This window comes from Meriones unguiculatus, chromosome 6 (genome assembly GCF_030254825.1).
Source record: "Meriones unguiculatus strain TT.TT164.6M chromosome 6, Bangor_MerUng_6.1, whole genome shotgun sequence".
NCBI lineage: Eukaryota > Metazoa > Chordata > Mammalia > Rodentia > Muridae > Meriones > Meriones unguiculatus.
The window spans coordinates 26,917,846-27,062,024 of NC_083354.1; the positions used below are offsets into that span (position 1 = coordinate 26,917,846).

General features: G+C 41.4%; 1 pseudogene; it reads left to right on the top strand.

The window, feature by feature from the left end:
* Nucleotides 1–7,886: 7,886 nt before the first annotated feature.
* LOC132654818 (baculoviral IAP repeat-containing protein 1a-like) lies at nucleotides 7,887–75,107 on the top strand (annotated as a pseudogene).
* Nucleotides 75,108–144,179: the final 69,072 nt, after the last annotated feature.

Genomic DNA, 144,179 nt, shown 5'->3' on the forward strand with positions numbered 1-144,179 from the left:
AGACTCACCAGGCTCCATAGCTGAGATTCATGAGGATGCACAGACAAGACAGCAGGGAGTTGGAAGACCTGAAAACTGTAAGATAAATTCAACCAACATATGTGCAAAACACAAAAAGAAGTTTAAAAAATAGCACAGCTACCCATTGCAATACTCATTCCAAACCCCCCAATTCCAAATGGAAGCCAAAGTCATCAAGGAAGCTGAAAGTTCTGAGAAGGACATTTCTTACTTTTAATAGGAATTAATTACCATAAGGAATTCAATCAAGAAGTTGGATGAGTTAAGTACATCTGTCCAAATCTTCTGAGGTAGTGTTCAACGTGAATGAAAATTTAACAAATTGGAGGCAAAAGTTCAATATAAGAAGGGAAAATTTAGCAAGAGAATTGAAATGTTAAAAACCAAATTGAAATACTGAAAGTGAAGGAAATTAATTAAAAACTGCATCAGAAAGCATCATCAATAGACAAGACCATGCAGAAGAATAAAAGGGATGTGAAGACAGGGTGGGGGGGCAGTTAAACAGACATGCATAAGGAGAAAAGGATCATGAACAAGTTTTCCATGCAGTTGGGGACACATTCAGGTCAAACCTGAGAATTTGTGGTATAGAAGGAGCAGAGATGAAGTCAAAAGGAATAGAGTGCTTAATGAAATTATACTAGAACTGTCTCAAACCCAGAGAGTGAAGTAAACACCCAAACACAAGAGGCATTAGAGTCCTCAGTCAGTATGGCCTGAGAAAAAATAACCGTACTTCATAGTCAAGATGTCAGACATACAAAGCAAAGAAGCAATATTAAAAGTATGAGAAAATATTAACTCAGCTTACAGAAACAGGGATATGTAAGTAACAGAACATTCATCTGCATCCATAAAAGCTAGAAAAGCATGAAACGATACATTTGCAGTTCTGGAAAAGTTAACTTTCACAATTGATGAAGAATAAGAATATTTCAAGACAAATACAAATGGATGCTATTTATGACAGTCAAACCAACAAGCCAGGATATTGAAGGAATGCTAGAGAGCCATGGTTCTCAACTTTCCTATTGCTGAGACCCTTTAATATAGTTCCTTAAGTTGTGATAACCCCCCAACCATAAAATTACTTTGTTGCTTTTTTGAGACAGGTTTCTCTGTGTAGCCTTGGCTGTCCTGGACTTGCTAGCCTCTGAACTCATAGAGCTCCTCCTGCCTCTGCCTCCCTGAGTGCTGGGATTATAGGCATGCACCACCACACCCAGTGTGTGTTGCTACTTTATAACTAATTTTGCTAATGTTATGAATCATAATGTAAATATCTGATCCAAAGGATATCTGATATGTGATCCCTGTGAAAGGGTCATTCAACTCCCAAAGGGGTTGCAGCCTACAGGTTGAGAACCATAGCTATAGAGGGAGGAAGAAGAATGACAGCTTCTGTGATAGTCCATGAAAGTATGTGCCCCATGAAATAAACAGATTAACAGAAAAAAAAAGACAAAGAATCAAATATGCCTATCATAGCAAAAAAAAAAAAAAATCCCCAAAACTAATAGGGGAGAAAGAAAAGAAATACCAGTTGTTGGTATAATGTTCTTGTAGAATGCATACAATTTATCTTTGTTCATTCAAATGCTGATTTCTCTACCCCACTATCTGGTTTCAATCTGGACATTGCATTGTGATCTTCATTCTAAGCATCGTTCTAAGCATGTGTATTCTCTGTAATTCAATAAAACAACGCACCAATGCTGAGCAACGGGAAGAATAGGGTGGGGCCTCCTGGTCCAGAGGGGAGGAGAAAGAAGCAAGTGGGAGGAGTCAGAGAAGAGAGGTCTAGAGGAGAGGACTTGGAACCACGAGGAGAGATGAACCAGACCTAAGTTATGACTAAAAGCAAGTATAATGGGTGAAATCTGAATGGTAGGAAACTATGCGGGCTTGGAGGTTTAGGATGGAGTAATCGTTGCCCAGCATTGTGCTCTAGATTAATTAAATAAATCCTAGTCTCTGTGCTGATTTGGGCATACAGCTGGTTTAGAAATAAACACTGTTTAACTAAAAGACAAATTAATAATAAACATTAGTAACCCATAACAAGCAGTAATCCAGCACACTAAAACATTCCCTAACAAATCTATAGGGAGTAGCAAACCTTTTTCATTAGTAACATTACATGAAAATGGTCGGTCAGCTAGGCAGTGGTGCTGCATGCCTTTAATACTAGCATTTGGGAGGTAGAAACAGGCTGATTTCTGAGAATTAGAGGTCAGCCTGGACTATAGAGTGAATTTCAGGACAGCCAGGGCTACACAGAGAAACTTTGTCTCAAAAAGACCACCCACCCACCCAACCAACCAACCAAACCACCACCAACACCACTGCCAACAACAAAAAGGAAATGGACTCTTATCACCAATAAAAATATACAGACTTAATGAGTGGAATAAAGAAAAGGTCTGTCGGGTATATTGGTACCCAACTTTAACCCCAGCATTCTTCTGGAGGCAGAGTCAGGCTGAGATCTCTTTGAGTTCATGGCTAGCCTCATCTGTGTTGAGAGCTCTAGGCGAGCGAGGGCCACATAGTGAGACCCTGTCTCAAAAACAAAACAAGACATCCGTATTCAACTACCTCTTTGTACCTTTGTGTAAATAGCTGATGGTGGAGTAAAAGGAACTGACTGTACTTTGCAGAGATTTTGAATTAGTTCTTCCTTTTCTCCCCTCATGCCATTTCTCCTTCCTTCATCCTTCATCCTCAGTTTTCTCCAGTTCCAGGATAGAGTTTTCTGTAAGGCAGGGTGCTCAGCCTATGGTTTCTTCTGGCTTGCTTCATTGTTACTACTATTTAGTTGCCACCTCCCAAAATTTTATCAAAAATGTTCTATGTGCTGATGGTTACTTTTATGTTTCTTAATTTGTATGTACTCATAATGTAAAAAATCTCTTCAATATATATTTCTCATAATAAGAAACTAAGTTTACTTAAAGCCTATAAAGAAATAAATGTACACACATTTTTTTTGCATGAAATGAATGGTTTTCTACATCAGTTGTACAGTTTTTGTGTGGATACCAGTGAGGTGAGCATGACTTCAATTTGGTACTACCCAGAGATAGTTTATGCCAAAGGACTGTTCCCAATGAGATTTCAGCTGTTGCCTTTGACTTTGAAGGTAACTTGGAGTCATTTTCTGAAGTGCTTCTCTGACATCTAGCCTTTCTACAGGTAATCTAATCTGTTATCCATAATGTAAAAGACCCCAAACATCCAAATCACAGAAGATGCCATTTATTTATTTAGTCAGAGGATCCCATAGTCTAGACTGGCCTAAAACTCGCTGTGTTAGCCCAAAATAATCTTGAACTTCTGATCCTTTTGTCCCAGCCTCTGAGTGCCTCCTTACCTAGTTTTTGTTGGTGTTAGGACATGAATCTAGAAGTTCATTCATTCTATCAGTCAATCGAGCAACTGAGCCACATCCATGTACTCTCTCTGGTACAGGGCCCAGAACTCCCAGGAGTTAGACAACTGTTTGACCACTAGACTTCACCAGGCCAAGTTCTGCCTGAACTGCTTTGAAACTGTCCAGTTGTTAAACCAAGGATCACTACATTTGTGAGGATAGCTGATAGTCTGAGAAGTAAGCACTGAGGTAAATGGTAACAATCTTGGAAGAAACAGACAATTCCAGAAACATGTGAACTTAAATAATATCATAGGAGAGAGTCAAGCAGAAAGAATTAGATGATGGGCTGATGAGATGGTTCAGTCTGTAGAATGCTTGCTGGGCAAACCTGAGGACCCCAGTTTGGTTTGTCAGCATCCATGTAAAAGCAGGGCAGGGCAAGACTCCTGAAATCTCAGCTCTTCAGTTGAAGAGCTGAAGACAGGATGATCCCTGAGGCTAGCTGCCTGCCATTTCAGCTGCAATGAGCCCCACCTTCAGTGACTGATCCTATCTCACAAAGTAGGTGGAGAGTGATTGTATGAGTCTCTGGCCTTACATGCATGAGTATACAGTGCACCCCAACACATGTACACACACACACATACACACACACACACACACACACACACACACAAATGAAAATGCAGGAAGGAAAACAGAACCATGGACAATTACAATTGCTGAAATTTAAAAATACTACCACAAGTCAAGAATCATGATGCCTGTCTGCCTGTGATGCCATCACTTTGGAGGTGCAGGCAAGAGGATTAGGATTTAAAAAAACCCTGAGCTCCACAGTCAGCTCAAGGTACTTGGGTTTACAGTATGAGACTGTGTCTCAAAACCAAACCATGATAATTATATATTGTGTGATAATATATTATCAGAAACTAAATGTGATAGTACACACTATAATGTCAACCACTCAAGAATCTGAGCTAGGAGGATAACCCTTTTGAGGTCTGCCTTGGCTACATAGAAAATTCAAAGCCAGTGTGACAAATGCATGTGTGTGTGGGGTGTGTGTGTGTGTGTGTGTGTGTGTGTGTGTGTTGCAGAGGGTTGAGGGTATAATATAGTTGGGAAATGTAGCTTAGTGGTAGAATACTTGTCTGGCATACACAGGGTTTGGGTTCAATCCCAGCAGCAAACCTACCCACCTCCCACAAAATCAAGGTACAGAAATGTAGTAATCAGCACAATATTGAGAAAATATGAGGGAAAAAAAATGTAAGAATGTAAGTTATTAATTTTCTTTCCCGAAAAGGGGGATACTAAAGAGAAAATGTCCAAAAAAAAGAAAAACAATCAAATAAATAATAGAAAATGATTTCCTGTACTTGATGGGAGAGCTAAGTGTACAAATTGAAAAGGTCCATCGAAGCCGGGAACGGTGGTTGTGCCACCTAGCACCTGGGAGGCAGAGGCAGATAGATCTCTGTGAGTCTGAAGCCAGCCTGGTCTACAAAGCAATTCCAGGACAGCCTGCACAGAGAAACCCTGCCTCTGAAGACAAAACAAACAAACAAACAAACAAAACACACAAAAGAAAAAAGAAAGAAAAGAAATGAAAATAGAAAGGCCCATCGAGTATCTAGTAAAATGGCTGTAGAAAGACCTATAGTTAGACACATTTAGGAAATTTATATTAAGAATGACAGAGTCTTTTAAAAGCACCATAAAGACATAGGTGTGGTAGCCAGTACCTGAAATCCTTGAACTTAAGGGGCTGGGTCAGAGGCCAGCATGGCTACATTATAATTTTAAGGTTAGGCTGGCTATAATGTGAGACCTTGTCAGAAACAATATCAAACAAACACTCCCCCCACAAACAAACAAACAACCCAACCAACCAGAAAAAAAAAAAAAAAACACACCAGAAAGTAGGAACTGTTTCTATCAAAGACACAGGATTACAGTAGCACATTTAACTATACCCCTGGACTGCCTAATTTTTGTCAGCTTGACATAATCTAGAGTTATCTGGGAAGGGAGAACCTCAACTGAGAAAATACCTCCTATACAAGTCTGTGTGGGTGTTTTTGACATTAATGATTAATGAGGAAGGACCCAGTTCACAGGGTAATGCTACCCTTGGACAGGTCATCTTGGGTTGCGTAACAAAGCAGGTGGAGCAAGCCACAGACAGCAAGCCCCTAAGCAGCATTCTTCCACGGCCTCCGTTTCAATTTCTGCCTCCAGGTTCCTGCTTTGAGTTCCTGCACTTGCTTCCCTTGATGATGGATTCTAACCTGTAAGCTGAAATAAGCCCTCCCAACTCCAAGCTTTATGTCATGGTGTATCCCACAAAAACAGAAAGTAAACTAGATGTTGTATAATACTTTCCTCTGACACTAAAGTTGACCTGGACCAGCAGGTCATTTCTTCAGTGCAGAGTCCTAAGGAGAAGGACAGGTGATGAGAAAATAAAGAAAGATTGCAATCAGGAGGTCTTGCACAAGCTAAGGCTCATGGAAACTTAAGAAGTAAAGCATCAGGCCATATGTGATGACATACAATTTTAATCCCAGCATTTGGTAGGCAGAGGCAGGGGGATCTCAGAGTTTGAGGTTAGCCCAGTCTACTTAATGAGGTCCAGGACAGGTGGAACTACATAGACCCTGACTAAAAACAAACAAGCCAGGAAACAAACAAAAACAAGTATAGCATCTTCCAGTTTGTAGAGGAAATGGGACTAAACAGAAAGCAATCATATGGTGGGATGGTCAGCAGGAAGGTAATCAAGAAATGTTTCACAAAGGAAACATGGATTTCTTGTTATGGGGTTCTCTTAGATCCAACGCAACTCAAACACCAGGTCAATACAGGTGACACAAATGTATTGTAATCAAGCTGCTACTGATTGATCAGGGCCACAGAACAGGCTCATGAGCTAAATTGCAACCCTGAGCCAGAATATCACAGAATACTTAAGCTTGCAAACTACAAGTATTTGTGCCAAATGATTGTTATACTTTCCTACCAATCAGGGTAGGAGGAGTTGGTTCCTGGGCCTGGGTACATGAACTTAGTTTGACCCTGCCAGCAAGATGGAGAAGCTGTCCTTGAGATGGATGGACTCAGACAACTGTCTCCTTACAACAGGAGCTGTTCAGCTATTGGGAGGTCCCCAGTTCCCCTAGGGCCTGGGACCTTGTACACTTTCCAGCCTGCTGAGCTGCCTGCAGGTAGAGGGTGTGCTCTGGGTCTCTAGCTCTGGGGAGCTGTCGCCTGTGCTGCAACGGGCTTTTGGTGAGTCCTTTCCCCTCCCCCATCTTTCTGTAAGTACCTACAATGAAACTAACTGGCTCGTCAGTTAGACTTTTTAAGCTTAATTTTTAATTATGTGAATGTGTGTGGTCTGTTTGTGGGTTTGTACAAGTGAATTAAGGTGCCCATGGAGGCCAGAGGTATTGAATACCCTGGAGCTGGGGATATAGGTAGTTGTGAGCTGCCTGATGTGGGAGATGGGAATGGAACTCCTGTCCTCTGCAGGAAGTCCTCTGTAAGGGCAATAACCACTGTTAACCACTGAGCTATCTCTCCAGCCCCAGATTTTCTTCTTTTTTTTTTTTTTATTGCATAGATCTGTCTTGCTTGGAACTTACCATGTAGACCTTGACCTCACAGAGATCTACTGCCTCCACTTCCCAAGTGTTGGGATTAAAGGTGTTTACCAGCACTCCTGGCCCCAGGTTGGACTTGGGCATTCTGTGATGTGATACCATTCTTGATTGCATTCTGTGGTTGGGTCTCTATTTGGGGTTGGTAGGTGTTCAAGTCTCCCTAAGAATAGTGTCACAAAAAAATTAGAACAACCCTAAGTGGTTCAAAATGGAATATATAGGACTTACTCTTCTGGGGTCCTGACTAACCATCTTAGTACAATATAGAGCCTTAACTGGTAGTTTCCATAATTGTGCAATTCGACTTTTATTTCCTCCAACACTTTCTGAGTTTCTTATTAAAGGGCTTCTGTGAGATCCTATACTAAAACAAAACAACTGCTTGGAAAGATAACCATCCCCCAGATTTGCCTAGCTGAAGGAGAGCTCTGATGTTCACCACACTCCTCCACTATGTGGCATGTGTATACCTTACCACAAGCTCATGCAAAATAAATAAAATGCAATAAAACTTTTTTTTTTTTTTATAAAAGGAAGAGGAGCATAAGGATGGGGTGGGAAAGGAAAGTTAGTAGAGGGTACTGGTTCTTGATTATTATGACATGATTGTAAAATAGTCCTTAAAGGCAGCTCATGGGTTTGGCTATTTCTTGTCCAGCTAGAGCCCTTTGAGAAGTTTGTGGAACCTTTAAAAGGTGGAACCTCCCTGGAGGAAATGAGTACTTGGTTACAGCCTGAAGGGTTTATATCCTGGCCCAACTTCCTAGTTTCTTTCTCTCCTTCTTCTCTGAGGATGAAATGTGACCAGTAACCTCTGCTCATTCTCCCACCCTTTCCCTGCCACGATGGAAGTTAGGACATCAACTGTCTTCATTAAGTTGCTTTTGTCAGGGTAGCTAGTCCCAGCAAAAGGAATGCTGCAGCTTGTGTGGGCAAACATGAAGTAACTAAGCAGAGCTGCCAAGTCATGGCCAGTTCCTTCTGCAGAGGTGTGGAACAGGAAACCAGAATTGGGCAAGTGTGTTTTTTGTCTCATCTTCATTAAGGGGACTTTACGGAGAGGGCATCGGGGGACAACTAAAAAGAACCAAAGAGGTGAGTAGCTGTTTGGTCCTCAGAGGCGTGATTCCTCTGTGATAAGGAGTGATAGGAGTCTTTAAATATCTTATTAGGTATTGTTAAATGTGAACATTTCTACATGATGTAACTTTTCATTACCTTCAAGGTCTGCAATTTAGCATGGTGGCTAATGCAGAGAATCCCAACACTCAGGAGACTGAGTCCCCAAAACAAAATAAAAACAGATGGAAGAAATTAAACCTTTAGTTCGCTGCAGTTTTTTTGTAGAAATATGGGTAGTAGAAAAATTTCAAACTGGATGAGATAGATCAAGGTAGAGTGTGTAAAACATGTGATAAGGAAGGTCTGTCCAACTGTAGCTCAAGTGTTAAGCTGGATACTCCTGTGGGATACTGAAATGCTGAGAATGCAGACAAGGCCTGAGGATTGCTCTATGTGGATAAAGGGTGGAAGAGGAAGCTGCAGTTGCACAATTGTGTCTTTTGGCTTAAGCCTTTGGTTTAAGTAACGATTCATTTTTCAGAACTTCTCTAAGCAGATGAACTCTACATATGGGTCCGATGTTGGAGGAAGATGAGATAGGCTGTTGTAGGCTAAATTGGTCATTTGCTACAAATTGTGTTGTATGATGATCAGTGAGAATGAGAAGATCTCAGGTCTAGTAAGCCAGATGGTAATGTGCAGGTGAATCCTTAGACATGACATCCAGAAAGGAGGAAAAAAGTGGGGTTACTTCTGAAATTTCAAATGATGTGATAACTTATGCCAATGACTGGCTACAGGGTCTGTTCCACCAACTCCTCCAACTGTCAAAGCACCAGGGTGAATTTCTTACCTTCTGATGACACAAAAGCAGAATTTGCCATCTCCTTAAAGCAATATGATGGTTGCAAATGGTGGAAAATCCCCATTTTTCCCAGCATTCAGGAAATGGAGGCAGGAGAACTTGTGGATTATATGCTCAGTTCCTGTCTCAAATGTATATATGAAAGAAACAATCAAAGATCTGTTGTGGTTATTTAATATTTATTGTTGATATATCTTTTAGTTAAGTATCAGTTAGTCCTAAACCAAGTGTATACCCAAATCAACACACAGAGACTGGGATTTATTTAATTAATCTAGAGCACAATGCTGACATAGTTTCCTACCGTTCAGATTTCATCCATTATACTTGCTTTTAGTCATATCTTAGGTGCAGTTCATCTCTCCATGAAGTTTTGAGACCTATCCTGCAGACCTCTCTGCTCCTAGTCCCTGGCTTCCTTTCCTTCCCCTCCGGACCAGGATGTCTCACCCTCTCCTCTCCATTGTACAGCATTGGGGCTGGTTGTTTAATTGACAATACAGAGAACAAATGGTGGCATGTTTACACAAACCTGAGATAAGTAATGCTTAGAATAAACATCACAATGCAATGTCCTAATTGAACCCAGATAGTGGGGTAGAGAAATCAACTTTTGAATGAATGAGGGTAAATTGTATATATTCCAAAAGAACATTATACCAACAAAGATCCCAGTAGGCAGTTCTTCTGTTAATGCCATGCCTGCTGCTGTCTTTGCAGTGTACAAGAAATTTCTTTTCTTTCTAAAATGAAATAAAACAACAAAGAATATAAAATGAAAATGCACTTATAGATTTTAGAGTGAAAATGCCCACACTTGAACATAAGATCTAAAACAATATAATCAAATCAAATTACTTGATAAATATGATTGGAAAAATAAAATATGACATATATACACAGCAATATAATATTCTTTAACAAGGGAGTAGACGTACTGATGCATGCTGTATAGCATGGATGAATCATGGAAATATTATGTTAAGTGAATATAACCAAATAGGAGGACCACATATTATAGTTTAGTTTTGTGAACTCTCCAGAGTATGCCAATTTAAATAGACAGAGCAAATTAGGTACCTATCACTCTTTGCTTCCTGACTAAAGACACAATTTGACCAGCTACCTCAAGAGTCGGGCACCATGATTTCCATGCTGTAATGACTGTACCCGGAAACGGTATTGTAGTTTCCTGCCTGAATAGTTTATATTCTGGGATGAGGAAGAGTTAAAAATCAGGCTGGTCAGGACAGTTCAGGCTTCTCTGAGACATAACCTGGAAAGTATCTGTTTCTCTAGATGATTCTCCTTAATATATATATATATATTAATTATTTTTATTTTTATATTAGTTACAGTTTATTTATTTTGTATCTCAGCTGTAGCCCCTCCCTCATTCCCTCCCAATCTCTCCCTCCCTCCCTCATCTCCTCCCTGCCCCTCTCTAAGTCCATGATAGGGGAAGTCCACCTTCCCTTCCATCTGACCCTAGCTTATCTGGTCTCTTCAGGACTGGCTGCAATGTCCTCCTCTGTGGCCTAGCAAGGCTGCTCCCCCCTCGAGGGGGGAAGGTTAAAGAGTGCACCACTGAGTTCATGTCAGAGACAGTCCCTCTTCCCTTTAGTAGGGAAACCCACTTGGATGCTAAGCTGCTATGGGCTACGTCTGGGCAGGGGTTCTAGGTTATATGCATGCATGGTTCTTGATTGAAGAATCAGTCTCAGACAAGACTCTTGTGTACAGATATATTTGGTCCTTGTGATGCTACCCTCATCTCCAGGTCTTCCTAACTCCCCCTTCTTTCATATGATTTCCTGCTTTCTGCCCAAGGTTTGGTTATGAGTTTCAGCATCTGCTTTGATACACTGCTAGGTAGAGTCTTTCAGAGGCCCTGTATGGTATGCTCCTGTCCTGTTTCTTGTTTTCTCCTACTTCCAATGTCCATCCCATTTGTCTCTCTAAGTGAGGATTGATCATTTTATCCTGTGTCCTCTTTCTTGTTTAGCTTCTTTAGGTGTACAGATTTTAGTATGTTTATCCTATCTTATAGGCTTAGTATCCACTTATAAGTGAGTATATACCATCTGTGTCTTTCTGCTTCTGGGATACCTCACTCAGGATGATCTTTTCTAGATCCCACATTTTTCCTGCAAATTTCATGATTTCCTTGTTTTTACTTGCTGAGTAGTATTCCATTGTGTAAATATACCACAATTTCTGTATCCATTCCTCCGTTGAGGGACATCTGGGATGTTTCTAGATTCTGGCTGTTATGAATAAAACTGCTACAAACATGATTGAACAAATGTTCTTGTGTACTTGAGCATATTTTGGATATATGCCTAGGAGTGGTAGAGCTGGATTTTGAGGAAGCACTATTCCTAGTTTTCTGAGAAAGCGCCAGATTGATTTCTGAAGTGGTTGTACATTCCCACCAGCAATGGAGGAGGGTTCCTCTTTCTCCACAACCTCTCCAGCATGTGTTGTCACTTGAGTTTTTGATCTTGGCCATTCTGATGGGTGTAAGGTGAAATCTCAGGGTCGTTTTGATTGGCATCTCCCTGATGGCTAAAGACATTGAGCAGTTCTGTGGGTGTTTCTCTGCCATTCTATATTCCTCTACAGAGAATTCTTTGTTTACCTCTGTACACCATTTTTTAATTGGATTGCTTGATTTGTTGCTTTTTAACTTCTTTATTTCTTTATATATTCTTTACATTGGTCCTCTGTCAGATATAGGTTTGGTGAAGATACTTTCCCAGTCTGTAGGCTGTCGTTTTGTTCTGACGACAGTGTCCTTTGCTCTACAGAAGCTTTTTAGTTTCATGAGGTCCCATTTATTGATTTTTGCTCTTAGAGCCTATGCTGTTGATGTTTTGTTCAGGAAGTTGTCTCCTGTACCAACGAGTTCTAGGCTCTTCCCCACTTTTTCTTCTAACCGATTTAGTGTGTCTGGTTTTATGCTGAGGTCTTTGATCCACTTGGACTTTAGTTTTGTGCAGGGTGATAAATGTGGATCTATTTTCATTTTTCTGCATGTAGACATCCAGTTGGACCAGCACTATTTGTTGAAGATGCTGTCTTTTTTTTTCTCAGTGAATGGTTTTGGCTTCTTTGTAAAAAATCAAGTATCCATAGGTGTGTGGATTTATTTCTGGGTCTTCTATTTGGTTCCATTGATCCACCATTCTGTATCTATGCCAATATATGCAGTGTTTATTACTACTGCCCTGTAGTACAGCTTGAGATCAGGGATGGAGATACCTCCAGATGATCTGTTGTTGTACAGGACCGTTTTGGAGATTCTGGGCTTTTTGTTTTTCCATATGAAATTGAGAATTTTTCTTTCAAGGTCTGTAAAGAATTGTATTGGTATTTTGATGGGAATTGCATTGAATCTGTATATTGCTTTTGGTAGGATGGTCATTTTCACCATGTTAATCCTACTGATCCATGAGCATGGGAGATCTTTCCATCTTCTGATATCCTCTTCAATGTCTTTCTTTAGAGACTTGAAGTTTTTTTTCAAACAGGTCTTTCCCTTGCTTGGTTAGAATCACACCGAGTTACTTATGTTTTTAGTGGCTGTCATGAAGGGTGTTGTTTCCCTAATTTCTTTCTTGGCCCTTTTATCTTTGGTATACAGTAGGGCTTGTGATTCTTTTGAGTTAATTTTGTATCCAGCCACTTTGTTGAAGGTGTTTATCAGCTGAAGGAGTTCTCTGGTTGAATTTTTGGGGTCACTTATGTGTACTATCATATCATCTGTGAATAGTGACATTTGACATCTTCCCTTCTGATTTGTATTCCCTTGATCTCCTTTAGTTGTCTTATTGCTGTAACAAGGACTTCAAGTACAATGTTGAAGCAATATGGAGAGAGTGGGCAGCCTTGCCTTGTCCGTGATTTCAGTTTAGTTTGTTGTTGGCTATAGGCTTGCTCTATATTGCCTTTACTATGTTTAAGTATGTGCCTTTTTTAACTTAATGTTTGAGAGTCTCAAGTATATATATTTGATTAAAGATATGTCATATCTTTTTATGTATATTATATACATACATATTTTAATTTTTTTCAAAATTTATTGACTATACATTCTGTGAGTTTGTGTGTTAAAATTCTTTGGGTATTTTCTTTAAAGCTTTTAAATTTTATTCTTTGAGATTTCATACATGCATGTAATGTGTCTGAATCATACACACCATGAGGCTTGCTCACACATCCCACACAGGTCCCTTTCTAATCCTCATTTTCCTCCTTCTCTCTTTCTTTCTGTCTCTCTCTCTCTTTCTTTCCTTCTTTCTTTCTTTCTTTCCTTCCCTCCTTCCCTCCTTCCTTCTTTTTTTTTTTAACATAATCAACTGAGTTCAACTAGTGCCATCTGTATGGGTTTGGGGCCATCCTTTGTACCATAGAGAACCCACAACTGTCCACATCTCAGGGAGAAGAAAAAAGAAAAGACCTCTTATGTAATATGAATATTACATGAATCTATAATCTTCTGTCAGCTGCAAGAGGAACTCTTTTGACCAAGACTGAGAACAGAGCTAATCCATGGGAATAAATATTAATACTCAGACAGCAGTTTGATTTACCTAAAGTAAAACATCAGTAACAGTTTGCTGCCCTGGTTGGCTTTGGAGGTCAGCTTGACACAGTCTAGAATTTTTCTAAGTAGCTTTTGGCTTTTGGTCATGGTATTCATCACACTGTCATAGAAGAAAAGCAATTAGAGCAGTTTCTTCCTAGGGTCTATGACCTCTCAGCTCCACGAATTTTGAAATGATTTATTTTTACAAAGGCTATCACTCTGAAGCCTTATCTGGCTTGGAACTTGCTATGTAGACTAGGCTTACCTCTAATTCATAGAAATCTTCCTGCCTCTGCCTTCTGTGTGCTGGGATTAAAGCCATGTGCTACTTACTACACACAGTTTAACCAAAGGCTTTTAACTTGGTTTATAGTACCAGGTATGAATTTCTCCCAGGTGGAGCAGGCCTCAAATCTAATGAGAAAGCCATTCACTACCCCTGTAACACTCATGCCACTATGTCACCACTGTGCCTCTCTCACCAGAGATTCTATTGGTGGCTACATGGGAACCCAGAGTAAAGTTACTACCACCTGTTAAAGATAAATAACCCCTAAAAGCAACATATAGAGAGCAATGGAATGGGTTGACATGTAATAAAGGAGAGTTAAGATGCTCCACTGCACAGGTGCACAGAGGGGAGAATGTACAGATTCACAAATGGTCTGAGACAGGGGTTCATGAGAACAGCTAGTTCTGTGACTTGTTTTGACCCAGAGACACTACTGAGGAAGTAGATGACAAACTGGCCTTTCCCCGCCTCCGTGAGCCGATGGGGTTCACTGTCTCTTTATCTGTCTCATACACATCTGAGATGAAACACCATTCTTGTTTTGTTTTGTTTTTATTTTTTATGTTTTTTTTAAATTTTTTTATTTTTTTTTTTACTATTGATTACACTTTATTTATTTTGTATTCCCCCATAAGCCCCTCCCACCTTCCCTCCCGATCCCACCCTCCCTCCCCCTTCCTCATGCATGCCCCTCCCCAAGTCAACTGATAGGGGAGGTCCTCTTCTCCTTCCTTCTGATCTTAGTTTATCAGATCACCTCAGGAGTGGCTGCATTGTCATCTTCTGTGGCCTGGTAAGGCTGCTCCCCCTTCAGGGAAAGGGAAACACCATTCTTACATAATATCTTTAAATTTTTTTTCCTCACAATTACAGACACTCAATAGATATTCTGCAGACATCAATAACTTTGTTTTCTTTTAGTTTTTTCCTTCTCTATGTGGTGTGTGGTGCATGTGTGTACACTATGAGCATGCAGAGGCTAGAGGTGAGCCTTGGTGCTATTTCTCAGGGATATCCACCTTGTTCATTCAGGCAGGCCTAAGGGTACCAGTTCGTTGCATTGCCTGTCTGTCCAGACAGACCTAGAAATCCACCTGTTTGTCTTTCTGTACTGCTGGGATAAGAAGCATGCATCACCATGGCTGCTTCCTTTTAGGTGGATTTCAGGGGTTGAACTTGGGTCATCATGTTCTGGAGGCAAGCACTTTCACCTCCTGAGCCATTTACAAAGCCTAACTTTGTTCTTGCTTTTGTGCTCATGAAAATGTTTCTTTTGTTCAGTGCTCAGTGACATAACCCAGGGGTTCTGGAACTGTAGAAATAATGGTAGGACTCTTAGGAGGCAAAAAATGGATTGAAGGGAGCTGTGGATGAGGTGGTTTGGGTGAGAATGACTCATAGGTTTGTGTGTTTGAATACTTGGTCCCCAGTTAGTGGAACTGTTTGTGAAGGGCTAGAAGGTGACTTTGTGTGTCACAAGGATGGCCTTTGAGACTTCAAAACCCTAACCATTCTCAGTGCACTCTCTGTTTCTTGCTCTCCTGCCTGTGGTTTGAGATGTGAACTCTAGGCTGTTCCTGCCATTCTGCTTTTACTCCACCATCAAGAACTCTAACCCTCTGGAGCCATGAACCCACTTAAATACTTTCTTCTATAAGTTGTATGCCACTAACTTGTATACCACCAACTACTGGAAGGATTGACTTAGCTAAACACTTTTTTAAGCCATTTAGCAGGGAGAGAGTTAAGGAGCTGCCTGTTACAGACCACAAGAGAGTGGCAGCTTCTCTGTGTGGGATAAGAAAAGGAAACAACTCAGCATCTTCCTGATGCTATTCCCAGCCCAAACCATTCCAAGCAGGTGGTGCTAAAGCATGGGTACTCCTTACTCCAGACAGCTGCCGAGTATTTCTCAGAATCAGTCACACCCCAGCATTTCAGGCCATGAGTTCACCAACATAACTGTGTGGATACAAAATTAGTTGTGCACATAGGAAATGCCATGTGGAGGCTCAGTATGCAGCTACATGAGCACTGATATCCACTGAGGTGAACGTCGGGGTCTTTGTTTCTGCCCAAGGACTGTGGCTTGTGCAAGGAGAAACATGGTGTTTGTCTCATGTTGCTGTTTTCAAATAAATGAATGTCTGCATTACCTTTTCCTGTAAAACTGAAAATAGAGTGAATTAGAAGTTTTGTAGGGCTAAGGAGCTTGAGGAGAAATGGAAAGCCATCGAGTACTAATAGATACAGTTCTTTCTTTTGGGAGTGGTAAGTTGTTTGAAAATTAATGATTGTACCAGTCTGTGAATGTCCTAAAATCTATTAACTGCATTGCAAAGAGGAGAACGTATAATGTGTGCATTGTGTCCCAATAACATTGTACTATTAATAGTGAAAATGCTTGAAAGTAGGAATTTATGTGATAAACTGCATGATTATGTCTTACCTGAACTACTAGAAAGGATGATAAGGTGTCTGAATGGAGAACCTACCCCTGATCCCAGCTCTGAGGAAAGAAAGTTCATGAATATCTACTTTTTGGCTGTTTGCAGGTCCTGGATAGAAACATTTGAATAACTGAGGCCTACTTACATATCTACTTTGAAACACTCTATTGTAGTGGTTCTCAACTTTCTTAATGCTGAGACCCTTTAATACAGCTCCTCCTATGGTGACCCAGACGTAAAGTTATCTTCGTTGCTACTTCACAAGTCCAACATTGCTACTGTATGAATCATAATGTAAATATCTGTGTTTTCTGATGGTCTTAGGCAACCCCTGTGAAAGGGACCTTTGACCACAAGGGTTCGAGGCCCACAGGTTGAAACCTATAGGCTCTCTGGGGAATGTCAAGAGATTCAGCCTTCATTGAAGACACAGTATATTTGATAACCATTATGAATTATTTAAAATTCTCTTATGGGGTGTGATAAAGTTGATGATACAGCAAATGAATTGTAGATGATAGTGGATGTACTAAAGTGTAACCTTCTACTTGCTTCATTCTGAACTGATAGGGTTTTTAAGAACGTATTGTCTAGATAGCTCAGCAAGTAAAGGTACCTCTGTGGAAGCCTGATAACATGAGTTTGCTCCCTGGGATTCACCTGGCAGAAAGAGAGACCTGATATGCACTCTCACACACATACTTTCCAAATGTAATAAAAAGAATTCATTAAGTTATCTAGGATTTGGGAGAGCAAGAACAAGTTCAAGGTTAGCCAAGACAATATAGCAAGAGTGTCATAAGCTTGGGGACACTGGTGCTCTAAGCAGCTGGAAAATACTTTCATTCTTATTAACCCTATTTTAGCAAAAAAGTAAAAATTAAGCCTTGCAAGAGGAGAGGATTTAAGATGTTCTCAGAGAATATTCATTTATTTGTTTATTATTCTCTTTTGGGAGAAGGGAGATTTTTAGCTCTGGCTGTCCTGGAACTCACTCTATAGACCAGAATAGCCTGAATCCAGGCTTTTGCTCCTGAGTGATGGCACTTGGGGTGTGTACCACCACACTGGCTATTCCAGAGGCAGTGGGTTCCTCTTGCTTACTGCTACAAACTGTTGATGAAAAGTGTCCATTTGATTCAGCTGGGAAGCATAGCCTCATTGCAGGAAAGAATCAGGTTGAACTGAAAATTCCAGTTTATCAGCTAACCAGTAGGGGGAGGGAGGGCTGGTTAGCTGAGATAAACAGGACTTAACAAATCTGAAATATTTTTATTTGGGTTACTCTAAAACAAACCCCAATTTTCAGAATTATTTTACTAGATACAAGATGGAGATAAGATAGACCAAAAAATGGGCTTTGTTTCTTGATTGCTGGAGAAATCACATACCATGTTTGAAATTTTTTGCAAACCTCTATTTTCAAAGTTTTTGAAAGGGTTGGCTTGGGTGGGTGTTTGAAGTTAACTTTATATGTGGCTTTGAAGGACAGGAGGTTCTTTGGGAACTTGAAGTAGCCACTGACCAACAGATTATGATGGAACCACACAAGCTCAGTGTCACTTACTTATGGCCACGTGTGGAGGCCATGCTTGTCCCCCAGGATGGCCACTGGGGTGCTGGACTTGGACGTCACTGTGACTCCTGACCAGGCTTTTCCCTTGGGAAATCAGTTTTTGGTTTGTAAGCAGACTTTAATTTCTGTTACAGAGAGACATGGAATTCTGATATGTGAATCCCCATTTCAGGAAACCACCTGAGAAGAAGCAGGACCGTGACCTTACTGAAGGTAAAAGGAGCCCAGATGACCATTAGCAAAGCCAGTGCCTGACATACACCCAAACCCTTAAGAGGATGCATGTGTTTGACTCAGCAATTCTTATTTCAGGAATTTACTCTGAGAAAATGTTTAAACTTGAGGAAAGGTTTTGTTTTTAGCATCTTGAACCCATCTTTGTTTATGAAGAGAAAATGGCAGTGGCATAAATGCTCCATTGTAGGGGAGTGATTAGCCATTCAGAAGTCAATGAACTAAACAACATACAAGCAACGAAAGCCCAAAGCAGTGCAGGTAAAAGAGATTGCCTTGCAAGCCTGAGTTCAATCCCTGGGTTCCACTGTGGAGGGAAAAACCAGCCTCACAGACACACTGTGGCCTGGGGCACCCACACTCACAAATCACAAACACTCACACACAACCTATTAGGGGGAAATCAAGGTTCCCTTCTTGGGTTCTTGGTCTTGTTAATTTAAAACAAAAAAAAAGTTGAGATCAGAAGGAAGCTCAGGGATCATTTTATTAGAGTTTCAGAGAAAAACGATGAGGCAGGCGAGGTATAAATCACAGCAGCTTCCAGAAGGAGAGACATGGAGAAGAGGAGAGAAAGTTACGCCTTTGAGTTAGGAACCAAGGACACAGGCAAATTCAGCAGTGGAGTTCAACAAGCAATGTGTGGGCTGGGAGTGGAGGTCTTCAGAGAAATGGAGTCTAGTGTGTCAGGAGCCCATGCTTAGGCTTTTGGTCAGTATTAAAAAGAAAGAAAGAAAGAAAGAAAGAAAGAAAGAAAGAAAGAAAGAAAGAAAGAAAGAAAGAAAGAAAGAAAGAAAGAAAGAAAGAAAGAAGAAAAAGGGAAAAGTTACATGCTTAAGGAATTTTATTTCTTCATCATTTATTTTGGGTGTAGGTGTGTTTTGTTTGCATGCATGTCTGTGCAACCGAAGTACATGCCTGGTGCCAGAAGAGGGTGCTAGATCTGGTGCCAGGCCAGAAGAGGGTGCTAGTGTTTACTGGGAATGGAACCCAGGTCCTCTGGAAGAGCATCCAGTGTTTGTAACCCTGGACCCCCTAAGCTACAGTTTCCCTGTTAGAACTAAGAAAATTGGGCAGGTTTAGCAATGCTGAGGGGTGAAAGCTCTGTAAATACAAACATTATCCTCTGAGGAAATAATTATGCCTCCCAATTTAGCATATCTTCTGGTGAGTCAGATTCCCTGTGGAATGGTCTCTTGGCTGGATGACTGGCAAATGACATTATCTGTAACATTCTAATCTTATCTAAGTTCTCAGATAGAACTCAGATAGAAATCCTGTTTGCTCAAGCCTTGACTGCAGTGCTGTCTCTAGTAGCTATCAAACCAATAAATACACAGTGGGAAAATAAAAATGGTTTACTCTTGCAGGAAACCCAGAGATTTGTGTCTCTGTCTACTATTTCCCTGCTATGTCCCTGTACTGCCCATGGCTGTGCTGGCTGCAGCAGCTCAGAGGTGGGGTAATTCCCTCGTATACAAAAGGTCCTGGGCTCAGTGCTTAACACCCACCCTGGACTACTGAAGGGACTAAGGGCTTGGTTAGTTCAAGTCTGTTAGACAAAATAGAGGACCCAGGCTCGATCCCTAACAGCCACCCCAGTACATTGCAGGTATGTGTACATTTATGCGTATGTCTATGTCTGTCTCTATCTATGTCTCTGTCTCTGTCTATGTCTATATCTATGTCTCTGTCTCCATGTCTGTATCTATGTCTATGTCTTTGTATGTCCATGTCTATATCTATATAGGCTAATGGGACAATGCAACATTTTAACTTAGAGAAAAATAATTGATAAGATAAATACTGTAGCAACTATAATAATAATTATGTTCTACTAATATAATAATAGAATAGGGAATAGTGTAGAGGAGGAGGTTCCAGAGATTAATAGGAAAGACAGCAACAGTGGAAGACTGGAAGTCCTTCCTGACCTGGGCTTCATTTCAACCAAAGGAGCATGCTGAAGAAGAGCTAGCTTTGTAAGAACACTGGGAGAGGCAAATAATGTGTGAAGTGTCATGCAGAGCTGTCCCTTTCCTCTCTTGGGTCTGGGTCACAGTCCAGGCAGCATTCTTAGCTGATTAGAATGTCTCCTTTAATAAACTATCTCCTTGCCTATAAGCATCCATGTGCTTCATACAACCCACTGTAAAGAGGTATAAGATCTTGGGAAGCTCAGTGGCTGCCTGCCAGACTCAAATCCTCCCCTGCATCTGGAGTTTGTAAGCAAGGGTGAGTAAAACCACTGAACTGGACCACCCATGGATAAAAAAATGTTTGTTTAGGAAATTAAAATGCCAGGTGTTCACTTGGAGGCCAGGGAACAGTGGCGCAGAAAAAGCCATGTCAATCTTAAGGGAATAGGGAGGAGAGGTGTGGCTCAAAACAGCCTGGGAGTTAGTGCAGGCTTTTGCTGTGAGGGTTAACAGGAACTAGATGTCTGTGCCCCAGGTAGGTGACTGTTAGGGACAGCTGGATAAAGGAAGTGGTGATTTTCCTGGTAAACAGAAAGGTGCCTTTGAGGTTCCTGAGGGATGCTGAATTTACCCTCTGGTTTACTCAATAAACTTCTGTTTCCCTGGCCAGAGTCCTGCCTGAGATAGGACATGGTTATTGGCACCACCACTGTGGGGGCCACTGTGGACCTAACACAGCTTACACGCAGAGCACTAGCCCTGACAAGTGAACAGAAGAGAAGGGTTTTAAAGAACAGGGTGATTTTAACACATTTTCTCTACGAGGCTATGGGATTTCGTGTATATTTTTCTCTAACATGCATGGCAAATATGTGCCCACATCACAACAATGGGGCCATTATTCACATTTGGAACAGGTCTTGGTGATACAAACTGTGTAGCATCCTGTATGTAGGCTGATGTGGTCTGTCTGTTTTCAAGCTCATGGCCTTTAATTCAAACAACTGAAAACAAAGGCTCTAAGATTTTCAAAAGAAGCAAATAAGTTCATCTGGAGCAAAGTGAAGCTACAGATTAGAGGAGGATACACTGTCAAGATGGCTGTGTGAATGAGAGTTCTGACACACCCTGATTATTGCTTGGGCTTTCACTCATGGGGTTGAGGAAATGAGGGGTCGAGTTACAAGAAAGGAGACAGGTTCTTTGTTTTGTCTGACAGGCTGAATTTAACCAAGCCTTTAGTCCCTGAGCATGTCCTTCACATAACACATCTGACTTTCTTCATATGCATATGTAGTTATGCGAAAGATAAGATGCTCAATAGGGAACTTTCCATAAACGTGAGAAAGTAGTTTTACTTTCCTGCATATGCACCTCAAACCAGTGAGCAGGTGAGATCAGTCTGTCCATTCTCCCTTCCTAATGCATTGGTGCCACACCTGACTAGAGACTGCCTACACTTGACTGTCCAAAAAAGGAAAGAAAAAAATCCAAAAGCCCAGAAAGTGGCCCAATGAAAGTGGCAGGGTGTCCTTGGTATATGTAGGTTACTACAAGAGGGAGATGTGCACAACCCAAACCAAAGAGGGTCCCAGGATTAACACCTTCCTGTGGTGCCTGCCTCAGCCACAAGTTCTAGACCAGCATGGAATACATAGCATAATTCTATCTCAGAATAACGAACAAAGAAACAAAAGGTGGGCAGAGCCTTTATGGATGGAAACAGGCCTATTTGTCTTGTTCATAGCTGGTCCTCATGGCCTAGTCCACTTGCTTGAGACACAAGTCGACACAGCAATTATTTCTTCTTAGTCCCTTTGTTTTGACATATGGGGCAGGGGCATGAGTGTGTGTATCCCCATGTCCATGTGGAAGTGAGATGACAACTTGTGGGTGTCAGTTCTCTTCTTTCACCATCCTGGGATTAGCTGCAAGTGTTTTTACCCTCTCAGCCACCTCATGGGACCTAAATTCATGTTCTTTATAGCAAAGCATTGCTATCGCCATTATCTGTTTTCCTTTCTCTTTTAGAAGATGGCCGAGCACGGAGAGGCCTCTGAGGAGCCAGTTACTGAGTTTGATTATGATCATCTCCATGAGCTCTCTGCTCTTCTCGGTGTGGATGCAGTGCAGCTGGCCAAGAGCCAAGATGAAGAAGAGCATAAAGCATAAATGAAAATGAAGAAAGGTTTTAACTCACAGATGCGCAGTGAAGCCAGGAGATTAAAGACTTTTGTGACCTATGACCCATATAGCTCATGGACGCCTCAGGACATGGCAGCTGCTGGGTTTTACCTTACTGAGGTGAAACCTGGGGTGCAATGCTTTTGCTGTAGCTTAATCCTCTTTCACACCAGCCTCAGGAAATTTCCCATAGAAATCCACAAGAAATTTTGTCCAGAATGTGAGTTCCTGTTGGGCAAAGATGTTGGTAACATTGGCAAGTATGACAGAAGGGTGAAGAGTCCAGAGAAGACGCTGAGAAGTGGCAAAGCACAGTACCAAGAAGAGGAGGCCAGGCTGGAGTCCTTTGAGAAGTGGCCGTTTTATGCCCATGGGACCTCACCATGTGGACTCTCCGCAGCTGGCTTTGTCTTTACAGGTAACTAACTGGGTCCCATTTTGTGAGGTTTTCTGTGGTGGTTAAGGGTTAGGTTCCATTTTGTGGGCAGTATTTTGCTAATCAACAATTATTGGTTAACTGTATTACATTAGACTAATGTGTATTTCATTACATTTCAACTTTAATAACTTTGCTTCTGCTTTAGTGCACATTTAATGAAGCATTTGTTTGCTATATATATGTATATATATGTACACACACATGCACACACACGTGTGTGTGTATAAAGTAAAATGTTACTTTTCTTTACATATAGACCTTAAGAGTACCGGCAGTGGGCTGAGTGTTTAGCTGAGTGCTAGATCACCTAGTAGGACCTCCAAAGCCCTGGGCTGTGTCTATGGAGGATGGCCATGGCTGGAATGGGAGGTCCAGACTCAGGAGTGGGTCATTTAGGGCAGTGGGATGTGGCCAGGGATTCAGCCAGAGGGGACATGTAAGAGCAAGAATGCTGGGGTCTGTGTTGCTCTGGTTCAGTATGATCAGCTCCAAGACACACCTGGTACCATGGCTTCCCTGCATCTGTAGGTGAAAGGGACACTGTGCAGTGCTTCTCCTGCAGTGGATGCCTGGGAAACTGGGAAGAAGGAGATGATCCCTGGAAGGAGCATGCCAAGTGGTTCCCCAGTAAGTGGATCGTGTTTCATGATTAAAATTTTTAATGTTTTACAGAGTAAAATAAAACTAGAGATAAAAGAGCCACATTGTTGGGGTATTCCCTTGAGTTCTGATCTTCCTCCTATCCTATACAGGGTCACCCCAGATCTTTTTAAATGGTCACATAGTGATAAGTTTGAATCACATGAACTTAGCTTTTTCTTCTATTTTTGAAGGTTTTTTTTTTCTTTTTTTCTTTTTGCTGGATTATTGAGTGATTTTATTGGCTTGATCCATAAAGGATATTTTTAATACATTCTTAGTTTTTTTTAATCAACCTTGTAACCACTACTTTTCTTTTTTTTTAGCCTTTCTTTGTCTAATTTTTAGTTTTTATATTAATTACAGTTTATTTACTTTGTATCCCCACTGTAGCCCCCTTCATCATTCCCTCCCAATCTTACCCTCCCTCCTTCCTTTCCTTCCTGCCCCCCTCTAAGTCCATGATAAGGGAGGTCCTCCTCCCCTTCCATCTGACCCTAGCTTATCAGGTCTCATCAGGACTGGCTGCAATGTCCTCCTCTGTGGCCTAGAAAGGCTGATCCTCCCTCGAGGTGTGGGAAGGGTGAAAGAGTCAGCCACTGAGTTCATGTCAGAGACAGTCCCTGTTCTCCTTACTAGGGAAACCCACTTGGATGCTATGGGCTAGAGGTCCTCTTTGGTAGGCTCCCATCCTGTTTCTTGTTTTCTCCTACTTCCAATGTCCATCCCATTTGTCTTTCTAAATGAGGAGTGATCATTTTATCCTGTGTCCTCTTTCTTGTTTAGCTTCTTTAGGTGTACAGATTTTAGTATGTTTATACTATAGGCTTAGGATCCACTTATAAGTGAGTATATACCGTCTGTGTCTTTCTGCTTCTGGGATACCTCACTCAGGATGATCTTTTCTAGATCTCACTGTTTTCCTGCAAATTTCATGATTTTCTTGTTTTTAATTACTAAGTAGTATTCCATTGTGTAAATATACCACAATTTCTGTATCCATTCCTCCATTGAGGGACATCTAGGTTGTTTCTAGGTTCTGGCTATTATGAATAAAACTGCTACAAACATGGTTGAACAAATGTCCTTGATGCGTACTTGAGCATATTTTAGATATATGCCTAGGAGTGGTATAGCTGTATCTTGAGGAAGCACTATTCCTAATTGTCTGAGAAAGCACCAGACTGTTTTCCTAAGTGGTTTTACAAGTTACATTTCCACCAGCAATGGAGGAGGGTTCCCCTTTCCCCCAACCTCTCTAGCATGTATTGTCAATTGAGATTTTGATCATAGCTATTCTGATGGGTGTAAGGTGAAATCTCAGGGTCATTTTGATTTGCATCTCCCTGATGGCTAAGGATATTGAGTGTTAATTTGGTGTTTCTCTGCCATTCCATAGTCCTCTACAGAGAATTCTCTCTTTAGCTCCTTTTTGTTTACTTGATTTGTTGCTTTTTAACTTCTTTATTTCTTTATATATTCTGGATATTAGTCCAGATATAGGGTTGGTGAAGATCCGTTCCCAGTCTGTAGGCTGTCGTTTTGTTCTGACGACAGTGTCCTTTGCTCTACAGAAGCTTTTTAGTTTCATGAGGTCCCATTTATTGATTTTTTTTTCTCTTAGAGCCTGTGCTGTTAATGTTTTGTTCAGGAAGTTGTCTCCTGTGCCAACGAGTTCTAGGCTCTTCCCCACTTTTTCTTCTAACCGATTTAGTGTGTCTGGTTTTATGTTGAGATCTTTGATCCACTTGCCCTTTAGTTTTGTGCAGGGTGATAAATGTGGATCTATTTTCATTTTTCTGCGTGTAGACATCCAGTTGGACCAGCACTATTTGTTGAAGATGCTGTCTTTTTTCTATTGAATGGTTTTGGCTTCTTTGTCAAAAATCAAGTATCCATAGGTGTGTGGGTTTATTTCTGGGTCTTCTGTTCGGTTCCATTGATCCACCATTCTGTTTCTATGCCAATGCATGCAGTTTTTATTGCTATTGCTCTGTAGTACAACTTGAGATCAGCCAAGGAGATACTTCTAGATGATCTGTTGTTGTACAGGATTGTTTTGGAGATTCTGGGTTTTTTTTCCATATGAAATTGATAATTTTTCTTTCACAGTCTGTTAAGAATTGTGTTGGTATTTTGATGGGAATTGCATTGAATCTGTATATTGCTTTTGGTAGGATGGTCATTTTCACCATGTTAATCCTACTGATCCATGAGCATGGGAGATCTTTCCATCTTCTGATATCCTCTTCAATGTCTTTCTTTAGAGACTTGAAGTTTTTTTTCAAACACTTGCTTGGTTAGAATCACATCGAGGTACTTTATGTTTTTAGTGGCTGTCATGAAGGATGTTGTTTCCCTAGTTTCTTTCTTGGCCCTTTTATCTTTGGTATACAGGAGGGCTTAAGAGTTTTTGAGTTAATTTTGTATTTAGCCACTTTGCTGAATGTGTTTATCAGCTGAAGGAGTTCTCTGGTTGAATTTTTGGGGACACTCATGTGTACTATCATATCATCTGTGAATAATGACATTTGACTTCTTCCTTTCTGATTTGTATTCTCTTGATCTCCTTTAGTTGTCATATTGCTGTAGCTATTACTTCAAGTACAATGTTGAAGAGATATGGGCAGAATGGACAGCCTTGCCTTGTCCCTGATTTCAGTGGAATTGATTTAAGTTTCTCTCTCTTTAGTTTGATGTTGGCTATAGGCTTGCTCTAAATTGCCTTTACTATGTTTAAGTGTTGTATCTTGTATCCCTGGTCTCTCCAAGACTTTAATCATGAATGGGTTTTGGATTTTGTCAAATCCTTTATTGGCATCCAATGAGAAGATCATGTGGCTTTTCTGCATAAGTTTGTTTATGTGATGGATTACATTGATGGAGTTCTTTATGTTGAACTACACTTGCATGCCTGCAATGAAGCCTATTTGGTGATGGTGGTTGGCATATTTTATGTGTTCTTGGATTCTGCTTCCAAGTATTTTATTGAGTAGTTTTACATCAATGTTCACAAGAGAGATAGGTCTGAAGTTCTCTTTTTTTGTTGGGTCTTTGTGTAGTTTAGGTATCAAGGTGACTGTGGCTTCATAGAATGAGTTTGGTAATGTTCCTTCTGTTTCTATTTTGTCAAATAGTTTAAAGAGAACTGGAGTTAGCTCTTCCCTGAAGGTCTGGTAGAATTCTGTACTGAAAACATCTGGCCCTGGCTTTTTTTTTTTGGAAGGGAGACTATTGATGACTGCTTTTATTTCCCTGGGGCATATAGGACTTTTCAACCTTTCTGCCTGATCTCTATTTAACTTTGGTAAGAGCAATCTATCAAGAAAATTGTCCATTTCATTTAGATTTTCAAATTTTGTTGCGTATAGCTTTTGTAGTCAGTCCTAATGATTGTTTGGATTTCTTCAGTGCCTGTTGTTATGTCCCTCTTTTAGGTTCTCTTTGCCTTTTAGTTAGTTTGGCTAAGGGCTTGTCTATCTTGTTGATTTTCTTAAAGAATCAGCTCTTGGTTTCATTGATTCTTTGAATTGTTTTATTTGTTTCTAATTTATTGATTTCTGACCTGAGCTTGTATATTTCCAGCTGTCTACTCCTCTGGTGTGTTTGCTTCTTTTTTTCCTAGGGCTTTCAAGTGAGCTCTTAGGTTGCTTGTATAGGATGTTTCAAATTTCTTCTTGCAGGCACTTAGTGCTATGAGCTTTCCTCTCAGCGCTGCTTTTGTTCTGTCCCATAAGTTTGGGTGTGTTGTACCTTCATTTTCATTGAATTCTAGGAAGTCTTTAATTTCTTTCTTTATTTCTTCCCTGATCCAGCTGTCTTTGAGTAGCAAGTTGTTCAGTTTTCATTTATGTGTAGACTTTTTGCTATTTCAATTGTTGTTGAGGTCCAGATATAGACCATGGTGATCAGATAGGATACAAGGGATTATTTCAATCTTCTTGTATCTGCTGAGGCTTGCTTTGTGACCAACTATATGGTCTATTTTGGAGAAGGTTCCATGAGGTGTTCAAAGAAGGTATACTCTTTTGAATTTGGGTGAAAAGTTCTGTAAACATCTATTAGGTCCTTTTGATTTAGGAGCTCTGTAAGTGCCCGTATTTCCCTATTTAGCTTCTGTCTGGATGATCTGTCCCTTGATGAGAGTGGAGTGTTGAAGTCTCCCACTATTAAGGCGTTGGGATGGATGAGTGATTTCAGCTTTAGTAATGTTTCATTTACAAATGTAGGTGGTCTTGTATTTGGGGCATAGCTGTTCAAAATTGTGATGTCCTCCTGGTGGAATTTTCCTTTGATGAGAATGAAGTGCCCCTCCTCATCTTTTTTGATTAATTTTGGTTGAAAGTCTATTTTATTAGATATTAGGATAGCTACTCCAGCTTGTTTTTTGGGTCCATTTGCTTGAAAAACATTTTTCTAGTCCTTTACTCTGAGGTAGTGTTTATCTCTGTTGCAGAGGTGTGTTTCTTGGATGCAGCAGAAGGTTGTATCCTGTTTCTGCAACCATCCTGTTAGTCTGTGTCTTTTTATTGAAGATTTGAGCCCATTGATGTTGATGGATAATAGTGACCAATGACTGTTAGTTCCATTTATTATGGAGTTGGTGGTCTTACTGTGATTCATTGCTTGTTTTTTTTTAATTTTGTTGGAAAATTATCTGTATCCTATGTTTTCTTGGGTGCAGTGTTTTCATTGGATTGGAGTTTTCCTTCTGGTATCTTCTGTAGGGCTGGTTTCCTATGTAGATATTGCTTAAATTTTGTTTTGTTATGGAATAGTTTGTTTTGTCCATCTATGTTGATTGAAAGCTTTGCTGGGTATAGTAGTCTGGGTTGGCAACTGTGGTCACATAAGGTCTGCATGACATCTGCCCAGGTCCTTCTGGCTTTCATAGTTTCTGATAAGAAGTCTTGTGTGTTTCTGATAGGTCTACATTTATATGTTACTTGGCCTTTTTCTCTTGCTGCTTTTAATATATTTTCTTTTTTCTGTAAATTTAGTGTTCGGACTATGATGTGACGTGAGGAGTTTCTTTTCTGGTCTAGTCTATTTGGTGTTCTGTAGGCCTCTTGTATATTTATGGACATCTCTTTAATTTGGGAAATTTTTCTTCTATGATTTTCTTGAAGATATTTTCTGGACCTTGGAGCCTGGTATGTTCTTTTTTGTCTATTTCTATTATTCTTTAAATTTGCCTTTTTGTGGTGTCCTTTATTTCTTTGATGTTTGTATTTGGGACTTTTCTGATTTTACTTTTTCTTTGAGAAAAGTTTCAATTTCTGCAAGTGTATCTTCAGCACCAGAGATTCTCTCTTCCATCTCTTGTTTTCTATTTTTGATAGTTACCTTTGTGTTTCCTGATCTTTTCTCTAAGTTCTCCAGCTCCAGGGTTTTCTCTGTTTGTGTTTTCTTTATTGCTTCTAATTCTGTTTTCATGCATCATTTCCTTCATCTGCTTGAATGTGGATTCCTATCTCTCTATGATAGTCTCTGATTTTTTGTTGTTTTCCTCTCTATATGCCACTAATTTTGCCTCTACTTGTTTGGCTATATTTGCCTATGTTTCTTTGAGAGCTTTGTTCATTTCCTCTTTATTTGCTTCCACCCATGTTTCAGTTTCTTTGAGAGATTTGTTTGTTTCCTCTTTATGTGCCTCTAATAACTGGATAAGCATAGCTTTATAATCATTTTCCTGTGTTTCCAATGAATTGGAGCATCCATAGATTTTTGGGATTGCTGGTGACACCATGATGTCCTGGATTTTGTTGGATGTGTTCTTTCGCCAACCTCTGGCCATCTGCTTATCTGTAACTGTCACTGTTTGTTCCTGGATTCTTCATTTCAGAGTGGTACCATCTTTCTCTGGTGTCTGGAGAATTCTTCAGGAAGATGAGAGAGGTCCAGTGGTTTGAGAGTGTGTGTTGGTGCTTCAGCTGTACCTAAGGGAGAAAGATTTGTGGGCACAGAAGGACAAATGTAGGTGGGCATGTGAGTGTGTGTGTGAATGGGCATGTGTGTGGAAGTGTTCCTTGACTGACAGGGTGTTAGAGAATATAAATGCCTGAAGTGTGGGGCAGGAGATTGTGCAGGCACCAAAGGGATTATAGGTGCTGGAGGTCTTCACAGGTGCAATTCGCTTGTGCAGATTCCCTAAATACCTCAATGGCATTGCAGGCCACAGATATTCAGCTCTGAGCTCCAGGAGTTATTTGCCTGAACTCCACTGGTAGACCTCCAGTATTCTGGGGCCTCAATGTTGAGAACACTGTCCCTCTGTTTCCCACAGTTTGCACATGGGTGGGAGGGTTGAATGTCTGGCTGCTAGCTTAGAAGGACCCTGGATCTGGGGCTCTGCAAGCTCTGGAAGGCACCCTCACTCTCTAGCAGGTCAAATTGGAAAGAACAGGGGTTCTCCTTGTTTTCTACTCTCAATTGGGACCTGCTCAGTCAATGCGGGGGTAGGAGCTCCTTCAGCTCACTGGTGCTGTAGCCGCTGAACTTGGAAGTCCAGCTGCAGCAGCTAGACAGGGAGCCTGGTCCAGGTGCCTGCTGGGAAGTCCTGGCGGGGCCACAACAGTAGTCCACAGACGTCTGTTGCCTGGTGTACGTACGTGGCCCGGTGCCTGGTGTAACTGGGTGGTTTGGCTGGTCTGGCAACTTTGAAGGGTTTATAGCCAGCTAAAACCACTGAGAGATTGGGTGGCCCTTACAGTCACTGGCTGGGAGCTCCTGTGGAGTTGGTATGGCCACCTGCATACCTGGGACTCAGAAGGATGGTACTGTGGATCTGGGAATCAGAAGGCTGGTAGAGCTGGCAGCTCTGGCTAAGGACCTAGGAGCCCTGCCTCTGCTGTCTCAGTCCCCAGGCAGTAAGTTCTGTGCTAAGGGTCTCTGGAGTCTCTAAGAGTCTCTGTGGACCAGCTCCACTGAGGAGGAGGGAGCCCCTAAATGGGGAAGTGAATGTTCGCCACTCTCCATCCCCAGAGAAGTCCACCTGTGACCTGAATCTAAATGGTCTCAGCTCATGTGATGTCCCCGCTCATTCAGGAAGCCTCAATGTTGATTTTGTGGCTTCAGTTGCCCCTCTACTCACCAATTTCAGAGTTTCAGATCCTCTGCCTCTCTGATACGGTGTGCTGCCATCTTGGATCCACCTTAAAGTAATTTTGCTTTCATTTGAAAACATATTTTTGGTTTGGTTTGGTGTGTGTGTGTGTGTTCACTTTTGTGGGCACAGGTTGACCTAGCATGCTTTCCCTATCACTTTCTCCCTATCTTTAGACAGGGATCACTGAACCAGAACTCACAGATTGGCTGACTAGCTGGCCAGGGTGTGTCTAGGACCTGCCTGTCTCTGTTGACCCAGGGCGAGGGTTGAAGAAGTGTGTGACCATACCCCACCTTTACATACACCTTGGGCTTCAAACTGCAGACCCTCAAGCCTGTACTGTGCCATTTTCCCTACTAACCTACCTACTCAGTAACCCAAATACTAAGACAATGTCTGTCAGGCAACAGCCTCGTGACTTCTCCCAACTAATAAATGCGTTAGTCTATACAGGGGTAGAATTGGTGTATAAAACAAAGAAAGTCAGAATGTTTAAGGCATTACAAGTGGTTTCACATGTGTGGAATATGCACCAAATAAAAATGCTTGCTGGATGCAGTGGCACACACCTGTAATCCCAGCACTAGGAAGATGAAGAGTGGAGAATCAGGAATTCAAAGCCACCCTCTGCTGAAAGGCAAGAGGGCCAGATTTCTAGGTCATCCACATCCTTGTGCCACAAGAAAAAAGTAGTTTTGCTTCAGAGATTCAAGGATTTTGGTATTGCCGTGGTCTTTAGCTCCCCGCTTAGAAAAGAAAACATATTTTAATTAAATTTAGTGATCTGTTTAGTACTGGTTTTGTCATTTCTTTGCTTTTATTTATTTGTTTCTGCCAACAAAGATTTACTTCTTTCACTGGTTTTCAAGCTTTGATTATGGAACATCTCATGGAAATGAAAAGATCACTATAATAAGCACTTGTCAGCACCTGGTCAGGAACTATCTCCTTCTCCACTGCCTGCCAATGTTTTCTATGGAATAACAAGAACCAAGCTACTTCAGAGTGAGTTCCAGGGACCACATAAAGCATCTGTTAGTATTATAGTGTGTGAGATGGAACCACAGTATCCTTAAGTCTTCTAGGAAAAGATGGCATAAGTGCCTAATGTCAAATATGTGAATCAGCATTCAAATGCTCATCTCCCTCTGTTACAGTTTTGTTTGTTTGTGTGTTTGTGTTTAAAATAAAAAAGTGCACTTCTGGGGCTGTGAGAATGGGGGTGTTGTTCTTCTGTTAGGATGTGTGTGGAGGTCAGAAGATGGCCTAAGGGAGGGGCCCTGGGTATCACACTCAAATCATCAGGCTTAATAACAAGCACAGATGCCCTCTTAGCTGTTTTTCCAGCCCAGAATTATGAATCCATTTTCCTCACCTTTCACCTTTTCAATTATTTCTTAAAAGAAATCACTTAAGCTGCTCTGTATAATTTCCTGCACTTTATACTTGGCTGAATGTTCCTATTTATTTATTTATTTATTTATTTATGGCTGTGTTTTTCTGTAATGTCAGTGAATGGTGCTTGACTCGAAAGGGCTTTTATTTTATTTTATTGATGGGCTTCATTATATATCCCAGGCTGGTCTCAACTTGCTCATCTTTCTCCTTCAACCTCTGACATGATAGGATTGTGGGTACACACCACCGTGACTGGGATATTTTTTTTCCAAATAGTTGTAGCTCATACCGTGTATAGGAAAGTTCCTGGGTAGATGCTAGGTCACACACAAACCAACTAGGCAAGTATTTACCAGACACCTTGCACACAGGCAACCATGCTCACAGAAATAAAAGGCTATCTAGGATTATTTGTAAATGGAAACATAAATAGGCACAATTCATTTAGGGTGAACAGTCTTTAAAAATTCTAAAACTAGCACCTGGGAGGCCAAAGGGCATGTGGATCTCTATGAGCTCAAGGGAAGCCTGGTTTCTGGTCTATAAAGTGAGTCTAGGACAGCCAAGGCTACACAGAGAAACTCTGTCACAAAAAAAAAAAAACAAAACAAAAACAAAAAACCCCAAAACTAACCAAACCAAAAAAATTCTTAAATTATATCGCAACATGTTCACAAATGTATAGAAAAAGCTATGAAATGATGATGTAAATTAAATAGATGATCTTGGGCTTGGGTTTGTTGAGCTGTGAGGTGGCAAGAAAACTTCACATTTTACTTGCTTCACTTAAATTATTGAAAAAGAAGCCTAAAAGAAAGGAAGGAGGTTTAAAGGGAAGAAGGGACAAAGAGGAAAGGAAAAAGAGGTGAAAACAGTAGCTGAGGAAGAAATGGTTCCTGGAAATCAATGATATAGTCATAGGAATGATGGGCCCTGATTAGCAAATCATAGAATGTCACCATCTCCTTACAAGTTGGGCTTGTACCCTGCAGATGTACCTGCTGCAGTTCAGCCTCAGACAGGGGCCCCACTGCTGCTCCTGGGCTCCTAAAGCAGCTCTGGCCCAGCTCAGGGCCCTGGGTTTAGTGTTGCTGGCTACACTCTGGACAACTTCCAGCCACACCATTCCCATGTGATCAGCCCTAACTAGAGCTGCACATCTGCCTCCAGTGGTCTTTGGTTGCTTCTCTGACACAGCACAGTGAACATGACCTACACAGGAAGAGGAGACGGTACAGCCACTGGCCCACAGCTGGAAGGAGTAAGGCCTTGTTAGGCCCAGCATGAGCCTAAATATAAGAAGGTATGAAGAGAATTCAGGAAACAAATCATCCATCGATGCAAAATCTCAAGAGGTTCATCTTGACCACTGCGCAATGTGGTCACCCTTGCTGGCCAGCTAGGAGTGGCACCTGAAGACAATGATCTTAGGTTTTTAAAAGACAAAAGGTGTGAATCTCCTGGGGTTGCTATCTTGGAGATTCGGGATTGGATGAGGTGTTTAACTTTTAAAATAATTGGTTAGTTCTGGTCACCCTTAGGTCGGGTCAACCCTGTTGTAAACATCTGATCTTCAAGTCAGTTTGGAATTTCCTGCCATATGAAACATAGCTACAGTTAAAGGTGGGAGAATGATTAAATCATATCGGTTTCCAAACAAAGCTCATTTTACAGGCACCAGCCGGTGATTTACTCTCCATTTAGTAGGGATCTCTGCTTTTTTTCTTCCTTATCTCTGCCCTCACAGATGGCTGATGTCAGGAACTTTTACATTTCTCACCTCTCTGGAGAAGCACTAAGAGGCTTTAATTAATATGGGCCTAAAACTTGCAAATATAAGTTATAAGGCAATTAAAAGAAACATAGGTTACAAAGTTAGTCTGATTCTTTCAGCCTGCTCACACAAGAAGGACCAGACAGAGCTGGAGCGAGGCAAACTTGCATGTGCAGGCCGCCTGATGTCCAGTCCTGAACTGAAGCGCTGACCTTCGTAGAGCCTTGAGTGTAAAATGCAGATAATAACATATAGCCTGTAGGTCTTATAAAACCTACCACGCATCACATGCAATGACTGATGTACCTTCCATATGTCTGTCAGCATGAGCACAGGGCTGACATCAGAACTCAGTCTCCAAATTTCCTGTTGTGTTCTTTATCCTTAGCTTCTGAGACTTCAGTTTTAAACACTGGCCTGATCACTTCTTTTATGAAATTTTGGTAAAATATCTGAATATTTTCTTACATTTTTTTAAAACTGAATAATAAATGTGAGCTGGTTTTAGTATAGTTTCAGTTTTAAAACATGGACTCACTCTGTATCCCAAACTGACATCAAACTCACCGTGCTCCTTTCTTTGATTTCCAAATATTGAGACTGCAGTTTGCATCATCATGCCCAGTGATCACAATAGTTTTTAAAGATTAATTTATTATTTTACAGTATTCTGCCTGCATGTACACCTGCACACCAGAAGGGGGCACCAGATCTCACTATAGATGGTTATGAGCCACCATGTGTTTGCTGAAAATTGAACTCAGGACCTTTGGAAGAACAGCCAATATTCTTAACTTCTGAGCCATCTCTCCAGTCCCTGTTTTAAAAATAGCATTTAAGAAAGTAATGTTGAGGTGGGAAGGACAGCACATGTCAGTGATCCCAGGTCTTGTGAGTGGCAGACAAGAGGAGCAGGAATTCAAGGTTTTTGTTCCAGAGAGCCTAAAATGAGTCTGTGCCATATAAAATCCTATCTCAAAAGAGAAAGAGTTATTGAAATATTTTAAAAGCAAGTTCATTTATTACTATTTTAAAAAGAATTGATAACATCAAGTCACTGCTCTGTGCCACATGGGGTACATTTAGGCATAAGGCAATGCATGGAAAGTTGAAAAATGGAGCCAGGATCCATGGATGCCACAGAAACCGAATGGAAGTCCTGGAGCTATGTAGAGTTCATCTCCTCATGCTGTTAAAAGCAGCAAGGCAAGGCTGGTCTCATCCTCATTGACAAAAGAGCTCTCAGTCTCCTCCTTACCACACTGCTAGGAACGCTAGTGTCAGTTAGAGAAACATTGTTCAGTCTTAAAAGCAGCTTGGTTTGTATGGGAAAAGGAGTGCATTTCAAGATGATATTCAACATATGTTATAAAAATCAAAACCAATAGATTAATATCTGCTATTTTAAAAATTATGACAGTTTTCTTTAGTAGGTGAAATATGCTACAACTAATTTTCATATTGTTCCCTTTACTGTCACTGTGATCTGACTGTGGGAACGAGTCTCAACTGCCTGTTCTGCATGTTTAGTTGAAGAAAAAATTGTGCTCTATTGTGTGCTTATAATGCTCCTGAGACAGAGGCAGGAGATTGCTTTAAGCAAGGAATTTATCACCAGTCTGGGCAACATAGGAACCCCTCAATATAAAATAAAAATAAAGTAATCTTAAGACTGAATTTTAAGTAAATATATGTATTTTCCTTAACATAAATAAAAATAATTCTATCAGAACACTTGTAATTCTCATGAAAAAGGTTTGGGGTGAGTTAAAATCTTTTTTAATACAATATGTTTTGATCATGATTTTCCCCCTCCTCCAACTCCTCCCACATCCTCCCCACTTCCCTACTCAGCCAACTTGTGTTCTTTCTCTCTGTGTTTCAAAATGCCCCTCTTCACAAGAAAATCATAACAATCAAAAAACTAGTATGACTAAAAAAAAAAAAAGTGTGTTTTGTGTTGGCAAGTATTCCTGGGCATAGGCCTGCCCTGAAGTGTGTGGTTATACCCAGTGACACTCCACTGGAGACTGATTGTTCCCTCATCAGTAGGTTCCAGTGGAAATAGCTTCTTGGTTAGGGTCCTTGTGTCTACTTCCCTGCTCAGTGCTGGGTCTCCATCTGGTTGGGACCTACTCAGGTCTTGTGTTTGCAAGTATTTTTCCTGACAGTATTAGTGATGTATAAAGTCCAATAGTTTGAGAGGTTTTATCAAATGGTCTTTGCAGTGTAGAACATCTCTGTTTATAGAGTCTTTTTTAATTTTGTGGCATACAGTTTTAGAAGTATGATCTATTGATTCTTTGGATTTCCTCGGTATGTATTGTTATATCCCCTTTTTCATTTCTGATTTTATTAATTTGGATACTCTCCCTCTGTCTTTTAGTTAGCTTGGCTAAGGGTTTGTCTAATTTGTTGATTTTCTCAAAGAATCAGCTCTTGGTTTTGTTGATTTTCTCAAAGAATCAGCTCCTGGTTTTGTTAATTTTCTCAAAGAATCAGCTCTTGGTTTTGTTGATTTTTCTCAAAGAATCAGCTCTTGGTTTTGTTGATTCTCTGTATTGTTCTCTTTGTTTCTAGGATATTGATTTCATCCCTGAGTTGGATTATTTCATGATGCCTACTCCTCTTGGGTGTGTTTGCTTCCATTTTTATAGAGCCTTCAAGTGAGCTATTAAGTTGCTAGTATAAGTTCTCTACATTTGTTTATGAAGGCACATAGCACTATGAACTTTCCTCTTAGAACTTCTTTCATTGTGTCCCATAATTTGAGGTATGTCGTGCTTTCATTTTCATTGAATTCTGGAAAGCTTTTAATTTCTTTATTTCCTCCTTGACCCAGTAGTCATTAGCTAGAAAGTTGTTCAATTTCCATGAGGTTTTAGGCATTCTATTGTTTCTGTTATTGTTGAAGTCTAACTTTAATCCATGGTAGTCTGATAGAATACAAGTTGTCATTTCAGTTTTCTTATATTTGTTGAGGGTTGTTTTGTATCTGAGTATGTGGTCAGTTTTGAAGAAGATTCCAAGAGGTCCTGAGAAGAAGGCATATTCTTTTGTGTTTGAGTGAAATGTTCTGTGGATCTCTGTTAAGTCCAATTGACTCATAACGTCAATTAGCTTCATTATTTCTCTGTTTAGTTGCTGTCTCAATGATCTGTCTTTGGTGAGAGAGATGTGTTGAAGTCCTCCCACTGTTAACGTGTGGGGTTCAATGTGTGATTTAAGCTTTAGTAATGTTTCTTTTATGACTGTGGGTGCTCTTGCATTTTGTCCATATATGTTCAGAAATGAAATATTATCTTGGTCGATTTTTCCTTGGATGAGTATGAAGTGCCCTTCCTCATCTCTTTTAATTAATTTTGTATGAAAGTCTATTTTGTTAGATATTAGTATAGCCACTCCAGCTTGCTTCTGTGACCATTTACTTGGAAAACCTTTTTCCAGCCCTTTATTCTGACGTAATGTCTATCATTGTTGCTGAGATGTGTTTCTTGTTAGCAACTGAATGATGGGTCCTGTTTACACATCCATTCTGTTAGCGTGTGTGTGTGAGTGTGTGTGTGTTTAACAGGGAGTTGAGGCCATTGATGTTGAGAGAGATTGATGACCACTGGTTGTTGATTCCCATTATTTTGATGGTGGTGGTGGTTTTGGTGGTGGTGGTGTTTGTGGTGCTGTGTGTGTGTGTGTGTGTGTGTGTGTGTGTGTGTGTGCCCCTTCCCTGTTTTGGTTTATTGTTGTGGGGTTATTTGTTTCCTGTGTTTATCTGGGTGTGATTAGCCTGCTGAGGTTGCAGTTTTCCCTCTGTAGTTTTCCTTCTGTAGGGCTGGGTTTGTGGTTAGGTATTGTTTAAATTTGTTTTTCTCATAGAATATCTTGCTTTCTCCCTCTATGGTGATTAACATTTTGCTGGACATATTAGTCACGGCTGACATATGTGGTGTCTTAGTGTCTGTAAGATAGCTGCTCAAGCTCTTCTTTCTTTTAGAGTTTCTGGTGAGAAGTCAGATTTACTTCTGATAGTTCTGCCTTTTTATGTGACTTGGCCTTTTTCCCTTTCAGCTTTCAATATTCTATTTTGTTCTTTACATTTAGTGTTTTGATTATTATGTGATGGGAGAATTTTTTTTCTGGTCCAGTCTATTTGGTGTTCTGTAGGCTTGTATATTTATAGGCACCTCTTTCTTTAGGTTCGGGAAGTTTTCTTCTATGATTTTGTTGAAAATATTTTATGGGCCAGGGAGCTTGGAGTCTTCTCCTTCAATTTCTATTATTCTTAGGGTTGGTCTTTTGCTATTGTCTCAGATTTCACAGATGTTTTGTTTCAGGAATGTTTTATATTTAACATTTTCTTTGGCTGATGAATCGATTTCTTCAATAGTATCTTCTACAGCTGAGATTCTCTCTTCCATCTCTTGTATTCTATTGGTGATGCTTTTGTCTGTAGTTTCTGTTCTCTTCCCTAGGTTTTCCATCTTCAGGATTGACTCAGATTGTGTTTTATTTATGGCTTCTATTTAAATTTTTAGGTCTTGAGCAATTTTATTTTTTTCTTTCTCCCATTTGTCTGTTTTTTTTTTTTTTTTCTGTATTTCTTTGAGGGATTTATTCAATTCTTTTACCTGTTTGATTGTATTTTCCTGAATTTTTTGAAGGATTTATTTATTTCTTTTAAGGCCTTAATCATTTGTTTTCACAGCCTCAGATTTAAGATTGTTTTCTTGTGCTTCTGGTGTGATAGTATCCCCAGGACTTGCTGTGGTAGGATAGTTGGGTTTGGGTGATGTCACATAGCCCTGGGGTTTGTTGCTTGTGTTCTTGCACTGATTCTTAGTCATTTGGTTGACTTTGGTATTAGCAGGCCTGGCGGTCTCTGATGGTAGCAGGTCTCTGGAGTTATAGGTGGAAATCTTGGTCCCAGATGGCCTCAGTCTTCTGGTTTTCCTACTCCTCCCTGATCCATGCGGGTCTGCTACTCCCTGATCCTCGATGCTGCTCTCTGATCAATGCTGATCTCCAAGGCCACAGATTGGAGTGGTTCCTGGGAAATGGCACAGGCCTGGGAAACTGAGGTTTAGGGCTCACAGGGAAGTGGAGCTCAAGCACTCTGGGCTGCCCTCAACACTATTGCTGGCAGGCTCTGGCAGGCCAGTAGATGGGGAAGGGTGGGGAGGTTTCACCTGCTACTCTCTGATCTGTGCTGGTCTCTAGGGCTGCAGATTGGTGCAGGTCCTGGGAAATGGTACAGCTCAGGGAACTCAGAGTATATTTTAATTATATTTTTAATTATAGATGTGAATTTTTCAAAGTAAGAAATTGTCAGAGGAAATTGCCCAGTATATTCAAAGCTACGAGGAATTTGTTCATGTAACGGTAATTTACAAGGGCCATTTCTAATAGCATATGTTTGTTACCTAATAATATGTGATTTATCAGGGTGATGTTCATTTTTGTTTGTTTGTTTGTTTTCCCAAATACTCTATGTTTTTCTTCCTTTCTCTTGTCTTCTCCTGCCTCTTCTGTGCACAGAGGAAACAAAACTCTTGTCTTGTGAAGCTGGAACCACTTAGACAGTTTCCAGGCTGGCTTTGGGTTGCATCTGCTGCCTCCTTCATCTTCCCTCTGAGTGAGGCCACTCACTACTCTAGCTACCTCCTGCTGCCTCCATGTGGATGTCTGACTCAATCTTCTGACCTAGTACATGGCAGAGGCAGGGCACTCAAAGGTGGCTCCTGAACCTGGTTATTTACACCCTTAAATTAGTAAGGACTTCCTAGTGGCAAGCAGTGGGAGCCCACCTCAAACTGAAGCCAAAGGAGACTGTTTTGTCTGACTGACTGAGAGGCAGCCTCTGCAGAGGGCATGGGCTGACAGTTGGGGTGCGGTTTTCTCAGAGGGAGAGCTACTTGGTTGGAGAGCGTGGCTCCCTTCCCATGTCTCAGTTCCTCATGAGTCCAAATACACCTCTGTGTATAACTGCAGTTCTGTGGCTGAGCAGGGTGTATGGTAAGAGTGACCCTGAGAAGCTTCCATTTCACTGATGTTTGGCACTGCATAAAAATTTACAAGATCAATAGAAATCAAACCAAAATTAAAGGGCTGCTTTGCTCAAATTCTGCTGCTCGAATGAAAATTCACTTCAGTTTGGGAAGACCTTAAGTTGCAGGCCACAGATAGAGGTATATCCTGTAAGTCAGCCAATCAGGCAGTAACCTGAATTTCTTTTCCTCAGGGAGAACATTTTGTGAATTCCTGGGTCAGAAGAGAATTACCTATGGTATCAGGTAAAACCTCAGGCACATTCCAAAGTCTTTGTTTGATTCTTTCTTTTGGTGTTTCTCTCTGTCTCTCTCTCTCTCTCTCTCTCTCTCTCTCTCTCTGTATCTCGGTCTCTGTCTCTCTGTCTCCCTCTTTCTGTGTGCACACGCTGCACATATACAGGTGCTTTTGGAAGCCAGAAAAGGGCATCAGATCCCTTCCAGGTGGAGTAACAGGCATTTGTGAGCTGTCTGATGTGGGTGCTGGGAACCGAACTCAGGTCCCCTAAAAGAGTAGAAAATGCTTTTAACCACTGAGCCATCTCTTCAGCCCTCATCAACTTTCTTCAAAAAATATTTTTATAAGTGATTTCTCCATCATGGAATGACTTTGGTTTGTTTTGTGTTTTTTTTAACTTTATGGCTGGGAGAGACGGCTGAGCAGTTAATGTACTTGTGCTCCTGGGAAGGACTTAGGTTATGTTCCCAGCACCCTATAGTAGCTGACAACTCTGCAAGTCTAGTTCCAGAGGATCCAATACTGTCCTCTGACCTCCTTGGCTACTGCACACATGTGGTACAGCCAAACATGCAGACAGAATACCTACAACAAAAATAAAAATAAGTGAATCCTTAAAAGTAAAGTTTTTAAAAATTGACACCCAGCCAGTCACTGTGGCACATACCTGTAATCCCAGCACTCAGGGAGGCAGAGGCAGGTGGATCTTTGTGTTTGAAACCTGGCTGGTCTACAAAGCAAGTCCAGGACAGACAAGTCTACACAAAGAAAATCTGTCTCTAAAACAAAGGAAAATAAAACCCGATTTACACTCAGTTATTTCCATAATGTATATGTGTATGCATGGGTCCATGTGTGAAGGTCGGAAGCCAGAGGACAACATAGGAGTTGCTTCTCTCCTTCTTCCATGAGGGTCCAGGGATTAATTAAAAGTTTGTCGGGCTCAGCAGCAAGCATCTGTACCGTGGAGCCATGAACTGGCTTACTGTTTACCATAGGTAAACACAGCTAAGTGTGGTAGGGTGGGCACTGTCATGGATGCTTCTTTAAAAAGGCTAACATTTTGGATAACATGTTTTGGAAGCATTTTTGAGCATCTCTCCTGTTCCAGGCTGGCCTCAAATGCAAATGAATTTTGAACATTTGTTTCTCCTGCTGAGTGCTGAGACAGAGCTTCTTGGGTACTGGTGATGGAACTGAGTACTTCCTGAAAGCTAGGAGAGCATGCTACCAACTGAGCTACATTTCCAGTCCCCCAAAACATTCTTAAGTGACATAGTGTGCTGTTAAGAAATTAAGGAAAATTCACATTAAAATGATGTGACAGGCTTAAGGATATTACTCACTTGTCTAGAATGAACAAGGTCCTTGTGTTTCATGCCAGCATCCAAAGGAAAACAAAACCTTAACGTTAGGAATCTAGCTCAGTTGTAGGGCATCCATACAGCAAGTAGGACAGGCTCTGAGTTCAGTCCCAGCAGAGGTCAGAGACATGGGAACATGGGGTAGTGGACAGGTGAAAACAGTCATAATAGAGTAAGAATTCTATGGTCATATGAGTGTGCTTCTCCCTATATTTCCTGCTCTTGGAAGGTGGAATGAGGTATCCATGGCCAGGTAGGACTATGATAACAGGTTAGAGGCCAGTATAAGTTGAATGAGGTTACTGCCAAGTATAGAGGTCCATGCCTGTAATCCCAGCACTAAAAAAGCTGAGGCAGAAATATGATGAGTTTAAGGATAGCTTAGCTTAGCCTACATGGCAAAGCATTGTGCCTCCTTCCCCAAATGAGCATGAGGGTGAAGGGATGCCTCAGATGTTATGAGTATTTGTTGTTCTTGCTAAGGACTCAGTTTCAGTTCAAAGTGTCTCCAAGGTAGTCGCTTACAACAATTTCTAACTTCATCTCGAGGGGATGTAACATCCTCTCTGTCCACCTGGGGCTCCAGCCAACCTGTGGTATACATATATGCTTCCTGTAGGCAAAACACTCAACACACATTCATAATCAAGTGAGTACACACACACACACACACACACACACACACACAAACACATACACATATACCAAGAGAGCGAGAGAGGGAAAGAGAGAGAGAGAGAGAGAGAGAGAGAGAGAGAGAGAGAGAGAGAGATGGCATCCTTCTCACTGGAAACACTGTATTCCAGTAACTTGCTAAATAACAAACACAAACGGAAAAAGAAGATGCAGACAATGTTTATTCTCTTGGTCTTTGAACGCAGAGCTGTTTCTTTGGCCACATATGCAAGAGCCTACAAAAAAAGTGATATTGTCACCATGGGGAATGGGCTGTCAAAAAGGTGTGATCATGAATTCTACCACAGCAAAACTGGAAGAGTCTACAGTGTTACCCAGCATGCTCTTTTTTATTAAAGAAGCAAGTCATGAGCAGGAAGAGAATGACTGAAAGTATTTATCTGATTAGGAACTCTAAGGGTCAGGGATGGGCAGTAAGTGCAGGGTGCTTTCCTTGCAAACACGAAGCTTTGCATTCTGTCTCCAGAAACCATGTGACAAAGCCAGATGTTACTGTTGTGCATTTGTAATCTCAGGGCTGGGGAAGCAGGGAAAGATGGAATCCTGGGGATCTTCAACCACACCAGAAAAGTGAAAGCCCCTCACAACAAGGGAGACACAGTGAAGGTTGTCCTCTGACTTCCACAGATATCTGAACAATATACCTGCACGTATACCTACACACACATGAACACACACAGAACTCTAAGTCCTGAGACAGCTTCCTAATATAGGTGAAGGAAATTATCAGATAAAGAAGGAAGCCAAAGAAACACAAGTGCCAGCCTGCTCCAACCAGAGAAACATACCTGTGAGAACTAAGAAAAACAGTAGAGTAGGCCAATCAGTTCATGTCAGAGGCAGTCCCTGTTCCCATTACTATGGAACCCATTTGGACACTGAACTGCCATGGGCTACATCTGTGCAGGGGTTCTAGGTTATCTCCATGCATGGTACTTGGTTGGAGTATGAGTCACAGGAAAGACCCCTGTGCTCAGATTTTTTGGTTCTGTTGCTCTTCTCGTGGAGTTCCTGTCCTCTCCAGATCTTACTATTTCCCACTTCTTTCATAAGATTTCATGCACTCTGCCCAACAGTTGGCCATAAGTCTCAGCATCTGCTTTGATAGTCTGCAGGGCAGAGCCTTTCAGAGGCCCTTTGTGGCAGGCTCCTAACATGTTTTCTGTTTTCTTCTTTTTCTGATATCCATCCTCTTTGCCTTTCGGGATGGAGATTGAGCATTATAGCCAGAGTCCTACCTCTTGATTAGTTTCTTTAGGTGTGCAGATTTTAGTAGGTGCTCTTTGATCACCTTCCCCTGAGTGGGGAACATCCTTACCAGGCTATAGAGGAAGACAATGCAGCCACTCCTGATGAGATCTGATACACTAGGATCAGAAGGAAGGAGAGGAAGACCTTCCCTATCAGTGGACTTGTGGAAGGGCATGAGTGGGGCATGAGAAGGGGGAGGGAAGGTGGGATTGGGAGGGGAGGAGGGTGGGGTTCAAGGGGGGAATACAAAGTGAATAAAATGTAATTAATAAAATTTAAAAAATATATATACATAGGATACATTGTTGAAAAAAAGAGAAAAACAGAATTTATTTGCTATGACATTGTGGCTTAATAGAAGTCAAAAGTCAATAAAATAAAAAGTTTTAGACTCTAAAAATATTTTTCTGTTTAAATTAAAGTGTAGTATTCCAAATGCCAAAGAAATACTTAAAGTAAAAGGGAAAAAAGGGGGGAATCTAGGATTATGTGTGAACACAGCAGGCTTTCATCTTGAGAAACTTATCAGACCAAGGTTGGGACAGTTTAATTTTCAAGTCTTCACAGTGTAGAGAAGACCAGTGGCCCAGAGCCAGGATGAGTGATCTTCCCAGTGTGGTGATCTCAAAGAGCAAGCCATCAAAATGACTGTTTTTAAGAAAGCCACAGGAGAAATGACCTTTCTCAAATCTTCACACTGACCTGAAAACAGGAATCCTGTCTTGATTTTGTTGTATCCTGATTCTAGATGACCAAAGGATAGTCTTAAGTTACACTTTAACACAGTGACCATGCACAGAAATTAATAGAATGAATGGAATACCCCAGTGTTTGCCACTCTGCTCCAGCAGTTCTAACATGGTCTTTCTTGTACCTCTTATTTCTTCTCGCTCTTCTAACCACCCTCAATTATTCTGACACAAGTACAGATCATGACATCATTCCCACCTATACACAAACCTAACTTGAACTTTGTTTTCAAAGCCTGCTCTTCTCACCCACATCTTTTCCCCAAGCTTACTGCAATGACAGCATCTTTGCTAATGAAGACTTGAGGAAGGAGACTTTTAAGGACTGGCCCCACAAGTCACCTGAGACTGTTGAAGCTCTCGTCAAAGCAGGCCTTTTCTACACAGGTCAGTCAGGTTTTTCCCCTTTATTTGTATGTTTCTGTGTGTGAGTGTTGCCTGAATGTAAGTATGGGTGCCATATGTCTGCCTGGTGCCCTCAGAGGCTAGACAGGGTATTGGATCCTGGAACTGGAGGTATAGTTGCCGTTTGCCAGCATGTGGTGCTGGAAACAAACCTGACTCCTTTGCAAGAGCAGCCAGTGCTCTTTATGCTGAGCATCTCTTTAGCATCTGACTCAGAATTTTGTGTCTGCCACATATCTAATCCTGGAATTGCACTTTTCTTTATTTTCGTTTGTCATAGATCACTTTGGGGCCTCATAAGAACTTCAGTTTTCCATAGTTCCCTTGGTGCTCAGCCTCTGAGCTTAGGGATCCTGAGGTCACTTCATCTGACAGGCCTATTCCACTGGCACTAAACTCACCACCTGGTCTTAATGCATTGTCTTCTCTTGCCAGCCTTGCCTGAGTGTCACGGATGATGTGCTCCTATTTCTAGAGGAGTAGAGCTGGCAATAATGTGAGGAGAGACAAGGATTCTTCATAACCTGCCTTGCATAGAGGCTTCTAAGTTTGCTCTTCCATCCTGCCCCAGATACAAATATATTCTTCTGATTTCCTCAGTAAGCAATTGCTTGTTGGTTGCCTATGTCTGTGAATGTCCCGTAAGTCATCATTGTCCAGAACAGACAGAAATCTCTGCTCTCACGGAGCTCCTACTCCAGATCCTAATGGCAAATCTTTCAGGATGATGGTTTAGGAGAAGTTTCATCAAAGCACACGGTGCACAGGAACCTTCAGCGACTGTTGCTGACTGTTGCTGACCAGACCACGGAAGGACCAAGAGTCCTGTGTGAACTCTTGCCTCCTGTGCGTGGTATTGCCACATAATCCAACTGGAGGAGCAAGCAGGATTTCACTAGTGAAATCTGGAGTCGAATTCGTGAGTTGACAGGTGTATGTGCTGTTGAGCTGACCCCATTTCCTTTTCCTAGGCAAAAAGGACCTTGTCCGGTGTTTTTCCTGTGGAGGATGTATGGAGAAGTGGGAGGAAGTTGATGACCCATTAGCAGACCACACCAAGTTTTTCCCAAAGTGAGCAAAGTGAATTCTCTTGACTTTAAACTCACTTCATCTGTTATTCCCTCACTGTCCAGGTTTGTTATCTGTGAGTAGTGTCTGCTCACTCTTTGGTTCCTACTGTGAAGGGGTCATTCTTCTATCTTCATTCCTTTCCCCCCTTGATACTCTCCCTGTCTAGCTTTTTTTCTCATTATAGTAAGATCTTAGTTTTTGTTGGATCTTTATACACACTTTTAAAAACAGGATCTGTGTAGCACAGACTGTCATAACAATTCTATCTAGTAGGACTTGATTTCATGATCCTCCTGCCTCAGCCACCTAAGCCCACTGCAGAGGCCACATCATATCTGCCAGTTCTAGGTCCTTCTGATTCTTTTGAGTACAAACTAGTTTTTCTTTTCACCTCCTTTTAGAATGCTTTACAGTTTTCTATTTCTAATGTCTAAGATTTCCCCAGTGGTTTTCTTTTTCCAGTGTTGGTGGTAGAAGCACTTGTTTGAGCATGCCTGGCAATCACTTTACAATAGAGCTACTCTCACCCCTTTTCTGTCAGTCTTCAAATGTATTTTTATTCCTCTTCTACATAAGAAAACCATAGAAAGGTCCACTTGCAAAATGAAATTTGTTATTGTGTAGTAATTAGAATTTTCAAAGCTAAATATCAATATGCGCAGATTGAAAAGTGGGTATTTCTGGGCAAGGTGGTTGACACATGAAGTCCTAGCTCTCAGGAAGCTGCATGAAGAAAAACCTCGTTTTGTTTTATATTAAATGCTTTGATATGAATTATCCTAAAGTTGATCTGTTTTAAAATCCAGCACTTGTTATTAAGAAATAAGAGTCTTTTGATCCAGTTTCCCTTGGAAGGCAGGAAAATCTGCAACTGTTGATGCCTCTGCAATCTGTGTTCCATTCCACCAGTGTGTTTTGTTTCCATCCAACACATACATAAAAGTGCTCTAAATTGATTTAAGTTTAATTATTAACATTTAAATGTAAAGGTTTAAATAACCATCTGGACTTGAGATAGGATGCTAATAGTATCTGAATCACTTAAAATATTCCTTAAAAATGTTTTCTTAGTGTGCATTAATACATACAATAACATTGCATATATATATATATATACACACATTATGTTTTACATATGTTATATATATTACAGTTTACTACAATCATGCTCACCACCATCCTCCCATTACATTCTCTTATCTCTCTATAGCTCTTCTTAGTTCTCTTCCTTCTAAAATCATATGTTTTGTGCCAGCCCAGGGATATATAGCAAGACTTATCCTTGCCATAAATAAATAAATAAATACAAAGATAGATGATCCATTTCATTTTGAAGCTAGAAGATGAGTGACAGCAGTGGTCACTTTTTTCTTTTTCTCTTACTTACTTTTTAAAGTATTTGATTTTTGGGTGTTTTGTCTGCATGTATATATGTGCACTGCTTACATGCCTGGTACCCACAGAGGTCAGAACGGGAGAGCATCAAATATCCTAGAACTGAGTTACAGGAGGCTGTGAACTGCCTGATATGGGTTTTGGGAAGCAAGCCTGAGTCCTCCACAGGAGTAGTGACTGTTCTCCCACTGAGACATTTTCAGGCCTCACTTTTTTTCTTTTTTCTTTAGGAGTATGTAGAAAATAGTTGAGAATGTCAGGGTCTTCTTCTTAAACCCTGTGTGGCAAGTTGGGAGACATTTTGGTTGTACTTAAAACTTGTTCTAGAATCTATCAACAAACTTTGTTTTATTATAATTAAAACTAGCATACGTAATGCGTATCTACTGTACTTACGTATCAGATTGAAAGGACAATAACAATAAAGCCTAGGATCTGAGCGCTAAAGTCAAGAAGTCAAGGTCTCTCAATGCCTCAGAGGCCACCTTGCCACCCTCTTGTCCTGAGGATACTGCCCTCCTCATCCAGGGGCAAACACAGTCCTGATTTTCAGCTCACAGTCCTTTTACCAAACAAAAGCACACACACATCTACATGAACCTTCAACTTTGCCTGTTCTTCTTCAGTTGTTTGTTGCTTCTTTTTGTTTTAGTTCTATGTCTGTTGTGTTTGTGTGGAAGGGGACAGAAGGTTGAATCCAGAATGTCATGAGTGAGAAGCAGCACTTTGCCACTGAACTACTGCTCCAGCCCTCACATTGTTTAAGACAGAATCCTAGTATGTCTACAGAGTGAGTTCCAGGAATCCAGGGTGACACAGAGAAAACCTGTTTCAGAAAAAAAAAATTAAAAAATTTACTGTGTAGCTGATCTTGATTTGCAGTATAGCTCAGATTTCCCTTGAACTCACATCTTCTTGCCTTACTCTCATGATGCACAGCCATGTGCTACCATAATTGATTGGCTTGCCTGCTATGTTTGTTGGGGGGCTGGTCAGCTGGTAGAGGGGTGTTTGAGACAGAGTGCCAGATAACTCGGGATGGCCTCAAACTCAGTGTTTAGGGAGGATGGCCTTAAACTCTTATCCTGCTGCCTCCCCCTCCCAAGTGCTGGATGACAGGCATGTTCCACCACACCCAAGTTTTGTTTTGTTTTACCTTATTCATTTTTATTTTATACATTGGTGTTTCATCTGCATGTGTGAGGAAGTCAGATCCCATGGAGCAGGAGTTATAGACAGTTGTGAGCAGCCATGTGGGTGCTGGGAATTGAGCTCTGGCTTTCTGGAAGGGCATCCAGAGCTCTTGAACACTGAGCCATCTCTTTAGCCCCAGCTTTTGTTTAGATAGACAACAGCAAGATGTAAACTTACAATTGGCAACAATGACCATATCCTTTCTTCCAAGTGTCTCTCTGGGACACTCCAGGGCTCTCAGTTGCTAATGGGAGTCTGGAATGAACATAAATTCAGACCTTAACAAGAACAGAATTCCAGAGACTTACAACAAGGTCAAAGTGGAGACAGTGAGTGACAGGGTGTGCTCATTCCTAAGGGTACACTTCCTCCTCCCAAACTCAGGGGCCATTGCAGAAGAGGGGCCCAAGAGGTCAGAAGAGGCAGAGGCTGTAGAGGACAGCTTGGGTTTGTCTTGTTTTGTGCACAGCAGGGTCCTTCCCTCAGGAACTCACAGTTGCTGTGGTTGCCTATCCATACAAGCCTGCCCCAAATCCAGCCAAGCCAAGCCCCACCTGTAGGAGGGGAGCTGTTGACACTTGTTCAGCCTTGGGCCGTGAGGTTTCCTGAGCTCTGCTGGATGGCCCCGTGTCCACTCACCCATGAGCAGCACTAATTGAATTCAGTTAAAAGAGGATATGAAGCTGGGAGGCGACCTGACTTTAGGAGGAGTCTGGGGAAACTGAAGAAAGGCAGTGGGGGTTGATATAATCCACATACATTGTACACACATCTGTGATTTCCAAGGAATAAAATACTTTTTAAAAAAGAAATGGCTTCCAAACCGGGGCTCAGAAAGCTCTGCACTTTGATCAGGGCTTATGGATGAACGAGAGCAACAGAGAGTGGTGTGCAGAGGAGATAATTGGCGAGGGAGAGAGGAGTGAGTCAGGAGAGGTGCTCAGGGGAATTTTGCAGTTCTGATTGACTAGCAATGAGATTGCTTCTTTATTACACAGGTTTCAGAGAACAAAGACAGACTAATGACAGACTAACATGTCCAAGAAGTACAGAAGATTTGTTTGATTTTTCATTACGAAGTGTTACAACTTTAGTCATGATTAGAAAATATAAACAGAGCAAATTTATCTTTATTATAAGCCTTATAACTCCAAGTTACAGAATCTAAAGATTATCTTATCCAAAGCAAACACATTTCTTATATAACATCCTGCTTTTAGGCTGGTGGTATTTGTAGATTTAAGGCACTTCAGACAAACAGAAAACACCTGAACTTCTTTTTAATGAAGAACAAATATTAATACACAACTCCTTTGACTACTTGTGTCATCATCTACACTATAAAGTAGGAACAAGTTATTTTAGTCAATCTGTCTTATTTACTCAGTCCTCTTCCTCCAGGGGTGTACCCTGTATGACCCCCTATCTGTAAACTACATTTTCAGAGAGTTCTAAGCCTATTGTAAAGGGAGGCCTTGAGTCTGTTACCTGGTTTTCTGGCCAGTCAGAGCTTGTCAGCTGTGTTTGTTTCCCCTGTACCAATTATACTGTTTGAGTTTGCTTAAGGGAAGATATCCACAAAAGATTCCTGTAGTAACGGCTTCATGAAATAATTTCTAGCTTACATGCTAATCTGTACTCAGTGTTCTCCAAAGCATAAGGAAACCTTCAAAACAGTGGCCAGATAATGTTAATTTTCATAAAAGGAAATAACTCAGACATAATTTTCTTGGGAAAAGACAGAAAAAAAAATCATAATGCAGAAAGGATCCCCCCCCCCAAATAAAACGCATAGATCCTAAAAACCTACAAAAGAGGGAAAGAATGAAAATGATTGCAGCATTTGGCTCTTCTTTGCTAGAGCTGTGTCAAACAGCTGTGCAGGCTTCATGAGTTTTGCTGTTTCCGATGGATATGGCTGTGCCATCAGATGCTCCCAGAGCCTTGCTGTGAGGTTGACATAGATGTCTCATGTATAGCTGAACACTCAATAACCAATTATTCTCTGTACTACAGTGAGAAGTTTATGTAGCCAAGGATCAAAGCAGCAGCATTCGTTGCATAGGAACATAAATATTTAGAAGGAATTTTGACAGGATGTCCATTAAGCCAGATAGCATTCTTAGACCCTTTCCTGCTAAGACCTTTAGAGAGTTTCTGGGCCATGTGCTTTTGACCAGATTTAATTTAGGTTTTTGTTTTCTTTCTTTTTGCCTTTTTGAAATAGGGTCTCACTGTGTTGCCCTTTCTGTTCTGACTTTGCTATGTAGATCAGTCTGGCCTTTGACCCAGAGGTCCACCTGTCTTTGAGACCCAAGTGCTGAGATTTACAGGCCTGCACCACCACACCAAGATTGACCAGGTTCAGAGCATCTGTGAAACAGCCTCAAGTCCAATTCAAAAGCAGTTGGTTATCCCCAAAGATTCAGGTCACTCTTCACCATTGGCCTCATCTTGTCTGACATGATGGTGATGTTGTAGAATGCAGGTGGCCTTCCTCCCTCAGCAGACTGAAAAACCTCTTCCAGTACTGTGACAGGGAGACAGCAGGGAGGAAATTCTGAGTCAGCTCCTCTCTATCCTGAAAGCAACATGCTCTGTGTATTAAGAAATAGGTCTGTAGTTCTGTCCAACTTATTTTGTGAGACAGGTCTCTCATTAAGCCTGGAGCTGGCCAATGAGACTTACTGGCTGGTTAGTGAGCCCCTACAGTCTTCCTGTCTCTCCTTCTCCGGCACTAAGATTACACTGTCCCTATTGCCTCGCTATTACACAGGTGCTGGAGCTCTGAGCCCAGTCTCCATGTTTGCCCAGCAAGCATTTGCCAACTCTGCCATCTCTAAGCTCTGGATATCTACCTTAAAATTTTATTTGTGTGATATCTATGTTTTTATCTTAATGTGAATTTCATGTAGTTGGCACACTTGGATCTTGTGGGTTTGTTTCTGACAGTTTGACAATAGTTGAAATGGTTAAAAATTACTGTTAACTAAATTCTTAATTGTACACTTTGTTTAGTATCTTTTAATGTCCCTTGTTGTTCTTTTTCCATGACTCTATAGAGATTTCTCATATTTTAATCTGTGAATTTATATTTATTTTTACCTTTTTCACTTAGGTAATGTTTGTTTGTGTGTGCAATATGTGTTCTACATGGGGCCAAAGGGAGACAGGGAGTCTCCTCTCCTTTATGTCAACCTCTTGTTCCCTTGAAGCAGGGTCTCTCTCTGAACCTGTTAGCATCCAGCGAGCCCTAGTTATCCTCTTGCCTCTGCACCAACAGTGCTGTGTCACTATTTTCTATTCTTTCTGATTGTTTTAGCTGGTTTCACAGACGGGAACTAACTCTGTTCTCACCTCAACACACTCCCCCAATATCCTCACCATTACTTTACAAACCACATGCATCATTATTGGGACCCAGAGACTGAAGGTTATACAGGATGCAAGATTGACAGAGTCACTGAAAATGTCACTTTCTGTTTCACTCTTGGTCCTGAATCTTCATGTTCTCCATAAAGCTAATACAGACACTTAACTGCATGGAACCATTTCATGACTTTTATCTTCTTTGCATAGTTGTGTATTTCTTCAAAACTTGAAGTCCTCTGCAGAAGTGATTACAGCCCTTGAGAGCCACCATGCACTTCTGGAAGCCATGGTAATAAGCCCTGACCCTTCTCTGACTCAGCAACACATCATTGTGGGGTTGAGCTGTGATTGTCAACTGTAAATGTATCATAATTAGATAGAGTCCATGAGACTCTAAGAAGCAACTGTCACATGATAGCTATAGATGGGGCTTCACAGTGAACAGTGAGCCCTTCTCCCAGAAGATTCAGACGCTTGAGACCCTTTTAGACTTGACTTGATTAAAACGTAGACTAAACAGTCCATCTGCCTTTTTCCTGCAGGGCAGTAGGCTAGACTTTCTGCTAGAACTTTAGAACCTTAAACAAATGTGTCATTTTCCTTACTTGGACTTTTGCTTGAGACAGTTTTTCAGATTTTCAGCTTAGGCTGATCTTGAATTTTCTGTGTAGCCTAACCTGACCTGGAACTTCTGATCTCTGCCTTGGCCTTAAAAATGTTATGGTTCCAACTGTCTGCACTCATGTCCAGCTGATTTGACTTCTGATGTTGTTTCTTGTATTTAAACCAAGACCCTTTTGTGCTAGGCAACCACTCTAGGACTGAGACATACTTCTGGCCCATGAATGTGCTTTGTGAACCAAACCAAATGCCAAGTAGTAAATCAGGAAATCTATTTTTTCAACAGAAGACACAACTACAAATTCAATGGGCATACCAACTGCTGCAGGCTGTAGTTGTTTGGTAGGTGTGCTATTATTGCCTTCTCACAAAGGAAAAGCAAATCTGGGAATCATGGCTCATGTCTACAATATAGCATTCTGGAAGTTGAGGCAAGGAGATGGCTGTGAGTTCAAGATTAGCCTGGATTATACTATAAAACCCCATCTCTAAAAACAAAACAAAACAAAAAAACCGACAGCAAACAAATCGGAAAAAAAATAAAGAAAAAAGGTTGAAAACTGAAAAGATAATCAACTCTGGGTTGAAGTGATATGTGTACAGTATTTGCGAATTTCAAAATGACATTGCAAGGGCTAGAAATGTTGTTCAGTTGGTAAGATACATGCCACAAACAGAGTGAAGTCTAGAAGACATTGGGTTCTCAATGATAAAGTAATGTCTCACTATCATGTAAATTTTAATTTAATAAAGGATTTCTCTTTCAAGGAAATCACAAGTGAAAGCAATCATGAGGACCCAGTTCATCCCGGTTTCAAGTTCTTCTTACCTTCATCTTACCAAGGCCGGTAAGAACTTGAAAGCACATGGGATTCTGTGTATTTGCACATTGGACAGGAAAGTGTGTTTATAATTGTCCAAGGAGCTCCTAGAGGAGAGCACTGAAATGAAGGGAGCTGTGGGTGAGAGAGCGCTCCTGTGGCATCTTGAGGGTGAATGCAGGACTACAGACAGCAGTCCTCATGCCAGATCCAAAGCAGCCAGTGTTAAAGGCATCGTGCAGCCGGCTGGTCTCCTGAGATTCTAAAGGGAAATTAGGGTGCCAGGATATCCAAGTCCCTGTGAAATGAGAGGAATAGACATAGTACCCCACACTGATGCTATGGAAAGATGAGAGGGTCTTAGGGTATGGAGGGGGGTCATGGGAAGGAGAGGAGAGTCCTAATCCACTCTTAGCAGACAAGCAAAGCAATCAAAGAGGTGTGAAGGTACATCTTCCTCTGCCTCCCTTCTCTCCACAGGCTTGGCTCTGAGGGAAGCCCAGTGGTTTCAAGAGGCAAAGAGTCTGAGTGAGCAGCTGCGAGGCACCTACACCAAAGCCACTTTCCGCCACATGAATTTGCCAGAGGTGTGCTCTAGCCAAGGCACTGACCACTTGCTTGGCTGTGATGTGTCCATCATTGCAAAACACATCAGCAGGCCAGTGCAAGGGGCCCTGACAATCCCAGAGGTCTTTGCTAATCTCAGCTCAGTCATGTGTGTGGAGGGGGAAGCTGGCAGTGGGAAGACCACCTTCCTGAAGAAAATAGCTTTTCTCTGGGCATCAGGGTGCTGTCCCCTGTTGAACAGGTTCCAGCTGGTCTTCTACCTCTCCCTTAGTTCCATCAGACCAGACCAGGGTCTGGCCAGCATCATGTGTGCCCAACTTCTATAGGCAGGAGGCTGTGTTAATGAAGCATGCCTAAGCAGCAGCATCCAGCAGTTAAAATACCAGGTGCTGTTCCTGTTGGATGACTATAATAGGATGGACTCACTCCCCCAATCCCTAGAGACACTGATTACAAAAAACTACTTGTCACTAACCTGCTTATTGATCGCTGTCCATACAAACAGGGCCAGGTCCATCCATCCATACCTAGATACAATTCTAGAGATCAAAGAATTTCCTTTCTATAATACAGTCTCTGTATTACGGAAGGTCTTCTCACAAAGTATAACAGTTCTGCAAGAGTTTATGGTTTATTTCAGAAAGAATGAGGATTTACGGGGAATTCACAAAACTCCTCTCTTCGTAGCAGCAGTCTGTACTGATTGGTTTCAAAATCCTTCTGACCAGCCCTTTCATGATGTGGCAGTTTTCAAGTCCTATATGAAGTACCTGTCCTTAAAGTACAAAGCTGCAGCTGAGGCCCTCAAGGCCACTGTGTCCTCATGTGGGCAGCTGGCCTTGAGCGGGCGTTTTTCTTCATGCTTTGAGTTCAACATTGATGACCTCACAGAGGCTGGAGTGGATGAAGATGAAGACCTGACCACCTGCTTGATGAGCAAATTCACTGCCCAGAGACTGAGACCAGTCTACCTGTTTTTAAGTCCTCTCTTCCAAGAATTTCTTGCTGCCATGAGGCTGACTGAACTCCTGGGTTCAGACAGACAGGAAGACCAAGATCTCGGAATTCATTATTTGAGACAAATTAACTCACCCCTGAAGGCTCTGACCACCTACAACAACTTTTTGAAATATGTCTCCAGCCACCCTTCATCAAAGGCAGGGCCAGAAGTTGTGTCTCATTTGCTTCAGTTGGTGGATGAGAAAGAGTCGCTGGAGAACATGTCTGAAGAAGAGGATCATGTAAAGCATGGACCAGAACCTTCCTTTATAACACAGTCTATTAAAGAGTTGTGGCACTTTTCTCCTGAAGCTTTGTCTTCAAATTTTTCAGAAAATTTATTAAGACTTGCTCTAAACTTTGCTTATGAAAGTAACACGGTTTCTGCATGTTCTCCATTGATTTTGCAATTCCTTCGAGGGAGAAAACTGGCTTTAAAAGTATTGAATTTCCAGTACTTTAGGGACCACCCAGAAAGCCTATTACTGTTGGCGAGTATAAAAGTCTCCATGAATGGAAATAAAATGTCACCTAATGTAGGTTATTCAGTCATGAAAAAGTGTTATGAAACATTACAGCCACCAACTATAGATGAGGACTATGCATCTGCCTTTGAACATATGAAGCAATGGGCGAAAAATTAGCTAAAAATCAAGAGAATGTATACAGTTTTTTCAATAACATGAATAACCAACATAGCCATCTACCCAAAATAAATTCTGGCTATTGGAAACTCTCACCCAAGCCACACAAGATCCCTAAGTTGGAAGTTGCAGTGGCTGACATGGGCCCAGCAGACCAAGCACTGCTCGGGGTCCTAATGGAAGTCTTCTCAGCTTCACAGAATATTGAGCTCTGCTTGTCCAACAGCAATGGCTTTCTTGAAAGCATCCACCCAGCTCTGGAGCTGAATAAGACCTCTGTCACCAAGTGTTCTGTGTGCAGGCTGGAACTCAGCACAGCAGAACAGGATCTGCTTCTCACCCTGCCTGCCCTGCAGTCTCTTGAGGTCTCAGGAACGAACCAGTTACCAGGTATCCCTGTGCTTTCACAAGCAGTCTGGCTGAGTCTGTGGTTTCTCATTCTTAGTGTTAGATGAGTGAAACTTCTCAGACACAAGCCATGGATGTGCCTTGATAGGAGAGATCTGAATACTCTCACTGTTTGAGGCAGTGTATAAGGTCCTGAATGCTAGAATGGGTTTCAAATAACTCAGAGAACACTAGGAAAATATTGCTACCATAGTTTCATCTCTCAAGGTCCTCAGAAGGGTGCTTGAGTAGCTTGTTGTTGGTAAATGGGGCATTGTGTGTCATATGATGCTGGAGAACCTTCTGCACTCTTGCTGCCCAGAGGAGGAAATGGCTTCTCCAGAGAAGACATTTAATCTGCATAAATAATAATTATGTCTTCTTCTAAGCGCTGTTTGATAGTTTTCAGGATAGACTTTATAATGATGTCTTTTAAAATATATTTATTTAATTGTCTGTGTTCCTGTGCTTGTATGTTTAGCCCTCGGAGGTAAGAAGAGAGTGTCAGATCTTTTGGAGCTGTAGTTACAGGTTGTTTCAGCTGCCTAATGTGGGTGTTGCGAACCTAACTGTGGTCCTCTGCAGAACAACAGGAGCTCTTAGTTGCTGGGCCATCTTTTCAGCTCCTAGACTTTACTATCTTTCATTCAGTTAATTTCTCAGTCTTTATACCATGGCAAATATTTAATTTTTAAATTTTATTATTGTTAGTAGCAGAACTTTTATTTTTTTTTAGCAGCATGCTATATGCTCAAGTATTCTTTGCTCTGTCTGTATAGTCCTTTTTCTTTTTTTTTAACTTTTTTAAAGACATTTTATTCTATTTAATAATTTATTTAATTTTTATTTTATGTGCATTTGATGTGATGATGTCAGATCCCTTGAAATTGGCATCACAAACAGTTGTGAACTGCCATGTGGGTGTTGGGAATTGAACCGTGGTCCTTTGGAAGAGCAGAAAGCACTCTTAACCACTGAGCCATCTCTCAAGCCCCGTCCTTTTTCTTTTTAAGAATTACTTTTGAAACTATAAAAAATATCATGTCCTTTTTTCCTATCTTCCATCCAAGCCTTTCCATATACCCGTCCTTGCTCTCTTTCAGATTCATGGCACATTTTTAAAATTAGTTGTTGATATTGATATTGACATATATACATACATGCGTGTATATATATTTCTAATATACTCGTATACTAATTATGTGTCTACATTTCTTAATACTTAAATACCGGCTCAGTCTGAATACTACTACTTGTATATATGACTTAAGGGCTGACCATTTGTTAGTACATAACCAACTGGCATGCTGTTCCCTGGGGAGACTGGTTTTCCCATCATTAGCATCCCTTAGGTTTTTATAGTTCTTTGTGTAGGGTTGAGGCCTCATGAGCTTTCAATCTTTCTTTTTCCTTTTTATTTCTTTTTTCCTTCCTTCTTTTTCTCTCTCTGTTTATTTTGTTTGCCTGTTTTATTGTTTTTACTTACATTTATTTCATTATATTTTTGACAATGTCATACATGAGTGCTGTATTTACATACTTTCTATGCCATGCTCTCTTCCCTCCAACACCTACTATTGTTCCCCAGTTCCCTGTCAACCTAGTCTATATATCTGTATATAAACACATATATAAATACAAACTGCTGAGTCTATTAGTGTTGCTTGTATATGTATGTGCTCAGGCCTGACCGCTTGGGATTGGATAACCTGCTGGGCATTGTCTGTGGAGAAGCTGAGTCCCCCCTCAGCATCCGCTAAGCACACATAGCTCTTCATCTAGGGGTGGGACTACACATATTGTTTTTAACTGGTGTTGTCATTGTATAGGCCTTGCTTAGGCGACCACATTGTTGAGATTTTATGGTGTAGCTTTCTAGTCATATGTATGGAACTCACTATCTCATAGCAGATATTCTGATCCTCTGGCTCTTACAAGCTTCCTTTCCCCTGTCCTACCATGTTCCCTGAGCCTTGGGTATAAGTGCAGTCTTATATATATCAGTTGGGGTGGGCTCCACATGGTCGCTTGTTCTCTAGATTTTGTCCAGTTGTGGACTTCTGTTATAGTCTCTATCTTTTGTGAAAAAGAAGCTTCTTTGAAAGGTGATGGTGGCATACACCTTTAATCCCAACACTTGGGAGGCAGAGGCAGACAGAGTTCTGTGAATCTGAGACATTCTGGTCCACGGAATGATTTCCAGGACAGCCAGGGCTATGCATTGAAACCCTGTCTCCAAAAACCACACACACACACAAAGGGAAAAGAAAAAGAAAAAGAAAGAAGAAGCTTCTTTGATTTCTTTGATGCAGATCGACAGCTACACTTATCTGTGAATATAAGGACAAGTATTCAGAATGCAGGTAGAAATTACACTTGTTTAGCAAATGGCAAGAGTAGGCTGTCTTTCAGGGTCCATGACCTTACCAGCCACAGGAAGTTAGCTAGGTTTATGGTAGCAGGCATGAATTTACTATTCCGGAGCAGCCTTTACATTTTATTGGGTAGGTGTTGGTTACCTCCAAGATACAAAAAGCCATTAATGTACCATAGGATATACCATCCATCCTGGTCGTTGTTATGGTTCATAGGTTTTGTGGCTGGGTAGGACAGTGAATTGCTTTTCTCCCTTGACAGCTTTCATAGCACCTTTGGGTACTGTGAGAGTTAATCTTGTTTGTTTGTTTTCTTTGTCTTAATCAGTGGTGAAAGAATGGTCTCAGAACTGTTTGTCTCAATTTGCAATTTAAGTTTAATAGTAAAATACTGGTTAATGATAACAATGCATCCTAAAACCTTCAGAAGAAAAGAATGTTTCCTGGACCTCTGTGTGTATGTGGCAGTTTTAAGTTATTAGTTTTCAAAATCAGTACTTTTTAATGGACACAACTTGACCAAAAATCTGTCACGGAATTTTGAGACCCATTAAAACTAGTTAAATGAGAAAAGAGAGAGAGAGAGAGAGAGAGAGAGAGAGAGAGAGAGAGAGAGAGTTAGTCTTTAGGGAAGAGGCTTCCAAGGACAGTTCTAGATTCTTTCATGTCTTGAGCCTGAAATATGTGGTGTCTTGAGTAATAGGATCCTGTCATCAAATTCTGTGAGGCAACCAAAGGAAACAGCAAAAGCCTCTGTTATATTGGAGGGGAGGGTCTCCTGACCACAATGCGAAGAGAAATGTTTATACCCTGCACTTGGACTTTAATTTTTTCATGGCATTTTCACCTCTAGTGGCATAACTTCATGTCAGTTATGTTTATATGTACACCTATACTAACATACATTATATGTGCATTTTTAGGTAAACATTAAATACGACTTTTTCCTGGTTTTTAAAAATGTGCCTCCTGTTTTTGGTTTTGGTTTTTAAATAGTGTCTTTGCTTGCGCAGGTTAGATTTAAACTCACTGTGTGCTGGATAGTTCTGCTTCTACATATCTCATCCTTGAAAAAAATTTTTAATGTGATGAAAAATATCTACTCACAGATTCCAAAAGAGCTGATTGACTCTCATGCAACAGGTAGACAAAGCAGGGTATGAATGTAGCTTAGCTGGTAGAATGTTGATATGCCATAAACATACATTGTATAACATAAACATTCGTAAGATCTTGGGTTGTATTCCCAGCACTGTGCAAACTGAGCAAGGTTGTTCATGTTTGTATTCTCAATACATGGTAGGTGGTAGCAGAAGAAATTCACGGGCAGCCTCGGCTACATACTAAATTTAAGGTCAGACTGGGAACTTGAGATCCTGTCTCAAAATAAGAGAAATGAGAAAAATGTAGATGGAAGGATAGATGGAAGGGAGTGTAAAAAGAAATTGAAAGGTGAGAAATAATGTAATTTTATTTTAATCTCAAAAAAGTTTTAAAAATTAAAGATAAGAGAGATAGGATAAAAAAATATAGCTCAAAGTAGATCAATGACAGTTCAAGAATGAAACCATAACAGGTAATCTTTAAGACCTTAGATTTGAAAATGGATCCTTAACTATGACATAGAACACAAAAGAAAAAATATGCCTTTGAACTAAGAAAACAACCAAAAGATCACTATTACCCTAAGTTTACAGTAGTGGAATAAATACCTTGGCATTAACTAATAGCTTTTTTATTGAACAGAAGGCAGAAACACACACACACACACACACACACACACAAGTAACATTGGACAAACCGTTCAGGTGTATTTATATATTTTGGAATATATGTATACACATATATGTGTGTGTAAAAGAATTATATTTTTCTCCCTTCCTTGTCTTTGTTTCAACCTCTACCATGAACTCCCCTTGCTCTCAATCGAATTTATGACCTTTTTCTTTACATGTTTTATACACACATACATACACACACACACTCTCTCACACACATACACATATGCAACGTGCTCAATCCATACAATGTTGCACACACACAGAGTGCTGACCATTTGTCATTGTATAACAGTTGGTGTGCTCTTCCCTGGGAAGAGTATTAATCCCTGTCTTAGCATCCTTAGTTGCCTGACGTTCTTCCTCGTGGTTGAAGCTTCCTGAGCTTCAGCCTGTCCACGTTAGCATGTCCATTGGTGTGAATCTTGTTCAGGTCATGTTTAGGAAACTTTCTTAGTGAGACTTCATGGGTGTAGATTCTCTGACATTTCCAGAAGACAGAACATCAGTAAAACTTGGTATTCCTCTGGCTCTTAGAATCTTTCCTATCCTTTTCCCCACAGTGATCTCTGAGCCTTAGGCCAACCAGTCATGTTGTAGATGTGTCAGTTGGGACTAGGCATCACAATTCTTAATTTTGATCAGTTTTGGTTTTCTGTAATAGTCTTCCTCTGTTGCAAAGAGAAGTGTCTTTGATGAGGGTAGGGATAGTCTGTGGGCACAAGGACAGATATGGAGAATGTAGTTAAGGATTATGCTGGTTTAGTATAGTGGTATTTGGAGGTTGTTCTTCAACATCCAAGCTTTGCAAGCCCTGAGAACTTGGCTAGGTTTCCAGTACCAGTCATGTCTTCCCTCTTGTTGAGTGGAACTTATGTCCAATTAGAGATGGTTGGTTACCATTAAGGTATAAACATTACACCGTTAGAGGTATTGTGTCACGCTTGTCATTGCTGTGGTTCATAGATATCATAGCTGTGAAGAATTGGTTGCTTCCCTCCCTTGGAAGCTTGCATGCTGCCTTCTGGTACAACAAAAGCTAGTCCTCAGGGAGGAGGCTCTCAGGTCAGTTCCAGCTCACATCTTAAGGTCCTGTGCCTGAAGTGCATGGTCTCTTCAGCAATAGAGATATATCTTCCACCTCTTGAAGGCAAACAATGCCATCAGAAATAGTCTTTAATGTTTTGGGAGCTTCTTAGACAATCCTGACTGACAACACAAAAAGAAGGCTTCTCATGCCTGGTGTCAGGATTTTTGTTAGATAACCTAGGGCTTTTGGGAGGAGCATTGTCAGCACAGATAGGAAATTTTCATTTAAATTATGTATATTTGTATGGTATTTATATATGTATGTATGTATATAAGCACATATTTATTACTTAAATGTATCATAGGTATTTTTAAGTAGATAATTAATAGTCCCTCCATCCTCCTTCTCTATTTGTCTCCTTCCTCTCCTCTGTGTTTAAAGTCCTCTGTTTTTCCTATTTACTCTTTTACATTGCTTGAACCCTGCTATTTCCCCTCTGTTGCTATTTCTCTCTCTATTGCTCTCCTCACAGTGGTCTTTTCCCCCATTTTTTATGCTGTTACTCCAGATTATATACTCATATCTGAGATTTTGAGCCAGGAACCTCAGGTGACAGTTGTCTTTTCAGGTTTGGGTTACCTCACTTGTTTAGTTGGGCCAAGGGCCTGTCAATCTTGTTTATCTTCTCAAAAAAGCCACAATTCTTATTTGCTGATTCCTGGTGTTGTTTTATTTTAGTTCATTAATTTCCACTTTGAGTTTTACTATTTCTTGCCATTAGTTGGATCTGGGTTTGGTTTCTCTTTATTTTTCCAAATGTTTGAGTTGTACTATTAAGTCATTGATCTGTACTTTATCTGTTTTTTTAATGTAGTACTTAGAGCTATAAAATTATCATATAGGATTATTTTTAATGTATCTCCAGGTTTTCATGTTGTGTTGTATTTATTTAGTTATAGGAAATCTTTTTCATTTCTGTCTTGATTTGTTCTTTGACCCATTTATCATTCAGTAATGTGTTTAATCTCCATAATTTGTGTATTTCCTAGAGATGTGTTTGAAGTTGATTTTAAGTTTTATTATATTATGGTCATACAGGATACACTGAGTTATTTAAATCTTTCAGAATTTGTCCAGATTTTTTTTGTGTCCCAGAATATGATCTATTTTAGAGAAGCTTGTGTGCGTAGCTTAGTAGACTTTATATTCTTTGGTGTTTGGGTGAAATATTCTATAGGCATCTGTTAAGTTCATTTCATAGATGATGTCATTTAAATTTGATATTTCTATGATTATTTTTTATTCTATTGGAGAAACTAGGGTATTGAAATCAGCTAATACCAATGCGTTGGTGTTAGTGTGTGTCTTTAATTCCAGTAGTACACTTTTTATACAATTGGATGCACCAGAATTTGGTGAATATATGTTTATAATAATAATGTGTTTTGGTTAGCTGTTTTCTGATTACAGTGAAGTATTTTTCCTCATTTCTTCTACATCATTTTTGTTTATTTTGTCAGATATTAGCATAACAATGCCTACTTGACTCCTAGTGTCATTTAATTGGAGTATTTTGTCTATTCTTTACTCTATATAATTGCCTATCTTTATTTATTTTTTTAATATTCATAGAAGCTATATTCTTTTTTACAATAATTTTTATATTTTTTTATTAATCACAGGTCATTTACTTTGTATCCCAGTCATAGCCCCATTCCTCATTCCCTCCCAATCCTGCCATCCCTTCCTCATCTCCTCCCTGCCCCTTTCCAAGTCCACTGATAGGGGAGGACCTCCTCCCCTTCCATCTGCCCCAAACTTATCAGGTCTCTTCAGGACTGGCTGCAATGTCCTCTTCTGTGGCCTAGCAAGTTGCTCCTCATTCGGGGACAGTGGTGTCGAAGAACCAGCCATTGAGTTCCTGTCAAAAATAGTTCCTGTTCCCCTTACTAGGGAACCCAATTGGACACTGAGCTACCATGGCTACATCTGAGCAGGGGTTCTAGGTTATATCCATACATGGCCCTTACCTGGAGAAACAGTCTCATGAAAGACCCCTGTGCCCAAAGATATTTGGTCCTTATGGAGCTCCTGTCCTCTCAGACAATTAGGAATAGTGATTCCTCAAGATCCAGCTATACCACTCCTAGGCATATATCCAAAAAATGCTGAAGTACAAAACACGGACATTCGCTCAACCATGTTCATAGCAGCTTTATTTGTAATAACCAGAACCTGGAAACAACCTAGATGTCCCTCAGTTGAGGAATGGATACAGAAATTGTGGTACTTTTACACAATGGAATACTACTCAGCAATTAAAAATGAGGAAATCATGAAATTTGTGGGCAAATGGTGGGACCAGAAATGACCATCCTAAGTGAGGTATCCCAAAAGCAGAAGGACACACATGGTATATACTCACTTGTATAGACCTATAAGATAGGATAAACATACTGAAATCTATACACCTAAAGAAGATAAACAAGAAAGAGGACCCAGGGTAAGTTGGTGAATCCTTACTTAGAAAGACAAATGGGATGGACATTGGATGTAGGAGAAAACAAGAAACAGGACAGGAGCCTACCACAGAGGGCCTCTGAAAGACTCTACCTAGCAGTGTTTCAAAGCAGATGCTGAGGCTCATAACCAAACCTTGGGCAGAGTGCAGGGAATCATAAGAGAGAAGGGGGAGTTAGTAAGTGCCTATCTTTAAATCTAAGATAGTTGCTCATAGACAACAGATAGATGAATATTATTATTATTATTATTATTATTATTATTATTATTATTATTATTATGTTTCTAGAGACAGGGTTTCTTTGTTTGGCCTTGGTTATCTTGGAACCCGCTCTGTAGAACAGGCTAGCCTCATTCACAGAGATCCATCTGCCTCTGCCTCCTCAGTGCTGGAATTAAAGGTTGTGCTACTACTGCCTGACATGATTTTATTTCTTGATTCATTCAGCCAGCCTGAATCATTTGATTGGAGAATTGGGACCATTAATATTTGAAAGTATTATTGAAGTGCATATGTTGGTTGTAGTGATGTGTTGTTGATTTCTGGTGTTGTTTGTGCTTTCAGTGCTACTTTGTACTTTAGTAATCATACCTTCAAATTCCTTCATCTCTTAGCTCAGTTCACCCCTCTCTTCAGTCGGAAATAATGTCTCCCTTAATTTCTTTAGGTTGGTTTTTTGGATTTAGTTTTTGTTTGCTATTTATATCATAAAATTTTCCCTCCAATCAAGTATGGTAGATAGTTTTACTATCAGTATTAATCTAGATTGTCTGTTGTGGTTTTTTAGGATTTGATATGCAGTGACACAGACTTTTCTGGCATTCAGTGTTTCCATTGAGAAATCAGCTGGTATTCTGATGGGTGTTCCTGTATGTGTGACTTGTGTTTCTTCTCCTGATGTTTTCAAATTTTTTGTATACTTAATGTTTTCATTAAAATATGCCATGAAGCAGAGTGAAGGGAATCTTATTGAAGAAGGGCGAGAAAGACCTGGAGGGGTCAGGAGCTCCACAAAGAGAGCAACAGAACCATAAATTCTGGACACAGGGGTCTTTTCTGAGACTGATACTCCAACCAAGGACCACTTATAGAGATAACCTAGAACCTCTGCACAGATGTAGCCTATGGCAGCTCAGTCTCCAAGTGGGGTCTCTAGTAAAGAAAACAGGGACCATCTCTGACATGAATTCAGTGGCTGGATCTCTGATCACCTTACCCTGAGAGGGTGCAGCCTTGCCAGGCCACAGAGGAAGACAATGCAGCCAGTCCTGATGAGACCTGTTAGGCTAGGGTCAGATGGAACTAGAGTAGGACCTCTCCTATCTGTGTGCTGGGTGATGGGCATGGGAGGAGAAGAGGGAGGGATGGTCAGATGGGGAGGGGATAAAGGAGGGGCTATAGCTAGGATGCAAAGTGAATAAATTGTAATAAATAAAAAAAGAAACAACAATAGTTGAAAGGTTAAAAAAAGACATCAGCATTAAAGTGTAGTTAGTAATTAAATTATTGAAAGTAAAAAAATATGCCATGAAGAGTTTCTTTTCAGGATTTTTCTATTTGGTGTTCTCTGTGCTTCCTGTATCTTCTGTATGGGTATGTCTTTTCTTAATCTGGGCAAGTTTTCTTCTATGATGTTGTTGGAGAGCTGGTCTATGTCATTGACCTGGGCTTTTTCTCCCTCATCTATTTCTTAAATTTGAAAGATGTCCTACATCTCCTATATGTTTCTTTGCTGTGTTCCCCCCCCATATTCTTTGCTTTTTTCATGTACTTTATCTTCAAGTCCTCATACTGAATCATCTGCTTGATTCATTCTACTTGTAAGTCTGTCCTTTCAGTTTTTTAGTTCAGTTATTGGGTTATTAAATTATATATATATATTTAGATTGACTCCTTAGTGTTTCTATCTTTATTGAATTTTATTTTCAAATCCTAGTTTTTCTTTGTCATTCCATCAGTTTTATGATTGTGAGGATTGGATTGGGCCTACAAGTTGGATATGGCTCAGGTGGACACCGGAGCCTGAGCTGATATGCAAGATATGCATTTTAGTCCAAGCTTGTGGGGGTTGGGGAGGGTAGGAGGTGGGGAGCATCAGGAAAACTCACCCACTTAGACCCTGGAGAAGATTGTGTAGGATGTGGCTGAAGGTTGGGGCTGGAAAGGAAGGCAGGGTGGATTGTGAACGAATTCTAGAGTTTGGCAGTGACACAGGCAGATGTAGCTGGACTAGACCCAGGTACTGGATGTGGGATCCAAACTAGATCTAGGCAGTATGGGGATGGATGAGAGAGGAGGGTGGGAGAATTACCTGGACAGACTTTGGAAGAGGATGCACAGGATCAGGTTGGTGGAGAGGATCTGAGTTACATTTTTATGTAAGTTGGAGGTATGAATTCAAATATAATCATTTGCATGTGCAAAACCAGTTGTTTCCCATGCTGTTTGTCGGTTGGGGAAATTTTTATATATTTTGTGAGTCTAGAGACCAGCACAGGGCTTCCCCTGTAGTATCTAATCAGCAGATGTAGCAGATGGCAGTATCTTCATGGCTGTGCTTCCTACACAGATGTTAGGAAGTCTCAGAAATTTCATCCTGAAAGCATTAAAATGGCTAAAGATGACAGCACAGCTTAGAACCTCCACTGGGGACCTTGAGTGATGGGAACTATGTGCTGCTTTCCAGATCAGCTCTTTGCAAATTTGGACAAGTTCCTGGGCCTGAAAGAACTGTCTGTGAGACTACATGGCAAAGCAGATGTGCTTTCATTCCTTCCTGGAGAATTCCCAAACCTCCACCACATGGAGAAGTTATCCATCCAAACTTCCACGGACTCTGACCTCTCCAGACTAGGTAAAGATGGTGCTTGGATCTCCAGCTCATGTCTCAGCTGGAAAAGCTACTTGGCTAGTAATTGTTAGAACTGTTAAATCATCATTAGTTAAACCTTTCCTGGGCTTCACAGTGTGCAATGTTCCTACATGGGAAGGTGTGGGAACAGTGCTCTTCCTCCTTAAGAGGGCAGAGATTTATTTGTTACCCTACTCTTTAACATGTGGGGAACTGTTCTCAGCCCTTCATAACCGCTGACTCAGTCTTCATAGCCCCTGTGTGAGAGAAGGTTTGATGATTATTGCTGATTGTCAGCTGGGGAAATGAGGTCAGCGATGGCTCAGGGCTAAGGAAATGTGTCTCCAAACAGAAGGTTTGACTACACAGCCTGAGCTTTACACTCCTAAATCTTCCTCTGCAAAGCAGTGTATGGAGTCCTCTTCTTTTGATGTCTGAGTGGCAAGTGCAGATCTGTCTACTGAGGGCGAAGGAATCTGACTGGGAGCAGTGTAGGTGTTGCAGCTCTGAAGGGAAAGGCTTCCCCTACAGGAGTTCTGCTCCAACTGCGTGGAGAGTTTCCCCAGTACAAGTGTAATAGCTCTGCTTCTGCAGGGGAGGTTTCCCCAGCAAAAGTTCTGCTCAGCCAAAAGGGTTTCGGTGTGCTCCAGAAGATATCCTGGCAGTCCAGAGCCAAGGAATACCACCAAGCCACACCACATAACAAACCTCGCACAAGAGATTTATTGGGAGGGAAGACTTGGGGGGGGTTGCTTCTTCTCAAGCAAGGAGCAGCAGAGAATTGGGTGGAACACAGAGTTTATGTAGGGTTGCATGGTATGCGGTTGGAGGGGCACAGCATTCCAGGGAGGTCTAGGAGCGGAGGGATTCTGTGGCCTGATTGTTGGGATGAGATCAGGGATTGAGACAATTTTATTGCTTATAGATCTGGGGCCTTGTGGGTTTACAATGTACACAAAGTTTACAAAGGGATTACATGGCTTTTGAGTTGGCTTGAATAGCCAAGAAGCAGTTAGAACCTTTTCTCCATTTCTCTTCATCCCAGCCTCTTGTTGACAGACAGCTGTGCAGCCATTTTTCTACAACATGCCATTTAGCAAAATGACAAAAGCACCATCAGATCCTTAATTTTTAAAGCACTGAACACTAAGGAGATGTAAGCTAGGAACTGACATGGCAGATTTGCATGTCAAAAAAGTCACTAGAGTATGGAGGCTCCTGCCTATAGACCCAGCATTTGGAAGGCTTAGACAGGAAGACTATCACATCAAAGCCAGCCTCTCCCTGTAAATGTAGTTATTTCCAGGCTAGTCGGAGATACAATATGAGACCCCATCTGAAAAGAAACCAAAGCAAGCAAACAAAACATTTTCCAAGTTGAAGGTAAATGTGCTTAAGTCAGTCCTGTTGGCTTCAGTCCCATAGATCTGTATGGTGAAAGGAAACATTGAGTTCTCCCAGTTTTCCCCTGACCTCCCAATATGTGCTTGGCACATGGATGATCTCCACACACCACATACACATAGACAAAATAAATAGGTTTACATGTTTTTAAAGTTGTGTTTCAGAGTTGTTCTCTTTTTTTATATTACTTTGCACAGAATTCCTATTGTGTAAAAGATGCAAACATGGAGACATCAGGATGCTGACACTGGGGGTGAAATATAGTGAACAGAAATAGTTTTCTTTTTCAGTTCTCTGTTTCCAGAGGGGGTCCAGAACTTGCCCCGGGTCATCTGCCCACTAGTCAGCTGCAGAAACTGAGCATAACCCCAATGAATGTAGTCTGACTTCTAGATACTGTGCCACTGTGTCATAGAGGCACTGGGCCACCAAGTCACTGCCTGTTTAATCACTGTAGCTTGAACTGATATATTGAGGGTCAAATTCTAGTAGAAATTCATGGCCTTCTCTCATTTCTGAAATTCTTTCATCTTTTGCAGTTAAATTGATTCAGAACTCTCCAAATCTTCATGTCTTTCATCTGAAATGTAATTTCCTGTTGAATTGTGAGTCTCTCATGGCTGTGCTTGCTTCCTGCAAGAAACTCAGAGAGATTGAGTTTTCTGGACAATGCTTTGAAACCATGTCATTTGGTAAGAACTGTAAAACTTTGACTTCAGATGCTTCTGTGCACAGTCATTCACTACTCTAGGATTAAAATGCAACTGTTGTGGTGGGAACTGTGATCACACTTGATCTTCAGTGAGGCTTTCACCAAAGTGAAATACATCTGTCTACAATTTAAATCTTTAATTTTCAGAGCAATGTCTTCTACTTAGTCACAGTAATTCAACCTGAATATTATATCACCTTTCATCACATTTGAAATACTCTTTATTTCAATGATACTCTTCTTTGTCATAGGAAATGTGTCTGGCCTAACTAAAATTTATTTTCCCTTTCCTAGTCACCATCTTGCCAAATTTTGTTTCTCTGAAGATACTGAATCTTAACAACCAACACTTTCCAGATAAGGAAACATCAAGAAAGTTTGGTAAGTTTGTAAAACATTGTTTCTTAATTTATTTTTCATCTTCTCCTCTCCTGCCTCCTAGAATGAGCCCACAACCAAGCAAGTTGTGTATAGTTGTTCCTTGACACCCATGGCAGTTGGGTCTAGGGCCTGCTGCTGCTGTAAACACTAGAAGATCCTCTATGATACAAAATGGTGCCATGTTTGCCATGACTCCACACATCCTCCATGTACTTTAACCCATCTCTCCATTGCCTACAACACCTATCGCCCTGCAAACAAATGTTATGCTGTGTTCTGGGAATATTGAAGAGGGAGAAGAGCCTGTATGTGTTTGGTACAGACACAATATTTAAAAATTCAGCCTGTGGCTTGTGGAATGTGCCCATACTTTAGCACACTAACTCATCTATCCAGTCTCCCAACAAAGCACACATGTATACACATGCGCACACATACACACATTCACACACACACAAACACACACACGTGTATGCACATTCACACACAAAGAGTTGTTATCTCTACCTAAAAGAAACAAAAGGGATCAAGGAGAAACTCAAGCTCTCCTTATGCACAATAAATCTGAGAAGAACTGTGAAGAGAAAGCTCTCTACCCTATATTGGCATTGTCTTGCTTTTTTTAAGAGTGTTTCCCATAAATGCTCATTGTTTGATGAGACTAGATCTCAGACTCAGCACAGAAATCTGAACACTTGCCTCCTCCTGACAGGGTCTTATGAGGCCTGAGGAGTGGCCTTTCCCTGGGCCTTTTTTGTTTACATTCATTGACTTATTTCAAGTCTGTGTTGGGTGGCTGTGCATGATCCACCAAAGTATGGGTCATGCATCAACCATGCTGGTCCTTTGGAGGACACCATAGTGATATTCAGTCTCACCTCTCCCATTCCCCCTCCTCAATGCTTGTCACTTGTTGATCTTCATTCATTAGTCCGGTGCTGTCCTTTGCCACACCTTTTGCATACTCCACAAAGCTGAGAGGCCTTCCATTTTAATAATTTCTAGGGGAAAAACACCCCCATAGTTTCTAAGAATGCTTTGTCTACGATCCCTTTAAAAATGACCTGGCTTACCACAATTAAAACATCTCACATTTTGATTGTTCTTAAGACTGTTAGAAATTACTTCTGATATCAGAGCAGCATTATAAACTATGAGATCCAATATCAGCCATATTTCTGGTCCATTCATCTATTGGTGCCAATCCTGCTTAAAAGGACTGCTCACACTTTTGCATTCTGAATTAGCATTTTTTTCTGTTTTGGTTTTTTTGAGAAAGGATTTCTCTGTGTAGCCATGGCTATCTGGAACTCACTCTGCAGATCAGGCTGGCTTCAAACTCACAGATCCACCTGCCTCAGCCTCCTGACTGCTAGGATTAGAGACATGTACCAACACCACCTGTCTCTGAATTAGCATTTCAAAAGCCAAAAATCCAATCAAAATTTGTCTGACTTGTGAATCTGATACTATTTTATTCACATTTGAAGTCAATCTTTGCAAAAGAGTCAGTATAGGCATATTTTGGTCTTTGTAGATTTTAGTAAATGACTCCAAACTCTTTCCTGATTCTTCAACTTTGTACCAAACATTTAAAGCTGCTAAGCAACATACTGTCATGGTGTGATTATCATATTCCAACTACCTTTGTAACTCTTCATATTGACCTTTACCTAGCAATGGATCCTGGGAAATATTAATACTTCTAGTCTTATATCATTGTTCTATAGTCCCAGCTTCCTCTTTCTACCATGTTTGCCATTGTAACTGAGAACTGGCTTCCAATATTGCTGTTGCCAAATCCTTTGTTCCAGACAAAGGATAATTCTATTCTAAGTTGCCAATACATAGGGTGAATGCATACCAAATAAAATGATTACTTCTTTCAATCTCAAATTCAATTTGCCTATAAGATTCCATTTAACTTCCTCAGAACATTGGGGGTGTCTATCATCTTTTGTATAGTTACTGTATAATCCAAGGTTGGTTTTCTAATAACCTTAAGCTGCCCCTCTTCAGTTTCATCATGCAGTGGCACAGTAAGTTCTTATCTAAATGTCTCTGTCTTTGTCTGAGTGTTGTTCTCATTTTTATTTATAAGTATCTCTAATTTTTCTTCTAAGGCTTGTATCCTATCAGTCCACTTTTGATATTTTTATTTTCCCTATATCTCTAAGTTTTCTTTTTTTCCTTTGAGAGGGTACAAAAATCTACTATGGCTATTAAGGATAAAATATTAATTGCTAGGCTGGTGTAATTATAATCTGAATTATGTCAATCTCAGTCAAGTCGTTTATCTTTTCATTTACTGCTGCTGTTTTAAAGCCATTTAAAGCGGGATTATGCAGGGTCCTAGCACCTTGTATTATGGTATTTCCCATCTTAATTTCTTGGAGAATTTCCAGGTGACTTACCAAATCTTACAGCTTCTCAGTTGGTCTGCACTGCCATAATTTCTCTGTTCATGTGGTTGTGCCATGTGTTGAAGCAATATATATATATATACATATAAATTTTTAAACAAATTTCAATCACTCAGTTGCAGCAATAAAGATTCAGGAGCAAGATGCTTGGGTAAAAAAATTTAAAAAGGCTGCTGTATGACAGAAGCAGAGAAAGCATTCAGCTGACCTTCCTCCTCAACCTATGTAACAAAGGGAAACTCTCTTTCCCAACACCATCTCAAAAATCCCTCAAAACTCAATGTCTTACCCTTCTACCTCCCATGTGTTTCTTTATCCATCCTTCTGACTTTCTCTTACTCTCTATTTTTTTTCTTCATTCACTCCCTATCAACTGGTTTCTTGCTCCACCTCTTGAACTTTTGTTGACTTTATTTAATCCTGTTCAAGCAAATTCTTGGACTAAAGGTGTGTGCTAAGGCTGAGCGCCACCACAACTAGAAACAGGATATTTTGATAAACAACACAAGCCCGGGATTCACAGTGTGATCAAATGTCCTGGAGCACTGACCCCTTTTGTCTTCTTCTTTGAGAGGGCAGTGATGAGGAGGGCCTCTGTTAGGTGGGGCCTCCTAGAGTGCAGAATGTCTAGGTCACAGCTGCTCATGGTGGAACAGCAACAGAGGATGGCTTTGTTGTGTCTTGCACAGCACTGGCTCTGGGTTCTCTCAGGAACCTGGAGGAACTGCTTCTTCCCACTGGGGACTGGATTCACCAAGTGGCCAGATTGATTGTCTAGCAGTGTCTGCAGCTTCAGTGTCTCCGAGTTCTTGCTTTTCACCAGACCTTGGATGATGACAGTTTGCTGGAAATTGGTGAGCTGACCTCAGAGAAAATGTATCACTCTGTGTGCAAGCAGTGGTGCCCCTGGAGCTACCTGCTGCAAATGTCTAGACCTGAGAAAGACTTCCAAAGCATTCGTCATTTGCACTATCATGCTGATGCTTCTCATGCCCTTTTGAAAATCTAGATTTATCTTGGTCTAAGTGGGAAGGTCAGTGCTCTCCCTTTTTTTTTTCTTTAGAGGTGGTCAAGGTAAAGGGGTAAGGGAGGGGAGGTAGAGAAGTGTTCAGGCTGTGGTTTGTTTTCCCAGTGCTGGGGATTGAACTCAGTACTTCACATACACCAGAGCAGTGTTCCGCTACTGCATCACACCCCGGGAAAATCTTTGTCTCCACACTTGTTACTTCAGATACCTGGCCGTATCCCCTTTTGGTCAACTGGATACTGGCAATATGTAAACAAGTTGTAGCAAGTTGAAATATAGAGCTGCATCCGTTTTCCTGTACATGTTACTGAAACATTTGCCATCTAAGTCAGTGTGGCAATGAACCAGTTTAGGGCACAGAGCTTCCCCAGTGCGCGAAAGCCCAAGTTGTATCCATTCTCCAACAGCGCCCTCTACTTCCATACACAAATGAACACTGCACTGCTCTCTCTCTCACCGTAGCTTTATTTACAGCTAGACTTTTCTATAAGGGAATTCTACAAGATAGGCAATGTTTTGTCTTTTTTCACCAAAAATTGTGTTTGTACCTTATTTCAGAATAATACATATGACCATAGTGCATTGATTTCACTGCTGTGAGTCTATTTGTTATTTGACTACCTGTGACCTCTGTGTGTCTATTCAATGGGCACTTGAGTTGTTTCTAGTAGCTGGTTACTGAGAAGTGCTTCTAAGAGCATTCGTGTAAAATATACATGTTTGGGTATTTCTGGGGATGGAATTTCTGAGATACCTCACATATATTGATTAAACCATGTTTTTTGCTTAGATGTGGTACATGTTTGTAAGTTTACACTTGAGGAGGTTCAAGGGTTCCTTGTCTAAATAGCAAGTTCAAGGCCAGGTTGGGTCACATGAGACTGAGCACAAAGAAACAGGAGCAAAAGTCTCCATGGTGTTGTGGTAGCTTTTACCCTCACCAGAGGCTGGTTCACATTCTGTCCCTAGTAGATATTGTCAATCCCTTGTAGTTTGGGTACTATGATGATTCTCATGGGTAATGAAATCCAAGGCTTTACTGTTGTTATAAAAAAAATTTTACCAATAAATTTTACCAATAAAGACTCAGGAGCCAGATGCCAGGATGAAAACCTACTAGCACAGAGAGGCAGAGAAAGGACCCAGCTGACATTCCTTCTCAGCTCAGGTCTGGATGGAAAAAACCCAAAAGGCTTAGTAGCTCAAGTGACAGCTCAGGAAGCAAAGGCCAAAAAAACGTGAGGCTGAGGGCTTCCTAGTTCAAAGCCCCAAATCCATGGAGCTGAGGAGCTAAAGCTAAAGCCAGAGCTTGAGGTAATAGCTCTTTTCTATGTCTCCACACTGTCTTAAATACCCCTCAATGCAAAGTCCCTCCTATTCTTTAATCACTATGAGCTTGTTTATTGCTCTGCCTCTTGATCTAAGGTTAACTTTATTAAATTTGGTGTACAGAAAGCTCTTAAGGGTGTGTGCTAGGGCTGGGTAAACCATACCATAATCACCTGTTCACAATAAAACATTCTTGGACTAAAGGTGTGTGATAGGGCTTGTTATGCCTAATGGTAACTTTTTGGGGGTGTGGGTCACGCCTGCTACTCTCAGCTCAACCAAACGAGATAAGAAACAGGGTTTTACAGGTCACAATTATGGGGTTCATAATGGAATCAAATATCCTGCACCACTTTAGTTGAGGAGTTGAGGAACATCTTTCAGATTGACCAGCATCTGAAAGAAAGACATGAGACAAAAAAGAAATGGTTTACCTTTCTGAGATGCACCTCAGAAGCCAGACAGATCCCACTTGGCTCATGGATACTGCACTAGGGCTCAGAAATTCTGAGAAAAAAAACACATTATCTTAAGGTGAGCCCATCTTCCTAAGGGTGGTCTCCTAGTGAGGTCCCTGACCTGCCCCACATGATTAACCCTTAAAAGAGGAGCTAAGGGCATGATTCCATGTGAGATAGATTCCATTATTTACACCATAATTACTTCCAGAGGGTGTGTTTAAATCTCCAAGTGTGAAACTGGAGATGTACTCAGCAGTGCTCATTTAGATTGTGTGAAGCCCTGAGGTCATGCCCAAGCACCACAAAAGTCAATCAGTCATTCCATCAATCAGTCAGTCATTCAATCTATTGATCTCTCTGCCACTTTGTCTACCTTCCTTATGGCTCTCATTTTCTTTTATACCTTCAAGCTAAGTGAAAAGCACATGTAGAGTTGTAAGATCTTTCAGGTAGATCAGTGTTTTTGTTTGTTTGTTTTTTACCTGTCTAGGCACTTTCTCCTGGTTTCTGTTTCCCCTTTGCAGTTTGGTGAGGTCGTTCCCTATCTGCAAAGCAGCTGTTTGGTGCTTTCAAAGAATGACCTCTAAAACATCATGTTGACCATTTCTTACTTTCATTGTCAGGGTTGGGAGTAGTACCAATAACTTGTCACGATTACTGACAGCCTCGTGATTCTCATTTTTAAATGCTTTTTTTCTAGCCAAGGTAGCAACCAGTGGAGGCTTCCAGAAACTTGAGGACTTAGATCTTTCAGTGAATCACAAGATTACACAGGAAGGATACAGACATTTCTTTCAAGCTCTCGACAACCTGCCAAACTTGCAAGAGCTGAACATCTGCAGGCATCTCTCAGAATGCATCCAAGTTCAGGCCACCACTGTAAAGGCTCTGAGTCAGTGTGTGATGAGACTGCCCAGCGTCATCTGGCTCGGGATGCTCAGCTGGCTCCTGGATGAAGAGGACATGAAAGTGATGAATACTATGAAGGAAAGACACCCTCAGTGCAAACGCTTGACTATCTTCTGGAAATGGGTACTGCCATTCTCTCCTGTCATTCAGAAGTGAAGGATGCGGCTGAAGGCTACTGACAGTTTTAAATATCTGATTTCCTAAAACATTTTACTGTAGCTAAGCAAGGTGGTACTCCTCTGTCCTTTCAGCATTTAGGAGACGGAAGTGGGAGAATCAAGAAGTTCAGAGCATCCTGTGTTATATAGCAAGATCTTGTCTTAACTAATTGGCCTGCTCTTTGATCACCTCCCCCTGAGCCAGAAGCAGCCTTACCAGGCCACACAAGATGACAATGCAGCCATTCCTGATGAGACCTAATAGACTAGGATCAGAAGGGAAGAGAGGGGGAGCTCCCCTATCAGTGGACTTGGGGAGGGGCGTGTTTGAAGAAGGGTGAGGGAAGGTGGGATTAGGAGGGGAGGAGGGAGAGGTTTATGGGGGGATACAAAGTGAATAAAGTGTAATTAATAAAAGTTAAAAAAATTAAAAGCATAACTAACCATCATATGAAATAATATTTATTAAAGGTGTAGGCTGCTGATACTTTTCTAAAAGCCTGCTTGTTCCTCACTAAACTTAGCAGCTATGATGAGCAGTGCCTTGGCAGTCCTTGTATGGTCCTCCTGTCTAAAGATTACAGCTTTTCTCAAGTTCACACAGAGAACCCTCCATTGCCAAGGTCAACAGGAAGGGGCTGGGGAAAAGAACATCAGTGTATAAAAGCCAGAACATGGAAGGAGTATTTGATGGAGGTAAGAAACAGACGGTTTAGTATTGCATCAGTCTCACACATGATGAAGCATGAGTCGACTTTACCACAGGATGCAGCTGACTTTCCAGGAGATGCTTAGTCTTTGCAGGGCTTTTGTATGTTCGCCAGGCTTGGTGTGGCCATGCTTGCTGTCATCTCTCATTCATTGCCAATGTGAGGGGGGAAATGGGCTTAGAGAAAACTGCTTTTCTTCCAGAGGCTTTTGAAAAGTTTGCATGTGCTGTAATGGCCTTAAGGTTACCTTTGTTTTTCCATTTTTTTGTTTAGAGACAGGTTTTCACTAGGAAGCCTTTGATAGCCTGGAACTGAATGTGTGGATCAGGCCTACCTGGAACTCACAGATATCTGCCTGCCTCTGCCTCTTGGGGACTAAGATTGTTAAAATCATATTTGTAGAAACATTAAGGACTCAGGGATATATTAACTTGGCTTTGACATTCATTTAGTATTCAACATGTATATAAAAATCTTACCTTGATACTTATGTTGGCTTAACATAAATATATACTTTTAATTGATCAATTTATATCTCAATAAATCTGGAGGAAATAGATTTCCAAACAGATTTTATTAAATCTTTGATTATATCTGTAAAGTTGAGTCAGAAAGTATTCTTACTTTCCATTCTACTCCTTTCTGTATTATTCTTTATCTTACAGTTCTCTGTGTTATTTTTATGTTTAAAATAAAGATTCAGGACCTTGAGAGATGTTAAGAACACTTGTAAAGAGATTGTTAAGAACACTTGTTACTTTTACAGAGGACCCATGTTTGGTTCTATGACAGTCTCTCTCTCTCTATTTCTCTTCCTGTTCTCCCTCTCTGTTTCTTTTGAGACAGGGTTTCTCTGTGTAGTCATGGCTGTTTTTAGACTCACTCTGTAGACCAAGCTTACCTGAAACTCAGAGACACCCTGTCTATATAGGATCTGACATTAAATATTTTATTATCTGATTTGACATGTAATACTTTATTGTCAGAAATGTTTAAATGTTATAACAGAATCCAGTGAGTAGACAGAAATGACAGGTCACTCTGTTCCAGGTAGCAAGGTGTAGTTATGCTTGACAATGAGGTGGACTGGCAGTGCTTTCACTAAAGAAATCAATAAATCTGTAATTACTAATTGGCCTTTTGTACTTTATTCCACTTCATTACTGGTAACTCCAGTGGGGCCCATCACTGGCCTCAGGAAGCACCTGCTCCACCTTCTCTGAGGCATCACTCCTGCTTTCCTCCTCAGAGTGCTGCAGCTCAGGCCCCTGCTGTTTCTCCTCTCTGACCACATGTGTGGTGGGGGAAGTAGAGGTCTGAGTTCTCCTGACTTTGTCTCTGTTAAGTGCGCTTCCTGGACCACCTCATCCAGCTCAATGGCTGGTTCCAGGTCTACACCACCTCCTCCATCTCCAGCTGTAGCCTGAGACCATAGATATACCTCCAAAAGGCATTGAAATATCACATCTCCAAAGCTAACTCCCCTTCAGCAAAGTACTCTTTTTTAATTAAATTTCACATTTTATATTAATTACGGTTTATTCACATTGTACCCCAGCTATAGTCCCCTCCCTCCTCTCCTCCCAATCCTGCCCTTCCTCCCTCATCTCCTCCTATGCCCCTCTCCAAGTCCATGGATAAGGGAGATCCTCCTCCCCTTCCATTTGATCCTAGCTTATCTGATCTCATCAGAACTGGGTGCATTGTCCTCCTCTGTGGCCTGGCAAGGCTCCTCCCCGATCTGGGGGAGGTGGTCAAAGAGCCAGCTACTGAGTTCATGTCAGAGACTGTCCCCTTATTAGCTGCCATGGCCTACATCTGTGCAGGAGTTCTAGGTTATCTCCATGAATGGTCCTTGGTTGGAGTATCAGTCTCAGAAAAGACCCCTAAGCCCAGATATTTTGGTTCTATTGGAGATCTCCTTGTGGAGATCCTGTCCTCTACAGGTCTTACTATCTCCCCCTTCTTTCCCAAGATTCCTTGCACTCTGTCCAAATTTTGTTTATGGGTCTCAGCACCTGCACTAAAGTACTCTTTCTGCAGGCTTTCATCTCCCCAAACTCCCACTTGACTGTCTGAAACCTCTGCTGCTAAGGTTGCAGTTCACCACAACCTGAAAGCCCATAATAGAGAACGCTCTTTGTTAGCTGGCTTCCTCTTGTCTGCTGGGGAACCTGGGATTTCCACATCCTCTACACCGAGTCCTCCACTCAGCGATTTATAACCACTCTGGGTACCTCTATCCCTTCTCCAAAGTTTTATATAGCCCTTGTTCACCCCGAATAAGATTGATCTGTCTTCCAGAAGCTGGTCCTGGCAGCTGGTCCCAGAAGTCATCATTTGCATCCATACTTGAGGGGCTTGGAACTCACAGTCCATCACCTCTGACCAATAACTGCCAACGATCCCCAGGGGCAGGGAGGGTGACACTACACTCCTACAGTTGCTTAGTGAAACCCATGGAGTTATCCTTATCTTCATTTTCATAGTCAATGTGTAACCCACTGATAGATGTTGGAAATTCCATTTGATCTAGTCACCCATGGTGCCTCACACCTTAATCCAGGCCCAAGAAGGCAAAGCAGGCATCTCTCTGTGAAGTTAAAAAGCCAGCCTAAAGAGTGAGCTCCAAGCTAGCCAAGGCTACATAGTGAGATCCTGTCTCAACAACCAACTAACCAAACAAAACACCCCACAGATTCTACCTGGTTAGCCTGCTTCCTGTTTTGAAACTGGTGGCATGCTGTCAGAGGCTCCTCCTGGAAGTCAAATCATGTTCTCCCTCCACCTCGCCATTCTTCACTGGACTCCTGCTTAAAGTAAATGCAGCTAACTCTCCAGTGGCCTGGACCTTGACCTCCCCATATCTGCCTCCTTAATTTCTTCTCTTACTCTGACTACACTCGTTTCCTTGATGCCCCCTGACTATTCCATAAACATTCTTATCCAAAGGTCTTCGTAGCTGTCTTCTCCTTTTCCTAGAAAGATCTCTCTTGCTATATTCAGATATAGTTTGTATTCCCCACAGCTTCATGTGTTGACATGTGATGCCATTCTGAGAGTCTAGGAGTGGGAACTTAATGTATTATGTTTAGAGGTGGGCCTTCTGGTACCAGCCTCAGCCAGTGGAAGGTCTCAAAATAGGGAGGACTGGATTGGTACGAGAGAAAAATCACACACAGGGGCAGGTACAAGCTGATGAATGACTCATTTCAAGAGTCTGTTCTTGGGGGCTGTCTCTCTGGTGTCTACTCATCCTCTCTTTTTTCTTCTCTCCTTGGAATAGAGAGTCAATCCCAGTCTGTTATTGTTAAATCATTTCCTTATATATTTTTATACATGATCAGAGTCCTTTTTTTCTTTCCCCAGAATACTGGCCTTTCCCCCAAGACCTACAGATGAGAATAAGCAGAGTTTAGCAGGCTGTACTCAACATGCACAGTACAGTGATTGCAGCCAAGAACTCAGAATGCAGCAAGCTGTATTCTTCATACATGCTACAGTGATTACATTGCAAGCAAGCATATTTAATCACTAGCTCAATGCTTCTCCCATCCAGACCTCAATGTTGTAGGTCATCTGGGCAGAACCTGTGGTTATACTAAGCAGCATAAGAACAAAGAGGTGCCAGACACACTAGGCTATTCTTAATTCCCAGCTGTTGTTTGTAGTTGAGCAAGTTCCTTCTGAGCTCTTTATAAATGTCTTTTGTAATAGGAGTGATCATTTAGAGGGTTTCTAGCCCCTTCCTCATAAACTAATCATCAGTATAAATCTAGACACTAGTTTTAGTTTCTCTAGGGTCTAACGCCTTTCTGAATGCAGCAATCTAGGGTTTGAGTGGGAACTCAACCAATTCCTGATATCATTTGCTATCCATGAGCTAACATTTTTCTGGGAACAATTAGCGTAAAAGGCCTCTATGGATTCAATTTCTTGTTCAGTTGATTCAGGGTCCTCTGCCTTTATAGCCAAGATAAATATTTTTTCCATAGTGGTTTTTCTGAGCCATTTCCTTTTCCCCAAGCCCCCCGTCCCTGGTAATCTTCCTGGTTGCATTGACTAGGGTTGAATTAATGGAAAAAGATGGAGTCACAGTAAGAAACAAGGCAGGCAGACATATAGGAAGAAGCAATGCCAATTGTAGACTGGTAATTTAGAGATGTTTTGTCAAGCAGCTGCTTCCACAACCAGGTTGTACCTGATATTTTGGAAGGTGATTAGGAAAAAGCCATTAATGTTAAGCCCCCATTGTAATTAGTGGCTTGCTAACACAGAGAAAACACAGCATACAAACACACACATGCACACACATCATACTCCTTGTCAGGCCACACCCTGTTGCAGTGGTCTATGGGACAGATTTAAGAAGCAATCCATGTTATGATTTGGCAGTTTTCAATTTATGAAAAGATGAAAAGTAGCTCTTCATGCTCCTTGTCACATACCCTGTGCTGAACTAAATCATATGGTGTGAAGCTTCCTGACACCCTGAAAGGTTATAAAACTCAGATCGTTTCTTTGTGCTGGGAATTGGCCAGAGACTCTTCAGGAAGACTGCTCATGGATTTGGTCTGCAAATGAAGACTCTCTGCAGAGGCTCCTTCTCCTTCCAGTCTTAGTCACTTTTCAATTTCTGATACAAACACCATGACCGAGGAAACTTGTAAGAGAAAGGCTTTAACTTGGAATGTATGTCTCCAAAGGGTTCGAGTCCTTGGCTGTCATGGCAGGAATCATGGCAACAGGCAGGAAGGCATACTGCTGGATCACAAGCTCTCACTAGAGAGCTCAGGTTTCTAGATATCTTCAGCCCCAAGCACCAGGCAGAAAGAACTAAATGTGAATAGTGTGGGTTTTTGAGGCCTCAAAGCATTCCTTCACATGATGAATCTCCTCCACAAGACTACGCCATCTAATCCTTCCCAAACAGTTCTGACAAATGGGGATCAAGTATTCAAAAATATAAGCCTATGAAGGCCATTCTTACTCAAACCACTACATCATTTTCGTGGTGATTATCTCTTTTACAGACTCTCATTCGCACTGTTAACAAAGCCCTTCTCAAGGCTTTAAGGGAAACCCACAGTTTCCTATTAGAATTATACCTGACTTCTCAACAGAAACTCTAAAAGCAAGAAGGGCTTGGGCTGATTTCTTACAGACACTAAAAGACCACAAATGTCAGCCCTACTACTATATCCAGCAAAATCATCATAGATGGCCCACAACAAAAACAAATGTAAACAATATCTATTCACAAATCAAGCCTTACAGATGATAGTAGAAAGAAATTTTTAACCCAAGGAGGCTAACTACACCCAGGAAAACACAGGAAATAAATAACCTCACATCAGCAAAAACAAACACCCCACACCCCACACACACAAAAAACCCCACCACAGACATAAAATATAAGAGGGATTAACAATCATTGATCAGTAATATCTCTCAACATCAGTGGACTCAATTCCCTAATAAAAAGATGAAGGCTAACAGAATAGATGCAAAAACAAGATCCATTATTCTGCTGCATAGAAGAAATACAACTCAGCAACAAAGACAAATATTATCTTAGAGTAAAGGGCTGCAAAAAAGGTTTTTCAAGCAAATGAGCCCAAGAAGCAATCTGGAGTAGCCATTCTAGTATCTAATAAAATAGACTTTCAACCAAAATTAATCAAAAGAGACAGAGACAAAAACTTCATACTTGTCAAAGGAAAAATTTACCAAGATAATGTCTCAGTTCTGAACATCTATACCCCAAACTAAAGAGCACCCACATTTGTAAAAGAAACATTACTAAAGCTTAAACCACACATTACTAGTGGGAGACTTCAACACCCTACTCTCACCAATGGACAGACCTTTGAGCCAGAAACTAAACAGAGAAATAATGAAACGAAGAGACATCATGAACCAAATGGACCTAACAGGTATCTACAAACACAAAAGAATATACATTCTTCTCAGCACCCCATAGAACAATCTCTAAAACTGACCATATACTCTGTCACAAAGCAAGCCTCAACAGACAAGGAAAATAAAATAACACCTTTTATCTTATCAAACACCATGAATTAAAGCTGGATTTCAACAACAACAAAAACACAAGGAAACCTACAAACTCATGGGAATTGAACAACTCTCTACTCAATGACCACTGGGTCAGGAGAGAAAAAAAAAGAAATTAAAGACTTTTTAGACTTCAAAGAAAATGAAGGTACACTATATGCAAACATATAAGACACAATGAAATCAGTGCTAAGGGGATAATTTATAACACTAAGCACCTTCATAAAAGAAATTGGAGAGTTCTCATACCAACAATTTAAAAGCATTCCTAAATGCTCTAGAATATAAACAAACAAATAAATAAAGCAAACACACCAAGAGGAGTAGATGCCAGGAAATAATCAAACTCAGATCTCTGATGGGGTTGAAGACTAAATAGCTTAGTCTCATAATTAAGTTGTGTTGGTATAATATTCTTGTGGAATGTATACAATTTATTCATTGTTCATTCAAATGCTGATTTCTCTACCCCACTATCTGGTTCCAATCCTGACAGTGTTTGTGATGTTTATTCTAAGTATCACCTGTCTCAAGTTTTTGTAAACATATCACCATTTGTTCTCTGTATTGTCAATAAAACAACCAGCCAATGCTGTGCAGTGGAGAGAATAGGGTGGGACATCTGGGTCCAGAGGGAAGAGAAGGAAGGGAGTGGGAGGAGAGGAGAGAGATTGGCAGGACAGGACTTTGAACCATGAGGGGAGATAAACCGGACCTAAGATATGACTAAAAGCAAGTAAAATGGGTGAAATCTGAATGGTAGGAAAGTATTCAGGCTTGGAGGTTTATTATGGAGTAACTATTACCCAGCATTGTGCTCTAGGTTAATTAGATAAATCCTAGTCTCTGTGTGGTGATTAGGGTATACAGCAGGTTTAGAAATAACTGCTGCTTTACTAAAAGGCAAATCTATAATAAATATTAATATTCAACAATAAAGTTGTTTAGAATTTAGAAAATGTTTTCAAAAAGATATAAGTTCTAAGTAGAATTCAAATGCTAAATACTCGCCCCCAAGATTGTCTGATTTCTAACCAGACAAACACATACTTACATACACTATTTGATGTTGTGTAAACCTTGCTCCCCAATTTAAAGTTGGTTGGTTAATAAAAATAGCTAGAAGCCTGTGCTTAGGGTCAGATGGGACCTTGAGGCAGGAGAGAGAAGCAGGAGAGGAATCTGGAAAGAAGGAAGTTGCCATGGGGCAGTATGGACCATAAGCATGTGTCCATGAGGGCTGGCATGATGGAACAAAAGCATCCCAGGCAGGAACAATTATGGCAAGTAAATTGGGGTACGCAACTGGGAAATAGAAAAATATCTTACAGGGTTGATATCTACTCCATTACTGTGCTTTTAAAGCTTTTATAAATGCAGCAGTTCTCTGTCTCACTTCCTTGGGAACTAGCTGAGGTAGAGAAGCTCTCTGGGGTCTAATATCTTGTCAAAGACAAGCTTTCACAGGTCAGGGAGACTGGGAAGGTTTGTGTTGAGTCAGTGCTTAGTCACTCAACAGACTTTTCTCTGAGGATACAAAACTTAATTATCTGGGACTGGTGAGAAAGAAAAAAGGGGAAGGAAGGAATCACGCATTCACACACACACTTGGTAGATGAAGCAAAGCAGGCTCCAACAACTTTCTTTTTTCGTCGATGGTGGATGAAGCAAAGCTTCAAATTTCACAACTTTACATACATACACATCTACATGCACATGTTGGTTGGGTGGAGCACACTCGAAAGAGAGAGCTCCAACAAGCAGGTTCCAAGCACTGTTTATTATTTCTTGGTTCCTCTTATACCCTCTAAAGCAAAATTCTCTACGTCAGAATAAAAATTACTTCATGCCCATGAAAGCAGTTGTCAGAAAAACAGAAAGTCATTACTCAAGAAAGAGTTACAGCAGGATTATTGATTACATGTTGTTCCATTAAGACTCATATCTAACTAAACATTTTTTAGCTCTCCTTCACACTACAAGTTCGTTGTTAGCTCAGAGCAAAAGCTTTTTATGCCATAGGTTAAGAGGATTTAAGGAGTTACGGCAGAATTACTGTGTACAGGTTCTTTTATTAAGACTAATGTCTGACAAAACATTTTTCATCTTTCTCTTAGCTCCACAAGTTCATTATAAATTCAAAGCAATAGTTCCTTTATATTGTAGGTTAACAAGGTTTTTACCAAGAAACAGGTGATTTGTCATGTCTCATTCTTAAAGTCTTGTATAGATAAATTATCTGTTCTTAATTTTATACTCATAATAAAACCATACATACTTTGTTCATGGCTATTTTTATCATGGTGCATACCAAGACCTGATCTCATCTCTGGACCTGACCTAGAGTGAATGTTTTTTTCTATCCCAAGCATGTTCTCCCTAATGCAGTTTATGTGCTTGTGACACATGAAGGCTCACCGAACTTCTTCTGCAGCTTTTGCTATTCTGCAGGGGGTGTTTAAAATTATTTGAACCGAATTAGGAATTTTACAACATCTCATGGGTTATCTCCACCGACAAAATAAGCAAATCCAAGCCTGATTAAAAGTATAAAAAGAGAAGGTTTATTTGGGAACTGAAGCTTTTGGGTGAGTGCAGCAGCCTCAGGTGACAAAGCCAAATGAAGCTGCACCCTGACTATGGCGGGTGGGGTTTTTAAGGAATATAGGCCCAAAGGAAGATGATGTTTCTGCACCTGCTGGATTTGGGGGACTGGTGGCTCCAGGTGAGGTAATTGGGGCAGTCCTCAGGAATGCCAGGAATGTGGAGGCTTTTCTTGAAAGGGGCAGGGTTGGAGAGAGAAATTGGGGTTTAGCAGATTATGTGGGGGAGGGGAGGGCAACTGGAGATGCCAACCAAACATACTGACCTCTTTGGGTATGTAGGCACTGAGTTCATATTTCTTGCTGGAAAAGGATGGTACTGAAACCCCAGAGTAATTGAGTCCCCATGCCTGGTGGTGGGGAATGGGTCAGAAGGTTTCAGGGTTTAGGGCAGGACTGGAGATTAGGGTAATGTGGGGCTTTTCTAGAAACAGCAGGCAGAAGGCTTGAATTTGTGAGGGCCTAAGAAGGAAGAGAGAGGAATGACTCAAAGGTTCTGAGAGGCAATGGGAGGAGTATACTCTGATAGGCTGAAACAGGGTGATAGAGAGTTTCCTAGGTGAGTTCCATTGCCGATATCAGGGCTCTCAGACACAGCTGCCATCCACATACCATGGGATTGAGAGACCAAAGAATTTTGGGTATTGGTTTAAAGTTTAAAGCACAAGCCTGAACAAAGGTCAGCCAGGTAGAGACATGTCCAGCCACCTGCTGGGAGGAACTAACTTGACCACACTCTTTTCCTGACCACTAGAGATACAGTTGCTAGGAAACCAGCCCAGATGGCCAGGCCAGAACCATTTCTGATCTTGGCTCCTAAAGTAATCCAATCATTTGAAAGGTCAATTTTCCTTACCCAATGATGTAACACCATGGCATGTAACTCTCTGCTTGTAGTTTTTCCCTTTAAAAACGTTGTTCCCCTAGACAGCCCCCCCCCCCACTGCTCCTATTCACCAGGGAGGTTGCTGAGACCAGGGACCAGAGCTTGTATTAAATAAACGCTCATGTATTTGCAGCGGAGTTGATTCCTGGTGGTCTTTGGGGATCTTGTCAACTGGGCATAACAAGAGCTAGCTGTTTTGACAAGAAGGTACTGCTGGATGGAGGGCCCATCCAGTTGAACTAAAACACCTGTGTTCACTCGCACTCTCTCATCAGTTAAGAGGTGGTAGGGTTGGTTGGAGTCTGGCAATGCCAGGGCAAGGTCCAATAAGAGCACATGCCACAGTAAAAAGAAGTGAGGGAAGACAAGAGATGGGTAGGTGAGGGGCCCTTGGAGGTCTTTCTGGCTGCCTGGTACAGTGGCTTAGCTATAATAGCAAAATTGGCCATGCAGTGTCTGAAGAACCCCACCAGGCTTCAAAATGAAAGAATCTGGTCCGCTGTAGTTGGTAGCTGTAGATCTTTCAGAAGCTACACCCAGTCAGACGTGAGAGTCTTCCACTCTGAACTGAGTTGGATGCCTAAGTAAGAGAGAGAGAGAGAGAGAGCACAACTGATCTTTCGAAGGAGAGACACGGTAACCTAGGGAACCAAGATAATTTAATAGTGCAGCAGTGTTTCTCTGAGACAAAGACAAGGAAGGACTGCAGAGTAAAATGTCATCTACATAACAAAGGAGTGCGCGCTGGGATGAAGATCTAAGGAGGAGAGGCCAGGCCCTGTACTAAAAAATGTGGGCTATCCTCAAAGCCCTGAGGAAGAAATGTCTATGTGAGCTACCTTGTAGTCCATGTATCAGGGTCCTCCCAGGTGAAGGCAAAGAGAAACTATGAGTCAAGGTGTAGGGTTACAGGAAAGAAGGCATTCTTTATATCCAGGGCAGTTAAGTGAGAGGATGTAGGAGGAATGTTAGAGAACAGAGTGTAAGGGTTAGTGACTACGGGTTGAGTAGGGATAACTGCCTGGTGAATAAGGTGGAGGGCCTGTACTAAGTGGCACACTCCAAAAGGCTTAAGCACTGAGAGAACGGGAGTGTTATAAGGTGACTCAGAGCGATTAGAAGTCCCTGAGAAGGCAAGCAGGTAATGATCGGCTTAAGGCTATGGCAGTGAGTTTCCCCAATGGGAAACTGGGGTTTGGAGGGGAAGGAAGAGAGGTTCTAAAGGCGGATGAGGACTGGTGGGTAGCAACTACTGGTGTAGAAATGTCCCATACTTTATGGTCACCTGTCTCTGGTAGAGTTGGAATAGGGCAGTCTGGGATGGGAATCTGTGAGACGACTAGGATTAGGAGAAGGTGGGAATCAGGAGAGATCATAGGAGCGAGAAAGAGGGTAGCCCCAAAGTGGCTGAGGGCATTTTGGCCGAGCAGATAAACAACCAGTTGGGCATGGCCAGAAAAGAATGTGAAAATAATCATCATGCAAGAATGCATGGGAGTGGTGGGGTCCTGGGTGGAAAGGAGAGAGTTTGGTGATGAGCATGCAGATTTTAAAAAATTACCATCCCTGGGCTAGAGAGATGGCTCAGGTGTCAAGAACACTTGTTTTCGTAGAGGACCAAGGTAGCACCCAAATAAAAGTTCTCAACCATCTATTGTTTTGCCCTGTTCTTGAGACCCCAAAAGACCAGGAATAGACTCCGCTGTAAATACATGAGGTTTTTTTATATTATTATTATTGTAAATGTGTTCGAACACGGGATATGAACTTCCTCCATAAACAAGAGAGGAATGCAACCCCATGGTCTAGAGGAACAAGGTTTTTAAAGGGCAAAACTGCAAGCAGGGACTTATATGCTTTGGCATTACATGATTGGGTAAGGGAAATTGACTTTTGAAATGATTGGTCCATTTTAGGCACCAAGACCACAACAGTTCTGGCCTGGTCCTATGGCCCAGTTTCCTAGCAACTGTCTAACTAGTGGGTGAGGAAAGAATACAGTAAGGCTAGTTCTTCCCCTCAGGGCACTGAGGCTACTTCTTCCCCACAGGTGGCTGGACATGTCTCCAACTAGCTGGCCTTAGCTCAGGCTTGTGCTTTAAACTTTAAAATAATAGCCACTGATTTTTAATCTTTGGTCTCTTATTTCCTTCTTCCCATGATCATGTGAAGACCCAATCTTGGGTCTTCCAGTGGCATGTCCCATGGGCAAGTCAAGCAGTGTCTACCTGAAAGAGGGGGTGGGAATGAAAGGGGCAAAGACTTGAAGAAGGGAGTCAACACAGGTTAATGATCTAGACTCATTTATTAGGCACTGAAGCAGCTCTTTTAAAGCAAAAACAAAAACAAACAACAACAACAAAAATACCACAAACAACTTTCTCATGATAATAGCTCATTTGCTTCACCTGGCAAAGTGTCCGAGGATTCACTCAAAGTTACACAAAGTTTGCTGTCTGGTTCCAAGTTTGCACGGAGTTTGTTATCCAGTTCTCAGGAGCAGAGCACCCTGCTGGAGAAGCTGCTAATATCAGCTTCTGAGAAGCTGCCAAGGTCAGTTTTTGAGAAAGTGAACTTGAGATTAGACCCCTATCTGCAAAGGCCAGAAGGTAAAACTCCATTACCAGACACCTTCATTCCAGATATGAACCCTGGAGTCAGTTCTCCAAATTTACCTCTTCATAATGGGATCTGAGTACCATTGCTGCATCCAACTGAACGAGTATCAGTTCTTCTTAGCTGTTTGTTTTGTAACCTTTATAAGCAATTTAAGTCTGTCCACAGTCTAAAACTCTAACACTTTTCCTGTGGGCACAGCTGTCGGTAATCAGCCACCAATGGAGCTCAGCCACTTTTTGTACACTCAGCATGCACTATTAGCCCCTACGTCCATGTCACATTGGAAATTTAGGTGGGAATGCATTAGTGGTTTTAGTGGTAAACCCTGGATGCATGAACTTTCCTTAACAAAGCAATTAGAACAAATAGGTTTAAGATATTCCTAAATCCTGTGTAAAAGTCTAACTCAGAAATGGCAAATATTAAAAATACCATAGTAAAAGCTATTGCTTTTGGGTTAGATATATGCATTAAACAGATGTTTTTAGCATGATGAGGTGCACCTTTAAGTCTATCTGCAGAAGACAACCAAGAGGAAATTAAAATCTCAAACTTGTGATTGGTTAATAAGCAGTCAGTGATCCTTCAACTTATCAGAACTCTAATGATCAATGTCAAAACTCTGAATTTCTGAAATATTTTAACAACATAAACACAATAGCAAAGAGGGCAGAAATCTAAAATATCTCCCATTTTCAATATTCCTTAAATCACTTTCCTAAACCATAATACAACTCACATTCACATACCTTAAAATACCTACTTAGACCCTCCAATCTTTCTTGCATTTTTCAACCTTGAAACATTTTCCTAGACCCTTAAACAATATTCTGTAGATTCTCACAACCTAAACTCCTATATCCTCAGACCCTACATAAACTCCACATCTTTCCATCCAGCTATTTACCATAAGACACAGGCAACTAACATGAAGCCTGCAAGACAAACCTGTTTGCCTTTCTAAATAAAAGATCTAGTACCTAGCAGTTCTAACTACCTAATGGACTGACCAACGAACTACAGTGGACCTAATTGTCTGCTCTCTAGCTGCAAAGCTATCATAAGCTTTGCCTAGCCATCAATGTGGTCAGAGACCTGAGAGGGATAAATTGTAAGCTAATTATATGTACCAATCAATGTTCCAATCAAAATGACAGAGATGACTATTTAGTCCATCACCTGGGCAGTGTCCCTGGCTCATGGCATTATGAACAGAGGCAGTCCAGTGACCAGGCACAGAAGATGAGAGACTGTTTCTGTGGAAAAAGAAACATGAGAGATAGACATCACCTCGCCCTCAGCAATGTGAAATAATGACTCTCCAAGTGTCCACAGCTTTGTCTACAGTTTCGGCTGGGCCCTAGCAGTGGGCCAGTTGGGGCAGCCTTGCTCAGTGGTTAGCATACCACAATCCAGAGTCACTGTCATCTGTTGTTGTGCCCAAATCTTTTTGGAGACTGCCAGGATTTGGGGACTCTGTCATAATAAGCTCACACATGTTAAAATGCCATATTCATCAGACCTCTGACAAGCTTGAGGGCCAGCATATCTGAGTTACTCTTTGTCTATCTTTAGTTATCTATCTACTTTGCATCCTATAAAACAATGCTATAATTTCTAATTCTGGCATATTCCTTAGATGTGTGTTTTCGGACTATATTTCAAGTACATCTACATAGACAAAACTTCATAGTTACCCATCCTAGGCTTAACCTTAAAAATATAAAGAAAAGACTAGCTAAAGCTCAACTGCAGTCGTTAGCATAACTTTAACTCTGCTTTTTCTGAACTAAAATCAAAGCAAAACTTTTAATCAGATATAGTTCATAGAGGGGCTAGCAAATCGTGCTGATCCAACCACTTGAATTAAAACTCAACGGCAAAATGCTAAAAGGACAAAAATTGCACTTAGCACTATACAGGGAACTGAACACAGCTGGCAGCCATAAACAAAGATGGTGGTAAAACCATGGCTCCACCCTCTTTATCTCTGAACCAACATTGTTAAGACCTGCTTTCACCTTTAACATAACTATAGCCATCTTGTCTTCTGTCTCCATTTTGATTATTAGATGAAATTAAGTCCAAGTTCTCAGGATCTGCCTCCCAAGTGACTAATTTGCTGACAATGAAAAATCTGTCTACAAGGTCAGATTAATCTATTACTCATACTCAGTTATCTTAGCATTCTGGAAAACCCCTAGCCACAGCTTACTTACCTCACTTAGGACCAATCAACTTAAAAGTTAGCTGATAACACTTTGTCTTGTTAGCCAAAATAAACTTAAAATGTAATACTGCTCTCCCCTTGCCTTCTAAACGTGGTCTTTCTATAAAAAGCCTACCCTGAGAATGTATCAGGGTCGAAGGTCAGTCTGGGCTGTCTGTGATTGTGATCAGTCTTGGGGTGTGCATTCAATAAACCCTCAGTATCTGACTGAGATTGATCTCTGAGTGGATGGTGAGGTCATTCTTGGACAGCTGCAACACATTTTCTCTCTCTCCCTCTCTCTCATCAATGAATGCCTTAGTGAGGTAGGTATGTTTTTAAATTTTCTTTCTAAATTCTTTTGTTTTACTTTGAGAAAAGGCCCCACTATGCTGCCTTGGGTAGCCTGGAACTTGCTGAGTAGAGCAGGCTGCCCTAGAACTCAGAGATATGATGTTGGGGTTTGGTCTGTTGCTATGTATTCAAATGCTGATTTCAGTGCTTTGAGATTTAATTGACGCCCTGCCACAGACATTGTTAATAATGTTGAAGTCTTTCCTGTAACCATGTGATGAAAAGGAATGCTCCCCATTATCCATGATTGGTTGATTCAAAGGTCTGTATCTAGGCAGGACAGAAGGAGGTAGGTATGGCTAAGGTTCCCAGTCTTTGGGGACAGAAGAATCATGGGAAGGAAATGAACAGTCAGGAAGAGAGGAGGAAAGAGAAGGTTGCCATGGGTTAAGTGAAGAGAGAACCATATGGGCTGGAAGGTAGGACTCCAGGAATGGCTTGGAAGGGAGCACTCCAGATGAAGGATAAGAAAGTATTCATGGAATTATGGATGAGTGGTGGCCCAATTAGGAATGATTATAAGAGATGGAAGGGATGCAGGCTGAGATAGTGAAGGTGGAATTATCTGCCCAGCCCAAGGTGGTACAAGGCAATTATAAAACCTGACAGGTGTCTGTGTTTTCATTTGATTGTAATAGCAGGTTAGATAATATCATGGTAATAATGATGGAGTTGATAATAATGTATTTAGCCTATACCATGTTTTCTCAGCAACAGTCAGTCTCCCCTGCTTCCCTGGCACAGAGACTGAGCCTGTCCAGTGCCACTTACACCAACCTAACTGATCAAGAATGTGCCTTGAATGGTGGGTCATAGGAAGATAAAAAGCAAGATGAAGGAAAAGTCATGAAAATAGTGCTGGACGCTGATATTGATATACAGCAAGTGAGCATGAAGTGCCACCAAAGATAAAGAGCACTGGTCTTCCAGAAAGATCTTACATCTCAACCTGTGCTGTGCGCCTAGCTCAAAGATTTAAAAACAAACTAGAGCTATGAGTGTGAACAAGGTGGCAGAGATTGACTGACTGATTGATTGATTGATTCACTTTTGTGGTGCTTAGGCATGAACTCAGGACCTCACACAATATAAAGAGTACTACTGAGTACATCTCCAGTCCCACAGCTGAAGATTTATTTTTTTTCCATAATTTTATTTTTCTCATTAGTTACATTTTGTTAATTCTGTATCCCAGCTGTATCCCTCATTCCCTCCCCAATCCCACCCTCCCTCCCTCATCTCCTCCCTGCCCCTTTCCAAGTCCACTAATAGGGGAGGACCTCCTCCCCTTTCATATGACTCGCTTTTGTCAAGTATTTTCCGGACTGGCTGCAAAGTCCTCCTCTGTGGGCTAACAGTACTGCTCCTCCCTTGGGAGGTGGGGAGGTCAAAGAGCCAGTCGTTGAGTTCATGTTCACAGCTGAAGATTTAACCACATCCTCTGGGATTAATTTTGGTGCAAAGATGGAGACAGGCACTGAGCTTCTCCTTTCAGGGACCTGGCTAGGAGTCCACCCTAAAGAAGGTGGGTTCACCTTAAGACAGTGTGAGAATTTTCTTCTGAGAATTCCTGACCCTGAGTGCAGTACCTACAAGCTAAGCCTCCATGAGGTTTGGTGGGGTCTGCCTGGGTTCTGAGGAGCATCACAGAAAGGTATGACTATTTCTTTTTGCTCTGTTCTTTCTTTTTCTTTCCGATGCTGGTTAATCTGAAAGATATCCATCCCTCAGCTCCTCAACTAAAGCTAGGGATTTTCCTATACATGACAATCATTAGAGTACCTGCACTGTAAGGGACTGACAATATCTACTACAGACAGAGTGTGAAGAAACCTGTGGTGAAGGGGAAAGCTGCAGAGATTTAGTCCTCTGTCTCTCATCTCATGTTTCTTCACTCTAAAGAGATGTGTTCCTTTGTTTCCTTGTTTGTGGTCAAAGTCTCCTGTAACCCAAGCTCCTGCCATTGAGCTTGATATCTAGACAAGGAACCCCGGAACCTCCCCAGTGTAGACTTACAAGCATGTACCACATCCAACAAAGCAAGCAGTTTTAATCAATCTATGTGAGATCTCAGAAATTCCAGCCCCAGGATACCTAAACGCATACATTGTATGAGCATGCTCTTAGAAGCACCCATAGTAGCCAGCGTCTAGAAACAGCACACATGTGGTCAAATAAGAATGGTGCACAGCAGTGAAATCAATACATTCTGGTCACATGTGTTACTATGAATATAAGGCACAAACAAAGCTTTGGGGCATGTATATGTAAAGCAGTGCCTATTGCAGATGATTTCCCCACGGGAAAAGTCCCGAGGCAAATGAAGCGATGGTGAGAGAGAGCAGTACAAGGGAAACGCTTTCTCTGAGAGAAACTCACCAATTTCCAGCACACTGTTGTCATCCAAGGTGTATTGAAAGGCAAGAACTCGGAGACGCTGAAGCTGCAGACACTGCTGAACAATCAGTCTGGCCACTTGGTGAATCCCGTCCCCAGTGGGAAGAAGCAGTTCTTCTAGGTCCCTGAGAGAACCCAGAGCCAGTGCTGTGGGAGACACAGCAAAGCCATCCTCTGTTGCTGGTCCACCATGAACAGCCTGTGCCCCAGGCATTCCGTACTCAGGCCCCACTGCTAACAGGTTCTATGCATCATGTTGTATTAAATAAAAATGTCCTCTAAAGTGGGGGCCTCTCCTACGGGTCACCCTCCTAGCTGCACAGTGTCTTCGCCCATCCCTCTTGCCATCCCACCTCCAGCCATCACTCTGCAGATACCCACACTCTTTAGTAAAGCATGTTCTGCCACCATGACAGCCTTCCACCACACATCAGTCCTCCTTAGCGTGACACTCTGCACCTATGATCTCCAAGTCTCAACATCTGTGGCCTCACAGAAAATTTAAAAACCTTTACAGCATAAACCATACTCCATATTTATCTTCAACTTTTCCCTTTCCAGTTCTGGAAAATAACATTTGTTCACAGTCCTTAGTTACCACAGGAAAGATAATATTTAGAAATCAAGTCCAGGGATTTAGGCAGTTGGCTCAGTGATAAAAGTCTTGCCTAGCATGCTGGATACCATGGCACCACACATACATGTACACACACACACACACACACACACACACACAAACACACAGAATAAGCTTTGTTTTACCTCCTTGTTCATCTGAAAGCAGAGCAGGGTGCACTGTTGGCAGCTCTACTGTGCCAGTCATGAAAACTCAGCTATGGGTCTTGCTCTTGCCACATCCATTCAAACCAGCAAATCAGATCTAAAATTTCAATCTCAGTGTGTACCACAGACAGTGGTTATGTGAGTGTGCCCAGGAAACAGGACCATTAAATTTTGTTAACTGGTTGGTTGGTTGGTTGGTTGGTTGGTTGGTCTTGGCAATCTCGGAACAGTCTCAGCCTGTAGTCCAGACCAGAATGGCTAGAACTCATAATCCTCCTGCCTCATCCTCCCAGTACTCCCAACACATCATAGGCATGTGTTACCACCACTCTCGGCTTCTAGGTGATCTGTCATGAACAGGTTACTTCAGATATCTAGCCACTGAAAGAAATCACACTAGTTCTCTGTACAGAAAATGGTTTCAAACCTTTAAAAAGAATGAGCACCTGTGTGTTCGTTACTACAGCCAAGCTTCCAGACTCTCTGGTGGCTGTGTGAGGAGCGTGCGTGTGTACAGTTGGAGATATGGATGACTTGAAACGTACTCAGAGCTCTCTCTCTGTTCATGGCTCAGAGCAGGTGAGACAGCTCAGGGGGAGAGGCATCCGCAGCCAAGCCTGACACCCCAGTTAGACTCCAGGAATCCAGATGGTAGAAAGAGAGAACCAAATGATTCCCACCTTCTGTCCTCTGACTGCCACACCCATGCCACAGCACAGCCACACACAAACACACACAATGAACCCCTGCATAAAAAACCATGCACAAAAAACTATGAGTCCACACCAACATTTCCACTTTGCTTTTCTCTTTCTGACATATATTTTTGTTGCCCAATTTGCTGTATGGACAGAGCTTCATAAGCAAAGCTTCTCAAATTGAGATCATCACAATGTGTATACAGTAATTTATTTTTAAGGGAACATATGTGGGGCTGCGGAGAAGGCCCAGCAGTTAGGAACACTTCTTGCCTTTGTAGCAGTCCCTCGAACAGTTCCCAGCCTGCACAATGTGGCTGATAATTGCCTGGATTCAGGGGACTCAAAACCCTCATCTGACTTCTGTGGCCACCAGGCACACATGTGGTGCACAGAGACACATGCGAGCAAACAGAATAACAGAAATGTCTTAAAATTTAATTAATTAAATTTAAGAAGGAGGAAACACACTTCATGAGATGGACTAGCTCTCAGTCTAGGCACAGGAATCTAACACTCACTTCCTCCTAACAGGGGCTTCTGAAGCCTGAGAAGTGGCCTCTCTCTGGGGCTCTTTTTTGTTGACATTCATTGACTTACGTCAGGTCAGTGTTGGTGTGTGGGCACCCACATGTCACAGAGCATGTGTGGGGGCAGAAGGCAACCTTGTAAGTGCTACTTCTCCCCTTCTTCCATGTGAGTCCAGGGATCTAAACTTGGTCCTTGGGCTTGGCATAACCCCTTTACCAGCTGAGTCATCTGGCTGCCCCACCCTGCCCTGTCAATGCTTGTAAATTCTCTCTTCAGCATCGAGGAGACTTGGCTCTCATTATACTCAATGTCTGTTTTGCATAATTGACATGTGATACATGCCAGCCATCTTGGTGCCTGATCCTGATCCTGTTCCTGCTGTTTTAGCACACCAAATTGCCTATCCACTTCTACAAACAAAGAAAACTCAGGCTCTCTTTATGCACAATAAAAGCTGAAAAACATTATGAAGACATAGCTCTGTACCACATAACTGCACTCTCTTCCCTCCCTTTATTTAACCTTTCACAATATTTACCATAAAATCTGATTACTTTCCCAATCATTTCTTAAGTCAAAACTATTTAAATTTGGGGCTAAGGAGATGGCTCAGCAGCTAAAAACACTGGCTTTTCTTCTAGAGAACCCAGGTTCAATTCCCAGCACCCACATGGCAGATTACACCTGTCTGTAACTCAAGTTCCACATGATCCAACACCTCCATACCAACAAACATGCAGACAAAACACCAACCCACATGAAACAAAAATAAATAAATCATTTAAAAGGTATTAAAACTCTAGAGCAATAAGACAGTTGAAGGAGAACAAGGGGATACAAATTGGAAAGGAAGAAGTCAAATTATCACTATTTGCAGATGATATGACAGTATACGTGAGTGACCCCAAAAACTCTACCAGGGAACTCCTACAGCTGATAAACACCTTCAGCAAAGTGGCTGGACACAAAATTAACTCAAAAAAACTCAGTAGCCCTCCTGTATACAAAAGACAAAAGGGCTGAGAAAGAAATTAGGGAAACAACACCCTTCACAATAGCCACAAATGACATAAGGTACCTTGGAGTAACCCTAACCAAGGAAGTCAAAGACTTGTATGGAAAAAATTTCAAGTCTCTGAAGAAAGAATTAGAAGAAGATATGAGAAGATGGAAAGATCTCCCATGCTCATGTCTTGGCAGGATTAACATAGTAAAAATGGCCATCTTACCAAAAGCAATTTATAGATTCAATGCAATTCCCATCAAATTACCAATATAATTCTTTACAGACCTGGAAAGAAAAATTCTCAACTTCATATGGAATAACAAGAAACCCAGAATTGCTAAAACAATCCTTTACAATAAAAGATCTTCCGGAGGTATCTCCATCCCTGATCTTAAGTTGTACTATAGAGCAACAGTTTTAAAAACTGCATGGTACTGGCATAGAAACAGAATGGTGGATCAATGGAACCAAACAGAGGACCCAGAAATAAACCCCCACACTTATGGACACCTGATCTTTGACAAAGACGCCAAAACCATACAATGGAAAAAAGATAGCATCTTCAACAAATGGTGCTGGTCCAACTGGATGTCTACATATAGAAAAATAAAAATAGATCCATACTTATCACCCTGCACAAAACTGAAGTCCAAGTGGATCAAAGAACTCAACATAAATCCAGACGTAAAATCGGCTAGGAAAAAAAGTGGGGAATACCCTAGAACTCATTGGTACAGGAGAAAACTTCCTGAACAGAACACCAACAGCACAGGCTCTAAGAGCAACAGTCAATAAATGGGACCTCATAAAACTGAAAAGCTTCTGCAAAGCAAAGGACACCGTCATCAAAACAAAGTGACTGCCTACAGATTGGGAAAGAATCTTCACCAACCCTTTATGTGATAGAGGACTCATATACAGTATATATAAAGAACTAAAGAAGTTGAAAAGCAGCAAAACAAGTAATCCACTTAAAAAATGGGGAACAGAGCTAAACAGAGAATTCTCTGTAGAGGAATACCGAATGGCAGAGAAGCACTTAAAGAAATGCTCAACCTCATTAGCCATTAGGGAAATGCAAATCAAAACAACCCTAAGATTTCACCTTACACCCATGAGAATGGCCAAGATCAAAAACTCACGTGACAACACATGCTGGAGAGGTTGTGGAGAAAGGGGAACCCTTCTCCACTGCTGGTGGGAATGTAAACTTGTACAAGCACTCTGGAAATCAATCTGGCACTTTCTCAGACAACTAGGCATAGCGCTTCCCCAAAATCCAGCCATACCACTCCTAGGCATATATCCAAAAGAGGCTCAAGTACACAAAAAGAACATTTGCTCAACCATGTTTGTAGCAGCTTTATTTGTAATAGCCAGAATCTGGAAACAGCCCAGATGCCCCTCAACTGAAGAATGGATGCAGAAACTGTGGTACGTCTATACAATGGAGTATTACTCAGCAATGAAAAATAAGGAAATCATGAAATTTGCAGGTAAATGGTGGGACCTGGAAAGGATCATCCTGAGTGAGTTGGCCCAGAAGCAAAAAGACACACACGGTATATACTCACTCATATAGACATACAACATAGGACAAACCCACTAAAATCTGTGCATCTAAAGAAACTAAGCAAGAGAGAGGACCCTAACTAAAATGGTCAATCCCCATCCTGAAAGGCAAAGAGAATGGACATCAGAAGAAGAAAAAAACAGGAAACAGCAGGAACCTTCTACAGAGGGCTTCTGAAAGCCAGAAGAAGAAAACAGGAAACAAACTAGGAACCTACCACAGAAGGCCTCTGAAAGCCTCTGCCCTACAGACTATCAAAGCAGAGGCTGTGCCTTATGGACAACTGTCGGGCAGAGTGAATGGAATTTTATGTAAGAAGTGGGAAATAGTAAGAGTTGGAGAGGACAGGGTCTCCACAAGGAGAGCAACAGAGCAAGAAAATTTGAACACAGGGAACTTCCCAGAGACTCATACTCCAACCAAGGACTATTCATGGAGATAACCTAGAACCGCTGCACAGATGTAGCCCATGGCAGTTCAGTGTCCAAGTGGGTTACATAGTAATGGGAAGAGGGACTGCCTCTGACATAATCTGATTGGCCTGTTCTTTGATCACCTCCCCCTGAGGGGGGAGCAGCCTTACCAGGCCACAGAGGACAATGCAGCTACTTTTGATGTGAACTGATAGACTAAGATCAGAAAGGAGAGGAGAACCTCCCCTATCAGTGGACTTGGGGAGTGGCATTCATGCAGAAAGGGGAGGGAGGGTGGGATTGGGAGGGGAGGAGGGAGGGGCTTATGGGGGGATCAAAAAATGAATAAAGTGTAATTACTAAAATAAAATTAAAAAAATTGAAATGAAAAAAAAAGTCTGCCTATACTTATCATTGTGTTAATTATGAGTCATAATATAATGTTTTCTTAACCTTAAATAGAGATACATATAAACTCCAGAAACATTTGAAACAAAAACAACCTAGTGTTTTGGCATGGATGCTGTAAAATGAAGTCACACAGTGCCATCATGACCAAATTTTCTCTAAGGCATCAGTGAGTCCAAGAACATTGCATTTAATGAACTCAAGCATGAGCATGCCTGAGCCCCACCTTGAGTGCATCTGGGGAGTGAGACTGAATCCTCTATGATGTATTCCTAAGGACCCGTGTAGCTCATGCAGCTGACCCTCTGTATCGGCATGTCCACCCACCACAGCTGGAAATTGTTGGTGTTTAAGTTTCAACATCTTCAGAGAAACAAAATTTGGCAACATGGTGACTAGGAAAGGGGAAATAAAATTGAGTTGAGTTAGATAAATTTCCTATGACACAGAGGACCACTGAAACAAAGAGTATTTCAAAAGTGACGAAAGGTGACATACTACTCAGAACTACTATGACTAAGTAGAAGACACTGCTCTGAAAATGAAAGATTTAAATTGTAGACAGATGTACTTCACTTTTGTGAAAGCCTCCCTGAAGATCAGGTGTTGTCACAGTTCCCACAACAACAGTTGCATTTTAATCCTAGAGTATTGAAAGACTGTGCACAGGAGCATCTGAAGTCAACATTGTACAATTCTTACCAAATGGTGTGGTTTCAAAGCATTATCCAGAAAACTCAATCTCTCTGAGTTTCTTGCAGGAAGCAAGCGCAGCCATGAGAGACTCACAATTCAACAGTAAATCACATTTCAGATGGAAGACATGAAGATTTGAAGAGTTCTGAATCAATTTAACTGCAAAAGATGAAGGATTTTCAGAAATTAGAGAAGGCCACAAATTTCTATCAGAATTGGGCCCTCAGTCCATCAGTCCCAGCCACACTGATTAAATGGACAGTGACACAGTGATGTGGTAACACATGATGCTCAGTGCAGTTTCTCAGTGTGTAGAGTTCAGGCCATGTTGGGCTTGTGCTCAGCTTCTAGAACTGACCTGGGACAAGTTCCTGACCCTCTCTGGATCAATTTTCTGTTCTCAGAATTCAACATCAAGGCTTGCCATCAACTAGCACTGGCTGATCTTCCAAAGTTCCTGAGTTCAATTCCCAGCAACCACATCGTGACTCACAATCATCTATAATGTGACCTGGTGCCCTCTTCTGCTGTGCAGGCACACAAACAGGCAGAATACTGTGTAAATAATAAATAAATAAATCTTAAAAAACTTTACAGATAATTTTGGAGAGGAAGATGAAGAAAAAGTGAGAAAATATGTGCTGTTTCAGTTACGTTGGTATGTTCAACAGTGGAAGGCAGGACTATGGCAGACCAGCCACTGCACAGTACTAGGTTAGGGTGAGGGGGTTGTTTCAGAGGGCGAGGAAGGAAGCCCAAGTATCAGGGAAATCATGCTTGGTAAAGAGGTAGGAAGAAGAGAAGGAAAGGCTCTGCTTCCCTGAGTGAGGGTGTAGAAAAGCATCAGGCTTATCATGGCGACATGGCTGTGGCTGCATAAGCAGCCTGTTGTAGCTGAGAAAACTTTCAGAAATCGCTTAACATCTTCCTTTCTGCCTTAATTTCTCCAGCTGCACAGTGGCAATAATCTCAGTACCTCAGCTCACACACTGAGTGCAAAGAGTGAGTTAATATTTGTCAAGTGCTCAGAACAGATTTTAGTATATAGTAAAAACTCAAGGTTCACAAATAAATCTCAAAGGAAGGTTGGTATTCCCACAGTTCATGCTGTGAAGCCCAGGGAAGGTTTAACTAATGATGATTTAACAGTTCTAACAATTACTAGCTAAGTAGCTTTTCCAGCTGAGACATGAGCTGGAGATCCAAGCACCATCCATACCTTGTCTGGAGAGGTCAGACTCTGTGGAAGTTCGGATGGATAATTTCTCCATGTGGTGGAGGTTTGGGAACTCTCCAGGAAGGACTGAAAGCACATCTGCTTTGACATGTAGTCTCACAGACAGTTCTTTCAGGCCATGAAACTTGCCCAAGTTTGCAAAGAGTTGATCTGGAAAGCAGCACATAGTTCCCATCACGCAAGGTCCCCAGTGGAAGTTATCAAGTGTGCTGTGACCTTCAGCCATTTTCATGCTTTCAAGATGAAGTTTCTCAGACTTCTTAACATCTAGGAAGCACATCCAGGAAGATACTGCCAGCTGCAACATCTACTGATCACAGAATGCAGGGGAAGCCCTGTGCTGGTCTCTAGACTCACAAAATAAATGAGACATCTCCCCAACCAACAGCATGGGAACAACTGTTTTGCATATGCAAAAGAACACAGTTGGATTCCAGCTTCCAACTCAAAAAAAGGTAAAAATTGGATTGACAACATATGTAAGAGCTAAAACTATAGAACTCTTAGAAGAAAACAGGTAATCTTCATGACCTTGCATTTCACAATGGATCCTTAGATATGCTATACAAAGCAGTAGCAAAAATAAATAAATAAATAAATAAACCTTGGGCCACACTTGGCTGTTAACTTCATTACATCTAAAATTAACTAAAACCTAAATGATTGGGCACACCTGTGAGATTTTTTTTTCTAATTAAATAATTTGAAGTGGGAAGATCAACTTCTAACTTGGACCTTTGAGTAGGGAAGAGCCATCTTTAATCAGGACCATACTTCCTACAGGCAGCCTACATAAGGACATAAAAAAAAGAAAGTTCTCTCTCTCTCCCTCTCTCTCTCTCTCTCTCTCTCTCTCTCTCTCTCTCTCTCTCTGCCTGCTTGCTATGCCTCTTGTTAGCAAATCTATTCTTTCACTATTATTAGAGCCTGTTTCTTCAGGATTCTAGCATATACTGAAGACCAGCTGAGACAATCAGCCTCATAAACTGAACAACTACTGGATTCTTGGACTAGCAATTGTAGACAGTAATTATTGGACTAGCTAGACCACAACATGTAAGTCATTCATATATGTATATGTATATGTATATGTATATGTATATGTATATGTATATGTATATGTATATGTATATGTATATGCTCTGTAAGTTCTGTTCTTCTATGGGACCCTGGCTAATACAGACCTTATCAAAATTAACATTTGTTCATGCATCAAAGGACATTACAAGATAAAATGACAATCTACAGGATGGGAGAAAATGTCTTTCAAGCTATGTCTCTGATTTTAGGTTTTGATAGATTTCTTTTTCAGGCTGTGATGGAACTCAGGGTCTTACAACTGGTAGACCAATGCTCTCCCAATGAGATGCCTTCCCTGATCATAAGGGTTTAATATCCACAGTACAGAAAGAACTCCTACTATAGAGCAACAATGATTCTGCTCTGTTTTTTTTTTTTCTTTTTTAGACAGTTTTACTCTACAGCCTTGGCTGCCCCAGACCCATTATATAGCTCAAGCTGGTCTCAAAGTCAGGACTGCCCTCTTCCCTCACTCTGGATTCCTGAGAGTGCAGGTATAAACCTCCATACCTTGACAACATGTTTATATGGACAAAGATTTAAGCGCACTTTTCTCTCAGAAAGGTACACAGTCAAACGAAGAGGCCCCTACAGTCACTAGAGGAACGTAAATCCGAACTACAGGTGAGAATGCTCACTTACTAGAATGTATCTAAGATAAGCAAAACAAAGGGAAAATGGGGTGGAAGATGTAGAAAAAGCAGAGGCTTGCACATTGCAGTGGGAGATACATGGGGTAGCCACCATGAAACACAGTTGGGGAGTTCCTCAAAGGTTAAACACAAAAAAGATATGGTGGCTCATAGATCTAACCCCAATGACTGGCAGGCTGAGGCTGGAGGATTCCTGTGAGTTACAAACCATTCTAGCCATAGAGAGAGACCCTGTCTCAAAAACATAAGTACTATATAAAGCAACAATTCTAATCGTGAGAATGTATAAAAACCAATACAGCAGAGCTCAAACAGACACTAGTAACACAAACTATAACTGCAGCATTAAAACTCAGTGTCCATGAACAGATTAATAGATAAACAAAATGGCACGTGCACAATTATAAACCTACACACAAAGTAATATTATTATAATTCACTTATAAAAAGAAATGAAAGTCTAATATATCCTATGCCATGGTAAACTTTGAAAACATTATATGAAGGCAAATGAGCTACATATGGGGTTAATTATGATATGATTATACTTATATAATATATCTAGGTAGATAAGTTCATTGGGACAGACAGTAAAACAGATTTTACAAAAGACTGATCAAACTATTCCTGATTTTAAGCTGTACTACAGAGTGACAATGATAAAAACTGCACGGTACTGGCATTGAAACAGACTTGTGAATCAATGGAATCGAGCTGAAGACTGAGAAATAAATCCAGACACTTATGGACACTTGCTTTTGGAAAAAGGAACTGAAACCTTACAATGGAAAAATAATAGCATCTTCAACAAATGACACCGGTTTAACTGAATGTCTACATGCTTAAACTGTAAATAGATCCATATTTATCACCCTGCACAAAACTAAAGTCCAAGTGGATCAAGGATCTTAACATAAAGCCAGAGATACCAAATCTGTTAAAAGAAAAAGTGGGGAAGAGCTTTGAAAGTATTGGCACAGGAGACAGCTTCCTGAACATGACAACAACAGCTCAAGCTCTAAGATCAACAATCAATAAATAGGACCTCTTGAAATTGAAAAGTTTCTGTAAGGCAAAGGACACTGTCAACAGAACAAAATGGCAGCCTACAGATTGGGAAAAGATCTTCACCAATCCTATATCTGACAAAAGGCAAACATACAAAATATATCAAGAAATTAAACACCAACAAACCAAATAATCTAAATTTTTAAAATGGGGCACAGAGTTAAGAAGAGAATTCTCAACAGAGGAATCTCTAATGTCTGAGAAGCACTTAAAATGTTCAACATCCTTAGTCATTCAGGAAATGCAAATCAAAACAACTCTGAGATTCCACCTTATACTGGGCAGAATGGCTGGGATCAAAAACTCAAGTGACAGAATATTCTGACAAGGATGTGGAGAAAGAGTACCATTCCTACATTGTTTGTGGAAGTGTAAACTTGTACAACCACTTTGAAATTCAATCTGGCAGTTTCTCAGAAAATTGGGAATAACTCTACCTCAAGACCCTGCTATACTACTCCTGGGCATATATCCAAAGTATGCTCTATCACAAAACAAGGGCATTTGCTCAACTATGTGCATAACAGCTTTATTTGTAATAGCCAGAAACTGGAAACAACCCAGATGTCCCTCAACCAAAGAATGGATAAAGAAACTGTGGTACATTTACATAATGAAATACTACTCAGCTATCAAAAACAAGGAAATCATGAAATTTGCAGGCAAATGGTGGGAACTAGAAAAGATCATCCTGAGTGAGATAACCCAGACCCAAAAAGCCACACATAGTATGTTCTTACTTATAAGCAGATATTAGGATACAGGATATACAGGATAACCATACTATACTTCACAGATCCAAAGAAGCTAAGTGACAAGGACACAGGGGAGGATGCATGAATCTCACTGAGAAGGGGAAATAGAATAGATAGAGGAAGTGCTCAAAGAGAGGGGACAGGATAAGAGAGAGAGCGCTGGGGGAAATGAGATATGGGTCTGGTGTGGGGAGAGAAGGAGAGGTGGAAGAAGGACAGAGGGCATGCAGGAGAAGAGAAACCATGGCCTGGGGCATCTCTGAGACAGGCTGGAGACCTACAATAGGTAGGCTTCTGGGAGGGCATGGGGGTGACTCTAGCGGAAACCCCTCCTAGCAAGAAACATGGAGACTAAAGCGGCCACCCACTAACCAGACAAGACTCCAAGTAGAGGGAGGGAAACACCAACCCACCTACAAAAACATGGACCCAAAATTTACCCTGCCTACAAGATGTGCAGGGATAAAGATAGAGCAGAGACTGAGGAATGTCCAACCAATGTTTGGCCACACCATGGGAGAGAGGCAACCCCTAACACTATTAAGGGCACTCTGCCATGCTTGTAGACAGGAGCTAGCATAGCTGGCTTTTGAGAGGCTCCACCCAGTAGCAGATCGAAACAGATGCTGAGGCTCACAGCCAAACATTGGGTGGAGCACAGGGAGCCTTGTGGGAGAGCGAGAGGAAGAGTAGAAGGACCTGGAGGGAACATGATCTCCACAAGAAGACCAACAGAGCCAAATAACCTGGGCACAGGGGGCTTGAGGAGACTGAAATAACAACTAAGAACCATGCATGGAGTGGCTCAAGGCCCCTACTCGTGTGTACATGATGGACAGCTTGGGCTTCATGTGGGTCCCTTAGCAAAGGGAGCAGGGTCTGTCTCTGACAAGGACTCTCCTGTATGCTTTGCGGGGCTGCCTTGCCTGGCCTCTGTAGTAGAGAATGTGCTCAGTCCTGATATGCCTTGATGTGCTGGGAAGTGTAGGTGGGAGGGTGCTCCCCTTTTCTAAGGGGGAGGAGAGGAGGGGTATGGGGAAGAAGGAAGGAGGGTGGGAGAAGAGGAGGGAGGGGGCTGAGATTGGGATGTAAAGTGAAGGAAGGAAGGAAGGAAGAAAGAAAGAAAGAAAGAAAGAAAGAAAGAAAGAAAGAAAGAAAGAAAGAAAATGGGCTAACGAAGGGAAGAGTTACTGTTTAGGGCTGGAGAGATGGCTCAATGGTTAAGAGCCCTGTCTGCTCTTCCTGAGTTCAATTCCCAACATAAACATGGTGGCTCACAACCATCTATAATGGGATCTGATGCCACCTTACAACATGGTGTTGTACATGCAGAGTACACATATACACAAAATAAATAAATGAATAATTTTTTAAAAAAAATCTAATTTAAAAAAATAGTTTCTGTTTAATGGAATCAAGTTGCTGGATGGGAGAATTAAAAGGTCCTAAGAAAGGGTAGGGGTGATAGATGGACAAGAATGTGGATGTTATTTATGCCATTAAATAATATATTTTAAATAGCCAAAACATTATTTTGTTGTTTGTAATTTGGTGAAATAAAATTTGGGCAACAGGACAGGAGCTTAGCACAAAGGGCTGTTGAAAGACTTTACCCAGCAAGGTAAAGGAGATGCTGAGACTTATAGCCAAACTTTGGGCCGAGTGCAGGGAATATTATGAAAAAATAAGGAGACAGAAGGACCTGGAGGGGACAGGAGCTCCACAAAGAGAGCAACAGAACCAAAAAATCTTGGCACAGGGGTCTATTCTGAGACTGATACTCCAAACAAAGACCATGCATGGAGATAACCTAGAACCCCTGCACAGATGTGGACCATGGCATCTCAGTCTCCAAGTGGGTTCCATAGTAATGGGAACAGGGACTGTCACTGACATGAGCTCAGTGGCTGGCTCTTTGATCCCCTCCCCTTGAGGGGTGAGCAGCCTTACCAGGCCACAGAGGAAGACAATGCAGACAGTCCTGCTGAGACTTGATAGGCTAGGGACAGAGGGAAGGGGAAGAGGATCTCCCGTATCAGTGGACTTGGGGAGGGGCATGGAAGGAGATGGTGGACGGAGGGTGGGAGTGGGAGGGGATGAGGGAAGGGGCTATAGTGAGGATACAGTGAATAAACTGTAATTTATAAAAATATGTAAAAAAGTGGAAATAACAGTTTAAAATAAAATATTCCTCTTTTTGGAGCAAGCCTGTGGTATTTCTCTCTCTGGCCCAAGCAGCCACTGAACATTTGATCCTCCTGCCTCTACCTTCTACATGCTGGCCTCACAGGCATGCACCACCTTGCCCAGTTTGCAAAATGCTATGGCCCAAACCCAGCTGTTTGTGCCAGGCAAGTAATCAACACCTGAGCTTCATCTCCAGCTGGTTTACTTAAAAGTCAATCAATGTTTTTGTCATGAGTGAGTTGGTACTTATTAAATTTTGATGCTGTTTCAGAGCCAGGATGTGGTGCCATACCCTGCAATCTTGTAATATAGTCCTGGGGAAATGGAGGCAGAAGGATCAGGTAGATAACCAGGATAAGGCCAGTCTAGACTACAGAAGACATCATCTCAAAGCATGTCCAACCATGCAACAGGCTGATGAAAAGGAAGCTTTACTATTAATTAAAAAATTAAAAAGCTAAATGTTTACAGTGATATCAACACCTCAAAATATATTGAAGGAAATAAGGTGATGCTCACCTATAATTCAGGAATAAATGGGAAGGATGGTGGCAATGTTTTCCTAGTGTTGTCTGAGTTACTTGAAACCCATTCTAGGATTCAGGGCTTATACACTGCCCCAAACAGTGAGAGTATTCAGATCTCTCCTATCAAGGCACATCCATGGCTTGTGCCTGAGAAGTTTACTCATCTAACACTAAGGATGAGAAACCACAGAGTCAGTCAGAATGCTTGTGAAAGCACACTCACCATTCCTATCTGAGCTACCTTCCACCCATAATCTTATAAATACTTGGCTTATATTTTTGATCTTGGTGTTTTCTCTATCCAACCATCCTTGGAGTCCTTCCTCCTGGCCGACGTGGTTCCTTCTCCACCCTAACCCATACTGGTATCCTCCTTCCTCCTCTCTTCCTGTCTTTCTGTGTTCTTCCCATGATTTTCCTCTTCCCAAAGCCTGGGAACCTTAGCCACACCTACCCCATTCTGCCCTGTCCAGGTTTTAGGCCTTTAATCAACCAATCAGGTGTAATGTCTTAGGCAGCTTTACACAACAAGGATAGGTTTATCCAGATGTTGAGGGCCAGTAATTAGCATCAAAACACAAGCATCAGACCAACCTCCAACACACCAGGCACCAGATGACCTCAGTTTAATCCCTAGCACCTACATAGAAAAAGAGAAGACTTCACAAGTAGTTCTCTGACCTTATATTTGAGCCACTGAAAACACACACACACACACACACACACACACACATACACACACACACAAACAACCAGAACACACCCTGGTTCCTGCCTGGTCAGGATAGCCCCTGCGACTTGAGTTAGCTTTTGTCCCCCTATCTTGGATTGCCAATTTGTTCTACTTTCTGCAATTACCTTTTACCCAAGTAATAAGTCTGGATAGTTTTCTTTCTGTATCTTTAAATAGACTCAATTTCACTGTATATATCCCAAAGGAAAATAGTTATAAAGTCAAGACTTTTTAAAAAAGGACTTTTATTTGTTTTTAAAGGCATTAATAAAAATCTTGACACACTAGGAAAGTTACAGTCTACAGCTGTGCTCAGACAGTTTCGGCAGACTGGCTTCCATGCATTACATCTCCCCGTGCGATCCTCAATCCACTTACGCTCTAAACACGCTCCACTGGTGATTCAGGCATGGGGCCCAGAATGGGAAAATGCTGATGACGTCACTCAAACAAGAGTCCACAAAGATGATGGTGACACTTCTGTTCTTATGGACCAGGGACATCAACGTACCATCTCCTAGGGAAAGAGCTGAACCTGAATTTGAAAGAAAAGTCTAGTCAGTTATAAAATACAGAAAAAGAAACTGCATGGGCACTTATGTATACAAGTGTGGAAGTCAGAGACAACCAGTAAGATCTGGTTCTTTTCTTCCACCCTGGGGACTGAATTCAGACCATCAGGCCTTTGGCCTCCAAAACAATCTTGTCAGTCCCAGATCATATTTTTAAAAAGAAGGCAAAGAATACAATATGCTAATATAAACATAATATTGGTTTAAAAATTAAGAAGTGCTAAATTTATCTTTCCTACTAGAATTTAAACATACTACAAATTATCAAATCTTTTTTATTTTTCCTCATTAAAAAATAGTGACTGAACCAGGCATGATGGCACAGGCCTTTAATCCAAGCACTTGGGAGACAGAGGCAGGCAGATCTCTGTGAGTTTGAGGCTAGCCTGGCCAACAAAGTGAGTTCTAGGACAGCCAAGACTACACAGAGAAACCCTGTGTCATAAAACCAGGAAAAAAACAAAAACAAAAAACAAACAAACAAACTAAAAACAGTAACTGCAACAGCATAATTAGTATTTTTTTTTCTTTTAATATCAAGCTTCAGCTGACACATTTTGTGGTTAATCTTGGCAGGTTTCTTGAAGTGTGAGATCAATGAATAACAATTCCCAGTGATGTTAAAAATAACATAAAAGCTTTAGGTAATACTTGTACAACTGTCTTTTTTTTTTCCAAACCATGTTTCTGTCAGAGTAAATGAAAGTGCATGAAAATGATGAATTTTGTAATTTAAGTTACTTCTGATTTAATATATATGTATTGTTTAATTCTTTATTAATTATACTTTATTTACTTTGTATCCCCCCTGTGGTTTCCTCCCTCCTCCTGTCCCAATCCCTCCTTTCTTCCCCCTCTGCACGCATGCCCTTTCCCAAGTCCACTAATAGGGGAGGTCTTCCTCTCCTTCCTTCTGATCCTAGTCAATTAGGTCTCATGAGGAGTGGCTGTATTGTCTTCTTCTGTGGCCTGGTAAGGCTGCTCCCCACTCAGGGAGAGGTAATTAAAGAGCAGGCCAATCAGTTCATGTCAGAGACAGTCCCTGTTCCTATTACTATGGAACCCACTTGGATACTGAACTGTCAGGGGCTACATGTGTGCAGGAGTCTTAGGTTATCTCCATGCATGGTCCTTGGTTGGAGTATCAGTCTCAGGAAAGACTCCTGTGCTCAGATTTTTTTGGTGAATATTTTTTATGAATATTTATTTAAATGTAGTAAAACTAGAAATTAGTTACTTGGATTACAATGTTAAGTGTCTCTAAAGTTAAAAATGAATTAAAATGTTTAGGGCCTCCAGAAAGTTACAAGAATTATATATATATATATATATAAACAGCTACCATTTCCGGGGCCATGCCTGTTTGTTGCAGGATAATTGATTACACTATGAACCCCGAAATTCTGTTATTTACTAGAAAAACCTGTTTCTAGTGGTGTGGTGTGGCTTAGCCTTGCCATACACCTTTAATCCAAGAGCTTTCTGCTTGAATACTGTGAACAGAATTAAATAAGGTCAACCACAGTAAAGAGGCGGAGCAAGCAACCAGTTGATAGGAAGTGATTATAGGATTATTAAGAAAAAAACCCTGAGAGTAAGAGGTAGTCAGGTGGATGGATAGAGATGCACAGGAAGTAGAAGGGAAGGAAATTTAGTTTAAAGGAGGTTGTTTGAGACCCTTGAGAGATGTCTGCTTTGAAGGAAAATCAGCTGGCTGTTTTCTCTTTCTGATCTAGCAGACTTTCACCACAATATCTGGCTCCCAAGCTTTCATTGGTAAAACCAAACGATGGAGATTTTGTTAAAAACACCTGTTGGGAGGTAGAGGCAGGCGAATCTCTGGGAGCTCAAGGTCTACAAATCGAGTTCCAGGACAACCAGAGCTACACACAGAGAAACACTGTCTCAAAGAACAAAAAACAAAAACCAAGAAGGACAAACAAACCGAAACAAAAAACAAAAATAAAACAAAACCTACCTGTCTTCTTCTGCCATGATGATCACGGACTAATCCTCTAAAACTGTAAGCAAGCCCCCAATTAAATGGTTTCTTTTATGAGTTGCCTTGGTCATGGTGTCTTCCCAGCAATAGAACAGTAACTAAGACAACAGATAATACAGTGTACTGCACACTGCATTACTTGTCAAAAGAGCAGGTGGGTCTGGAGAGATGGCTCAGTGGTTAACAGCACTTACTCTTATTCTTGGAAGACCCAGGCAAGTTGTAACCACCCATTTAGAACAAGTTTTATGGGATCCAATGCCCTCTTCTAGCCTCAAGGGCACCAGCCATGCACATGGAACATAAACATTCATGTACACAAAACCTCCACACACACAAAAAGTTTAACCTAAAAAGTACATGTGGATCTGGTGGCAGAATATTTGCTCACTACTTTTGTGTGAGGACCTCGCTTTAATCCCTATCACACCCCTCACCCAACATGCACACACAAGCACCCAAGCCTGACTGGGCAATGATACTGCAATTATCTTCACACTCTACACCAGATGGTAAGCCAAGTACAGTGGTGCAAAGTATAATCCTTGCAATATGGATACTGAGGCAAGCAGCTTGGAGTTCAAGGCCAGCCTAAGGGTCTTTGTTGTGCCAACATAACCAAATCATTCAGCAAGTATTTGGAAGATGACACTTTGACCCCATGAGAATTTGATCATGTGGGGATAATTCAATATTTAATCTAATTTTTGGCAGACTTTTGTGGGGCTGGAGAGGACACAGCAGTTAAGAGCACTCGCTGTTCCTCTAGACTATGAGTTCCATTCCAGCACCATGACAAGCAGCTGACAACCACATGTAACTCAAGTTCCAGGGGATTCAACACCCACTTTTGTCGGCATGAACCAACCTCGCCCCCAACACACAGGGACACACGCACATGTGCAAATCCAAAAAACCCAAGAAAACAAAAAACAAAAACTTTTCCTATAGTTTATATAAACATTAATTTGTAAATGTTCAAAACACTCATTTCCCACAAACTTTAAGAGTTATACAAGAAAATAACAGACTTACTGCTTAATTTGTGGTTGAGCTCTTTCCTTCCTTTTTATTTTGTCTGAAACCCTGTAAAGAATGCAAATAAAAAGTTAAAAGAACAGGGAACACACTAGATAAATGTGTGCATAAACATTTTAGGCCAAGTTTGATGCCCAGCCTGGTGATGCAGCTTTTCGAGCCAGCATCAGGAGGCTGAGGAAGTAGGACTGGGAGTTCAAAGTCATCTTCAGCTACACAGTGAGTCCAAAGCCAGCCTGGGCTACAGTAAACCCTGCCTCATGTAGGGAGTGGTAGCCCATGCTTTTAATTCCAGCACCAGGAGATAGAAGCAGGCAGATCTCTGTGAGTCCAAGGTTAGCCTGGTCTCTCTTTTAAAAAACAAAACAGAACAGAATGAAGCAAAAACATAACCCTTAACCTCAACTTAGTGATGTATGCCTAATGAGCCAGTGCTTAGTAGACAAAGCAAGAGGACTGTGATTTGAAAGCCAGTCTGGGCTAGTACAAGGCTGGGCTATACAGAAAGACGCTATGCAAAAACAAACAAACAACAACAAAAACCCAGGAGACTGGGAACAGTTTGGTGCTAGAAAAATAGCATATTCATAGCAACATATTTTTTAAATTTAAAAAATTTTTATTTTATATGTATGGGTATTTTGCTTGCATACACAGAGTACCTGTACAGGCTAGAAGAGGACATGAGATCTAGCAAAACTTGAGTTTTACACATTAGGAGCAGCCATATGGGTAACCAGGAATCGAAATTGGGTCTTCCAGAAAAACAGCCAATGCTCTTGATTGCAATGACATCTCTCTATTCCAGAAACATTTTTACAACCCCAAATTGACAAGATAAATAGTCAATAGTAGACTGGAGTAGCCAGGTGTGGTGGCACATGCCTTTACTCAGGGAGGCAGAGGCTGGTGGATCACTGTGAGTTTGAGGTCTTCAAAGACCAGGACAGCCAAGGCTAGAAAGAGAAACTGTCTCAAAAACAAAACAAAAACCAAGACAAAACAACAACAAATGTTGTTGTTGTAGAATGGATAACAGAACACTTATGTATTTATATACAATGGAAGGTAAGAGCTACACCTACACACAAGATTTAAACTCTGAACTGCAAAAAATGGCCAGGCTGGGGTACAGCTCAGTGGTAGAGCTTGGGAAGCATGCGCAAGGCCAAGGATGTGATCCCAATACCCACAGATAAACCACGTCTTGAAAAAACACAAACAAACAAACAACCAAACCAGACCTTTGAAATTAACTACAATCATATTCAGGAGGGCTGATGAAACATGTCAATTTTTAAACTTTAAGGTAGTCTTAAAAGCTACCTTAAATTTTGAGGCTCCATAGAACAAGCCACATTTGTAGTCATTCAAGAGCTGGCTTTAGGTGCAAAGCTCAGCAGTGTACACCTTCACAGAACATGTCAGGACATTCCCAGGGAATCCTTACCATATAGTAGCCAGTATGATAGCCGCTCATGTACCAAGACATTAGCATACTGCCCAGAGCATCAGTGTCATCCAGACAATCTGGAGATATGGGAGGGGGTGGAGGAATTATCTGGAAATGGAAAAATCCAGTTAGAAAACAATGAAATCCAGGGATTCACTCTACACAGAAAATAGTGGATATTAATTGAATCTTTCCCACACCCCAGGGGATGCCTTCTACTTAATTTTTTGAAAATCTAGCACTGGAAGAAAGCAAACCATAATAAAACACCAACAAATTTAACGAAGATCAAAAAAAGTTACTAACAGTGTCTTTGTTCCATTATGAAGCTATGCATGAGACAAAACAGAGATTCAGTTTTCCCACAACACACACACACACACACACACACACACACACACACACACACCATTTTCAAGGCCACTGAAAGGAAAAATTTGAGGTAGGACATCTGCCTGACTTCCACCCAAATACAGTCTGCCCTAAAAATATTCTTTTAACTACTGCTAATATCTTAAAAAAAAAAAAAAAAAAAAAAACAAAAAAAAAAACAAAAAAAAAACGACTGTTAAAATCCCATTAGCGTCAGGTGGTGGTGGCACAGGCCTTTAATCCCAGCACTAGGTAGGTAGAGGCAGGTGGATCTCTGAATTCACAGCTAGTTCCAGGACAGCCAGAGCTTTTACACAAAGAAAGCCCATCTCAAAACCAAACCAAACAAAGCAAACAAACAAAAAAACCTCCATTAGGACAAAAAAATAAAAACCAAAGAGTAAAACAATGACAAAGAAATGTCCATGAGAAATGACATGCCAAGAAGCTTGCACCCATGCTGCAGGAGACACAGCACCCATCTCCTCCATGTGCTGAGGACAGTCCTTTCTAACAGAAAGCAGCACCAGTAAACTGGATCCCAACTACTGAGGGAGGAAATATGCAAACCAGAGCTTGGAGGTGAGCCTGGAAGAGCACTGTGTCTGTGTAACAGAGGGCTTTCAAAACAAAAACATGAGGTCTACAGTTTTACTCATTAGAATCCAATCTTGGGGTGGCTTAAGGTAACACACTCATATCTTCACATGTAAGCAGGTCACTTGGGAACCCACAAATGTTTCCCTCCTTTGCTAGAACAAACTGCTGGTTAGGAAAAGAGAGTGTTCTTCCCTACCAGGGCTTGGTAGAAACCTGTGGATTCCTGACCTGTGGTCTTACTGTTTGTATCCCCCATTCAGTTGGGGTTATTGATTCTTACTGAACCCCTATGCCTTATTCTGGTGTCACCGCATACTCAAAGAGAGCTGAGAAAGGGAAGTCACTGCCCATCCCTGGGAGCTTCCATGCTCCTGCTTTCCTCGGCTAACTTAGAGGAGCCCTTACCAAGGCCCTCAGCTAATTGCCCAGCATGTCTCTTCTCTGCTGTAACTGGACCATTCCTTCCCCTGTACTGCTCTGAAATGTTCTTTCCCACCCTCAGCCCTCCCTTATTCACCAGGGCTAGACTCCTAGCCCAGGCTTTTGTGTAGGAATACACAAGTTGACACACAGTGTCTCCCTAGAGTGTTATGTGCTGTTTAGTCCTGTGCTTGTCTCTTCTGTATGTGTGTATATGTGCTTTGTGTACTCATGTGCACCTTGAGTCCCCAACTAGACTGTGAGCTCTCTGAGAGCAAGGGGCTGTCATTTCTTCTTCACCCCCTATTGAGTCCAGCACAGGGCTGGGATCCCAGCTCTCAAGAAGACAATTGTCAACAGGCTGATGAAACAAATGCTGGAGGTTGTCAGGGGTGGGGGGGTTGGAGATTGTGTGCAAGGGGAGAGTACACATGGGTTAGCAAGGTTGAGTTGGGCTGTGGGCTGACTCCTTGGATCCATAATGGATGCTCAAGGCCTCTGTTCCTTGCATATTGGAGTTGGTAGGAGCAGGAGGAACACCATTCAGCACAAAACATACATCATGGCTACACAGGAGTGCAGACAAGTGGACATCCAGGTTGGCTGGTCCTGGGGCCCCTGACATCAAAAAAAATTGTGACTCAAATAAATGTTCTCTTCAACAGTTGCTATTTGAAGCTGTCCATGAAGTACAAGGCTGTGGGAGGATACTGGCTTATACCTCAGTCTATATCTTAGCCTCCATCACTTCTGGGGAGTGTTTTATTCCAGGTCACCTGAACTTGGTTTTCTTTCTTTCTTTCTTTCTTTCTTTCTTTCTTTCTTTCTTTCTTTCTTTCTTTCTTTCTTTCTTTTTGTTTTGTTTTTTCAAGATAGGTTTTTCTCTGTGTAAGAGCCCTGCTGCTCTGGACTTTCTTTGTAGAGCAGGCTGGCCTTAAACTCACAGAGATCTGCTTGCCTCCCTAGTACTGGGATTAAAGGCCCTGCTCAGCTCCTTGTACTTGTCTTTTAAAGTGGACTAGTAGCTGTTCTGCCCAGTTCACGAGCCCCAAAAGACCAGGAATAACTAGACTCTGCTGCAAATACATGAGGTTCTTTTTATTGTAAATTACAAGCTGCAGCTTGGATCCACACACCCCCACCGCCAAAGCGGTGGGAGAAGAGAGTGCTGCGCCGAGGTTAGTTGGATGATATATAGATCCTGGTCCCTCCCAGCATGCCCAAGGCAGGGGAAATTCCTGCCTGGCAAGCATCTATTGGTCAAAATGCTACATTTTGAATTAATTGGCTATAGGAAGGTCCCCAGACCATAATCAGCTGGTGTCCCTCCCTAGGGAGATGGGCCAGTTTCCTAGCAACTGTTATCTCTAGTGGATGGGGAAAGAATGCAGTAAGGCAGTCCTTCCTCTCAAGGCATTACTAGACTATTCCACCCACATAGTTCATGCCTTAATTAATAGTACCTGCTAATTTTTAATCTTTTTGGTCTCTCATTTCCCCCTTTCCCATGATCATTTGAAGACCCAATCTTGGGCCTTCCAGATATGACCCCTTCTGTCCTATAGATGTGCCTTTTTAGAATGGGATCTGGGCACCATTAGTGTATTGCTCTCAAGCATTTCTTTATGAAAGCCATTAAGCAATTGAAAATACAAAGCCCAAAGATTCTCAATTGAGGATCTTTCTTCCCAGATGCCTCCAGGTTTTATTAATAAAATACTATGCAGAACTTGCTTAAAGTGCATTGGGAACATTTGACTAAAAAAAAAATGATAAATATTTGATGGGATACACTGACATTTGAACATTATACAATATGTTTATTGTATAATTTATGCTTTTTAGAGCATAAATTAAGTATTTTATTTCTTCTGCCTGCATTTATTTTTTTAAATATGTAAGCTTACTTTTATTTTATTTTATTTTTTTATTAATTATATTTTATTCACTTTGTATCCCACCTGTTGCTCCCTTCCTCCATCTATACCACCCATACTCTTTCCCCAGTCCACAAATAGGAGAGATCTTCCTCCCGTTTCTTCTAATCCCAGTCTATCAGATATCATCAGGAGTGGCTGAATTGTCTTCCTCTGTGGCCTGATAAGGCTGCACCACCTGAAGGGGAGGTGATCAAAGAGCAGGCCAATCAGTTCATGTCAGAGACATTCACTGTCCCATATCTATGGAACCCACTTGGACACCAAAGTGCCATGGGGCACATCAGTGCAGGGGATCAAGATTACCTCCATGAATGGTCCTTGGTTGGGGTATCAGTCTCAGAAAAAAAAAAAAAAAAAAAAACCTGTGCCTGGAAATTTGGTTCTGTTGCTCTCCTTATGGAGCAATTAAAACCAAGGAAATCATGAAATCTGCAGGCAAATGGTGGGAACTGGAAAAGATCATCCTGCGTGAGGTATTCCAGGAACAGAAAGACACACAGGGTCTATACTCACACATAAGGGGATATTAGACATATAATATAGGATAAACATACTAAAATCAGTAAAACAACAGAAAGTAATCAAGAAGGAGGTATCTAATCAAGAAGGAGCATCTGGGTAAGATGCTCAATCCTCATTCAGAAAGGCAAAGAGGGTGGACATCAGAAGAGAAGAAAACAGGGAACAGGACAGGAGCCACCTCAAAGGGCCTCTGAAGGTCTCTACCCTGCAGGGTATCAAAGGAGATGCTGAGACCTATAGCCAAACTTTGGGCAGAGTTCAGGGAATCTTATGAAAGAAATGGGAAAAGGACAGGAGCTCCAAGAGGAGAGCAACAGAACCATTTATTTATTTTTATTATTTTAACATCATAATCAAAGTTTTCCTTCCCTCATGTCTTCCAAGTATCTCCTTCTCACCAAACCTCTCACCCATCCTCCCATCCTCCCTTTATCCAAGGAAAAGGGGAGGCTTCACATGGATATCAACCAGCCTTGGCATATCAAGTTGCAGTAGGTCTAGGATATTTTCTCCAATTGTGGATAAACAAAGCAACCCTGTTAGGGGAAAGGGATCCAAAGGCAGGCAACAGTCAGAGACCGGCCCTCCTTGTGCGGTTAGGAGTCTCACATGAAGGCCCAGCTGCATGATTGTTACATATGTGCAGAGGGCCTAGGTCTGTCCCATGCATGCTCTCTCTTTGGTAGTTCAGTCTCTGCAAGACTCTATGAGCCCAGATTAGTTGATTCTCTAGGTTTTCTTGTAGTGTTTTTGAGCTCTTTGGCTTCTTTAATCCTTCCTCTTCCTCTTCCTAAGGATTCCCCAAGCTCAGCCTAATGTTTGGCTGTGGGTCATTGCATCTGTTTCCATCAGTTGCTGAGTGAAGACTCTTGTAAAACAGATATGCTAGGTGCCTGACCGTAAATACAGTGCAATATCACCAATAGTACAAGAGGTGGGCTCTCTCTCATAGCATGGATCTCAAAATTGGCCATTCCCTCAATTTCTACTCCATATTTACCCCTCACATCTAACAGTCAGGACAAATCATGGATAGGTTTCCCCCTACTAGAAGTCTTGTGTGGTTACAGAAGATGGCCATTTCAGGTTCCATATCTCTATTAGGAGGAGTCTTAGGTTGGGTCACCCTCAGAGATTCCGGGGTGCTTCCGTTGTGCCAGTTTTCTAGCTTGTCCCATACATGCCGCCAACTGGTTCCAGTTCTCTTACCAAGTACTCTTTTCCTCTGTTCTCCCCAAACCTAATTCTTCCTGCTCTCCTCCCCAACCCTCTCTTACCCAGTCTCCCCCTTTATCTACTCCTGATGTCGATTCTATTTCCTCTTCTGAGTGAGATTCAAGCTTCCCCCTTGGGTCCTCTTACTTAGTTAGCTTTGTTGGCCTGTCAATTGTAGCATGGTTATCCTATATTTGATGGCTAATATCTACTTATGAGCATATGCCCCATTGTCTTTCTACTTACCTCACTAGGGATCATCTTTTCTAGTTCTATTCATTATCTGCAAATTCCATGAGGATTTTGTTTTTAATAGGTGAATAATATTCATTGTGTAAAGGCACCACCTTTTCTTTATTCAGTCTTCGGTTGAGGAATTTCTAGGTTGTTTCCAGTTTGGGGCTATTACAGGTAAAGCTGCTTTGAACATAGTTGAACACGTGTCCTTATGGTTTGGTGGAGCATCCTTTGGGTATATGTCCAGGAGTGGTAGAACTGGGTTGTGAGATACAACTGTTACCAATTCTGAAACACTACCACATTGATTTTCAAAGGGGTTGTACAAGTTTACACTCCCACCAACAAAGGGAGAATGTTCCCAGTGTTCTACATCTCCACCAGCATGAGCTGTGGCTTGAGTTCTTGATCTTACCTATTCTGAAGGGTTTAACATGCAATCTCAGTTATTATAATTTGCATTTTCCTTATGAATAAGGATATTGAACATTTAATTAACTGCTTCTCAGCCATTAGAGATTCCTCTGTTTAATTCTATGTTTAGATCTGTACCTCATTTTTAATTGGGTTACTTGGTGTGTCCATGTTTAGTTTCTTGAGTTCTTTATACATATTGGATACCAGCAATCAATGCAATGGAGGGTATACAATGTGTTTTTATTTCAAAATACCACATCTATAAATATGTAAACATTTTAGGTATCAAGTAAAATACTTAAAAGATATATAGGCACATACTCAAGCCATTTATCCCTTTGGCTGTTTTGATGTAGAAGGTAAGTTTAGTGGATTTGTTAGAACCGGTACTGAAGATAGGCTTAAAGCAAGGTTGTATAATTAATGGAACAAGAATATGACATTTAATGTGTCCTCATTACTTAAAGAATTAGACCAATATTTCTGAAGTGTGTTTTGATGAACACTCGTGCTTTGAAATGCACAGCACAGAAACATTTGGTTAAACGTGAAATAATGAATGCTGATTTGAGACTGAGCATCAGAAAGGGAAGGTGCTCAAAAGTTCGACAAGAGAAAAGCTGGTTTAATTTGATTTAGCTCAGGCTAGCCCAAAATGTAACATTCCCCACGTTGTTTTGGTCTCTTATCCCTCTGAAATCACAATTTTGTGTGATGCTAAATGTAGTCCTTAGTCATGTGTTTTAAAATGGCATATTAGTGAGTAATGGAAAGTCATCTATTGAAATCATGTGTGTCTCTTGACTGTCAGTGCACAGGTAGGCATATGTGTTCACTGACATGAGGGTAGTCTCTGAGTTGAGAGGCCTATGATCAACTTCATGAAGGTCACTGGGAGAGGAGGCATGAGATATGACCAGGAGGGTGAGGAAAGGCATCATGCTTCTTGGGAGAAGCACAATAAAATCGTGATTTTTGAAGATGTAAGAAGAAAAAGCATTGCAGGGAAGGAAATTTTTAAAAGCTCAGTGTGAGGATCTTATTAAAATCATTGATTGGTCTTTGGGTTTATGTTACAGTTTTGAAACTGAAAGGACTAAGATTTAAAACATATTCATGTCAAAAGGAAAACTCTGCTCCATTTCATCCAGTCATCAAGTCATCCCAGAAGGCAACATTTGTAATATTTCTGTTTTATGCGCAGGTTGACCGTGTTGAGGATTAAACTGAAGCCTCCTGCATGGCAGGTAAACACAACTGACTACATTTTCAGGTTGTACGTTTTCTAATTTAAAAGTTGAGTTTGGTTTGTGATGTGCATGTGGTGTATGTGCTCAAGTGTGGGGGTTTACTGTGAATGCGCACACCTGTGGGGAGTTTTACAGGGCTGTATGTGCACACATGTGGGACGATTTATTGTGCTGAGGTATATCCCTCTTATCCCTAAAATTCCCAATTCTTATTCCCTGAATAGGTGCTGCATTTGGTCAAAAGGCCTTTTCTGCATCTAATGTGATGAGATGATCATATGTTTTCCTTCTTTCAGTTTGCTTACATAGTGGATTTCATGTTTTGATTTTTTTTTAATTTTATTTTTTTCTTATCAGTTACATTTTATTAACTCTGTATCCCAGCTGTATCCTGCTCCCTCATTCCCTCCCACTCCCACCCTCCCTCCCTCATCTCCACTCTGCCCCTTTCCAAGTCCACTGATGGGGGGAGACCTCCTCCCCATTCATCTGATCCTCTTTTATCAGGTATCTTCAGGACTGGCTGCAAAGTCCTCCTCTGTGGCCTAACAGGACTGCTCCTCCCTTGGGGGGTGGGGAGGTCAAAGAGCCAGCCATTGAGTTCCTGTTAGAAATAGTCCTTGTGCCCTTTACTATGGGAAACCAATTGGTTACTGAGCTACCTTGGGCTACATCCGAGCAGAGGTTCTAGGTTATATCCATATATGGTCCTTGGTTGAATGTCAGTCTCAGAAAAGACCCTGTGCCCAGATATATTTGGTCCTTGTGGAGCTCCTATCCTTTCCCCATCAGACTAACTCCCCTTCTTTCTTATGATTCCCTGTACTCTGCCAAAGGTTTGGTTATGAGTCTTTGTATCTGCTTTGAAAACACTGCTAGTTAGAGTCTTCCAGATGCCTTCAGTAGACTCCTGTCATACGTTCAATGCACATCCTATCTGTCGTTCTAAATGAGGATTGATCATGTTACCCCATGTCCGCTCTTACTTATCTTTTTTATGTGTATAGATTTCATTATGTTTATCATATCATATATGTCTATATAAGCAAGTATATACCGTGTTTGTCTTTCTCCTTCTGGGATATTTCACTCAGAATAAACTTTTCTAGATCCCACCATTTGCCTGCAAATTTCATGATTTCCTCCTTTTTGATTGCTGAGTAGTATTCCATTGTGTAAAAATTCCACAATTTCTGTATTCATTCCTCCGTTGATGGACATCTGGGTTGTTTCCAGATTCTGGCTATAACAAATAAAGCTGCTATAAACATGGTTGAGCAAGTATCCCTTTTGTTACTTGAGCAAAGTTTGTGTATGTACCTAGCAGTGGTATAGCTGGGTCTTGAGGAAGCACTATTCCTAATTGTCTGAGAAAACGCCAGATAGATTTCCAAAGAGGTTGTACCAGTTTACATTCCCACCAGCAGTGGAGGAGGGTTTCCCTTTCTCCACAACCTCTCCAGCATGTGTTGTGACTTGAATTTTTCATCTTGGCAAATGGCCCATCCACATATGGAGGCAAAACACTCACACAGAGAAAATAAAAACAAATGAATAAAAAGAATTACCTGAAGTCAAGCACAGGAGTACAAAGGGCACCTGAAGGGCTCTTCAATGAGGAGACCTGGCTCACCCCTTCAAGTCCAGAGCCCAGCAGGACAGCATGCAGAAGCAGAGGACACCCACGTTCCACTAAGTGCTGTGGCTTTGCCTAAGTCTTCCCATTGTTGGCTAGCTAGCTCCATCGGTTCTGTGGAGACGAGGTCTACCCAGGTGAGAAAAACCTAAGCCTGGTTCTCCCACACTCTCCTCAGAAGCCAGGGCACCGTGCCCTTTCTGAACTAGAAAGGTTAACACTTGAGGGGCAAGTGTCCCTTTACAACCTGATGGAGGCTATGGAAATTCTCCTAGGAGAACGCACATACCCATGTAGCTCTCACAATGCCAAACAGTTTCAGGAACCTCCAGACTCCAGATTAAAGACCTCAGCCCTGGGATTTCATCTGTCACCCTGTCCTTCTTCCATACAAGTGTGTCTCTCTCCTCCTTGTCTCCTCTTGTTTGTGATAAAGAATGCTGAGGCTGAGCCCTTTTTAGTCCATCCATCCCTTCTTCCCAGTCTTAAAGGTACACCTGATTTGTGGAACCTGGCTTCACTCCCCAGACATTTCCAAGGCTCCTGAGTTTGGTTCCATTTTTCGTTTTTGTGTCTGCCAGGCTGTGACATTTTACAATGGAGCCTTCATCTTAGTCATGGCTCTACTTCACTGTGGAGTTTCAAGGGGAGGTTGAATTGCTGAATGGATGGTAAATCTTTTTCTCTGTCTATCCCAGAGGGAAAGAATCCTGCTTCCATTAACCACATGCTGGCCAGGTGATCAGCTCCAGGCAGGTGTCATCTGGGACAGTGACAGTAGAGAGGCAACAGAGCCCAGCACATGGTGCCTGTGGGTCTAGGCAGTGGGAGACGACAGCAGAAAGGTTGTGTGTGTCCCTGAATGAGCAGGGATATTGGCAGGGGTGTGGGTCTTGGCCACTGCTGATCAAGGATTCATATCTTCACATGTGAGCAGGTCATTTGGGAGCCCACAAATGTTTCCCTCTTACCTTGTTATGAACCACTGGTTAGGAAAAGAGAGCAATCTTCCCTACCTGGGCTTGGTAGGAACCTGTGGATTACTGACCTGGGGTCTTACTGTATGTAGCCCCCATGCAGTTGGGGTTATTGATTCTTATTGAACCCCTATGCCTTATTCTGGTGTCACTGAGTACTCAAAGAGATCTGAGAAAAGGGAGGTGCTCCCCATCCCCAGGAGCTTCCATGCTCCTGCTTTCCTTGGCTAACTTACTGAAGCCCTTACCATGGCCCTCAGGTAATTGCCCAGCTTGTCTCTTCCCTACTGTAACTGCACCATGCCTTCCCCTGTACTGCTCTGAAATGTTCTTCCCCACCCTCAACCCTCCCTCATTCACCAGGGATAGGCTCCCAGCCCAGGCTCCTTTATAGTAGTACTCAAGTTAACACACGATGTCTCCCTAGAGTGTTATGTACTGTTCAATCCTGTGCTTGTCTCTTCTGTATGTGTGTGTATCTGTGCTATGTGTATTCATGTGCACCTTGAGTCCCCAACTAGACTGTGAGCTCCCTGAGGGAAGGGGCTGTCCTTTCTTCTTCACCCCCTATTGAGTCCAGCACAGGGCTGGGATCCCAGCTCTCAAGAAGACAATTGTCAACAGGCTGATGAAACAAATGCTGGAGGTTGTCAGGGGTGGGGGGATGGTAGGAGATTGTGTGCAAGGGGAGAGTACACAGGTGTTAGCTAGGTTGAGTTAGGTTGTGGGCTGAGTCCTTGAATCCATAATGGATGCTCAAGGCCTCTGGTCCTTGCATATTGGAGTTGGTAGGAGCAGGAGTGACATCCTACCAGACACAATACACACATCATAGCTACACAGGAGTGCACATGAGTGGACTTCCAGGTTGGATGATCCTGGGGACCCCTGACATAAAAAAAAATTGTGACTCAAATAAATGTTCTCTTCAAAAATTACTGTTTGGAGCAGCCCTTAGTGGACAAGGCTGTGGGAGTCTTATATCTCAGCCTGTATCTTAGCCTCCATCACTTCTGGGGAGTATTTTATTCAAGGTCACATGAACTTGGTTTTCATTACTTTGTTCTTTTTGGGTTTTTGTTTGTTTGTTTGTTTGTTTTTGTTTTTATTTTTTAAGACACAGTTTCTCTGTGTAACAGCCTGGCTGCTCTGGACTTTCTTTGTAGAGCAGGCTGGCCTTAAACTCACATAGATCTACCTGCGTCCCTAGTGCTGGGATTAAAGGCCCTGCGCTGCTACATGCACTCGTTTTTAAAGAGGAATAGTAGCCAAATACTACAAAAAGCAGATCACAAGCTACAGCAGACTTAGCTCAGGCCTGTTTGTCCAGGTAGTCATTGCTGTTTGGGCCTAGCAAACAGATCTCAGCTTCTGCCCAAACTGTACATTACCTGCTCAGAAGCTTTGAGGTGATTCTCACTTGCATCCAAGAGATGGGGTGTTAGCATAACTTTTATTACTATTTTATTTTGGTTTCTTATGCCTCTTCCTCCCTTCACCCCAATCTCTTCCAACGCCCCAACACAAGGTAGAAGAGAAGGAACAATAATGGGTAGACGGGGTGGAGTTCTCTTTAGCTATTTTCTGCCAGTTAGGGTCATTGGGTTCCTTAGGGCATTCCAATCTTTGTTTCAGGATTTCTTCAACTTATCTCATCCAACTGCATCCACAGCAACCAGGAGTAGCAAGGGGAGCATCAGCAGCCTTCTTTCTCTGAGCACTCTTCTCTCTATGGGCCCTGGCATTTATTCCATCTCCAGAGTCTTCAGATTTAAACTGTATGCAGCTGAGAAACAACCCTCTCAGCCTGCACCAGACAAATAGTTTGATTCAGTGGACAGTCTGAACCAGTCCTGGGATCAAATCAAAAACTTGTTTACAGTCACAACAGTGGGCCACCAAGTAGATTTGATTCAGGGGTTTAGCCTCCAAGGTGGCCATCTCCAATGTAAAACTGGGCCACTCAACCTCTTTTGACTGTAACCCTCACAGATCCTGCTCTCTGTCCTCACAGAGATGTGGTGAGAATGAACAAGTCATACATAATTGATTCAAATTCAGAGCACAGCCTCACCTACATCTTTGCCCTAGGGTGAAGCCTGTCACTTGCCACATCTCTAGTGCAAGTGCTTGACAGCACCTTGATGTCAGGTGGTAACACCTACAGACACATAAAAGCCCCACCAAGCCTCATTAGTGTGTAGGGTATCGACCCAACCTACCTGTCATTAGCCAAGGAGTTGGAAGTCACTCTGGGCTATTGTCTTTGGTGCTTGGCACTAGGGTGAGGGGTGAGGAGCACACTAGGCAGGGTTCGTGTGTTCTTGTCACATTGCCTAACCTGAAGGTGAGAGCAGGGCCCCTCCTCCTCTTCCTCTGTTTCCACAGCTACCATGGCAGAAGCAGCAGCTGTAGCCCAGCCTGTTAACCCAGTTCAGTTTTTGTTTGTGAGCTTCACAGGGGTTTCAGGCCTGGCTCAGCCTGAGCTCTGGCCTGGGGAGGACATTATGGATGACTGGATGACAACCCTTCACTGAGCACTACCTGTCAGCCACAGTGTGAGCTTGGGAGCAGAAAGTCACAGTTGTTTGGATGGTGGTAAATCCCAGGAGGTGAGCATGTTGTGCCTAGTTCTCAAACCCCCAAACACCAGGAATAGACTCCACTAAAAATACATGAGGATTTTTAATTGTATATGTGTTTGAACAAGGGACACAAACCCCCTGTGGAAACAGGTTAGAAATGCGGCACTATGATCTAGTGGAACAAGATTTTTATAGGGAAAACTACATGCAGGTACTTACATGATTTGGCATTACATGATTGGGTAAGGGAAATTGACTTTTGAAATGATTGGTCCACTTTAGGCTCCAAGACCACAAACAGTTGTGGCCTAGTCGTATGGGCTGGTTTCCTAGCAACTGTATTAGTGGGAGGGGGGAAACGTATTAAATCTAGTTGCTTTTATTTCTGTTTTGTTTTACCCAGGTGGCTAGAGCTTTAAACTTTAAAACAATACCCACTGACTCTTAATTCTCTGGTCTCTCATTCTCCCCTCACCATTATCATTTGAAGACCCAATCTTCAGTCTTCCAGATATGACCCCTGGGGTCCTTCAGATTTACCTTTCCACAATGGGATCTCAGTACCATTACTGCCTTGCTCCCAAACATTACTTTATTAAAGCCTTCAAGTGATTTAAAATACAAGGCCGAAAGATAAAAATCAAAATGAGTAGGGGGTCTCTTCTGTATGGATATAGAGGAAGGAAGCCAAGGAGAACAATAATGCCAGGATTTAAACCATCCTCTGGAATCTTTTCTCTCTAGTGTCTCTAAAGGCTGCAATACTAGTTCTTGCTCCAACTAAGCAGGTTTCCAAGATAATAGCTAATGCCAGGGAGCCCCTATTGACTTTGCATTTCAGTCTGTTAGGTGGGATGTGGGACTGAAGACTCTTCTTCTGAAGTTGCTTCGGTGCTGACAATAGGATGGCCATCAGGGGCTAGGACAGCTGAAATATCAGTCAAAGGCTGGGCAATGGAGCAGTACTGGGAAGAATCTGGTTAGTTGATCCATACGAAGATACATAGAGCCATCACTTTGGCTGGACTGGATTACTTCAGCTTCCAGCAAGTTCAGTTTTCAGCTGGCAGTCAGTTTCTGATTCCAGAATAGAGTCAATCTGGTAAAAATCAGCTGGGACAAATTCAGATTAGAGTCAGAAGTTATTTTTTTCCTATTAAATGGGAAAAGTGAAGAATCCCACGACTAAGGGGAAGACTCATTTGTGGTCCATTTGAACTATGGCAGATCCAGGTCTCATGAGTTTTTGATTTCCTGAAACTCATATGAATTTTTAGGTTGCAAAAGAAATATATTTTTTTAAAAACCTCAGAAAAGTAAAATATCAGCAAATCTAATATAAGAACATTCTGAGAGTAACAGGAAAAACTGGATCCAACAGAATGAGTATCAGTTCTTCTTAGCTATTTGTTTTGTAACCTTTATAAACAAAGTGTGTCCATGGTGTGAAACTAACAATTTCTCTGTGGGCACAGATGTTGGTAATCAGCCACCAATGAGGCTCAGCCACTTTTTGTAAACTCAGCATCTACTTTTAGCCCCCCACCTCCATGTCACACTGGAAAGTTAGGCAGAAATACATTAATGGTTTTGATGCTAAAAGTGGATGCTTGGAGTTTCCTTAACAAAGCAACTAGAAAGAATAGGCTTAAGATATTCCTAAATATTATGTCAAAGTCTACCTCAGAAATGTCAGATATGAGAAATACCATAGTAAACACTATGCTTTTTGGGTCAGAAATACACATTACACAGATGTTTTTAGCATGATGAGATGCACCTTTAAGTCTATCTCAGAGGACAACCAAAGGAAATTAAAATCACAAGCTTATGACTGGATAATAAATTCCAACAACTTCTCAGAACGCTGTTGATCAGTGTGAAAACTCTGAACTTAAGTCTTTACAGAAAGTCTTACACCTTTAAGTCTTACAGCAAGACCATCACGAAAATAGCAGAAGGAGGGAGAAATCTTAAATATCTCCCATTTCTATTTTTAATGTGTCTTAAATCACTTTTCTATATGATTATAACTCACATTCACATACCTTTAAGACACCTACCTAGGCCTACCAATCTTTCTTGCATTTACCAACTTGGAAACATTTTTTCCAGACCATCAGTCAACATAATCTAGATTCTCATATCCGAACCTCCTATATCCTCAGACCCTACATAAATTCCATATCTTTCTATCCAGCTATTCACCATAAGACATAGACAACTAACATGAAGCCTGTGAGCAAGGCAAACCTGTTTGCCTTTCTAAATAAATGATCTAGTCCCTACTCATTCTAACTAGCTAATGAACTGACCAATGAACTAACAATGGATCTAATTGTTCTTTAGCTGCAAAGCTACCATTAGCTAGCTTAGCCGTCAGTGTGATCAGAGACTTGAGAAGGATAAATTATGAGCTAAATAAATGTACCAATCCATGTACCAACTGAAATGACAGAGATGACTAGTTAGCCCATCACCTAGGTGATGTCTCTGGCTCCCGTGTTATCATCGCACCATGAGCAGAGGCAGTCCAGCCATCAGAAACATAGGATGAGAGACTATTGCTGTGGAGTAAGAGATTGACCTCACCTTGTCCTCAGCTAAGTGAAACAATGACTCTCCAGCTGTCCACAGCTTTGTCCACAGTTTAGGCTGGGCCCTAGCAGTGGGCTAGTTGGGGAAGTCTTGTCCAGTGGTTAGCATACCACAATCCAGAGTCGCAGTCATCTGTCGTTGTGCTCAAATCTTCTCAGAGACTGTGGAGTAGCTTCTGCCTGTATTTTGGGATCTTTGGTCACAATAAACTTAAACATATTAAAGAGTGATATTCATCAGATCTCTGACAAGTTTGAGGGCCAGCATATTTGAGTTACTCTTTGTCTATCTTTATCATCTGCTCTAAATTGTATCCTATAAAACACAATGCTATAATCTCTAATTCTGGCATATTCCTTAGAAGCATGTTTTAGGACTATATTTCAAGTAGATATACATAGGCAAATTTCATAGTTACCCACCCTAGGCTTAACCTTATAAAACCATAACCAATGAGACTAGGTAAAGCTCAATCTTGTACTCAACTGCAGTCCTTAGCATAACTTTAAATCTCTTTTTTCTGAACTAAAATCAAAGCAAAATTAGACACAGTTCATAAAAGGGTTAGCTAATCTTGTTGATCCTACCATATTGCATTAAAACTGAACATCAAAAAGCTTGAAGGACAAAAGTTTCAGTTAGCACTAATTAGGGAACTAAACATAGCTGGTAACCCTAAACAAAGATGGGAGTAAAACCTGTAACATTTCTTTCATTATGGGCCACTTGTCTTGCCACATTGGTCTGTTTGATCACCACTTTGGGGGCAAGGCTGTTGGTATTTCAGCAGTGTCCCCTCTTATAAAATTGGAAACTCAATCCCTGTGATGTCCTGTACTTGGACAGTGGGCACAGCTTGTGATTGTTCTTGATTACACATATCAATACCTTCCACAGAAGCCTCTAACATTTCACCCCTTATTTGAGCATTGGCTGTCTCTGGGATTATAGGCATATTAATTTGAGTACCCCATTCTTGTAAAAGATCTCTTCCCCACAAATGTATGGGTATGTCAGCCACATAAGGTCTCAATTCCCTGGTTGCCATTCTGCTCCCACACTTTTAATCTACTGTACAACACTTTGTCTTACTTGAGACAATTTACCAATTCCTATTAATGGTGTAGAAATCTTCTGAAGTGGCCATTCTTGTTTCCAAGACTTTTGATGTCAGCTCTTGTATCTATCAAACCTTACATCTCAACATCATTCATTTGTACCATTAACCACTGATGCCAGAGCACAAGTTTTTTTTTAGTATTCCAAAAGGTACCTGTTCTTTCTATGGGATCGACTTTGCCCTTGACATAAAGATATAGTAACAGCTGAGCAATTCCACCCCCTGCATTAATTGGCATCTCCTGTTTTACATATGTCATGATTGTATATTCTTCCTTACACTCCCCATCTACAATAACTGGATGCACAATAAATCCTCGAGAAGTTAATCCACTTCTTCCCTAGATCATCCTTTCTGTCCCTGAATGAAAAGGACCATAAACACCAATGGTTATTTTGTAACATGCAAATCTTGCTGAAAGGGTAAGAAGGGTATTTGTGCCCAGATCCAAAGCCCTGAGGGATTCATCATGGGTGAGATCAGCAATTTTCCATTCTGATCTTCCTCCTGCTTGTCATCTCCTGGCTGACCATAGCAGGAGAGCTCCTATATTTTGCTGTGGGGCCTTGAGCTGACAGGCCCCTCTGACTGTTTAATGATGGCAAGAGGTGACCTTCTGTATCCCATTTAGATATACACTCATTACTCCAATGCTTTCCCTTCTTACAATATCTACAAATTCCAGCGAATCTGGCAATTGAACGTTGTAGCCAGAAGCAGCTTCTTCCCCTTATGAGTGAAGCTTCTAGCCTCATGATTTCTTTGCAACGTCACCAAATTCACCACAATTAAAGCGCCAGTCATTTTGATTTTTGAGACTTTTAGCTATGGCTTGTCCTATGATACTGGCATGATGCTCCTGAGAGGCAATGCCAGTGGTCTCTCTTAACATCTTTTTCTTTGGGCCCCTCATTCTTTTAATGGTCTCAGTTCTCTGTTACATTTAGTATTTGCATTCTCATAAGCCATGATCTGTGTCAACACCTGTCTGGTCTCAGGGTCTGGTTTGGCTCAATTTCAAGCTGAACCCAATCTCTGTAAGAAGTTGGTGAAGGCTTCTTCAGGGACTTCAATTACCTTAGTAAATGAGGAGGTTCTTTTGCCAGGCTCCTCTACCACATCCCATGCTCTTACTGCTGCAAAATGACATTGTTCAATCACTACATCTTCAGATTTGATTTGTTTTCTTAAGTCAGCATAATGTCCTTCAACAAACAGTTGATCTTTACCAACATTTGTCCCCTTTCTTACATTTTGTTGTTCTATTTTTGTGGCTTCATTCCTTCACCACAATTATGATTTTATCTACTGACCAGCTTTTAATAGAGCTAAAACCAACCCTTTCCACTTTTGGTGAATAAGTTTATTTTTCATAGTCTAGTTTTTTAACCTTTATTTAACCAAATTTGAATGCATTCCATACCATATGATAGACATTTAAAGTTTCCTTTCATTTAACATTTCTACTGGACTTGATGTCATGTCATTGTCAGCCTCACCACCATCATTATCAGGCATATGTTGCACAAAGACTGGGAAAGCTGATGCTGCCTTTGTAGCCACAGGTACTTCCTGTAGTGGAGCCTTTGGGACCAGAGCTCTTTTGGCTTGCTGGGCTTCCAGTTCTTCCCTTCCCCCTTGGAGTACTCTGAAACACCTGGCTCATGGAGCATGGCAGAGCAGAAATAGAGGGTAAACTCTCATTTTTCAGTACTACTTTTCGCTTTCCAAGAGTTTCAGTCTCTACCCATAAACTTTCCTATTGAACCACCAATTCTGTAATCCTTTCTAGAACAAGAGAACTGAGTGACACCTTTGTTCTTCTTATCTCATCCATAATTTTTTAAACTTCTAAAAAACAGAATATAGGAAGAAAACAAAGCAACAGAAGAAAATTTCGCCTGGGAACATTTCAGGAGAGAACCTGGCATCAGCCACTGCTATAAAACTTTTAGTGACATCTTGAAACATTATATTCACTCTTTCAGAACATGCCCTCTCCTATGTACAGCTCCAAAACCAAGTTCCCCATTATTCTTAAGTCATGCCTGGGTGTTACTTGTTAGCCCTTTTTTATCTTAAATGATGTTGGGCACCACCTGTGACAAAATGCCACCTGTAGCAGTCTTTTCAAAACTCTACTTTATTTTGGGTGCTTAGGCCTCTACCTCCCTTCCACTAACCCCCCAACTCTATGTAAAAGAGAGAAGAGGTTAGTGAGGAGCAGGGGTCCAGACCCCTTTACTTTTCCCTGATAGAATCAAGGAGTTCTTTTAGGGCTCTGTAGAAATCTTTGTCAACTGTAGACACAGCTACAGGCTCCTCCATGCTGCTGTGCCCCGAAGCATTTCTCTCAGTCTGTCTGCTCCAAACTGTGACACCATCTCTGGTCTCTTGTCTCACCAAATGGCTACAAGCCACATGCCAATACTAAACGTTGCACTGTTTCCTTTTTGGCCTCAGTTATACTCAGAGTCCTAGATCATGCCCCTTTTATGCCCCACAAGGAAGGCTATTAGCAACTGGAAAAGATGGTACCCCACACATGACAATTAAAAGTTATGGACAAACTATAGCCCAACTGAAATCTCACACTTCAGATTAAAACAAAATTATAGTAGCATAACATACAAAGATACCAAAACTTCCATTACAACTACTGTTTCTCTCTTTTTCTTTTTTTCCAAAACCTGGGCCCAAGGAAGAAAGGATGTGTGCCTTGGACTATCCCTAACCCTGAAGAGGCCTGTGCCCAAAAAAGAAGAATTTTGGCAAGAGTCTATTCCTAAACCTGGAGTGGACTATCCCAAACAGAGGAAGCCTGCGACCAAAGAAGTGGTGAGGCCCTGGGCCTATCCCTATCCCTGAAGAGAACTGGACCTAAGGAAGAAGAGATGTGGGCCTAGGCCAATCCCTAAACCTGAAGAGGCCTGGGCCCAGAAAAGAACAGTTGTGGAACTGAGCCAATCCCTAACTATGTTGAGACCTGGGCCCAAAGAATGGTTGGGGGCCTGGGCATGTCCCTAAACCTGAAGAAATCTGTGCCCAAAAGAGAAATAAATTCCTAGGCTTATCCTATCCTTGAAGAGAGCAGTGCCCAAGGAAGAAGAGATGTGGTATTGGGCCTAACCCTAACTGTAAAGTGGACTGGGCCCAAAGATTAAGAGGTGTGGATCTGAGCCAATCCATAACCCTAAAGGGTCATGGGACCAAGGAGGGAGATATGTGTGCCTGGGCCTATCCATAACACTGTATAGGTCTAGGCACAAAGAAGAAGTGTGAGCCTGGGCCCATCACAAACCCTGAAGAGTCCTGGGCACAAAACAAACAAACAAACAATAGTGAACTTGGCCTCCTGTCTCTAAACCTGAATGGGCCCAGGAATAAAGAAGAAGTGACGTGGGCCTGGGCCTCTCTCTAACTGTGAAGAAGCCTGAGCCTCTGGAATAATAGATATGGACCCTGGCCTATCCCTAAACCTGAAGAGGCCTGGACCCAAAGAAGAAAAGGTATGGGCCTGGGCCTATCCCACAACCACATATTGGCCTGGGTCCATGATTAAGAGGTATGGTACTGGGCTAATCTTTAACACTGAAGAAGCCTGGGCCCAAAGTAGAACTGTGTGCTTGGTCCAATCCATAATCCTGAAGAGAACTGGGCCCTAGAAAGAGGAGATGTTAGCTTTGGCCTAACCCTAACTCTAAAGATGCTTGGAACCAAAGAAGAATGTGTGTGGACCTGGGCCTATTTCATACCATGAACAGGCCTGGGCCCAAAGAAGAAGAAGGGTGTGGGCCAGGCCTATCCCTAACACCAAATAGGCCTGGGCACTATGAAGGGATGAGAGCCTGGGGCTCTCACTACCTGAAGGGGCCCGGGCCTCAAGTTGAAGAGATGTGTGCCTGGGCCTGGGCCTTTCCCTATCCCTGGAGAGGCTTGTGCCTAAGGAAGAAGAGATGTGGGCCTAGGTCTATCTCTAAGAATGAAAAGGCCTGGGCACAAAGAAGAGATGAGTTGCTAGGCCTGTCCCTAAACCTAAAGAAGTCTGTGCCCAAAAGAGAGATATATGCCTGGGCCTATCCTATCCTTGAAGAAGTATGGAAGAAAAAAAAAGTGATGTAGTCCTAGGCCTATCCCTAACCATGAAGAGGAGGCCTGGGGCCAAACAAGAGGTATTGGCCTGGGCCTATCCCTAACACTGAAGAGGCATGGCCGCAAAGAAGAGATTCAGGGCTTGGCCTCTCCCTAAACCAAGGAGCCCAGGCCTAAAGAAAAAAAGATGTGGTCCTGGGACGATCCCTAACCGTAAAGTGGCCTAGGCCCAAAGTAGAAGAGGTGTGGACCTGGACCTATCCTAACACTGAAAAGGCCTGGGCCCAAAGAAGAAGAATTGTGGGACTGGGCCTATCACCGCCCCTCAAGAGGCCTGGGCCTAGAAAGTAGAGATGTTGGCCTGGGTCTTTCCCTAACACAGAATAAGCCTGGATACTAAGAAGAGATGTGGGCCTGGGCCTATCCCTTTAGGAAGGATCCCAAGCCTAAAGAAGAAGAAAGGTTCAGAATGGTAAAGACCTAGGCGAAAGACATAGAATCATATGGGTCACTGGCCTGACCTCCAAACTCAACTTTCAGCCCTTGTTTCCAGGTGAGAGAAAGTTCTGTGCCTCCACTGGGGCTTACCCAGCAATCATTTGGATCCCTTCTCCAACTGTCACACACACGACCTATGAACCCGCTGACAGTTCCTCACTGAACAACCATGGGTGACCAGTATCACACAGACCTAGCCATCTTCTGTGGACAAAAGCTTGGGTCCTACTCTTCAGAGACCTTGTCCCACAGAATGAGGCTTCCAGGAAGCAGAGCCTGAAATGGCTCTCACTTGACAGGATGACAGTTATTAGGAAGGTTGCAGAGAAAGAGAGTGTCTGCAAACAGCCCAGGACAGAGCCAGGACTACTCAGTATGTCTCACGGAAGACCCCCTTCCACTCAGTTCCCTGGAAACCCTGAGCACAAGATACAGCACAGAGCTCCTACCCTCCCCTGGTCAGCTTCTGGTTACCATGTAGGGCAGGGCTGGGGGGACCCCCAGATGTTGGAGATTGGTCTGATCCTAGTTACTGGCTCTCTTTGTCAACCTGCCTAAGTCAGGTATTCCTGTTGGGCTAATTAAACAGCCTATACCTGTATTCCTATATTCCTGTTGGGCTAATTAAACAGCCTATACCTGGACAGGGCAGAGGCAGGAACCATGGAGGAAAGTGGCGCACTGGCTTGCTCAGCTTGATTTTTTTCTACAACCCAGGGCCATTTCCTAGGGGTGGCACCACCCCCAGTGTGCTGTGCCCTCCCACATCAATCATCAACTAAGAAAGTACTGCTTCAGGCATGTCTATAGGCATTGAGGCAAGTTCTCAATTGAGGATCTTTCTTCCTAAATGACTGTATGTTTTATTAATTATAAACTATACAGAACTTGTGTAAAGTGCATTGGGAATGTTTGCTGAAAAAATTATAACTATTTGATGAGATACACTTACATTTCAACATTATACAATATGTTCCTTTTTAAAGCATATATTCAGTATTTTATTTCTTTTGCCTTCATTTATTAATTTTTAAATATGTAAGCTCATTTTTTTATTTTTTTTTATTAATTACATTTTACTCACTTTGTATCCCACCTGTAGCTCCCTCTCTCCCTCTATCCCACCCATACTCTTTCCCCAGTCCACAAATAGAAGACGTCTTCCTCCCCTTTCTTGTGATCCCAGTCTATCAGATATCATCAGGAGTGGCTGCATTGTCTTCCTATGTGGCCTGGTAAGGCTGCACCCTCCTGAGGGGGAGGTGATCTAAGAGCAGGCCAATCAGTTCATGTCAGAGACATTCACTGTCCCATATCTTTGGAACCCATGTGGACACCAAAGTGCCATGGGGTACATCAGTGCAGGGGATCATGATTACCTCCATGAATGGTCCTTGGTTGGGGCATCAGTCTCAGAAAAAGACCCTGTGCCCAGATTTTTTGGTTCTGTTGCTCTACTTATGGAGCAATTAAAAACAAGGAAATCATGAAATCTGCAGGCAAATGGTGGGAACTGGAAAAGATAATCCTGTGTGAGGTATCCCAGAAACAGAAAGACACACAGGGTATATATTCACTCGTAAGTGGATATTAGACATATAATATAGGATAAACATACTGAAATCTGTAAAACTACAGAAACTAATCAAGAAGGAGGTATCTAATCAAGTAGGAGCATCTGGGTAAGATGCTCAATCCTCATTCAGAAAGGCAAAAAGGATGTACATCAGAAGAGGAGAAAACAGGGAACAGGATAGGAGCCTACCACAGAGGGCCTCTGAAGGTGTCTACCCTGCAGGGAATCAAAGTAGATGCTGAGACCTATAGCCAAACTTAGGGCAGAGTGCAGGGAATCTTATGAAAGAAGTGGGAAAAGGACAGGAGCTCTAAGAGGAGAGCAACAGAACCATTTATTTATTTTTATTATTTTTACATCATAATCAAAGTTTTCCTTCCCTCCTTTCTTCCAAGCACCTCCTTCTCATCAAACTTCTCACCTATCCTCCATCGTCCCTTTTTCCAAGAAAAAGGGGAGGCTTCACATGGATATCAACCCGTCTTGGCCTATCAAGCTGCAGTAGGACTAGGGCATCTTCTGCTATTGTGGCTAAACAAAGCAACCCTGTTAGGGGAAAGGGATGCAAGGCAGGCAACAGTCAGAGACAGACCCTCCTTGAGCTGTTAGGATTCCAACATGAAGACCCAGGTGCATAAATTCTGCATATGTGCAGAGTACCTAGGTCTGTCCTATGCATGCTCTCTGTTTGGTGGTTCAGTCCCTGTGAGCCCCTTTGAGTCTAGGTTAGTTGATTCTGTAGGTTTTCTTGTAATGTCCTTGAGCTCTTCAATCCTTCCTCCTCCTCTTCGTAAGGATTCCCCAAGCTCAGGATAATGTTTGGCTATGGGTCATTGCATCTGTTTCCAACAGTTGCTGAGTGAAGCCTCTTATAAAACAGATATGCTAGGTGCCTGCCTGTAAAATGTCAAATATCATTAATAGTGAAAGGAGTGGGCTCTTTCTCATAGCATGGGTCTCAACCTTATCCATTCCCTCAATTTCTGCTTCATATTTACCCCTGCACATCTAACAGGCAGGACAAATCATGGATAGGTTTCCCCCTACTGGAAGTCTTGTGTGGTTACAGAAGATGGCCATTTCAGGTTCCATATCCATATTGCTAGGAGTCTTAGGTAGGGCCACACTCACAGATTCCAGGGTGCTTCTTTTGTCCTTTGTCCCAGTTTTCTAGCTTGTCCCATAGATGCCGCCCACCAGGTTCCAGTTCTCTTACCCAGTACTCTTTTCCTCTGTCCTCCCCAAATCTAATTCCTCCTACTCTCCTCCCCAACCCTTTCCTACCCAGTCTCCGCCCTTTATCTACCCCTGATGTCTATTGTATTTCCTCTTCTGAGTGGGATTCAAGCTTCCCCCTTGGGTCCTCTTAGTTAGCTTTGTTGATCTGTCAATTGTAGCATGATTATCCTATATTTGATGGCTAATATCTACTTATGAGCTTATACCCTGTTGTCTTTCTGGGTCTGGGTTACCTCACTCAGAATCATCTTTTCTAATTCTATTCATTATCTGTGAATTCCATGAGGTTTTTTTTATTTTAATAGGTAAATAGTATTCATTGCAGAAATGCACCACCTTTTCTTTATCCATTCTTCGGTTGAGGAACTTCTAGAATGTTTCCAGTGTGGGGCTATTACAAGTAAAGCTGCTTTGGACATAGTTGAACACGTGTCCTTATGGTTTGGTGGAGCATCCTTTGGGTATATGTCTAGGAGTGATAGAACTGGGTTGTGAGATCTAATTGTTACCAATTCATTTTCAAAGGGATTCTACAAGTTTGCACAACCACCAGCAAAGGGGGAGTGTTCCCAGTGTTCCACATCCCCACCAGCATGAGCTGTGGCTTGAGTTCTTGATCTTAGGCATTCTGAAGGGTTTAACATGCAATCTTAGTTATTATAATTTGTGTTTTCCCGATGACTAAGGATATTGAACATTTCATTAACTGCCTCTCAGCCAGTAGAGATTCCTCTCTTTAATTCTATGTTATATTGTACCTCATTTTTAATTGGGATACTTGGTGTATCGATGTTTAGTTTTTTGAGTTCTTCATACATATTGGATACCAGCAATCAATGCAATGGAGGGTATACAATGTGCTTTTATTTCAAAACACCACATCTATAAATATGTAAACGTTTTAGGTATCAGTTAAAATACTTAAAAGATATATAGGCATATACTCAAACCATTTATCCCTTTGGCTGTTTTTATGTAGAAGAAGGTAAGTTTAGTGGATGTGTTACAAGCGGTACTGAAGATAGGCTTAAAGCAAGGTTTTATAATTAATGGAACAAGAATATGACATTTAATGTGTCCTCATTACTTAAAGATTTAGACCAATATTTCTGCAATGTGTTTTGATGAACCCTAGTGCCTTGGAATGCACAGCACAGAAACATTTGTTTAAACGTGAAATAATGAATGCTGATTTGAGACTGAGCATCAGAAAGGGAAGGTGCTCAAAAGTTCGACAGGAGAAAAGCCCTGGTTTAATTTGATTTAGCTCAGGCTTGCCCAAAATGTGACTTTCCCCACATTGTTTCAGTCATTTATCCCTCTGAAATCACAACAATTTTTTGTAATGCTAAATGTAGTCCTTAATCGACTGTTTTAAAATGGTATATTAGTGAGTAGTGGAAAGTCATCTATTGAAGTCATGTGTGTCTCTTGACTGTTAGTGCACAGGGAGGTATATGTGTTCACTGTCAAGAGGGCAGTCTCTGAGTTGAGAGGCCAGTAATCCACCTCGGTAAGGTCACTGGGAGAGGAGGCATGAGATATGACCAGGAGGGTGAGGAAAGACATCATGCTTCATGGGAGAAGCACAATAAAATCATGCTTTTTTAAAGATGTAAGAAGAAAAAGCATTGCAGGCTAAGGAAATTTTAAAAAGCTCATTGTGAGGATCTCATTAAAATCATTTATTCGTCTTTGGGTTTAGGTTAGAGTTTTGAAACTGAAAGGACTAAGATTTAAACATCTTCATGTCAAAAGGAAACCTCTGCTCCATTTCATCCAGTCATCAAGTCATCCCAGAAGGCAGCATTTGTAATATTTCTGTTTTATGCGCAGGTTGACAGTGTTGAGGATTAAACTGAAGCCTCGTGCATGGCAGGTAAACACAACTGACTACATCTGCAGGTTGTATGTTTTCTAACTTAAAAGTTGAGTTTGGTTTGTGATGTGCATGGGGTGTATGTGCACAAGTGTGGGGGGTTTACTGTGAATGTGCACACATGTGGGGAGTTTTTCTGGGGTGTATGTGCACAAATGTGGGAAGGTTTATTATGCTGAGGTGTATCCCTCTTATCCCTAAAATTCCCAATTCTTATGCCCTGAATAGGTGCTGGATTTGGTCAAAAGGCCTTTTCTGCATCTAATGTGATGAGATGATCATGTGTTTTCCTTTTTTCGGTGTGCTTACATAGTAGATTCCATGTTTTGCTTTTTGTTTATTGAGCTATCCTTAATCTCAGGGATGAAGCCTACTTGATCATCGTGGATGACCGTTTTATGCATCCTCTGATGTGGTTGACAGGTATGTTGAGTCTTTTGCATCTATGTTCATAAAGGAAATTATTTTGTAATTTACTTTGAGATATTTGTGGTTTGGGAAAATTGATACATTGGCCTTATAAAAGGAATTGCACAGTGTTCCTTCTGTTTCTAATTCTGGGATACATTGAGGAGTGTTACCATGATCAGTTTGAAAGGATAGTAGACTTCTGTGCCAAAATAAACTTTTCTGGAGGTTTTTTGTTGTTTAGAGACCTATTTTTCAAGACAGGGTTTTTCTGCCTAGATTTGTCTTGCGCTGGAATCAAATTGTGCACGAGCATGGCTTTGAGTTCACAGAGGTTTTGGGAAATTTAGTTACAGATACTATTTCCTAACAGGTTACTGGTCTATTTCAACTGCTTAACTTGCCTTTATTTTACTTTGTTAAGTGCTATTCATCCAGAAAACGATTTCTTTTTAGATTCTCCAATTTGGTGAAAGGTTTTAAAACCATGTCTTAGGATTCTCTGGGTTTCCATGATGTCTGTGGTTATGTGCCCATTCTCATCTCCAATTTTATTAGTTTTGATCCTGTATGTCACCCTTTTAATGAAACTGTGTACTAGTTTGTCATTCTTCTGATTTTCCAAAGTAACCAGCTCATATACCCCAGGGATATATGTGAGACTATTTTTCACCATCCATGAGTCTCAGAGACCATTTGGAATAGGGATAGAAAGATTTTAAGATCCAGAGGTCAGAGAGTTCAGAATAAAGCAATGTCTCCTGTATCTATAGTACTGAACTCAGGAACACACTCTGAGATCAAGGCAGTGACTATTCTAGCAGGGAAGAGAAAGGGTCTCACTGACCACACCCCAAAGTGAGAACCTGTTGACAGTTTGGCTGCTTCTAGAGGAGGCTTCAGGATTACAGGATCCCATTGTGAAACCTGAGATGGTGAACTGTGAAAACCTTTTTTTCAGGTGTGGAGTGGTTCAGCCATAGCACCCACCTTTAATCTCAGAACTTTCTGTTTATTGTAAACAGATGGCTATGGTGTGGTTCAGCCCTATCATGTAACTTTAATCCAAAAACCATTCTGTAAGCAGGATTAAAGAAAGTTAACTTTGGAGCAAATCACCTGTAGCAGAAAGCCACCTGTAGAGGTCTTTTTTAAAACTCTACTTTATTTGGGGTATTTAGGGCTCTACCTTTCTTCCACCAACACCCAACAATTAAGTAGGAGAGAGAAAGTGTTAGTGGGTAGAGAGGCCCAGACAACCTTACTTCTCCCAGAAAGTTAGTGTCAAGGGGTTCTTTTAGGGATCTTTACATATCTCTGTCAACTACAGACACAGCTAGCAATCACCTCCATATTGCTGCACCCTGGAGAGTTTCTCTCTGTCTGTCTGATCCAAACCAGCACAACATCTCTGGCCTCTGGTCTCTCCACACTGCTCCATGCCAAAGCCAAGACTGACTGCCACCAAAGACAGCATGTCTTCTCTTTCATAGCCTCATATTTATACTGAGTCCTAGAACACTTCCCTCTCTGTGCAGCAAGTGGAAGGCCCTTAGCAGCTGACAAAGATCACACCCTGCACTTGACAACTAAGAGGTGTGGACAAACTATGGCCCAACTAAAATCCCACATATATAATTAAAACAAAAATATGAGATTGCAAAGAAACCAAAATTTCCATTCCAGTAACAAGCTGACATGGACTAACAGAAAAGAGGGCCTTTTGATTTCAAGGCTGTTTAAAGCAGTATGGAGAAGAAAGTGGAGAAGGTGCTTTTGGCTTTTGGCTCTTTCCTCTGGGACTTGAGCTGAGTAGAAAGGCTTCTTCCTTCTGGGATATCAACTAGTCAGTGGGGTTCTTTCCCAGGGATAGTAGACATTTACCTCAGCATCTGGTTCCTGAGTCTTTAGGGGTAGAATCTAATGATTTGGGACTCTTGTTTTTAAAACAACAGCCCTCTGATGCTGGCCCAAGTGCATTGCATTCAGGGTCTGCAAGCTGCTTTCCAGGAGTGGAGGCAGTGCCCTGTGATGCACACTGAACCTTCTGCTCCTACTCTAACTCCCAAGCCCTTCATCAGCATTCTCTAAAAGTTGGTGCTCATCTGATATTGGCACTGGAAGGGGTAGCTAGCAGCCCATCCAACAAGGAAATCTTATCTCGGTGAATGTAAGAGTAGATGTGTGTTCCTACCTACATCACCCATTGCACTATTGATTGTTGTTGTTTCTTAAGAAGGGCAAAGATAAAACCCCCAAGCAGATACATTGATCTTGAGAATGAGGTCTGAGCATACAGATATTTGTCTTACTCGTGGAGCCTCCTATATTTGTGAGCAACCATCTCAGCCTGTTCTTAAGTAATTCAAAGATTGAAAGGATCATTTAGAAACATAGGGAAAGATTGAATTAAACATTTCAGGATGATCATGTTAGCATATGAAACTTATATTTATATTATATACACAGTGGTAGGACATTTCCAAGAAAGAATGATATAAGATTACAAGTCTTCAGAAATTTTAAGAGTGGCATAGAAATCGATATATAAATTTGGACACTTCTAGGTAGGCCCTGCAAGGGCTTACGGAATCTCTGGCAATTCTGTCAGTGAGCATGTCCACAAACATGACTTCAGAGGGGGATTTCAGAGGTCACTTCAGTCCCTGGTCTTTGGTTCCAGTGGTCCCAGAGTTCACCTTGGGACTTGGCCTTTGATCCTTTGAGCCATCTGAGAGTTCACCTTAGGATGCAGGTGTTGTTTGCTGTGGTCCCAGAGTTTATCTTGGAAAAATACCTTTAGCTCCAGGGGTCCCAGAGGTCATTATAACAAGGATTTTGGCCTTAGCTGTCCCAGAGTTTATCTTTGAGCCAGAAATTTGGTTATAGCAGCTCTAGATTTCACCATGTTATAGGGGTTTTTGTTCTAGAGGTCCTAGCATTGACCATTGTTCAAAGGAAAGGCGTTGGTTCCAAAAGTTCTTAGAGATCACTACTGGACTGAGGATTTGACACCTTTACAATCAGTTCAGAGTTCAGGGTGAAACTGTCATTTTGACTGCAGCTGCTAGCAGTTTCACAGAGTTCAGTATGCCACTGGGGCTTTTACTCCATGTGGTCACTCTAGTAGTCAGTGTGTGGTGGTCCTGTTGTCACCCTGCCAAGTGTAGGTCACCTCAGTAAGCCCACTTTGGAATCAACGCCAAGCCTCACCAGTCTCCATAGCTGAGTTTTATGAGGACGCACAGACAAGACAGCAGGGAGTTGAAAGACCTGAAAACTGTAAGATAAATTCAACCAACATATGTGCAAAACACAAAAAGAAGTTTAAAAAATAGCACAGCTACCCATTGCAATACTCATTCCAAACCCCCCAATTCCAAATGGAAGCCAAAGTCATCAAGGAAGCTGAAAGTTCTGAGAAGGACATTTCTTACTTTTAATAGGAATTAATTACCATAAGGAATTCAATCAAGAAGTTGGATGAGTTAACTACATCTGTCCAAATCTTCTGAGGTAGTGTTCAACGTGAATGAAAATTTAACAAATTGGAGGCAAATGTTCAATATAAGAAGGGAAAATTTAGCAAGAGAATTGAAATGTTAAAAACCAAATTGAAATACTGAAAATGAAGGAAATTAATTAAAAACTGCATCAGAAAGCATCATCAATAGACAAGACCATGCAGAAGAATAAAAGGGATGCAAAGACAGGGTGGGGGGGGCAGTTAAACAGACATGCATAAGGAGAAAAGGATCATGAACAAGTTTTCCATGCAGTTGGGGACACATTCAGGTCAAACCTGAGAATTTGTGGTATAGAAGGAGCAGAGGTGAAGTCAAAAGGAATAGAGTGCTTAATGAAATTATACTAGAACTGTCTCAAACCCAGAGAGTGAAGTAAACACCCAAACACAAGAGGCATTAGAGTCCTCAGTCAGTATGGCCTGAGAAAAAATAACCGTACTTCATAGTCAAGATGTCAGACATACAAAGCAAAGAAGCAATATTAAAAGTATGAGAAAATATTAACTCAGCTTACAGAAACAGGGATATGTAAGTAACAGAACATTCATCTGCATCCATAAAAGCTAGAAAAGCATGAAACGATACATTTGCAGTTCTGGAAAAGTTAACTTTCACAATTGATGAAGAATAAGAATATTTCAAGACAAATACAAATGGATGCTATTTATGACAGTCAAACCAACAAGCCAGGATATTGAAGGAATGCTAGAGAGCCATGGTTCTCAACTTTCCTATTGCTGAGACCCTTTAATATAGTTCCTTAAGTTGTGATAACCCCCAACCATAAAATTACTTTGTTGCTTTTTTGAGACAGGTTTCTCTGTGTAGCCTTGGCTGTCCTGGACTTGCTAGCCTCTGAACTCATAGAGCTCCTCCTGCCTCTGCCTCCCTGAGTGCTGGGATTATAGGCATGCACCACCACACCCAGTGTGTGTTGCTACTTTATAACTAATTTTGCTAATGTTATGAATCATAATGTAAATATCTGATCCAAAGGATATCTGATATGTGATCCCTGTGAAAGGGTCATTCAACTCCCAAAGGGGTTGCAGCCTACAGGTTGAGAACTATAGAGGGAGGAAGAAGAATGACAGCTTCTGTGATAGTCCATGAAAGTATGTGCCCCATGAAATAAACAGATTAACAGCAAAAAAAAAAAGACAAAGAATCAAATATGCCTATCATAGCAAAAAAAAAAAAAAAAATTCCGAAAACTAATAGGGGAGAAAGAAAAGAAATAGCAGTTGTTGGAGTTGTTGGTATAATATTCTTATAGAATGCATACAATTTATCTTTGTTCATTCAAATGCTGATTTCTCTACCCCACTATCTGGTTTCAATCTGCACATTGCATTGTGATCTTCATTCTAAGCATCGTTCTAAGCATTTCTATTCTCTGTAACTCAATAAAACAACCCACCAATGCTGAGCAATGGGAAGAATAGGGTGGGGCCTCCTGGTCCAGAGGGGAGGAGAAAGAAGCAAGTGGGAGGATTCAGAGAAGAGAGGTCTAGAGGAGAGGACTTGGAACCACAAGGAGAGATGAACCAGACCTAAGTTATGACTAAAAGCAAATATAATGGGTGAAATCTGAATGGTAGGAAACTATGCGGGCTTGGAGGTTTAGGATGGAGTAATCGTTGCCCAGCATTGTGCTCTAGATTAATTAAATAAATCCTAGTCCCTGTGTGGTGATTTGGGCATACAGCTGGTTCAGAAATAAACACTGTTTAACTAAAAGACAAATCAATAATAAACATTAGTAACCCATAACAAGCAGTAATCCAGCACACTAAAACATTCCCTAACAAATCTATAGGGAGTAGCAAACCTTTTTCATTAGTAACATTATATGAAAATGGTCGGTCAGCTAGGCAGTGGTGGTGCATGCCTTTAATACTAGCATTTGGGAGGTAGAAACAGGCAGATTTCTGAGAGTTAGAGGTCAGCCTGGACTATAGAGTGAATTTCAGGACAGCCAGGGCTACACAGAGAAACTTTGTCTCAAAAAAACCACCCACCCACCCAACCAACCAACTAAACCACCACCAACACCACTGCCAACAACAAAAAGGAAATGGACTCTTATCACCAATAAAAATATACAGACTTAATGAGTGGAATAAAGAAAAGGTCTGTCGGGTATATTGGTACCCAAATTTAACCCCAGCATTCTTCTGGAGACAGAGTCAGGCTGAGATCTCTTTGAGTTCAAGGCTAGCCTCATCTATGTTGAGAGCTCTAGGCCAGCGAGGGCCACATAGTGAGACCCTGTCTCAAAAACAAAACAAGACATCCGTATTCAACTACCTCTTTGTACCTTTGTGTAAATAGCTGATGGTGGAGTAAAAGGAACTGACTGTACTTTGCAGAGATTTTGAATTAGTTCTTCCTTTTCTCCCCTCATGCCATTTCTCCTTCCTTCATCCTTCATACTCAGTTTTCTCCAGTTCCAGGATAGAGTTTTCTGTAAGGCAGGGTGCTCAGCCTATGGTTTCTTCTGGCTTGCTTCATTGTTACTACTATTTAGTTGCCACCTCCCAAAATTTTATCAAAAATGTTCTGTGTGCTGATGGTTACTTTTCTGTTTCTTAATTTGTATGTACTCATAATGTAAAAAATCTCTTCAATATATATTTCTCATAATAAGAAACTAAGTTTACTTAAAGCCTATAAAGAAATAAATGTACACACATTTTTTTGCATGAAATGAATGGTTTTCTACATCAGTTGTACAGTTTAGTCAGAGGATTCCATAGTCTAGACTGGCCTAACACTTGCTGTGTTAGCCAAAAATTAACTTGAACTTCTGATCCTTTTGTCCCAGCCTCTGAGAGCCACATCCATGTACTCTCTCTGGTACAGGGCCCGGAACTCCCACGTGTTAGACAACTGTTTGACCACTAGACTTCACCAGGCCAAGTTTTGCCTGAACTGCTTTGAAATTGTCCAGTTGTTAAACCAAGGATCACTACATCTGTGAGGATAGCTGATAGTCTGAGAAATAAGCACTGAGGTAAATGGTAACAACC